General features: G+C 38.9%; 4 protein-coding genes across 7 annotated transcripts; 3 read left to right on the top strand and 1 right to left on the bottom strand.

Annotated features, from left to right (window-relative positions):
- The first annotated feature begins 26,771 nt into the window (after positions 1–26,771).
- On the top strand, positions 26,772–56,586 carry RANBP3L (RAN binding protein 3 like). Its single transcript, XM_030467265.1, has 15 exons — positions 26,772–27,027; positions 35,856–35,914; positions 36,178–36,214; positions 36,770–36,847; positions 37,807–37,881; positions 39,015–39,086; positions 39,731–39,855; positions 40,332–40,435; positions 45,277–45,361; positions 46,137–46,230; positions 47,710–47,840; positions 48,770–48,890; positions 49,711–49,853; positions 52,042–52,234; positions 56,142–56,586. Exons 1-15 carry the CDS (start codon positions 26,772–26,774, stop codon positions 56,243–56,245), a joined length of 1,677 nt encoding a protein of 558 aa, XP_030323125.1. The 3' UTR covers positions 56,246–56,586.
- A 5,851-nt stretch (positions 56,587–62,437) lies between these two features.
- Positions 62,438–91,202, top strand: NADK2 (NAD kinase 2, mitochondrial). Its single transcript, XM_030466766.1, has 12 exons — positions 62,438–62,867; positions 75,575–75,663; positions 76,011–76,099; positions 77,705–77,786; positions 79,080–79,163; positions 80,449–80,585; positions 81,536–81,614; positions 83,605–83,748; positions 85,543–85,598; positions 85,682–85,735; positions 86,190–86,313; positions 88,654–91,202. The coding sequence occupies exons 1-12, from the start codon at positions 62,532–62,534 to the stop codon at positions 88,790–88,792; spliced, it is 1,413 nt and encodes a 470-aa protein (XP_030322626.1). The 5' UTR covers positions 62,438–62,531; the 3' UTR covers positions 88,793–91,202.
- Positions 91,203–92,341: 1,139 nt separating this feature from the next.
- On the bottom strand, positions 92,342–105,598 carry SKP2 (S-phase kinase associated protein 2). Its single transcript, XM_030466767.1, has 10 exons — positions 105,256–105,598; positions 104,052–104,398; positions 101,733–101,844; positions 101,310–101,453; positions 100,714–100,848; positions 98,877–98,975; positions 97,296–97,423; positions 95,253–95,304; positions 94,504–94,611; positions 92,342–93,648 (listed from the first exon to the last, which is right to left on the bottom strand). The coding sequence occupies exons 1-10, from the start codon at positions 105,273–105,275 to the stop codon at positions 93,414–93,416; spliced, it is 1,380 nt and encodes a 459-aa protein (XP_030322627.1). The 5' UTR covers positions 105,276–105,598; the 3' UTR covers positions 92,342–93,413.
- LMBRD2 (LMBR1 domain containing 2) lies at positions 105,493–136,009 on the top strand. Of its 4 annotated transcripts, XM_030466762.1 has the most exons (18): positions 105,493–105,722; positions 114,438–114,667; positions 115,116–115,195; positions 116,944–117,039; positions 117,746–117,913; positions 119,414–119,624; positions 120,659–120,733; positions 121,076–121,189; positions 121,772–121,955; positions 122,795–122,976; positions 123,722–123,855; positions 124,070–124,175; positions 124,875–124,972; positions 125,359–125,462; positions 126,668–126,714; positions 130,765–130,867; positions 131,478–131,607; positions 133,491–136,009. In XM_030466762.1, the coding sequence occupies exons 2-18, from the start codon at positions 114,494–114,496 to the stop codon at positions 133,549–133,551; spliced, it is 2,067 nt and encodes a 688-aa protein (XP_030322622.1). In that variant the 5' UTR covers positions 105,493–105,722; positions 114,438–114,493; the 3' UTR covers positions 133,552–136,009. The 4 variants fall into 4 exon arrangements, with proteins under 4 accessions (XP_030322622.1, XP_030322623.1, XP_030322624.1 ...); XM_030466763.1 differs by lacking the exon at positions 117,746–117,913 and having other exon boundaries at positions 105,636–105,722; XM_030466764.1 differs by lacking the exon at positions 114,438–114,667 and having other exon boundaries at positions 105,637–105,722.
- The last annotated feature ends 8,170 nt before the right edge of the window (positions 136,010–144,179 follow it).

The following is a 144,179-nucleotide window of genomic DNA, read 5'->3' as shown; positions in this document are numbered from 1 at the left end:
TTGCCTTCTCCTTTGAAAACTGGGACTCCCCAGTCACTGTTATGGTACTGTTGTCAACCTCCTTAAGTCCCATATCAGGTCTTAGTTTGTTCTGTAGGAAACAGAATCATAGTATTAAGTACTTTTAAGAGTGTTCCATCTGTCTGTGGAAAGGAATAGAAAAGAGACTACTATCTTCCTTTAACTGCTCAGTACAACAGCTTTAAATTGATCAAGAGGCTAACTTAAAGTACATGTCCCTTGCTTTCAGCCCAAAGAGTTTTATGTACTACAGAAGATGTAGTGCAGGTAAGATCACTGAAGTCAGAAGAATTGATCATCTCGAGCTGATCCATGTAGAACAGAGGGCATGCAAAGATATAATTTGTAAATAAGATAAAAAAATACAGCATTACACAAAGAGAAACAAAAGTAATCAAAGCTCTTTGTCAGTTCTTGGAGCAATATTAAGGTTCTTTGTCATGTGCATTCTTGCATTCTCAAATATATAAATTGTCATCTGCTGGGCATGGAACAATGTGAAAATCTGTAGGCATTTATTCCACACTTCTTTCTGCACATACTGAAACACAGTATTACAAGTCATACTTTTTTGAGTACCATAAACCAGAGCCATGAAAAGCTCTTAGTTTCAGGATGTCAGAGTAATCATTAGCACCTTCATAATGACATCAAGGAGCCATACAGAACATTCACCCTGCCCACTTCACTTGATGTCCCAATCAAAATTGCCACTGATTTCAGTAGCAGCATAATATATGTTTGTATTACATAATATTATTAGAAAATGTACTTATTATAACTAGAAAGCCCACTAAGAATCCTGTAATAGTTACAAGTATTTTTAAAAGACATTATGTAATTTAGAAAGGAAATATTCTTTAACTGGTCTCAAACTTAATATTTTTTAAGTCTTTTTAAAACAAAATGTTTAATTAGGGATGGATATCACTGTATTTAAATGTATATATGGAAATTGTATGTAATTTATTGCAAATTATTAGAATGTTTATATCAATAGATTTAGTCTGTTTGTAAGACAAAAGACTGCAAAAGTGACAGAGGCATGAGTAATTTATAAATAGATGTTATGACATTCAATAAAATAAGACTTCATTCTTGTTAGGAAATGTTAAAATGCTCATCTTCTCATCTATTGAAACAAAATACAAGTAGAATTAGTAATTGAATGCCATTTTAGTAATACAAATGAAAAACTGTTTAAAAATGTTTAAATCATCATGAAAAAATATAAAAACACAAGTATCCTAAAACTGTTGTAATATTTACCACATTTTCAAGTGAAAGGTCTGTAAAATGGCCAATATTTAGTGTGCTAAATTTCAGGAGCTTGATCTGGAGCTGCTCAGTTAGGAGGTTTTTACTAAAGAACTGTGATTCTGATGCTGAATTGGCTGAATTGGCTTCATTCCTCATTATTGTTTGTTATTTTATTAGAAGTTGCTCTTACAGGTATCAAGGGATATACAAACCTATGCAAAATTATATGTAATATAAATGTAATTTATATGCAATATGTAATACTATTTTTTTCTTTTTTAGGGAAAAAAATAAACTCTCCATAGAAGCATAAATATTTGGCAACTGAACTGCAATAATTCAGTAATGAAGGCTACTTCCATCTATCATTTTTGTGATCTGTGTTCAGAAGCCATTTCATGAGGGCAGTGACAAATCTCATTTAGACCTATATTTTTTATGTTGCCACATCATGTTACATATTTAAGGGTGAAAAGGGGAGCAATCCTCAAATATTTACTCCTAAAAGATACCCAGTGTTTAGCAGTATTTGTGTAAGAAAGGTTCCTGTAAAACTTAAACCTAGATTTTAAATAACCAAAACGGTCCCAGTAAAGGAGAAAAAATATTTTCATTCCACAATAAGATTATAGCTTTCATTAGTAGTATTAGAATTTACATCTATAGCATACTAAACTACACTTTTGGGTTAGACTGCGTAAGTAAAATATTTTCATCAACTTTACATTTTGCTGCTTGGTAGATGTGGTGAATTTTCTGTGCTTGTCTGGAAAAAAAACTTCAGAAAGTTGATAGGGAGCCAAAATATGCATGGAGACAAGTAAATTGCCAGTTGTAACATTTTTTGCCAGCAGCTTCCTTAGTCAAGCAAATCAAGTGCCATTCTATCAGCACTAAAATCAGACAACCTGAGACTGCTGCCATTTTAAAACTTTCCCTAAGCAAAGACACTGTAGTGGAAAATCCCCAGCTCAGAGGTGGGGATAGAGAAAATGTAATCATTTACCTGTCACCATGTGTGCCTGTAAACAGCACCAGCTCTCCAGGTACCCTGTTACAAAATTCAAGTGTGCAAAAGGATCAAAAATAAGTTACACATCAGAAATTACACTGTTTTTCATAAAACCTCATAGCTACAGCAAAACTACAGCTACAGGTTAGCCCTCCACAAACCAGATTTTGTTAATTTTTTTTTTTGCAATGAGGGGAGTGGTGAGGTATTGTGCATTCTCCTTTCATTCTGCTCTGTGATCGAGTCTCTGAGTTCTCTAGAACAGCTGAGACATGGGGAAAAGACTTTTGACAAACATCACCAGGTAAGGTCAGGGCATGTCTGAGCTCTGTTGTGCACTACTGTGACAATGAAGTCTAAATACTTAAAAGACCCATCCTGTTAATGTACTAATGTATCTCATTCAGATGAATGAGAATTTGAGGATTTGTTACCATTAGAGTAAATTCTATGCAAGGAAACATAATACCAAAACGGAGAGCAGCTCAAGGCTTCCAACAACAGTTACCACAAAAATAGCATCTGGGAGTTGAAGCGACTATAGTTGCTGGTGTTCTGCTTTGCAGGGATACCAAAAATCACTGCCTGAGCAGAGCAGGACTCTTGTTTGTTGCTGAATTAAACAGCTTTACTTGTTTCTTAGCTGTAGCAATCCATAGGCCCCTGTGTTATTACAATCACTGCCTCTCTCTTGCATCAGTATATGAGTTACTCTAGACTGTGGTTGATATGTTCCAAAACCAATTGGTGACTTTCTGCACAAGGCCTGGGTAGCTAGAAGGGGATGTTCATAGAATCATAGAGTAAAGGAACGTTGGTTGGAAGGGGCCTTAAAAATGATATAGTTCAAGCCCTCTGCATGCGCAAGGGCACCTCTCACTAGACCAGGTTGCTCCAAGACCCATCCAACCTTGCTTTCAACACTTCCAGGGAGGGGACATCCACAACGTCCCTGGGAAACATCTTTCAGTGTCTCACCACTCATAAAAAATGTCTTTATATCTGGGCTAAATCTACCCACTTTCAGCTTAAAACAGTCACCCCTACTGCTATATGCCCTTGTAAAATGACATTTTTTTCATAATTCATAATACCTGAAGCTTTCCAGTATCCGCTTCAGGTATTAGAATGCTGCTATGAAGTCTCCCCACAGCCTTCTCTTCTCCAGGCTGAACACCCCAACTCTCTCTTCATATGAGAGGTGCTCCAGCCCTCTGATCGTCTTTGTAGCTGTCTTCTGGACTTGCTCCAAAGTGCTCCAGCTGGGGTTTGTAAGAGCAAAGTAGAGCAGAAAGACCTCCCTCAACCTGCTGGCTACACTTCTGCTTCTGATGCAGACAAGGATGCAGCCTATGGTCTCCAGGTATGCATTGCTGGTTCATGTCCATCTTTTCATCTACCAGTACACCCAAACCTCTTTCTGTAGGGCTGATCTGTTTTACACCTTCCCCAGCCTGTATTAATAACAAGGATTACCTCTACCCAGGAGAAAGGATCATGAGTATCCATTTTAAAATCTCAGAATATTTGATGAGTCACTCATTTTTAGGCAGTGGATGTTGGAAGTACTGGTTGGACTTCCCTGACTCACACCAATTAAATGATAGGTATAGGTTATACTAGCTCATTGCCTACGAAGCTGCCAATTCTTTTTGCTTATTCTTGTGCTCTTGTTCTCCAGGTAATTTGTGTTAAGACAACAAATTTGTTGTTTCTTTCATAGGCAACTCCTTTTCAATGAAAAAAAGATACTGGCTGATGTGATTTCAGCATGGATGAAGCAGATAATTTTGAATGAGAATACACTTGAAAGGAAATGCTTCTCTTGCTATGGGAATGTTTTGGATTATCAACATTAATAAGAAATGAAATTCAGATATGAGTTTTATACGTATGTTTTACCACACTCTGGAGATACCAAAGCAAATTCTAAGAAAGCATATTTGTGTAATAAAAGCAGTTTTGTCATAGCATAGATCTTTGCTGCTGTTGCCATCCGATTGGAATATTTTGGCAATACACTGCTACATTCCATGTATACACTCACAACAGGTTCACAAAGCCAGTGGCTGACTGCTACCTTTAAAGAAGATAAATCTTGTGCTGATTAGGTTGTGAAGATGCACAAAAACAGTAAGAACAATTTTTTTTTCTATTTAAGAAATCCTAGGCACAAATTATGGCATGGAAAAGGTAATCAGAAGAAGAAAATAGTAAAAAAAAAATTACTCTCCTATAGCTGTCAAAGCATTCATATAGATATGGTATGAAGAACAGTAAAGAGGGTACTTTTGGAATACAAGCATTTAACAGATAACTTGAAAGTGAATATAATTAAGGTTTTTAGGTGGCTTGGATGGCTCCATGTGCCTAAGTATTATAAGCCATTGTACTTTTCATTATACAGCTAATTCTGCTTCAATACCTTTGTCTGTTTTCAACTGTTTGCCAGATTTTTATTAACACTATGACAAACTGTGAGAAACGAAATCCTTGTTCTTCTTAATCTTCCATGACACTGCTTGCTTTAGTCTTCTGATAAAATTTTCAGAAGCTCAGCCTTGTACAACTTAATGCTGCACAGCATGTATTAATCCCTCTGAACAGTCTTCCAAACATTTGTGACTTTTCCTTAATGTAGCTGTGAACAGGCAGCACATATTTATAGCAGGTGCAGACTCCTGAATCAAGCTCTGTATTCAATTTGGGTCTGTTATGTTGTGTCCAGATGTGAAATTGATTAGTCAATGGTTATGCCAGACAAACTTTTGGGAACTCTAAAGTCCCATTATTTTCTGTGGAAGTCTTGTCAATTGATGGAGTAAAAATTCAAGACTTCTACATCATGTGACATTGTTCTCTACTGGACTGAAAGTAGACTCAGGTAGCGGTCCCTACTAGTTGGATTCCCACCCCTGCCCTTCACCTGGCTCCTTTGCTTATAAACATCTGTTTTTCATTTATTTTTCATGTCTTGAATTGTTTCTTTCTTCATCCAAATAATTTCTTTGTTTCAGTGACCTCCTCTCACTTTCCCCCTGCCTTTATGGTTGAATTGCTTCTAAGCAGGAATGTTTGTGCAAATGGTTTCATCAGTTGTTTTGTCTCCTGCACCTCTTATCAATATACCTTGTTATTTTATTCTTTTACCTAACTATTATCAGACTCTCCTCAGTCTTTAGAAAAAAAAGAAAAACAAATTCAAAAACTCTGATAAATGAAGTCAAGAAATACATAGCAAAAAAATCATGGTTTCTGAAAACCCATGTTTTGACAGGAAGCATAAACAGTTTATGAGGAAAGACCTTGTGTGACTAACATGCTTCACTTCTTAACATCCTGGAAGGAAGTTACAGCCTTCCAAATCAAAAGAAGTCCAATGTTTCATAAAATGCTTCACATAAGTCTAAACACAGGACTTTAAAGAAGCCAGATTCCATTTATTTTTAGACATGTATGATATTAATGGTTTATTATTCTGTCCATGAAAGCAGCTGGAGTAAATTTCAGAAGAAGGTGCAATACCGTAACAGCTCCGTAGGGAATTTCTTCCTACGTCTTATAAATACATGCATGTATTATGCCATGGGTCATGAGATTCAATCCTTTACTTGTTTATCAATCTATATAATGCATTATTCCTGTATATAGTACATTTTGCACTTGTATTACTATCTTGCTAAAATATAACTTTTGACAGAAAAATCTACATAATTCTATAATCATAGAATGTGTTGTGTTGGAAGGGACCTTGAAAGGTCATCTGGTCCAAACCCCTGCCATGAACATGGACATCTTTAACTAGACCAGATTGCTCAGAGCTGTGTTGATCCAGATCTTGAATGTCTGGGGCATCCACCACTTCTCTGGACCATCTGTTCCAGTGTTTCACCATCGCATATCCTTACTGGATATCTTAATATCCATAATCATACTGGATTCTTAATATCCAGTCCAAATGTACCCTGCTCCAGTTTAAAGCTATTGTCTCTCAACCTGTCACTACTAGCTTTTGTAAAAAGTCCCTTTCCAGCTTTCTTGTAGGCCTTTCAGGCATCGGAAGGCCACTGTAATGTTGCTCAAGAGTCTTCTTTTCTGCAGGCTGAAAAATCCCAGTGCTTTCAGACTGTCTTCATCAGAGAGGAGCTCCATCCCTCTGATCATTTTTATGGCTGTCCTCTGGACCTGCTCCAACAGGTCCATGTCCTTGTGTTGAGGGATCCAGAGTTGCACACAGCACTCCAGATGGGGTCACAAAAGAGTTGAGTAGAGACAGAATCACCTCCTTTACCCTGATGGCCACACTTCTTTTGATGCAGCCCAGGATGCAATTAGCCCTCTGGGCTCCAAGTTTGCATTGCTGGCTCATGGTCATTTTTTTGACCACCAGTACCCCCAGGTCTCTTTCCACAGGGCTGATTTCTATTTCTTCAGCTTGGCAGGTGTGAGTAAAGACGTCACAATTGAAGACTGAGGCAAAAATGTCATTGAGAACCTCAGTCTTCTTTTTGCCTGTTGTTGCTAGTTTGACATTCTTGCTCCTCATGAGGGGGATTCTTTCTTTAAGCTTCCTTTCCTGGATGACATACCTGTAGAAGCCCCTTTTACTCATTGCATCCCTTGCCAAATTCAGCTCCAGTCCAGTCCTGGCCTTCCTGACCTCACCCCTACACAACTGGGCAGTGTCTCCATACTCTTCCCAAGACACTTGTCCCTGCTTGAACTACCTGTGCAGTTCCTTCTTACCTTTTAGTTTGGCCATCAGGTCTCTACTCAGCCATGCTGGTCTCAGCTTCCTTGGGCAGCTTCCTTGCTTGATTTCTGGTGTCTGGGGATTGAGAGCTCCTGTGTTCTGTGGAAAGCATCCTTAAGGATCTGCCAGCTCTGTTCTGCTCTCTTGTCCCTCAGGACTATTTCCCATGGGGTCCTATTGACTAATTCCTTGAAGAACTGTAATTTTGCTTTCCTGAAGTTCAGAGTTCTAATTATGCTCCTGATCTGACTTGTTTCCCTTGTACTTTAATTTTTTACTGTGCAGTTTCAGGATCAGCTGCTTTTATCTGAGCTGGGCTTGGCAGAGGAACATTCAGCTCTATATTACACATAGAGGTACCTATTCTTTTGACTTGGAACATGTTTGCATTTGGTTGAATATCTAATTGAATGGTTGAATTGCTTTAATATGGTTGCACAATAGCATATAACACTGGGCAGTTCTCATTCTCACTAGTGTTACACAAGTGAATTATTTCCATCATTGTTTTCAATGAAGTTAAGTCAAATTACAGGAAAGCAAAGGCATGTAATTGCTTGTGCTTTGACAGTATGAAAACAAGTTCCGTTTTAGAGGCCAGCCACAGAGGGAGGTGTCTGTCATTACATTTCATGGGGAAAAAAAAAATCACAATTATGCGTTTTTAAATGCTGTCTTTTCATTTATTCTCAGTACCTGTGTTTTTTATTATTTGCATTTTTCTGGCAACTTACCCAAAACAATCTCTCAGTCCCTATATTGGGCATCAGTCCCAGTGACTCACTTGAGGCTTTCAGAATTGTATTTGCTCTAACCTTGAGTAGTAGCTTTATTTCCAGCTACTTTGTGCATTAGCCTGGTTAGGTCTCTGACTTTTCTGAAAAAAAGTATAATAAAATTTGTAACTTTGTTGATGTTTCTTTTTGTCTCATGTCGAAAAGATCACCTGATAATAAGTGAGTAGTTCCTGCTGCAGCAATGTTAATTATAGTAATTTTAATAGACTTTATGGCAAGCTGTGATGTAAAAAGATTGGTGCAGAGCTACTTCCTTTGGGCTCTTGCTTACTATAAAAAAAAAAAAAAAAAAAAAAAAAAAAAAAGAAATGGCAACTATGAGTAGCTACTCAGTCTAATAATTACTAGAACAAACAAAGGTACAGCAGTATAAGGATGTTGACACTAAACCCAAAACAAATTACTCATTGATGGGGAGATTATATCAGCACAGCAGCTTTTGTGTGTCTTGATGAAGTTTCTTTGCCATGAGAAGTTACTTTATTAACAGGAAGGTCACATCAGCAAAATGCAGCCTTCATGTGTCTCTGTCATCAATTTCACTTGATTTAGGATTCAATAGCTAAAGTTCTACTTCAAATGAACTGCAGTGTTCAGACTCCAAAGCGTGGAAGAATGCATCCCATGTAAAGAAATCTAATCCATGGGATAAGCCTAGGGAATTGTATTCTTCAGGAAGTCTTAAAAAAAATAATGACAGGATTTTGTAGATAGATTTTATTTTTAAAAGGCTAGGTATTTAAAATCTATTTAAGCAAGGTTAAAAAGGGATTTAAATAAAACTTCATGTTTCACATCACAAAGCAGACTGGTTACCTGCTGCAAGGAAGTAGAATTTAGTAAGTTTAATAGAATATAGTATGGGTTTGAATTGGCTCTTGTTGAAATCAATAGTGTTTTCTTGACTTTAATAGAATACACATGGTTCTGGCTCTTAGATGCCTCAGGTATGAGTTTAAATTTCTGTGAAGCATCAGCTGGTATCTAGCATTGACTAGCTGGCTAGATAGATGATTCAATGTACTGTGTTACCAGCAAATCATTCTTGTGCTTTAGAAAAATAACTAAGGAATTACCTTTGAAGTGGGAAGGTGTTTGCCAAAACACTAGGATAAATACCATTTCCTTTACTTAGCCATTTTGTCGTACTGTAGAATTAAGGCTTTGTGTATATACAGACTTTGAAACAGAGCAGCAGATTTGGCTGAGAGTGCTAAGTGTTGTTGCCTTGATCGTATCCAAGTTTGTCTTAATTGCACTGGTTTGAAGGGACTTATGGATTATTCCTCTTCCTATACATGAGCAAATGAGAATTGAGTAGAACACATCAATGTTTCTATCAGGGGAGCAGTGCAGTACTGCTTCTAGCATATTTGAATAATTAAAGTAATACTACTTAAGTTACTCAGAAGAGGACTAAGGAATTTCTTCTGAATGTTTCCAGAAACAAAAGAAGTGAGAAGGGATTGTTCTGCTTGTGTTAAAAGACTGAGTCCGGGCAGCTGGAGCAGATTTTGCTATTCATTGATTTACAGTTTAATAGGCTAAAGAGATAATTTGGAACACTTCATGATGTCCCACATAGTGCAGGCAAAAAGAATTCCAGTTACTTTTGCTCTGTGATTCAGGAAGTCACTTTCTACTTGCAAAGAATCAAAGAAAACATTAAAAATTCAGTGCCATGGCACCAGGAAGCAACAGAAGGTTTCTTACAATTCAGTCATTTAATCTGCAAATTCTGAGGAAACCAACTGCTAATAAAACCTAGTTTTCCTGAAGTAATCATCAAACGTCTCTGTTCTACAATGTGATAATCTGCTGATCTCTCTTGCCATATGGAAACCCTTCCAAGACCACAAAGGGCTCTAGTCTTTCTGGTTTGGTTTTTTTTCCAGAAAATATGATGAGTATAATTGCCCTTTAGCTGATGGGTGTGGTTCTCTTGGGAAATTGCTCCTCTGACATACAAAATGGTGAAATAGAAATGATTTTTGCTATCAAATTAATCCATTTGCTCTTGTCTTGAAGATAATAAGGCTCCTACCCTGCATATTCTTGTCTTCAATATGTCATAATTTTCAAGGCATAATTACAGTAGTAGCCTAACTATATCCATTATACACCAGCATTATTCTATCTGAAGCTAAACTAAATTTTGTTGCCCCTTAGCATTTGCTCAAATGAGCATGTATGGTCCTAATACATTCATAGACGCCTTTCATTTTCCTTCTCAATCCTTTCAATCAGCTATGGAACCAATTTTTTTTCAAGAGTTAAGTTATATAAGTAGCAATACAGCCATTCACTGAGCTTTTAGGAATCATCTCCCCAGTTGTGTGAAATGTACAGAATTACATAAGAAAGCTTTAGCCAGTAGAAGAGTGGAATACAGCCATCTATGCAAAACTATACTCCAGGAGGCTTATGGCTTAGACAGGTGTATGCTTCACTGAGTTAAAATTCTGTCTGCATGGCTGAGCCCTGAGAGTTGTGGTGTCCCCCAGGGCTCAGCATTGGGATCAGTCTGGTTTAAAATCTTCATCAGTGATATGGAAGAGGGAATTGAGTGCATCCTCATTGAGTCTGAGGATGATACTGATTTGGGAGGAGTGCTGATATGCCTGAAGGTAGAAAGGCTCTACATATGGACATGTACATGGATTGATGGACCAAGGTCAACTCTATGAAGTTCAGCAAGTCCAAGTGCTGGGTCCTACGGTTTGGGCACCACAGCCCCAAGCAGTGCTATAGGCCTGGGGAAGAGTGTCTGGAAAGCTGCATGGCAGAGGACTTGGAGGTGCTGATTCAAGCCAGATAGATGAACATGAGTCAGCACTGTGATCAAGTGGCCAAGAAGACAAAGATCATCCTGGACTGTATCAGAAATCATAGAATCATAGAATCATAGAATAGGCTGGGTTGGAAGGGACCTCAGAGATCATCGAGTCCAACCCTTGATCAACTACCGCCACAGTCACTAGACTATGGCACTGAGTGCCATATCGAGTCGCTTTTTAAATGTCTCCAGGGACGAGGAGTCCACCACCTCCCCAGGCAGCCCGTTCCAATGTCTGAAATAGTGTGGTCAGTAGGACTAGGGACACGATTGTTGCCCTGTACTTGATCCTGGTGAGGCTGCACCTCAAGTACTGTGTTCAGTTTTGGGCCTCTCACAGCAAGAAAGACATTGAGTTGTTGGATGTCCAGAGAAGGGCCAGAAAGCTGGTGAAGGGCCTGAAGCACAAGTCTTATGGGAATTAGGATCGTTTAGTTTGGAGAAGCCTGAAGGAAGACCTTATTGCTCTCTACAACTGCCTGAAAGGAGGTTTTAGCCAGGTGGGTGTTAGTCTCTTCTCTCAAGTAACAAGTGACAGGAGGAGGGGAAATGGCTTCAGATTGGATATTAGGAAAAATTTCTTCACTAAAATAGTTGTTAGGCATTGGAAGAGGACACCTAGGAAAGTGGTGAAAACACAATCCCTGGAGGTGTTAAAAAAATGTAGCACTTGAGGATATAGTTTATTTGTCATGGTGGTGTTGGGTGACAGTTGGACTTGATAATCTTAGAGTTGTTTTCCAACTTTAATCATTCTATTATTCTATGTTTTAGAATTTTACATTTATAAAATTTAAGATTTATAGATTTCTGGACTAAACTAAGGGGATATAAAGGATTTGTTTATCACAGGGAAAAAATTATTTTAATTCAAAATTAATAGCATAGGTTGCTGAAAGATTTACGGGTTTCACCCCAGCTTTTAGTATTGTTCCATTTTCAAAGTAACTGCAAAAGCCTCCAAAATTGTAACATGACAATAAGAGAAGACAAATCCACTGAGAAGTGTGTTATCATTTCACTTTAAGACACATTCATCATAATGTTAATTGTTAATCATAAGTGGCCTGTTTGATTATTGAAGTTCAAAATGCTCAAAATCAACATTACATGAAATTCAAAACTTTACAGAGATCTCAAATATTATATAAATCATAGCTGAAAATGAGACATATGTGAGTCTTGTAGCTCATTGTGCATCTGTATTTGATTAGAGACCTGACAGTAATGAGCCCATTTCCTATCCCAGGAGGAAAGTGACTGCAACCCAAGCAGAGAAGAGAATGGAAACTCAGTGAAAGAGGGCTGTATTAAGCAGACTCAGATACCAACAAACACAGTACATGTTAACTACAAGGCAAAAAATACATATTCTTAAATAAATGCATAGTCTTTTAAAAAGTCAAGAACTTCAGTTTACTACTAGACTTAAAATATGTTCATTTAACTTTTGTTTTAATAATTTTTATCTTAATTTCCTAAATGTTTCTTCTTCATTGCTTTTCAGTCTTCTAGTTCCATCTCTGGACTAGTTCCTACAGAAATCTTTAAGGTGTCTGCTGACATGGCTTGAGGTCAGCTGTTAGAGCAGAGGATCCTTTCAAGTCCTCTCCTTACTTGAAGAGCAAACAAGACACACCAGGCTCTGATCCTGTCCCCTGGGGCACAGCAGAAGTTTTTTCTTCATTTCTTCTTCAATTTTCTTTCAGTAAGTACTGGAGGGAGGCTAATTAAAACCCAGCCTGTTGTACATAGCATTAAGTAGTACTACCAATGTCCTGGAATATCTATTACAGAAACACTGGAAAACTGCCAGGGTATTGAATGGAGCAAATTTTGTCCTGTGACCTAAAGCAGAACATACAGTATTGTAAAAGCAACAATGCAGCACAGCATCACACCGTCTGATATTACACTTTTCAATGACATGATGCTGTTAAAATTAATTAACTGTATAGGGTAGGTCGATGAAGAATAACAAGAAATGAATCTTCATAGCTTATCTTTGCACACAAAGGTATTCTGGAACAGGATATACACTGGCACAGGCTGCCCAAGGGGGTTGTGATTCTGGAGACATTCAAAGCCCATCTGGACATGTGTCTGTGTGACCTGCTTTGGCAGGGGGCTTGGACTCTATGATCTTTCAAAGTCCCTTCCTAACTTTCTGTGGTTCTATGATTCCATGATTCTAGTGGTAAATGATTAACAAACAGAATAAACCCTAGGATGATGGCCTGCCTGTTGTAATCTATCACATTTTATAATACAAAGTGATGGTAAGCATTTTAATCCATATTTACAAGTAGATGTGATTCTACAAGCATTTAAAACTCTCAGCTTTTTGTGTATTTATATTTATGCATAAGCTATAGCAAAATGTTCCAGAGACTTCAGAGGGACAGTTCCCTAAATGTGGGCTATTCAAGATAGGAATGGTTTTCAGGATTTGCACAGTTTACCAAATACCAGCCAAAGAGGACACAAAGAGGACAATCTTTACAGAGAAAGTCACCCACTAGCTTCAGAATTCTTTTGAAAGAAAGTTAACCACACATTCTCCTTGGACCTTAATTAAAATACTTTTCTAGCTGATCAGGTTGTTTTTTGTGACATTGCAATGAAGCTTCATGAAGTCTGGAAAAAAAGACAGTGGCTTGATTTTTCATTAATAAATCCATGTGATATCACTTATAATCAGTTTCCAAGATTGATTTGGAAATGAGCTCTGTGTAGTGAAATTTTCGTGTTGAAGATGGAATCCATTAAATCTAGTTGCACTTGGAGGGCATCTACATCTGACGCCATGACCCTTGGTTTCTTCTAAAGTCATTACAGGAAAGTTTAGATCTGTAGGACATGAATCATCTGACCTTTTTCTAACCAAATTTTTCTTTAAATTATCATACTTCCTTTACTTTCTATACTTCCTTATTTTTGGAGTGATAGCAACTGCAGCACAGCTTTGGTGAGTCTTTATATGACACCTTAAGAATTCACAGTTCCCAGTAAAGTTACAAACTTATGTGCACTTTTTTGTTTTCCTCATCATAATTTAGAGTCTGTCACTTAAATCAACACATGCCAGCATACCATCTACCATGCAGGTACAAATTCCCTTCTATTGTAGGTCAGTAAACTCTGACGGGTGAACAGCTGGGAGGTGGTAAAACATGAAATTGCCACAATTAAAAAACAGCAGTGCAGTTAGCAGTACAGTAATGTCTGCTCTTAGAAGCAATGGAATTTTCTTTATTATTGTTATGTAAAGGAATAAAGCCTTACAAACGCTCTGCTTTCAGCACTTTATATTTGGGTCACATGAGGTGGACACAGGAGAGATTCTCAGTGATAGCCTTCTGGTGAGGAGGAATGTGAAGAAACAGAAAGAAAGATCTCTTCCCCAACTTTTCAGGCTTTACCTACTGAATTGCTTTTAACTAAGCTTCCTTTTTTTTCTCTTTTCATAGACCTGACTTAATCTGTCTCACTTTGAAGTTATCTGACAGAAAAATTTGAGAACGTAGGTTCCTTCCTTGTTCAGTGGAGGAAGAGTGTCCATCCAGAGGCAGTTCAGATCACAGGAATAAATCATCCTCTCTGAGGTACAATGTAGAGCAATGAGGGTCTTAATTTAGATGCCTTACCTAACATTAGACATGGACAGTTTGAGGCTTTAGATACAGAGAATTGAAATGTGTTTTCCTTGAGTAACTACAAGGAATTAACAGCTCTCACAATATTTGTTAAGGATTCTTTTCTTGATTTCTATTTGCAACCCAGAAATGTCTGGAGTATTTTGCTAAGCTTTTGACTATGTCGGATGCTTTATTGAAAACTTACTCATTATGTACTCTAATGTGATCGATCAAAGTATGTACTGTTGCCTTGCAAATTATCATGAGTGATTTAGAATAAAGGTCCAAATATTTAGAATTTAATAATAAATTTAGGCTCTGGATTCAAATTTTTTTAGTATATGTGGTCTTTAAATTAGTGATATGGCCCTTATGTATTTTCAAATAAAGTTTTGCAAGACTTCTCACTTAGAAATGCACTATGTTCTGATTAAGAAGTTGTACTCTACAACATAAATGGAGTGAATACCAACTGAATTAAAAATCGGGTGGTGTTGCTCAAAAAGTAGCTGTCATTAGGAAATGACCAGTCAATATGTGTATGTTTTTCTAGAAACTGAAAGCCTGCAGCTGTTCTACATTTACATCAGCAGTGTATGGATGGTATAAGGACCTGGGTGGGGATCTGTTCAAAGAAAGTATGCTTTAATGTGGTAAAATATGAAGCTGAAAATCTGGCAGAAGGAATGTGTACATCTGCAGAGTGCAGAAATGTATTTTGAACTGCCATAACTCTGGAAGAATTAGAAGTTACACACGTTTCACCTGTAATGTGATGGTTAAGCAGCCCTGCTTGCCTGTCTTCCATGTTCAGAGGATGTGCTGGCAGGAGCTGCAGGTTTCTGTTTGCTTAAATTATCTTGGTGTGAATACTGAGCATATTGGGGGTAGAGAGTGAGATGAAGGGCACTTGAAGAACAATGCAATCATTAGGCACAGTCAAAAGGGGTTCATATGTGGAAAGTCTTGTTCAACTACTTTGATATTAGTTGAAGGCACAGCTAGAGCTGAATTTTGCAAAGGATGCAAAGAATAATAAGGGCTTCTTCATGTATGCCAGCCAGTAAAGAATGGTCAAAAAAACCATACTATCCCTATGATCAAGACTGGCAAACTGGTAACAAAGGACAAGGAGAAGGCTGAGGAACTCAACAATGGTTTTGCCTTAGTCTTCACTGGGAAGCTGTCTTCCCACAACCCCCTGAGTGGATGGACCCCAGGTTGGGGACTAAGGGAGCAAAGTCTCTTCCACTCGAAGAAAAGATCAGGTTCATGACCACCTGAGGAGCCTGAACATACAGATATCTACAGGACCTGATGAGGTGCATCACGTCCTGAGGAACTGGCTGATGTAGTTGCCAAGCCACTCTGCATCACAATGAAAAGTCCTGGCAGTCAGGTGGAGTCCCTGGAGACTGCAAAAAGGGAAACACTGCAGCCCTTTAAAAAAGGGTAGAAAGGAGGACCCTGGGAACTGCTGACCTGTCAGGGTGCCCTCTTGCCTGGAGAACTTGTGGAACAGATTGTCCTAGAAGCTATGCTAAGGCACATGGAAGACAAGGAGATGTTTTGAGACATCCAGCTTCACCAAGGGAAAGTCATGAATGACTAGTGGCCTTCTATGATGGAATGACTACATTAGTGGACATGGGAAGAGTTCTGGATGTCATCTCTGTGAACTTCTGCAAGGCTTTGGCAAGGTTTCCCCAATCTCTCTAAATTGGACAGATATGGATTTGATGGGAGGACTGTTAAATGAGTAAGGAATTTGCTGAATGGTCACATCCAGATGGAAGTGGATGAAGGAGCAATGTCCATATGGAGATCAGCAATGAGTGGTGTCCCTCCAGTGTCCACAGTGGGACAAGCATTGTTTAATATCTTCATCAGTGACACAGACTGTGGGATTCAGTGCATCCTCAACAAGCTTGCAGATGACACCAAGCTGAGTGATGCAGTTGACACCATCCAGGAGCTGAACAAATTCAGCTTCATATGGTAGATTCATATGAACCTTATGAGATTCAGCAAGGCCAGGTTTAAGGTCTGGGTGGAGGCAACCCCTTTTATTGATACAGAATAGAGAATAAAGGGATTGAGAGCAGCCCTGAGGAGGACTTGCAAGTACTGGTGGATTGCAAGCTGGACATGAGCCAACAACATACACTTGCAGCCCAGAGGGCCAATTGCATCCTGGGGTGCATCAAAAAGCAGTGTGGCCAGGGAGGTGATGCTGTCACTCTACTCCGCTCTTGCAAGACCCTGTGCTGAGTCCTGTGCTGGAGTCCTTACCTCAGGAAAGACATGGACCTGTTGGAGCAGGTCCAGAGTACTGCCACAAAAATGAACAGTGGGACAGAGCACCTCTCCTATGAGAACAGACTGGGAGAGCTGGGAAAAGACTTTTTAGTAGGGCCTGTTGGAATAGGACCAAAGGAAATAATTTTAAAGTAAAAGAGGGGAGATTCAGACTGGATATAGGAAGTCACAAATTATGTTCTTCAGGGCAAAGTTTTAGGGCCTGATCTGTTCCCTGTTTTTGTCAATGATCTGGATGCACCACTAGCAACTTTGCTCATGATCCAAAATCAGAGATGGTGCTGACTTTTTTGAAGGACAGGAGATCTTGCAGAGGAACCCAGACAGGTTGTATCACTGGGAAATCATTAGTGGCATGACATTTAACAAGATGAAATGCTGGATTCTGCACGTGGGGCAAAGTAACTCTGGCACAAGTATAAATTGGGAGAGGAGTGCCTGGAGAGCAGCTCCGCAGAAAGGGACTTGGGTGCTGGGTGGCCTCAGGCTCAAGAGGAGTCAGCAGTATGATCAGGGGTCTGGAGCACTTGCCTGTAATGAGTGGCTGAGGAAGGTGTGCTTATCCACTCTGGAGAAACAGCTCCAAGGGGATCTTTTTGCAGCCTTAAAAACTTTAAAGGAGCTCGTTAAGAAGATGGAGCCAAACTCTTCACTTAGGTGCACAGCAAGAGAACAAGACAGAATGATCATAAATTTAAATGCATTTCAACTTATGAAATGCATTTTAATCCTGCTTTGAGAAAGAGGCTGGATTAGCTTATTACCTGAGGTCTCTTCTAATCTGAATCATTCTGCTATTCCATGATTTGGATACATAATTTTTGATGTGGAAAAAACAAAAGAAAATGTAAAATCCAAGCTAATTATTAAAAAAAATCGTTTAAAAAGTAACTTATGCTAACACATACATATACAGTTCCAGTAGTTTAATGCAAAATATGTACTACAAATGGATTCAGTAGTACTTATACATTGCTCTCACAAATCCAAACACAGGAAGCACTGCACATTCACACAGGCATACATCTGTGGAAAATGTGCCTTTTTAATAACGTGCATTTCCCCTAATCTTTCATAGTACTGCTTGTAATAATATATTTTAATTTTATGTCTTTTATTTTTGGACTTCAAAGTACTTTGAGGAAAATATAACAAATATAGAATTAATTCTGAAGTGGCTGGTGTCTCTTAGTCTTCAATGAGTTTGATTTGGCAGCTTTAGGCATAAAAAAATCAATGTGTATGTCCTGAATAAGCAATATGCCTTGGAAATCAGTTCATTTTCCTAAGCTGTTGGTTAGCAGGACATCACATGGCCCCAAACTGTTAAAAATACTCTTGTTTTGCACTGCATGTTTGTTCTGGAATACTACAGTGGAAATTTAAGTAGCAAATGACTGACAAACACATCACTCTTTTGTTTCAACAATCTTCACCAAGCTTTGTACCTTCTCCTAATCCCTTGTCAGGAAGCTGTGCTATCTGACCCAGCAGGACTCAGAGCATTTTCCCTCTTCTGTGTGATTTTGCCCAACTCAGGAGCTATATACATCTCACTCACCAGCACTGAGGCTGCCATAAACATCCAGCCAGTGGCTCTCCTCACCTGCACAAGCAGTAACTGGAGCTGGCAGCAGCATGCACTCTCTGACCACCTTCATGCCCCCTTCCCATTCAAAAGTCAAGTGTTTTGCAACCCTAGCTGTACCTGTCCTTGCCCTTTGGGGCAGCTGAAAGGAGAACATCCTCTGAGTACTCCCTAACAGGCTCACACTCCATCAACTTGCTCAGCTCCTCTCTGTTCAGCTATTTTATGACACAAATGAATATACAGGCAGTACAGAAATCCTGGCACACAGACCCCTCACAAACATAGCATGGGAGGTGGCCTGAGAAAAGAATTGTGGGAAGGTTTAAAAGTCAATAAAATGTGCCATTGTACTAGGTCACACTCAGTAGAGTGTGTCTGTGTTATGGGAAATTAGTAAAGGACAATGAGTAAAGTACTAAAAAAATAACTTTTATATTTATTCCTTGAAACTAGACATCAGCTGTTACCTAAATCTTGTATCCATTCTTTTGTTGTTTAGATATGGAGAACAGAAATGTTGCAGCTGTGAGGTGCCATTACAGACTGTATTTGTTCATGAAGTTGGGGGGCAAAGTAAAAGATACTGTAATTTGAATGATATTCCCTCGTGAATTAGTATCAGGTGGAGAGTGGTCAGAACACAGGATAGGTGCCTTTTGAGTGATTAGTATATCTCAAAATTAAATTTAATGTATTGTGGTGGGTTTATTAATGTTAAATAAGAAATTATCAGGCAAATAGGAGTCATGTGAGTGCATCATGCTGACATTCAAAAAATCTGTGCTATCATTTTTAAGTTTAATGAAAGGAATAGATCTGCAGGGGAGAGAGGCAGCCCTGCCAGTGACAGCAGGGCACATACAGGCATTTTCTTGACTTTAACTTAACATTAATTGCAAACACTTGTCTTTGTTTTTTTATAATTAAGCATTCACAGAACTGTTAGACTCATAACATCTTAGTTCTAGAGTTCATAGTTACTTTGTCAATAAAAGAATAAATAAAAGAATAGTGCATCATTTGGAATCTTGAACAAATACAGAATTCATCTTATGTTCTAGCTAAGAGTGTAGCATGGCTAACTTCTCTGCTATGTACCTATATCTCTCTTAATCCAAAATCGTGGTGTGATAAAAAGCTACTTACAGAGAAGCTAACTGTTGGTTAATTCATATTTTCATACCTCAACATGTCAAATGTGCAGGACACATGTGCTTTATGATTGCCAAACAACCTATTTTGCCTTTGTTTACTTTTAGTTTATATTTTCAGATTATGGTCTCTACTCACTTAGTTGTCATGTTGTAGTGAAGATTTTACTATTTGAAACAGTTCTGCAAGGAAATTGAATGTGGTATTAACACAAGGATATGAGAATGACAATGCAGGCTGGACATTAGTATCCTGTCTTCAGCAGTGGCCTGCAATGGGTGCTGAAGCTCAGAATATGATGAGCTGATGTAATGACATCCCAGTCTTTCCTTTTCCAGCAATTGCAGTTAGGGATATGTAATAATCCCAAAGGATTCAGTAGTATCAGTTATAGGGAGGCATAGGTATTAATTTCAAACACCTGTTGTTTGTCAGCTGGTGCTGCTGGTTTCTCTGCTGACTACCTGTTGCTGTCAGAGCTGGTACCTCCTGAGGGCTGATCCCAGTGTGCTCAACAAGCATATAGCTGAGGCAGCCATTCTTCATATTTTATTTTGAAGGTGTTCCTAGATAGTAATAATAGCATACAGAAAGCAGGCTATGTACCCTGTGTTCTTTTTGACCATCCAAACCCACTGATTTTGGAGGGACTCCTGTCACTGGTACCAGAAAGTTGGCAGCTTCCATGTCAGTCCCACAGACAATGCCAGGGAAGGTGTGGTAGTCACAGCATCAAGCAGAGCAGGACAGCAGGGCAGGCTGTGTGTGCTTTGCTCTGTTTCCTTTCCATACGCCTACCATACCACTTGGCAGGAAAAAGGACTCTCGCCCTTAGCTTTTTTTTCTGAATATTTGATTTAACTGACAAAAATAAGTCCTGTAGCTATAAAGCATTCTATTATTACAGTGATATGGCATGTTCAGAATCAGAGAGTGAAACGTGGAGAGAGATAATTGGTGCATTTTCAAGCAAGATGTAGCTGTTCAAAAGGCATGGCCAAATAAAACATTAATGAATAAAGATGAAAAGCTACAGTGTGAGGAAGAATTGATTACATCTATTCATATTGTGGAAAGCACCAGAGGATAATTCACATCAAACCAACAGAAACATGAAAAAAATGACATGGAAATGCTCCAAGCATGTTTTTGGAAGGACTGCAGTATTTCTCATCACATTTGCTCTTTTGATTTTATGGTTGTATGTTTGTAATTTTTGTGATTCTAAAGAAAACTTAAATATTAATCTGTTGGATGTTTTTTTAATAACTACTATATAAGTTGTGTTACTTTACATTTTGAAACATTTTGAGCTTTTGGGGACCCCTATCTGGAGATATATAAGCAAACAATGAAAGGTAACACCATGTAAATCTTCCCTCTTATGCAGTTTTACAACATTTTGAACTCAACTCAATCCAGACAATTCATTTTAATATCTGCAATTGTTTTGAACAATTGTGGGCAAAAGTTAAGCTAAGATGGAGCAATGAATCATTTATAATTTGAGTTGGTAAAACAGAAGTCACAAAAATATCTGTGAAGTCAACCATTAAATTGATTAGATTTTTCAGACCTAAATGTAAAAGAATAATGTGATCAAATGTAGACCACCTATGGAGAAAACATTCAACTAGGAATGGGCCCACCTACAGAGCTGAGACCATGATCTGCCTCTGGATCCAAGTTTTCTAAATGTTCTGGAATACTAGGACTTCAGACTGCAAATCAAGTTCATGATTGCTGTAACAACCACATTCCATTTCCTGTATCTCTAAACCCAGACTTTCATTTTACTTGGCAACACTTGGTGCTTGAACATACTTATTTACAGTATTTAAAATGGGTTTTAAAAAGAGTAAGTTACAGTGGGGAAGGCTGATTACACACTGATCATGTCAGAACTCAAAAGTGATGGCCAACAAGAACAGGGTGCTCAGAACCACTAGATCAGCCTCAGTACATTTTGATACTCTTACAAATTGTTGCTAACCTCTCTGATCTTTATGGATTTTTTTAATGTAAAAAGGTAGCAGTCCTCTCATTTTATGAGTAAAAACAATTTTTACACTAGTTTTATAAAACAAAATATTTTTAAATGTCAGATTATAATGTCCTAATTCTCAGATGTACTAAGCAACTGCAACTCAAGCCAACAGAGATGCTGACTCAAAAAGAGCAAGAACCTTAAAATCACTGTGCTCAAAATTAATCAGTTTACCACTGTTTAGAATTGACCTTCCAAAACTGGCCCACAGGATTAAGATTTTAAACTTAGCCAAGTTAGCAATGCAAATTACAAATCCTTCCTAAGCTGTATTAGACACATCAATCAGGAGCAGAAAGTGTTCAGCATCTTCCAGTATGCAAATACTCTGTTGATTTATGTCTTTCTTCATCATATTAATCAGATTGTTCACTGAAAACTAAAGGCAATCCTTATGGCAGTTTGCATGTATATAAGCACAATTTAAAAAATCTGAATGTAAAAAAAATCCATAGATCACTATCTATGAACTCACATAAGAAGATATATCACCAATTTATTGGTATTCAGTTTATTATAATTTATTTATTTGGTGGAAATCAGTATGTAGTATATTTTAAAAAGCAGTTATGTCAAGAATTTAGGCATTTTTAAGTGTACAATAAGCCCACAACTTGATTCTTAGGATCAGACCGAGTATTACCATGCCTCAAATGCTAACTAAGAGATAGGGAGAGGAAGTAGAAAGAAATTATTAGTTTTACTGAGCAGAAATTAAAACCAGATTTCATAATAAGTAGTGTAGATGAATTGGAAAGCTGCCAACAATCCAGCAGCAGCATTTGCAACTTAGTTATTTATGTCAGTCAGCTGAGAGAAGACATTGAAGAAGTTGAGAAAGTCTTATACCCTACTATTATGTGACTAGTGACTAAACTGTCAAATACTTTGACTAATGACATTATCCTAATGACAAATTACTGTCTTGAAGTAAATACATACTATAGGATACTAAATTAACACTTTGATAACCTCAAAAAATTGAAGTTGTCTGACAGGGTACTCCTATTGGCTCTGAAACCACATTGGCTATGGCAGAAGAACTAGTTAGAAGGCTAGGTAGAAGGTAAAACTTCCTCTGCTATAGCAGGTACTAATCTGTTCAACAGTTTTCTTGCAAGGATTTTTCCAGCAATGGAGACCAGAGTTATACCAGTTATACCAGACCAGAGTTGGTAGTTGGAGCAGTTTGACTTTTTTCCTTTCTTCTTGTACAGGGTGATGGTTACTGCATCACAGAGTGCTTGGCCTCTGTGTTTCCATACTCCAGATGGGATTCCATCAATCCCAGCTGCCTTGCCAGTTTTCCGTTGCTGTATGGCCTTAAGAGTCTCTCTCAAAGTAGGGGCTATGTCCTACATTTGTTGTGTAATGTGCTGAATTGCTGAGCCTTGGACTACATGGCTGGCACTAAAGGGAGTCTGAAAATATTCAGACCAACGGTTCAGGATGGAGGTTTTATCTGTCAGAAGCATTTGGCCATCTGCACTGGGTAGGGGTTTTTGGACCTGGTATGTGGATCCATACACTCCTTTCAGTGCTTCATAGAGCCCTCTGTGGTCACCCCTAACTGTGCATAGTTCAGTATTTTCTGCTATGTTGATCCACCACTTGTTCTGGATGTCTCAAAGTTTCTGTTGGAGCTCACAGCCTGCAAGATGAAAGGCTGCTTTTCTTACATGGCAAGATGGCTGAGTGAGGTGTGCTTGGTGAGCGGTTCTCTTCTTTTTCAATAGTTCTTGGATCTCTTTGTTGTTTTCATCAAACCAGTCTTTGTTTTCTTGGAGGAGAACCCAGGGATTCTTCAGAGGACTGCAGGATGCTATTTTTAATGTTTTGCCAGAGCTCTTCAGGAGAGGGATCTATGGGCTGATCTAAAAGTCTAGATTGAAGATTTACCTAGAAGCTGTTTCTCACTGTATCTTTTTGAAGATCATCAACTTTGAGTCCTCCTTCTTGGGATGCCACCCATCTTAGGTTTGAGCTTAAAGTAGAGGGTAGGTTTGCATCTCACAAGGCAGTGGTCTGTGTGACATTCTGCACTGGGAATTGCTCGGGTATGACGGACATCACCAACATTTCTCTGGCACACTAAGGCATCATCAGTGAGGTGCCAGTGCTTGGATTGAAGATACATCCAGGTCATGTTCAGGCTGTCTTTCTATTGGAAGATAGTGTTGGTGATGGTGAGCTGCTGCTCACCACTAAATTCTAGCAGGAGAAGTCCATTGTCATTACAGTTTCCAACACCATGCTTGCCTAGTACTCCTTTCCAGGCTTCATAGTTCTTTCCTACTCTGGCACTGAAGTCACCAAGGATTATGATCTTATCACCTGCAGGAAACTTTTGGGTGAGGTGGCGCAGGTTGGTGTAGAATTTGACATTTTCTGCATGGTCAGCTTGGAGAGTTGGGGCATAAATACTGAAGAGAACATGCTGCTTGTTGTGTAGTGGAAGGCATAAGGAAGTAATGCAATCGGAATGACCCGTTGGCAAATTTTCGAGTTTGGAGGTGATGGAGTTTTTAATCACGAAGCCAACTCCTGAGAGGAGTCTTTTGGTTTTGTGTTTGCCTGACCAATAGAGTGTGTAGCTGGAACCATGTTCTTTAAGACTGCCTTCCTCATGAAGATGAACTTCACTGAGAGCAGCAATGTTATGTTAAGTTGTGACAGTTCATGAGCAATTACAGCAGAACAAGGCTCAGGACACCCACTTTCCACTGTGTTAAACATGTTTCTGATGTTCCAACATGCAACTGTCAATCTGACCACACCTTTAGAGGCAACTGTATGCCTTTGTCTCTTTATCTTTGTTCAACCACATCAGAAGATGCCCGTTGACCATCAGTCTCGAGCGACCTAAGTCCTTAGCCACCTGCCTGCAGGGTTGGGTCTGTGGCTTCCAGTGCACTTTTCCCCTGACATTTCGACCCCTGCCTGTCAATGCAGGGGCTGAACAGGTGTGGGTACACCCTTCGGGCCTGAGCTGTGGCTTTTTTAGGTGAGGTACAGTGTGCGACTCCTTAGGTTCATCTGCCAGGGCCCAGCAAGCTCAGACAGTGACAGTGAAGTCCTCAGGATGGAAGTTTAGTTAGAGTATCCTTCTCTTAGATGGGTGGCTAAACAAGCTCCATCTACCCAGGTTTGAAGTTAGAGCTGTCCTTCTCCTAGGATGGTTGCCTGATGGCCCACGGACACACTTTGTCTGACCCTAGAGTTGTGACCTGTCTGGCATGGGAGACCCTACTGGAGGCGTATGCCACCACCAGCAGAGCTCACAACCTCACAAGGACACGCAAGCTCCTCGCCAATGACAAGGGGATGCCCATGGAGGGGAGAGAGGGACAAAGAAGCTGCTGAAGGATTTGGAGCACAAGTCTTATGAGGAAGCAGGGTTGTTTAGCCTTGAGAAAAGGAGCCTGAGGGACGCTACACCACTCTCTACAACTACCTGAAAGGAGACTGTAGCCAGGTGAGTGTTGATCTCTTCTCCCAAGTCAAAATAAAAGACCAGGAGGAAATGGCCTCCAGCTGTGCTAGGGCAGGTTTAGATTGAAGAGTAGGAAAAATCACTTCACTGAGGGTTGTCAGGCACTGAAAGAGGCTGCCCAGGGAGGTAGTTGAGTCAACATCCCTGGGGGTATTTCAAAGATGTGATGTAGTGATTTGGTCCAAGGTTTAGTAGTGGACTTGTCACTAAGGGATTAATGGTTAGACTTGATGATATTGAAGGTTTTTTCCAATCTAAATGTTTCAGGATTCATGCCAACACACACTGTGGTTCTAATGTGCTAAAATTACTCAACATCTGCCTCCTCTTTGACTCCTTGCATCTTCTTCTGTGAAGCATCTGACACTGGCTGTGAGTTTGAACTAAGTAAGCCTAGAGACGGTGCTGATGAACTCACAAATTCCTGCCTCTTTGACCTGAATGAGTAGGATCAGAGGTAGTTTAACAGCAGGCCTGCAACGCAGTAACCTGAGACAGCTCCAGCTCGAACGGAAGAACTTGTTAATACGATTAGGTGATAGACAAAGACTGGGCTTTATAAATTTGTATGGTGCACCTGGAAGGAGCAGACTGTAAAATCTTTTTTGTTTATGACATTGCATTTGGTTCACTTCAGCATGGAAATGAGCATGGTGCTTGGCTTCTTTGCTCAATGTTTCATCTTTTTGAGAACAAAGGGTGACAGAAATCAATAGCGAGCACAGCAAGCACGATATCAAAGCAGCGAGCTGCTAAGAGACATCGAGAACTCCGTTAGAGTGGAAATTACACGAGGGAAAGTTCATGATGAAGTCGCCGACGTTTTTAACGCATCGGCGTTTTTAGGGGGCTTGGCTGTACTGGGTGCCTTTTTACACCACTGTGTCGCGACCGACCGAACAGCGGCCCGCCAGGGGGAACCGAGAGCCTCCCACAGAAGCCCCCGAAGTCCCCGGCCCGCGCCCGCAGTCCCCCGCACCCCGACTGCCTCAGCCCACGCCGCGAAAATCCGTCAATAGCCAGATGCCGGCCTTCTATCGCCCTTTCCCGGCGTGAAAGCGGTGGCGTACCACGGCGCCCAGCCCTCACAACCCTGCAGCATCCGTCCCCCCGGTGCCGCCGTGCAGCTGCTGGGATCATAAGCGGCGGCCGGCAGCGGAGCGGCGGCACAGCATCTACTGCAGCGTTGGGGCGGAGGGGCCCAGCGACAGGAACCGAAACAGCCCAGGCAGTGCTTCCCTTTGGCCGCCACGGCTGCCCCCGCGGAATCCCAGCGCTGCCCCGCTGCCTCAGCCGCCGGCGGGCACCACTAACCCGGCTCCTCATGCCCCGCTGCGCGGAGGGGGTCGCAAGCAGCCTCGACTCTCACCGCCCGCCACAGACCGCTGCGCCCAGCGGTGACCGAGGACACCCTTCCCCGCCTTCTCCCTGCCCACAGCCAGACCGGACGCTTCCCCGCCCTCCTATGTTAATACTCTGGCTTTACATATCCCCTCCCCACGGCCGGCCCCAGCTAAGGGCTCGGCCGGAGCTGTCATCCCACACCGGCGCACCCGCACTCGTCCAGGGGCTGCCGAAGCGGCTGCCGCTCGGCCCGGTGAAGCGCTGCCGGAGGGCGGCAACCCGAACGCCCCGGCCCGTCGGGCATTACGGGGCGGTGGGGGCAGCCAGGGCTGCGGGGCCTTTGCCGGACTGTCTGGTCCTCTGCGTAGGGGGAGGTGGCCTTGAAAGCCACTGATGATCTTAAATCCGAAGTTCTAGACCCAATTACGGCTTATATATATTAAATATACATATATAGGACCACACTTTATATATATATATATATAAAGATACTTCTGAGGACCTCACAATGAGGAACCAGACAATTCCTGCTTGCAAAGAGAATGTTTTATATACAGGTATACAGCGCTCCCGTGCAGGCTACGACTTTTCTGTCAGACCCAGGCACGGCGAGCTGGCTGAGCCAGGCCTCCCCAAAAGAAGAGACTGGGCCGGTGACCGCTGGGCTCTGCACCAAGCTGCTGGGCTGCAAGAACAGGGAGCCCGCAGGCCCTGCCCCTGTGCCTCTAGCAGCACCCTAAGTCCCACGGAGGAGAGTTGTACAGGTAGGTTTTGGGGTTTTTTTGGCTAGTATCCTTTGCCCGTCTCCTGTGTTTCCCCTCCACAGGGGTTTCTGGGGAATGGGATAAATGCAAAGAATGTGCTCAGCTGTGTTGTGGTTGATTCAAAACAAGAGCTTGGCCAGCTGTAATTACATTAATGCAAGTTTTTAGTGGTAATCTGCCAGCTATCTCCGATTCATATTGTAGTGGAAGGCACTACCAGATCATGTACATTTTGGGATTTACTTGCAGATCACCCCGAAGTGGTGTCAGTGTGTTTCTAGAAGTGGTGACTCCCATGTCACTTAAATCTTCTGCAGCTTTCCAAAATGCTGGGCCTGGCGGCAGGTGGGAACAGCTCTTGCTTTCCTGCCTGTTCCTGTCTTGCCCTGTGCACCTGGGCACCGAGGGAAAAACTGCTCTGGTCTAGCTCCTCAGAGAGATGCCTGGCTACAGAGGTAGAGAGCAAAACTGATTTTCTAGGTAGTGAGGAGGACCAAGGACTGAGAGTGATTTATGTGATTTATTTACTAACAATTTTCAATAGGATGTGTAAACAAACAAGTACTAATATTAAGGAGATTTTACAGGTGAGAGTGCCATCTTTTACCATGCAAGCTGATGCGTGAACCCAAGCCAGCAAAAGCACACATGCACTTTTAAGCTCTAAAACTAATGCTATGATTGATACAGTTTAGATTGCTTGGGCTAATTCAATGAGCCTTTCATTTTGTGCTTATTGTTGAGACATAGTCCAATTTACTGACATGCCTGAAGTTTTGAGTATGGGTGAACATTGATGTGTCGTAGCTTTATTACCTGTATGGTTTAATTTCTGCACATCCTCTCCCAAGTGTTATTTCCTTGCTACTTTCCAGGGATTTATGAAATTTAATATTTGTACAATGCCATGAAAATGGTAACGCTTTATATGCATATGAATTTTATTGCCATTGCATAGAGTGTTTTATAGGTTTTTATGGCAGATAAAAAATGCTAAGTGGTTGCATGTTGGAAGTTTCTGTGTTTACAAAATGATTTTTATTTACATTCTTTGGCACAGTTCTGCTGGTCTAGTGACACAGTTGCTTCTGTCACTGCTTCACTGCTAGAATTACGCTATAGTGATATTTTGTTCACTCCAGTGTTTGAAATAAAACCAGCCGGGTTTCATTTCTCTTGCAAACTCTGTTAAAATATGGTTGGACAGGGATGCCTATTTATGTCTTGCCCATGTAAAGATAAGCCCTGTTCTCTACAGGGATGAATGGGTGTGACATATGCGGTATTTCTAAACATTTGGCCACTCGTAGCTGAGTTTCCATTAATAAAGAGAAGTATGTTAATTTTTTAGTTTTGGTTTTTTTGTCATGCGTGTGGCATGCATGTGGGCATGCTATAAACTCACACTGGCAGCTACTTTTAGTAAATGGCATTTTTTGAGTGAAAGAACCCTTTCCTTACAGAAAAAGAAAACTGTATTTAGAATCTGTAGCATTGAGAAGGGAGTTTCAAGTGGGTGGAATACACCTGAAGAAGTTAGGACCTGAGTCTGTGCAGCTGTGCCTGAATGAAGAGTCCTTGCTCTCATAACGTCAGTGATAACAGTGAAATTATTTATGTGTGTTATGAACTATTTGTATGAGAAGGAAAGTTCAGAATTGGAGTCTTAATGGTACAAAAAAGTTGTCTTCTGACAAATTCTTCCGTTTTATTTTGCAGTAGTCATTTGGATTAACTTTTCCTTCCCTCTTTCTGAATTAGGTGAAACAGAAGCTCAGTTCACTGGTGATGTACTTTTCTCTGTTCCCCAAACCATGTATATAGGATGTGATCTACTAAGCAAAATACACTTTGTATTTAACACCGAGCCTTAGAACAGCGTGGAGTGCTGTTCAACAATGTCTTCGTGGGCTAACGTGCAGTCACATCTGTAGCAAACACAGCCAGGTGGCCAGATGTCTGTTGCTTGAGGTCTCTCTAGAAATAAAGTTCTCAACAGCATTGTTTTTAGAAAATTAAGAGCTTTTTCTAAAATTAATTTGTCAATATACTTGAAGTATTTTTTTTTTTTTGAGAATGCTCAAGCTATTTCTCTTCACACAATACTTCAGCATGGTTATGGACCAGCTATTTAAAACAATTTCTACTGAACTTTTTTGGAAAATCAGAATTCATGCGAACTTGTTGCAAATTTATTGATTCACTGGCACTCTTGAATAAAAGAGTATTCTAAAAGAAAAAAAGTCAATTAGCTTACATGTCTGGAATTACAACTAAGACTCTTGCAAATTTCTTACCTGTATAGCAACATGCATCTCTGGCACCTCTACATACGTAAAACTCTTCCGATTAGCATTGGAGAGTTGACCAGATTAGAATTTTATTTTACTTTATTTGACCCTGTTTTATTTTCCCATTTTGTTTTTAATGATTACCAATTAACAAAAAACTTCACCATGTCTGTATAATGGCTTTAAATGCAAATTAATTAACCAGTCTTAGTCTCACAATGCCTTAGAGAAAAAAAAATATTGCATGGAAATTTCAACTATCTTGTCAGATCTTAATTCTTAAAGGAGTTGTCATAGATAGCAAGTACTGAATATGCTTTACATGCAGAACTCAGAAGTGTGAAGTATGAGTATTTTGTAATTCATCCTACTGTATAATTTCACTATATGTATTTCTCTTCTGCCTGCTATTGCAGTTTTATTATCTGAAGTATGGGTAGTTTTCTGTGATTTTGCAGCATATTGCAAAAAAATTGGTTGCCTTAGTACATAGATGAGTTCTGATGCTCCTTGCCACAACAAGTTAACAGACATATCAACAGCTAGCATAGTCAAAATAATTTTGGGAGATTTTTGTTTTTGTTTTGAGGTTTTTTGTTTGTGTTTTTTTTAGTGGAACTGTACTAATTTTTGGAGCTATGTCTTCCACTTACATGCTAGTCCACTGATGCTTTATTTTTCTTCATGTACATGGCCACAAAACACCAGGCAGGACATTTTGTTTAAGTGGGTTTTAGTAATAATGATAGAGGCATAGTTCTCCCTTGTTTTTTGTTTTTGGCTTAGTGCTTTAGTAACACAAAGCTACCTCTGGGAATGTTGCAGCTACAGTCATAGTAAATCTACTTTTCTTTTCAACATCTTCCCCAATTATATGTTCCCAGTTGCATGTGAAACAAACAAAGCAGCAGTACTATGTGCAAGAATTTGTTGTTATTGCTTAACTTTATTTGGTTCAAGTTCTATGACTAGGGAACAAGCAATCCAAGATCTAGCATCAAAATGCAGAAGTGTTTCTGATTTTTTGTTTGCAAATTATAGTAGCAATATAGAAAGCTAGTGAAGTTCATGCTATAGCATAGTGAATGACAGAAACATGCTATTACTATGTCACAGCTTTAACTTTTCATAAGACAAAAATAAAATTTTATTATCGATTTTCATGTAGTAGTTTCTGTGTGTTGTGTAACTCCTGCTAGGATGTTGTGAGGGAAAGCTGGATGTGGCTAAGGTTTTGTAAGTGACATTACAAAGAGATTATACAATTTTATAGAATTTAATTCTGTGATATCTAGTAAAGAAGATTTTTAATTTTTTTTTAACTGTGTCAAGTAAAAATTGTAGGTTTGGAGTTAAAGTTTTCCTATGAGCTACAAAAACAAGGAGGTACAAGTTACTAGTTTAATTTAAGGAATTATGAGAAAAATACTATTTTTTGCAAGTCAGCTTTTGCTGTCAGCATTAAATCTTTCTTGCCAGTTATGAACTACTGGGTGAGGTTTTCTCGTGTTCTGTGTTTTATAACTAAGCCAATCTGAAATGTCTTACTGTGAGATTTGTAGTTATTTGTGAAGAGCTACACAAATAATGCATAGGCTGTGGGAACAGTAAAAGCTCTGACAAAATCCAGTGTACTGGTATTTGATCTTAATGAATTTCTCTGTATGAAACAACAACATTGAACAACAGGGACATGAGAATCCTGCCACCTGTGTCACCTGTGTCACCTAGCTGGTCAGTGACACCTTACAAACAAAAGGAATAACGACTTTTATCAGCTCTGTGGGGAAGTATTTAAAGTACGTTTTTTCAAATGGCTTTCAGTTAAGCCTAATTTTAAAATCTAATACAAAGCAGAACACCATGTAACATGTCTAATCTCACATTTTATAAGGTATTAGGATAATTTACTCAAAAAGTAGTTTCTGCTTTCTTTTTCGTGGATTGACTAATCCCTGAAGAAGTTATTCTCTAGTCACTGAGCAGGAATTAAAAAGTGTAGGTGATGCTGCATACCTCTGACACCACAGAAAGCCTAATTCCTTGGCTACTCAGTTTTGTAACAAGCCAGAGAGGACAAAGAGTATCGCTAACCAATTACGTGATTTAAAAGGAACAAAAATTTGAATGAGAAAATCAGTTTATGTACATCCTTTCTATGATCATGTACATTGCTAGGACTGGAGGAGAAAAATATTATTCACATCTAAGAAACTGTAATTGTTTCCAAACGCTGATGCCTGCATTCTTACATTTTAATGCATATATAAAATTAGTTTTATTTTTAGATTTGATGGACACTCACAACTTTCACTGGAGCCAGCTATCCTGAGTGATATAAAACCCTCTACTGTTACAGATGTAGGTTCCTAACTTTATATACAAAATAGGAAAGTATTTGGTATTAATATGAATTTAAATGTTTTCAGACTTCTGGCAAGCTCGGTAACGAAGAAGATGCAACAGAATTTATTTTCTTCTGAATCTGAAAATGTAAAAATGAACTGCTCAAAAAATTCAGAAGTAAAAACCTTCTATTGAGGTCATGTTAATAATTTAACCTCTTAAAAATTTGAGGGTTTTTTGCTTCACTTTAGGAGGCATAGAGCCACACTACTGTCAGCTAATTTTGACATATGACTTCAGGCATATGACTGCCTGAAGACTGGAGAAAGAGTTGGGCTTATATTTTCTCCATATGTTCTTCTACGGCTAAGAAATATTTATATCTTCTCTGGGCAAGCTGGAGTAATAATTATAAATCATTTTTTCAAAACAATCATCATCCTGACTATTTCTTAATGTGTAAATTTTGTGAAGTTTCTATAGGTTTAGGAAAAGCAACAGTAATAAACATGAAGAGTGGAATGTCACAGCAACAGCTGAAGGTTCTCTACACTTCACATACAATGCTGGCTTTTGGTATAAAAGCAAAGCTAGTGGAATCAATTTTATGTTATTTCTCATATGTCATTCTGACTAGTGCTTATTAGGCTTAGGCTGCTAGCAGAAAGCTCTTGTTTTTCCCAAAGCAACTTTCTGCAGCATTTTCTTTCAAATGGAACTCTATAGTTGCAGTCTCATCTCAGCATATGAATGACCATAATTTGCCAATTGCCAGCAGGTACAGTGCCAGGCATGTTGTCAAGCAGAATGATGGAGTTAGGGATGCCCACACAGGATGAGGAGAGCAGAGAAGACACCAGGCCTGAGACCCATGTGCCCTCTGTGTTGGTCAGAGCTTCTGCAAAGGATAGGAGGGAGGCTGGAGAGGCTGTGCAGTTTCAACCTTAAACAAGGGAAATGGACATTCTCAATGTGGCAAGGGATTATTTTGGACTCTGAATGGAGCAAAAGTTGGACCAAGTTCTTTCTAATTCAGCAGCTTCAGGGAAACCTTAGTAAGGAAAAGAGAGCCCAGTCTGTGATGATAATTTATGGGCGGGCAGGCAGGTTCTGCATCTGGACACTTGGCTGAGGTTTGTGGATTATTCCAGTCCCTGAAGCCAGAGCAGCCCATTTGGCAAGTGTTTCTGCTAACTTTTCGAACAGCCTCTTTTATCCACAAGTACCAAGCTGCTGAGGACTGGAGCAGCCCAGTCTTAACCAGGTTTCAGCCACCCTGTGTTTGTCCATGTCCTGTTGGTGATGGGAAGGAGAGGAAGTTCTAGGCCACCCCATTCCCTTCCAGCCACGTTTGTGTGCCCCAACCTTGGCTGCTGCTGCCTCTTCCCTGGACCAGTCCAGCATCTCCTGGCTGGGTGCCCACACTGCTGCCAGGAGAGGAGAATGGAGAAGGGCTTCTCCTCTCCCAGCACACAGCCACCCCCCCAGCAGCAGCAACCTCAGTGCAAAACAAGGAGGACAAACACAAAGGTGCTCACCAGTGTTAAAATCAGCATGTTGGCACGATTGTGGTGAGCCTTTTGTTAAATACACAAGAAATCCTGAGTTTCCTTTTCTGACCTCTTTTTCAGGGGTCAGCTGCAGATATTTTGTGCTTGCATATCTGAGAAGTTGCAAATTTAATTCAAAATTAATGCATAACATATGTTGTTAACACAAATGTATATTTAAAATTCTTATGAGTGGCCTGACTAAGGAGTGAAGGTGTAACTGATGAGTTGTGAAATACTCTTCAACACTTAGGAAAGATTTTATTTATTTGGGTAGAAACCATATAGAACCATAAAAGCGATAAATAACTGTGCCAGCATCAGCAACCTCTAAATCTACTGGTGGCAAGAAAATTTTCACTTTGGCTAAAAAGCAGCTCCTGGGATACATCTTTTATATTTACTGCAATATCAAAAGCATATTTGTCTTTAAAGAGGTACCATTATAACCTTACTTAAACTGTTTCTGTTGGTAATCAACCAGTTAGAACTTTTTTTCTCCAGGAACTTCTGGGTTTTAAACTATTACTGGAATTTTGTTATTTAAATTGTAGTGAACGTTTCTAATTCCTTTGAATTCCCTACAGCCTCTTAGCAAAAGCAGAAGTTAACTCTGTGTCTTAACTCAAGGGTGTTCCTTTTTTCAGAAGAATTTACTCCTTACTAATTCCAAGTTTTAAATGTAACTTCAAAAATACTGCTTCCTAGTTTTGAGAAGTGCAGAAAGGGTGTGTAGTCATGCTTTAAATTATGGATTTTTTCAAGAAGAATAAAAGTTTTTTTGGATTTTTTTGCTTTATTTTTAGTATTACTATTGAGACAGGAAAAAAGCCTGTTATATTGAATAAATCACAGTTGAGTGAAATACTATTGTTTGTGTGTGCCACTCCCCTCTAGTGAATTGAAGTGGAATTGCTACATCTCATGCCACGCCATGAACCCTTTGCTACAGCAGGATTATGGAAATTTTATTCAATTTTCAGTGCCTGAGGATTGTCTTTTTTGGAGTTCAACAGTGTGGGGGGTTTTATGTGCTGGTTTTGTTTGGGTTTTTTTTTTCCTATTAAGAACAAACCAGGCCTTCATTTTAAAGCATGTCAGGGTTGCAGAACTCAGTCCTTTACACACACATACTGCCTAAGAAAATACAAAATTGACTTCAACAACAGTGAAACTGTATTAAATTTCTGCTTAGTCTGTATATCGTTAGATTTGACCACTCATTTCATGCTTCCTGCCCCAGTTTCCATACACATGGCTTTATTTTAATGCTTACTTAATTCTTGATTTTTGAATATGTACTTATTTGGTAATTTTAAAGCCTCCACAATAAGTTGACATTTGCTTTATTAAACCCTTAAGTAACTGATTCCAAGCCTAGAGTTCACTGATAGGTGTTCCAGACAAAATAAAACTATCAATCTGTATATTTTCAAATGGACATTTTTATTGGAATATTCTAATATAAAACAGAAGACGCCAGTGTTATAAAAATGGTGTGTAGGAGATAAATATTCTGTCACATGTCAGTTGAGAAGGTATAGAGCATGGGATTTCTCTGGCCAACAGCCTGTCATACAGCTCAGCAGTGACCCTGCTCTGTCTGTGCTTGTCAGCAGTGGAGAGACATGCATGCGTTCAGGTCTCCACTTACATCCTAACATATGCAACTAAAAGATGGTCATATTCAGAATGTGGTTGTTTCTGTTGACTGCAAGTTGAAGACATCTTGGTCTAGCATGAGGAGAACCATCTATATGATAGTCTAAAGCTATCTGTTTGTTTCCATTCTTTTATTGGCAGAATAGGTGTGTCATTAATTGGTGTTATAGGATGAAAACAACTTCGGCTTTCACACCAGCAAGCAAAGTCAGTCTTTTAGAGGTGCACAGGCTGAGAAGGGCCCATCAAAGTAAGCAGCACAAAGAAGTCCTATAAGATGTAGAAGCATAGACCCCTAAATCAACATGAAGTTTGATGTGATGTGAGGCAACTCTATGCTGAAATATATTTCATTTAAAAAAAAAACAAGACAAAAAAAACCCCAAAAACTGTGCATCCAAAGTTATTCTCACTCATATGTAAGAAGTGCAGAGGTATGCCAAAGAGTAGAATTTGCTCTATGGAGCTTCATATGTTTATATATCATACTGATGCATTAAAACTTACACTAAGCTTAAATGAAGCCTAAAGAATGGGAAGCATGAGTGTAGTGGGGCCAACTGCAACAATTTGCCTTGCTTTTCTTTTGGGATAATTTTGCCTTTCATATCCTTGCACTTTTCTGAGAACCAAGCCTGCAGTTCACCCTTATTCTTCAAGGGTGACAGATGTTGTTTGTAAAGGCTTAAAGCACTTGTTTTTTTCTTTTTAACTTAAAGAAGTGTAAAAAAAACTATGAAGCCATGTTTTGTGGTATCTAGTTAGTCAGAACTCACACTGGGATTTGTGGACTCTAGTGGGATTTGTGGACTCTACTGGGGTTTTTTATTTATGGACTGTGCTGTATATCACTGCAGCTCTATTACTTTTTCCTTTGTAACACAAGGATAAAGTTCTGTTTGTTATTGCACAGCACTTTGCAAACTCTGGTTGAGATGTGATACTACAAAGCTTTTAATAAAAATGTTCTTTTTTCCAGAGAGGTCAGTGCTTGCACAGCCAACATTTGTTTTTCAGAAGAAGGACTGTCTTTTGAAGGTAAAGAGCTGCTTTTTTTTTTTTCTCTCTCTTTTTTTTTTTTTTTTTTAAATAATTGATTTATCATGCTGGGAAATGGATAGGCAAGCACTAATGAAAGATTTTTGCCTAGATTAGAATTTGTAATAAGAGAAAATAAATGAGAAAAAGTGGAAACTAGAAACAAGACTGCTTTTAAAGTATATATGCTGGGTTTGTATCCTGGCATAGGAAATGGCTGTTATGTTTTCCTTGACCTTTCCACTCCTGTATTTTTTTCCCAGCGGCCTGCAGAAGACCCAATTCACAACACTGGAAATGGTAATAACCACATCCTTGAAGCAGTATGATAATACACTGGTTTATTCACAGGTCTGACTATTGCCTGTGAAAATAGTGTTGGGACTCCTATTTTATATGAGTGGGGACAAATCCCTGTCAGTAGACTAAAACTATGTGGATTGTAGAGCTGCCTACTATGTCACATTATATATGTCCCCCTCCTATTTAAGAATTCTTCCATCTTACCTCTCATGTACTAGGAAACCAAAGTCCAGAAGCTCTGAAAAGTGGCCAAGTATATAATCAGCTGTATGAGTTCCTTTTGTATTATTATTATTAAACCTTCTGAGCCTGTGGGCTCTGAACTTATTCAAAGGGCCTGATTTATGTTCCCTGAACTTAATAGAAACAATGAAGACTCCCTGAAGCTTTATTCTTGGTGTTTCCAAATCTTACATCCTCTTAGGTAATGCCTTAAAGCTGTTGCTGTAATTCCTAGAATTTGTGGTGTTCAGGTTTAATTACCTGTCACAACTCGTGCTGAACTCTCCTGCCAGTCTGTCCCTGCAGAACATTATATTTACTTTTCTCTAGATCTCATTAGTTGTTCCAGAAAGCGAGCAAGATCATCATCTTTTACTTTCCAGAAGTCTGACTCTCAGGCTATCACAGGTATGAGATTTATCTCGAGTCATATTCTAATTGCTATAGTTCTGTAGTCTCATCTGGTAAAGAAGAAAAGCAATTTTTCTGTCCGAGAAACTTTTCTGCACTTTAGAAATGCTGCAAGTCATGAAAATTTAAACATTGATATAAGCTTTCTGGCAATTTCCAGTAAATAACTTTTTAAGTAAAAATATTAGTTTTCCATACTTAAGTTAATATTATATAAAGTAGTGAAAAATCTGTATATTTCATATAACTTCCTTCAATAGCTCATGAAGTCAAGGGAGGAGGAGGGCTGGAAAGGAATGAGATTCTCTGGTTTGTAGAAGAGAACAGTGTTCACTGGGAAATCCTTCAATCCAGCTAACAGCTGATCTGGGAAACTTTTTAAGGACTGTGTATTTTTTCCATGAGAAATGCACACAAGTCTCTGAGGCTACCATTCTGATCTGTTTTTTATAGGATTAATTTAACAGATGGATGGGATCACAAAGTTATTTCTGACTTCAGGAATTAATATGTGTGCACTACATTTTGTTTATCTAGTCCTGATATTCCCGAATGTGGCTAAGAGGATTTAAGATAAGTTTGTTTTACTTTGAAAATTATGCTGAGATAATGCACAGAAAACCATAGATTTGATACAATTTTTAGGATATGTCTGTAACTAAATATAAAGCCGGGTGAGGAGAAAGCTTGAGTATTTGCCCTCTTGATTGTCTGGTTCTGTTTTGAACCTCTCCAACTGGCTGTCTCTGAGACAGAACTGTTACACTGTGGCTTGGCCCCAGAAAACTCTCTGTATCAGCAGTATAGGCTGATAATTTTAGCAGTCTACTTCAGAAAGCTGATAGCAGATAAGAATTTATTCTAATGCCAATGAAGGCATGATATGAATTAACTAACCTGGAAATTAATGGTTATTTTGCTCCTAATGAATGATAATTTCTGTCTCTTTCTTCCAGATACAACTCTTACTCAGAAAAGAGGGAGAGCATCTTCTTTCACCATCCTTCCTACCTTCCCTCCCTCCCAGCCAGGTAATTAAAGAATAAATTTTAAAAATACCTGCATTATTCTTTTAAAATGAAGAGATGCACACGAATGCTTTTCTGCAGGGCATAGCTGGAATGTGTTGGACTAAGCTGATATTTGGATAAGAGAAAGGAATGTTTTAGGAGGAGGACTGGCAGTTCAATAGAAACGGTTTTATGCGTTTGTTGTTAGGGAATCCTGCAATGCTTGGGAGGAATTTGAATAACTTTGAATAACATAACTATGCATTTATACAGTGTAGTACAAATTGTACTTGATAAAACCGAATGGAATTACAGTGATTACATTAATTGGTTTATATGCAATTTAATGGTGATTGTTCCTGTGGGAGTATAGTTTTCGATCCTAGGAGCCTTTCTTCTACCTAACCAGTGACCCTGGTTAGACTAACCAGTGACACTCATGACTAATGGGATCAATGAAGTTCTCTTAAATCCTAGTTTATGTTTCTTACGAGAGACAGGTCTTTGACATACAGTGGCATAAAGTGTTTCTAAGCAATATTAAGAGGACACAACATGGTCAAAACAACAAAGCATACTCTTCTTGCAGTGAAAAAGTAGTGATAATGTATAGAGTGTCAGTTGTGTCATTTTACAGGATGTGGTAGGTGGTTGCCATCACTTTGTGGCTGATGTTTGGTATCTTTATTAAAACAGTGAAAACATCAGTAGTGCGTTGCCATCAACATAATAAAGTTGTGAAAGCCTTTTTGCCAGAACAGGGCACAGCACCCTTATTTATTCCCATGTTCTTTGGTTTCATTTACTGATGTTAAAAATTCCTAAAACTGGACCAGATAGTATTGCCATTTCAATAGTTTTTGCAAGCCAGAAGCACCTGGTTTGTGAAGTCAGAGGAGGATTTTATGAATTAATGTTACCATCAAAAAGACTTCGGTCTCTAACATAGCCAAAAGACCAGTGGTGCTTTCTGTGGTTAAGTCTTCCCATCTGTAAAATGAAGACAGTAACAGTTACCTCAGAGATTTTGTTTAGGTGAATAGTTTGGAATATTGCTTAAGTACCATCAAAATGGGGAGGGGTTACAGAAACATTAATTAATAATTGAAATGAGTGAATACTCATTATTAAAGTTTAAATTTCTTGTTCTGTAGTAAACAATAACAACATATTCATGACCTCAGCTCTTCAAAGAAAACCTGACTTGATCAGAAGTACAAAAGAAGGTAACTGTCATTGCAGTATTTGTTCACTGTAGTTCCAGAAAAATATTCTTAACAGTCACAGAAGACATAAAAATGACATTTTTCTATGCTGAGTGATGTTATAAATAATTATTTATGAGATCCATAAGTTGTTTGACAGTGTAAATATGCTGTGAACTCTGTCCTGAGCCTCTGCTCTGACTGCTTAATTCATGACTGAACTAAATATAACTTCGAATAGAGAAATTCCACATTTCTAACTGAATAACTCTGCTCCTGGAGAAAGCAAGGAAGAACCTTCATGGTAGCTGCAGCTGGAGGATTAAATGCAACATTCCAGAAGACAGCTCTAACATAAATCAGTAAATATAAGTATATATAAAGATATATATTTTAAAACATGAATAGAAATACATTTTATAAATAACTGTATTTTTTTTTGCATACAATGCATTGCTTTTTTAGTCTGATAGGATAACAGGGGTTGATGTAACTGCGAAGTTGTGTATTCTAGAAGGGATTACAATTTTTCACAGTATTTAGTAATTAAACAATAATAAATGTTTTTTAAATATGCTTTGAAACTTTCAGTTAAAGAGGCATAGCTGTGAAATACATATAAAGAAAAAGTTTCTGTTTAAGTATTTTGTCTTTGTGTTTGCAAGGATCCTTGTCACAAAATCAATTGTGGAGTGTTATCAGACCTGCCATTTTGCAACCCCCACAAACCCTGACCTGTCCTGAAAATCCTGTAGTACCTCTAGCAACTAAGAAAGAAACACGTACAAAGGTAAAAAGAAGTGTAATTTTGGTGGCTAATATGTTTACAGCTCTGACTAAAAAAATCAACCGACCAGCCAACCAAAGACAAGACAGTGCTGTCTTAAAGCAGTTAATTACTCCAGTGTATAATTTTCAAGAAATTGCCATATGGGTTTCAGTGGAATTGATGGATCACTGTCTCGTGTGAATTGTCAAGCTCTAACTGATGATGTTTGAAAAAAACATTTCTGCAGGCTGTCTCAACTTCCAGATATCAGCGTTCTGTGAGCAAATCATCCTTGGCATCTTTTAGATGTTGTTTATTTTGCAAGTAACATTTTAGGATTTTGATTAAGCGTGTGAGCTTAGTACACAGCTAGAGTAAGCTCTGCCAACTACCACATACATACTTATGTACCTCAGTGTTTCCAGACTTCTAGCAGATCTGTTTATAGCAGAAAACAAGCTTGGTCTAATTAATTTACCTGTTTTTATTATTCCTAGCTATCTGAAGACAACTCTTTTTCCTCAGCTGAGAATTCAGTAAGTTCCAGAAGAGCAGTGAGGTCATCTACTACCATGAATCTTTCTAGCTCTAAAACAACACAGTAAGTATTTATTTATTATGTTTCTACACCATTTTGTCACTTGGCTTATGGCATGCCTTTTCTTCCTACATGTCTGACGTGGTACTAGTCCTGCTAGCTACATGGTACTACCTACACCTACACAGTCCTCATTGGCAGTTTTGTGTAGTGCCAGGATTTGTGGGTACTGGCATGAGCTCCATATGGAACAGTTTGTTTCTCATTAAGAACTCCCAAGTCAGAAACTATTTTAGTTTGCCATCTCATGTAGCTTCGGCAGTTCAAAATATGTCCCAGTTTTGCATATTTACAGTAATCCCTGTGTCCTTGTGGAGAACTTTCTTCTGGTTGCATAACTGCTGCTTCTCATACGTAGATGCTGGGAAACTCGGGAAATTCCAGTATGGGTCAGCATATTTGACACTAGAAATAGGTAGAAAAACATACAGGACTGATTCGGAAGACAAGGTGAATGCTGCAACTGATGCTCCATTTCCACGCACAGGTCAGAATTTGTGGCATGGATTAGCTGTGATGACTGTGATAGATCAGCATCTTTGTGCAGACATGGGTTGTCCAGCATGGACTTCAGAATTTCTGCATGAGAAAGCTGACTTCCATGGATGAGAACATTGCCCCACCCCTTCACCTTTTATCAGGCAAAATCGGGCTGTTACCTCTATGAAGAGTGGCTTGTGAGAATCTTACGTCTTTGGTTAGCCACTGGGTTGTCTTGAGGGTATTAATACTGCATGCTGATACACAATGAGGATTTATTCACCTGGAAGTTGTGTCAGGAATACACCTGAGATCAGTTATGATGAGAGAACGACATTTCAAAATTGCTACGGCCACAGATACCATATTTGTGATGTTGTCTCCTTTCCCTCTCCCACTCAAAGAGAGCAGAGAAAATGTTAACTGCAAAGGAGTCAATTCAGTCTTCTTCAGGGATGGATGGACCACAGATACAGGATACTGCACACTATGTTTGGGATGCACAGTACCAGGATTCTGAGGAGAATCCCTTAGGATTTTTAGATGCACAGACAATTTAGATTCTTAATTCTTAGCAACAAGGAGAGCATCATTCTGGGGTAGAGACTCACTGTAGTTTTGGAAGAGCCAGCTTGTCCTTTTCACAGTTAATGTGTTCCTATCACAATTAATGCCCTTGAGGACAATAAGGAGACACAGAGCAGGCTGAATTTTTAGCAAATTCAGAATGATGGTAAATGAACATACTGGGACAGAAAAAGGGAAGATGGTACCAACTTGAAAAATCAGGTAATGTCAGTGCTTCTAAATTCATCTACATTCTGTCACCTGCACAGTGTCTAGGAAAACACAGATGAGTAACTTTCCTTTATGAAGTAGATGGATAGAGAAATACCATGCAGTGTTTCAGTGCTGGCACGTTGCAAGACTTAAAAATGCCTGTGGTATTTATTTTCTTTTTTAAAAGAGGAGTTGCTTATCTGCTTGCAGTACTTGTGTCTCATTATTTCTGTATATCAATATTGTGATAAATGTTGGTTTATATGACCAGTCAAAATATAATTTCAATTCAACTAGGTGTTCACTATGATCTTTTTGTCTAAAGTTCTCAAACACACAGTTATATGTGCTAAACAACAGTGAACATTGCAGCAGGACCTGCTAACTGATAAGAAAAAAATTTATAATTTTTTAAACAAGCATCTGTCAGGGTATAACTAATAACATTCATCTACTTAAAACAAAATGCAGAGACACTCAGCAGCAGGGATTCCTGCTGCCTTCAAATGTCCCTCTTACTTTCTTACTTTCTCTCTTCTTCCACATCTTCTGTATGTGACATGGTTTTTATGAGAGAGGTTTGAAAATGGTTTGTTACTCTTCTGCAGTTGCTGCAGCTGTCCATGTCCCAGGAAACCATCCACAGTTCCATTTCCTGAACTGTCTGTAGTAAAGAACAGGAAAGGAGAAATCTGTGGTTTCTCGAGTCTGATTAGAAGCTTGGAAATTGAGTCGTAAGTGGCAGAAATATAATACTGGGAAAATGCAGGCTACTGGCCATGTATTATTCAGATTTGTACAAGGATCTGTTTGGAAAACTGCAAGGGTTCAAAGCCAGCACTGGAACTGGCAGCTACTCAGACCCTGCTGGGCATTCTGAGACTTGGATCTACCACCTTTCCATAGTCTCTTCAGTGTCTTATCCACATTTCTCATTTTTCATTTTTAGTGGTTATTCACTGAATTCAGTCCCTTTGTTTTGCATCTCCTTGGCAATGTCATCCCTGGCACACTTTGTTCTTTTACAGCAACAGAAGGGTATTGCAGTTTGTTTAAGGCTTTCAGGCAGGGGCTTTCACTTAACTGTCTGGGAAAAGAAGGATGTTGTACAAATTAATTTTTCCTTAAATTTCTGAAAATAATCAAAAAGTAATTTCCCATATTGTTTCTTTGAGACAAGGATCTGGTTTCTGGGATTTGCCTCTCCTGGAATGCTAGTCTTATTAAGTTGCTGCTGGTGCAGCCTAGAAGTAGCAGAGGAAATATCAGGATGGAATTCAGGCTGGAACATGCTTCATATACACTGTTCATGGCCCAAAACACTTAAAGACTTCAAGGCTGGAAAAAAATGGATATTCTGATTTATCTTTTTTATCAAATCTTTCGGGCTGTTATCTCACGGCAAGATCTCTGATCAAGTTTACAACTATCCAAAGGGCTTAGGAGAAGTGCTTTATAGAGAACAGTTCGACTTCAACGCTGAGCCACCTTGGGAACCTAGCTGATGATAGTAGGGTTCCATCTCCTAACTTGTCCAGTTTGTTGCATAATTTAAGGACCCAGATATAAAGCTTGGAAGCCCATCCCTTGTGTTTCTTCGTTTATGACCTTAACTCTTAGTCACAGAAACACATCAAGCGTGAGCATGTTAAGAAATATTTTTTTCCTTAAATGTAAAATGGACATAACTTGTACTGGGGAATGTTTGCATCCTGTGTGAAATGGTTTCAAGCACACTGTAGTTGTGAACACAGAAACTAAGGCAATCATCAAAGTTCTTGCAAAAACCACAGCCTATTAAATGGAACATGGTCTGCATGACTTAATTGCCATTAAGCCCTCCCATAGCTGACAAATGATCTGGAAGAGCAGGTAAGGGATGCTCAAATATGTATTTTGTGACAGAACATCAGATCATTTTCCTGCCAAGTCATTCTTCAGGGACAGGAGACAAGAACTTGGACTTAGCTGCCTTTGCCAGGAAGGGATGCAGTGATTAATCTCTACAGCAAGCATGAACAACCTGTAAGATATTATAAAAACAAAACAAAACAAAAAAACCCAGCAGTAGGGACAAATTCAGTGCAAAGAAATTTACAACATTTCTAGTGACTTTTATTTAAATAGATTTTGTTAATTTAAAGTGGCTGTGTAACTATTTAGCAGATCAAAACACAACTGTACTGTCATTAAAATATACTTGAATATAATCCATAAGTAATGTATATTTTACTAGTTGTGACTATGTCACCATTTAAAAACATGTTCACCACCTTCTCTTAAAACCTTCTAAGAGGTCAAAAGGCTAATTAAGAGAAGTTAAACTCAACGTAACAACTAAAAATTAAATTAATATTTCTTATCTGAAAAACCTGAGGCAAAAAGGAAAGAGGGACAGAAGGACAAGTGATGTTTTGATGTAGCTACTGCCAAAATGAGTCATAGTTCATATCCTAGGCATAAAGTGATTTTTATACTGTATGACATTTTCTCCCAAATCTTTGCCCCCAAACTATAATTGGTAGTACCAAAGGATTGCAAATACTTATTTTCCTTCATTTCTTATTTTAAGTATATCTATGGAACAGGTAATTGAAAACTAGAAATACCTTCTTTTCCTGTTTTAGTTATACCTCATCATAAGCCAGCTGCCTTCACCCTTTTACATTTCTGCAGTGTTTTTGTGCATGGAAAGTGTGTACATTAGAATACACTGACCCTCTGCCTTTTCCAAGATGTGGTGGATGACCAAGGAGTGCCTGTAAGGCACAAGGGTGTACATTAAGATGAAGGATACCAGAGGTGAAGCACTATGGAAGGGTATTTATTACTTATGGTGGAATAGAAGGAAACATTGTCATGAATGTGACTCACTGAAGTTTTCTGGAGTAAAACTGTTTCCTGAGGAGGAGGAAGAGAAATGTTATTTTGTTTCTTATTTCTTGCTTTTAAGGAATATCCTCAATAATCTTCTACAAATACAATATGATACACTATTGGTTTTGTGAAATGCTATGTGGAGTGCCGTGACAATGAATGACACTCAGGGGGCCTTTTGAGCACCAGCACTTTATTTCTGAAACATCTTTGTTTTTACTCTTGTCGTTATCTTGTCCACAAGTACAGGCACAGTTCGTGCTACTTTATAATTGGTCATTATGAGCTGATCATACATACTTGTTGCAAGCTGATAGGCTACAACTACTTTGCTTATGAGAAGCAGAGCCTCCTCTCATTGGTTAATGTAATCTTCCTAAAAAGCAAAATATGTGCTGCTCTGTTCTTTTGCCAAGGTCTTGTTATGTCTGTTGCCTACATTCCTCTTACCCAAAGTTGCCAACTGCTTTTGCTTCAAGGGTAAAGCACTAGTACATCTAGGACAAGGCCTTCAAAACTTAAACCACTATCTACTACGGTGGAGAACCTTCTCAGATTCTCCTAAAGAATTTGTCTGATTACTTAAGTGGTCATTTTTTGTTTGTCTTTAATGTAAGTTGTGGTAAAGTAAATGCATGAGCTTACTTATATTCTACAAAGTTCTAAATAGTTCTAAATCACATTCTTATGTTATTTTGTTTTCACAGAAGTCATTTGTTTAAAGACAGACTTGTACAGAACAGCAGCAATTCTGATTTTGTGTTTGGAGAGAACATGGTTGAGAGAGTTTTGGTAAGATCTGTAAATGGTGGCAGACATTTTATCAAGGTTAATGTATTTATGAGTGTAATTTTTTTTCAAGGACTGATGCTTTTAACTCCTACTGTTCTTTTAAAGATATAAGTAAATATGATTCTGATGACTGTTGAGGAGAAAATGTTTCCTGTAGGGGTAGGATTCTCCCAAGCTGAGGAGTGAAAAATTTGAAATTAAATTGAAATAGAATTTCTTGTAGAAGTAGAATGAAAACTATGCATATCTGCCAGTGAAAAAGCTTGGCAGCCATGGGTTTGGGTTGTTATCTCTGACCAGGATTTAGTTCTAAGTAGGAGTTGAGCAACCAAGCATTGTCAGGAGCCAAAAGCATTTATTTAGACATGCCTAAGAAACTTTCTCTGCAAAAACTGAAGGTCATGGAAGTTTTTAATTCCTCTGAGGTTAGTTTGTGATATCTGGGAACTTAAATTATTACTCTGGAGTTTAAGTGCTTAAACTGGAAATTAGCTTTTAGTTTAAGCATCTAAGTCTTACACTGGATTTAAGTCCTAGTCCAGGATCTATACAAAGGAGCTATTCTTTTTGGTTGGAGAATGATGTACTGATTTCCTGATTATAAAATTCCTTCCACTAGAGGAAGGAATTGTCACCCGTGTCAGTTTTACTCTTATGATATTACAATTGCTAATCTGCAGCCTTGAAGGCATTAAATAATTCAGTGTTTGGTTTGATGTGGAGTAACACAGCTGTATTATTAAAAAATGAATTCTTATTACATATTTTTGTCTAGAGTCCTGGAAAGCATCCCAAACCATGTGATGAAGCATCCAAAGGAGAAGTAACATCCATTTATATAGAATCTTTTCATGTCAGTCCACAAAAAAGTAAGCATATTCAGCAAACAATTACAGCTATTTTTATTATTATAAGCTTTGCTGTATCTTAGAAGATGTCAAATGAGTGGTCAATAATTTTCATCTCTTCTCAAGTTTTATAGTCATTGGTATTCTTGAAGTATATGCCAAAATCTGTGTTCAGAATGAACCTACAGCTTGTACTATGACATTTGAACTGGTCTAAATTCAGTGTCAATGGTCTAAGTTACATAGGCTTTTTTTACAGATTGTTATTACTGTTTATTACTTGAAAAAATGTAGTGAACTTTGTGGATGCCTTTTGGACTGATTTGTTGAACTACAATTTTAAGCTGCTGGCTGCTTGTATTTCTTGACTGCTCATGTAGATTACTTTGCCATATTTGCATTATAATTTAGGACTGAAACTTTTACACAGGCAGATTTCAGTGTTGTGACTCTGGTGTGAGTTTTTCTCCTAGACAAGCCATATACAATTATTCTGGGAGGGACTCCCAAGTAGGACCCTATCTTGAGCCCTCTAGCCGAATTTTGCATGCTTCTTTCCTAATCACAGACTCACAGAATCACTTTGATTGGAAAAGACCTCCAAGAGTCCAACCATAACCTAACGCTGACAAGAACCTAATTAAGCCATATCTCTAAGCACTATTTCTGTGTGACTTTTAAATATCTCCAGGGATGGTGACTCTACCACTGCCCTGGGCAGCCCTTTTCGATGTCTGATAACCCTTTCTGTGAAGAAATTCTTCCCAACACACAATCAAAACTCCCATGGTACAACTCAAGCCATTACCTCTTGTCCTATCACTTGCAACTTCATTGGACAGACTGATTCACACCTCTTTACAACCTCTTTTCAGGTAGTTCTGGAGAGTAATAAGGTCTCCCCTCAGCCTCCTCTGCACTAGGCTAAACAACCCAAATACTTTGTATGACCATTCTTACAGGTGAAAAAAAGTATAAATATTAAAGCCTATGGAAAACATATACAGCTTATACAAATACACAAAATTTTGAAAGAATGTTCTTCCTTTTAAATATCATTCTTTCATGTTCCTGTCAAATATTCATTGTATATATGTTACTATTCTGGATACTGGGACATATGTCTTTCATTATCTATGCACTGCAATATGACAGACCGCCTTCACTTGGAAAATTGACTTCTAATTCTGTAGGGCTTGTTTCTGCAAGGGGTCTTTTAGGGCAAACCTCTGAAACTGTGAAGAGTTCAGTTCAAAATGAGACCAAACAGCTGACCCATTTTGTAGTATTTCAGCCATTTTCTCTTGTATTTGCTGCTTTGGTCAAAAACTTGATAATACTAAATAATGTAAGACACCGTAGGGATTAATGAAGGCACAGGCCATCCTGTATACTAGTTTTGTTGTCCTGAAAATAAATCCTGTATAGAAAGGACTCCCTTTTTTTTGTTTTGTTTTGTTTTGGTTTGGTTTGGTTTTGTATTTGTTTTTTTCCATACAGAAACAGCTTTGTTAAGGAATGCAACACTAACTGAATCAGCAACTGCCTGTATTTCCAAGCCAGTGGAGAAAATTCTGCTAGATAAAGTTGAAGTTATAACTGGAGAAGAAGCAGAACACAATGTCTTACAGGTGTGTCTTTCTTAAAGCTTTGATGGTGAGCAGTTTTGTTGTTGAAAAGAACATCTGGTATTTTGCAGAAATCTGAAAATAACTTCAATTTATATTTTAAATTTTCACTTTTTCAAGACATGCCTCTGCTAGCCCATTTTTGTAGGGCAGTATTTTTGTTTTCATATCATATTTGCTCATTTTATACTCCCTTCATGCTTTATATTCCCTTTCAGTGATTGCTTCAGAACTTCATCCTACAGTTGTACTTTATAAGGATATATATAGCATAAAAGCAGTAACTAAAACTCAAAAATTGGAGATTATTTGAGTGAAGATTTTTTACAACAATTTTTTTTTCCAGAAAAAAGTGCAGTGTGTTCTCAAGGTAATTAGTTTTATAGTTCATCTAAAATACAATTATCTTTCTGGCATAGCAGGATGTATTGGTATTCTTCATATTCAAACTCTTGAAAATATCAATGATGTATACGATTTCTAAAATCTGAACATGGAAATGTACATTATTTTACCATTTATTCAATCTTTTATCTTGTCAGAACATGTAGGTTTTACTGTCTTTGGAGCAGTACTCTTTGTAGTAGTGATACTGGTATCCTGGGCTGCCCAACATTTCTAATGAGTGAGGAAATGAACACTTGCAGCATGGTCAGCTCTGTTAGTGGTATCACAGAGGAAGAGTTAATGAAGGTGAAGTAATTGAAAAAGTAAACTGGGATTTATGCAGAATGCTTTCCATGATCAGCAGAAAGTTAAGCCCAGATCTGTGAGCCATTTTGTTTTAAGTAACAGTTGTCATATAGCTATATATCTATCTTCAAATACATGCATATATATTAAAAGACATATCAGAAGTTTTAAAAACATAAAGTTTTAGAACCAATGAAATAACACTGGCTGTCAATTTCCATACTGTATTTCTCTTTCAGATCAACTGCAAGCTCTTTGTATTTAATAAGCTTACTTTAACCTGGACTGAAAAAGGCAGAGGATCACTGAGGCTTAATGACACATCTATCAATAAGGGTGGCATGTTGCAGTCAAGGCTAAGTAAGAGTTAAATAACAAAATAACACATACAAAAAACGCTACATAACTGTAGTTATTGCTGTCCAGAATAAGCTAATTTCAGAACATCTGAAACTGGCTAGTTTTACTTAAGTCAAATAGCTGCCGATCTTTTTAAAAAGTGAGCACTTTTAATTTAGTTTGTACAGTCATGCTTGCTTCTCTTGGTAGGTTCTGCACATTCCTACTGCAGTGTCTCTTCAGCTCAGTCATCAGTATGACGTTTTTGTTTTTGTCGATTTTGCTTTTCCAGAAGCACAGTTTCAGGCCACTTCTGGAATGCTGATTTTATTATGCCTTTATTTTTTTGTCCCATATTGCACAGTTTCAGCAGATTATTTGCTTTGTATGCCATATGTATGGAAAAAACCTAATATATTTGGTATTAAAAAAAAATAGCATCATGTGAGGGTTTAAGCCAAATTGAAAAGAGTAATTAATGAAAATGCTGCTTCCATGCAAGTGGTACAGAAAACTGCTTCAGTAAAAATAAAGGTGGTTCCAAAGGGGCAATATTTTTAAACTGAAAGAAGGTAGATTTAGGTTAGATATTAGGAAAAAAATTATTCAACACAAGGGTAGTAACATACTGGAATAGATTACCTAGGGAGGTTGTTGATACTCCTTCCCTAGAAGTGTTTAAGGCCAAATTGGATGAAGCCTTGTGCAATGTGGTCTAGTGGGAGGTGTCCCTGCCTATGCAGGGAAGTTGGATCATTATGATCTTTAAGATCTCTTCCAACCCTAGGTATTATATGATTCTATGATTCTATAACTTACCATTTAAACCTTCTTATTTCAGTTATGCGAAATCAAGGCAGCTTGAGACTGATTCTCAACACCCGACTCTGGGATCAAATGGTGATAAAAAAAGCAAATAGAAAGAGTCTGTGCTTCACTGCAACAGACCAAGAAGACCACTCTATTCAAGTATTTCTAATTCAGGTAAGCAAGAGATAGAAACCATATCTAAATCCTCACCTATAATTCTGAGGACTTGCTGAAGTTTTAATTTTACCAAATGGACTTTTATGCTCTATGAGTTTATGCTTGGCTTAGCTGCTACATGTGTTTTACTATGCAACAACTTAAAAGTGTTATCCCACACCTCAAAGCAGATATTTTTAACTGCCATTTAAATTTGCTTTTTCCATGCCACATGAATAATTGACCTGTTTGATTCAGGCATATTATTGAAAGTAATTATTAAGAAGAGCCATATGGCACTGACTACAAAGAAGGCAGTACCCAAGACTCCATTAGATTGCTCGTGTAGTATTTGCACAGGTTTGCACACAGGGCTGACCCTGCCCCTTCCCCTCATGCTTTTTTCACTCTTGTTGCTTTTGATGGCACTGGAACTGGCATTGGCTATGTGAGGCAGATCAGAGAAGGAATTTATGTGGTTTTGTTCAGTTTTGCTAGGTTAGTTTTTTAGCTTGAGTTTATTCACTTGTGATCACTCTAAATGGTGATGCTGGCACAATGGAGAGGTAGAAATGAGGAATCTGAGGACATATGGAAGCAAGTCCACACTGAGTCATGGCAAAAGCTGGAGTTCACATTAGATTAAAGTGACAGAGAAAACCTGGCTTTTGAATTTGTAAGTGGAAAGCTACGGATAGAATGAATGGTCTGAATAGTACCCTCTTCCATATTTATGATTCTGTGTTTCCTGAAAACCCATGTTATCTTGAGAGCTCAGATTTGTCCATTGAGAACTGCATTTGTAGGTGAGACACCTGAACAACTCTGAACTGCTTTCTTCTTTGCATGGCTGTAGGGAGAGAATTGTTTGGTGGCCCAGATGGCAAGCCTGATCTGCTGGTGCTTCCCAATTTCATACACCTGTACACACTGAAACATGTCATTCCAATTCAGAGAAGGCATCTTTCTTCTATTGCCAAGTGATAAAGATAGAAATCACTCCATATCATGCACTGAAGTGGAGAACCAGGCTACAGTAGACCATATATATTCAGTCCCCCTCTGCTAAGATGATTTGCTTCATAAGAATGTAAGAAGCACTCAATGCTGTTAGGAAGCACAAGTAATTATGGGCACTTTCTATTGTCTGTTCAACTCATCAATAACCAGTGCCCATGGTTATTGCTAGGCATGTGAGAGCATGCACCCCTACTTGTTTCCTTTGCTATCTATTTTATAAAATGCTTTTCCCTGAATTTTTCTATTTCTTTTTTAAGCTTTTATTACAATATTTAGGCCTGTTGTTTTTAGTTCACACTGTTTTCTCTCACTGCCACCGAGGCAGCAAATTCTAGAAGTTTATAGAAACTCCAGAACGTAGGAACACTATGGACAAGCATTATGCTGATCCTCTGCTGCTTTCATTAAGCACTGTGTGTTCTGATAAACAGCCGTACTATATTCAGTTCATCTACCACTTTTAGAATTTTGAAAACCTTAGTTATAGCCCCCTCTCATCCTTCTCTTTAGATTAAAGAGTGTCAACTCTTCATGAGCTGCACCACACCTTTATCACTTTTTGTGCCCTTCTCTTTTCCTTCTTTCATTGTGCTATATCCCTGAGATGTGATGTCCAGAGCAGAGCAGCACTCAGGACATGGCTGACCAAAGGTTTCATGTATTAGTAAAATGCTGCCTTGTCTAGTTCTCAATACCCTTCTTGATGATGCTTATCTTCTGTTCAAAAATAACACCAGAATTCACGGTATCTTTAATTCTTATAATCAGAAATAATTCTTTGTAGTTAGGTTTTAAATCCTTGTCTATTCTGTAAACCAAAATGCAATACATATACGGACATTTCAGTACTTTATTACTTTTAGAATCACATGAAGGAATTATCTGGACTACCAAGTACTCAGTACAAACAGAGACATTTTTCAGAGAAAATAATTTTTAAGCTTATGTTTCTTGTAACCACAGAGAGAATACTCAAGAGCTACATATTTATAACTCAGGCCACTTAAAGAAACTTGACATTTGTATTTATTTTCTAAAATGAATTATTTACTGTCAATCTTAAATGGACGGTGTTGCTTAAAAAGGACAACATAAAGTTCTCTCATTACTTTTGAAAATTTCTCAGTCAGGTTCGCTGTGAAAAAAAGAAATTTTTCTCAGCTAGTTTGTACTTTATGTTCTGCAGGCAAGCTCAAAAGACACTGGATGCCTGTATGCAGCAATACATCACCGCCTTGTGGCATTGCGAAGCTTTGCTGAGCAGGAGCCAGATGTTAATCAAGGAGATGCAGAGCCAGAAATAGCTTTTCAGCCATTAAGCTGTGATAGCAATGATGATGATGATGAAAAAATAATTCAAGTGAGCAGCAATGGATCTGGTAAGAAGAAATTTTAATGGGAATGCTGTAATCCTTCCAGGGTATTTTCTTGTAAGCAATGAACATTGTACTTTTTTTTCTTTTTCTTTTCTTTTTTTTTCTTCCATGATGACTATAGCTTTCGTTTGTTATCAATATCCCCTTTCAGTTGGAAGAAGTTAATTTTTTTTAGTATTTTGATTTATTATTGTTAAAATGCAAGCTTTTGCCACATAAAATATCTACACATCTTTAGAGCTATGGAATACAGCTTTGACAAAAGGCTGCAGGTTAAGAAATGTCATTATTGTCAACACTTATGTAACAAGTTCTTTAGAATATTTAGGTAGAAATTACTAAAGGTAGTGAGACAATTAGTTGTTATTTGAGTAAGTGGAAGTTGAGCCCATGTGCACCAGTGCATAGGTAGTTACTAACAGCTTCAAGCACATAGTGTTTTGGAAGGTATTTATTATGCAGTGGTTAACTTCATTTGAAATACTGATTCTTGATCAGCTGTAACAACGACCTCACTAGGAAATTTTTAGATCAAAATTAACACACTGGTTTTCCTAGCTTTCTTCAACACAACAAAATTGTAGGCTCCTCAAAGTGCTGCATGCAACTAAAACAAGATATAAGGGGACAAGCTGCTGACTTAATCCTACTCCAGAAGTTGTTAATACAACTCACAACAAGGGCCACACTTGCAGAAAGTAAGACAGAAAGTGCTGTCAGACTTGAAAGTGCTTCTAGCATCAAAAGTCAAGTCAAGTTTCCAGGGGAAATTCACTTGCCTGTGCCAAGATGCTACAGTAGATACAGGAGCAGTGGATGCAGGAGCTGCCAATTGCATTTGTTTTCCTAATAGAAGGACTACATAGGGCATGTTTCCTTTTCCAACTGAGTGACATACTGTCATTATAAATTTTTCCTTATAAGGACTGTTCAACAAGTATCAAGTCATATATGAGTAACAGCTACCAGTGTTTGCTTAAGGAAACAGGTATTTTTTCCTCTTGAGGCAAACAGACTGCAGCTTATGGTGCTTACTCCCATTAATTGTTGTTTAACTACATTTCAGTAGTATTCTGTGCTCTAGACAAAGCCTGATGATCTTATAAAGTATTTTCTTACAAATGCTTTTTCTTTCTAGGAAATTGGAAAATTGTTAGCTCTGAGAACTCCCTGAACGAAATAATGTCTATTGACTTTACACAGAGTTTATGGTAACCTGAAAACTCTGAATATAGCGTGATTTCTTTCCAGAATTATTGATGATAATAAAAAAAAAAAATAAATAAAATTAAAAAAAAGGAATGTCAAAGCTGTGTAGGAGCACATGTTTACAAGTTAAATATTTATTTTGATTCACAGAGACTTCTGATGCAAATATTCTGATGGAAGCCAGCAAACAAATTGCTGACAACAAAGTGTCATTTGCTCTTTTTTCTTGACCTTTAGTTTAAACATCTGTCTTTCATTTATGTCTAGTTACTTACTTAATAATCCCTTTCAAGTGCTTTTTCAATGCCTTCTAGCATTTCTTGCTCATCTTACTCTGTTCAATTGTTCTGTGCCAAGAGGCTTCAATTTGCACAGATTTCTGCCACTTTACATGCAGACATTCACATCTGACACATGCTTGTCACTGGAAACCCCATTTCCAAAACAAGAAGAGAAATGCACCCTCCAGAGTTTTTAACAGACTGAGGTTGGTTTTAAATACCAGCATAGAAATATCTATTTGGATGAAAGAGATCAGACCCTGCATATCTAAAAGCATTTGTTCTAAGCTTTAATCTTCATGCTTTCATTTCCATTGAAGGATATGCATGCATAAATTGTCTTACTTCACTGATGTATCATGTATAATGTATAATGATGATGAACCAGGTAAATTCCTGTAAGCGTCTCCTTCTGTAGCCATAGACCTGAAGAGAAACAATAGTGTGTGAAGACATAGTATGTCTCGTATGGATCTGTCAAGAATTGCATGGATTTTGGGATTGAGAGCTGGACATTATCATGTCACAGAAGTGCAACCTTGGTTTTATTCTGGAGAAGTTTTCTATTCCAATATACAAGGTGACATGTACCTCCCATGTTGGCCTCCTTAGGATTTGTCATCTGATTTAAAATGTTACAAGAACTTTTTTTCATTTTTAAGTAAAATGCTTCTGAAGTTCTTAAAGGCATTAATGGTCAGCAATATCATAGGAACTCCTGAAAAACTGCTGTATTTGTTTGATATTTCCTGTCAGTTTAATTTAAATTCTGACCAGTTGCTAAGTATTCCAAGCCATAAATCTAACACACAAATACTTGATAGTAATTAAAACCAAGGAAAAGTTAAGAATTGACTTCTGAGTTGTCCAAGTTTCCATATTCTGTGCTGTAGATACCAGTAATATTTAAGCAGAGAAGAAAAACAGCTCTCTGATTGGCTTTAAATGGTGACATAGAAGAAAAGAGAGGGAGGAAATCATATATAATGTTCTGGCAAACTCAAGGCCTTTAATTTCACCTTCCAAAAATTTAAAAACTTTTAGTAAGTATTTAGCAGTGGCCACATGGTAGCAGAAATTTTTAAGCATATACTGAGACAGTGATATTATGAGGTTGGCATTAGTCAGATACATCTGCTTTTCACAGATTAGTCATAGTCACAGAGATTACACACCAAAACCACCCCTGGGTACTTTATCATGATCAATGAGCTTTGCATCCCAGACACATTGTCCTATCTAGACACCTGGATCCTTAGTGCTTATGTGCTTGTCTTTATTGGCATGAGGGGTCACAGGCTTCATTCACTATTCACATGCTCAAATATTTGTGAATAATCCTGTTTTATCTAGGTAGGTATTTACCTAAACCAGGAACTGAGCATAGCCAGACTTTAACCCACCACTTTGGTATTATGAAATACCAGATTGTTTGAAAACCTGAGTAAGCTCAAATAAGCAGAATTTTTAAAAATTCATTTTCGGATCATTCTAGATGGAACTGCAGGCAGTTAGTAGTCTGGTTGTGACATCTACCAGAGCTTACAACTGCATGGCTGGGATCTTATCCTCCCAAAATGTCTGAGCTGACTCATCAGTCCCAGAAGGGAGGAAATCAGATGCATTTTGCTATATAAATTTTAAGCAGAGATTAAATTTATGGAAGGCTTAAGTTTAATACATTGAGAAGGAACATAAGGTCTGCTTCTGAAGATTCAAGTCAACCTGCTTTGCACTGAGACAGGAATGACATATGGCTTCCCATAAACAAGAAGTGTTACGAAGGCTTCAGATTTTTGAATTAAAGAAATTAAGACACCACTATTGAAGTTAAAAAATTTATTTGGAATAAATGTTTATTCATCATATTGATGGAGAAAACACATAAGCATGAAATAATAATATACTTTAGAAGATATTTAAATAACATCTGTTATTTAAAAAGTACATTTGGGAAGTTATAAATCAGTTCTTCACTGCAAGCATTATTTAAAATTGTGTGGTAACATTCAGTATCCTGTTTGTAAATACACTCAATCAGAAATGGGAGTGGCAGGTTAGAATGACCAAGGGCTATAGATACCAGCCTTCATTGTAAGCTTTTAGAAAGTTTGTTTTAAAATACATGTAGCTGTATACTGGCTGCAGTATTTTGTTAAAAGGCAAAGCATGATCAGATCTTACACCTGTACAGACCAGGAAAATTCACTATGAAGAGCTGTAATCCAGCTCTAAGGAGCATGTGAGTTTTAAGATCTGCTTGCACTCATGAACATCTTCTTGGCTGCACAGAATAAGCACTTCACTGTTAATTGTCCATTGGAATTATGCAAATAGGTCATACAATGTGTTATTACTGGATATCTGCATAAAAGATTCTCATGAATATGTGAGATTATCTGAGATTACTTCTGTTTCAGATGCAGCTGTCCCTGAACAGCATCATTCCTTGAAACAGTTGAATGTTACATGTCCTCATATGTGCAATAATCCCAACAGTGCCAAAGACCCGGTCACTCTGTAAAGTCATTCCACAAGCCTTCAATTTAGCCATTCTCAAGAGGAATCAGAAAAAATCAATTCACTCTAATGCCACCTGTCAATGAAGATTTGTCAGATCATTCAAAAACCCATGGACAGTACAGACACCAATTATGGTCTGTTTCCTATTAATTCTCTCAGAAGATAAAGAGAAGACATCATTGTTTGCTGTAGTTCTGTTCTCCCTTGTATATTGTTGGTTACCAAAAATTGTCAGCCTCAGAGCTGAAACAGTATCTGAACTCCTTATAATTAGGGTAATTGTAGCCATTTCTGAATCTTAAAAGATGCATCACACCCAAAGAGTCAAATTACCACTTATTCTCCCATCTGAATATATATATATATATGTATACATATATATATATATATGAAGCTGGAAGAGTACTAGCTTCTTCCTAAACTCTCAGTGCCATCTCAGCATCCAGACAAAGCTGAACTAGCATCTGTATTTCAATGAATCTCAAATAGCCTGCCATGATTAGAACTTGTCTGATGCTGATTTCACACCTGTATGAGAGTAAGCTTAAGTGGGACTGGATTTCTGTATGCACAAAAAGGAGAGTACTTCACAACAGAGATCCAGTGTCAAAAAGTGTCCCATTGGGATTCTCTTTGCCTTTTCCTTCTGCTGGTAACAAAACTCCTTTCCACAAATAGCTGAAGACTGTGTCCTTTTTTGCCAGCCTCACGCCTGACTGGAACAACATATGCATCACTGACATTTGTATTTCATTGCTGCAATTCTTAGTCAGGAACAAAGCTCTGTTATAAGAAATTCAGTAGTTGTAAAACACAGCAGCCCTATGTGTTTTGCAACAGGTCACAGTGATAACTTTGTCCTGGAATTCAGCTGGCTATGCACTGCATGCAGTTTGATTTCAAAGTCTGTCCTGATAATCAAAGCCTACTGTGAAACAGGATTTAAGCACCTGAGTGTCATGCTATCCCTCTAAATTCTACTACAGCCATAAAGTTTTTGGCAAAAGAAAGGAGTGCTCCATAGCAGGCACACGAGAACTTTTGCAGACATGGGGACTGAACTTTGTCACTTGCTCCCACAGCATGAAAAACCAGGTTTATGATGATTCACAAATAAACTCTTTTGATCTGCCTCTTCCCAAGCCTGTTACATAGGTACACAAATGTATAACTAACACACGCTCATGCGCACACACATTCTTAAAAACTGAGGAGCAAAAGAGAAAACGATTATTGGAGAGTTTGCATTATGTGGTAATATACAACATATAAACCCATGTATGTGCAGATGTATCTATGGTATGAATTTTTACACTTCAGATCCTAATACTTTATTTATTCTTTTTAGTCTCAATGCACTGAAATTCATTGTATCTCAAGACTAAATGTATGCTAATATGTAATATATTAACTTGGTTTTAAAATGTAAAGTTTGTCATTTTATGACAGACAGAGCAACAATTTTATGCCTGAACAATAAATAATTTTCTTTTAGCTTTAATTTCTGTCTACCTATTTTGTGTTCCGTCTGCCTTATTTTGTGTTCAGGTTAGAGCTTCCTATAGACAGTTTCTTCCATGGTGCAGAACTTTGTATCTCTTTTCCTAAGGAAACAAGATTTAAATAGCTGTGTACACCATCCTTCTATCTGCCAGACCTATCTTAAGCCCACTGCTCAGTGTAAGAGTAATTGGATGTGAGGTAGAAAGTTTAAAAACAAGTTCTTTATGAGAATTGACAGTCGTTTAGTGACTGGACTCTGAAGAAGGTACCTCTTGAGGAAACAGTTTCAGGGAAAACTTGGTATTTTCTCTGAGACTTGTGGGGCTGAATTCCTTATCCTGAATGTGTTGCATTATTTGCTGGGAGAGAGAATAAAGGAAAACCATAAAAGGATGGGTGTCTGGGATTACCATAGATTTGAAGAGGGATGTTGGGATGTGGCCTAAATCCACGTGAAATTAGACATCACTAATTTTGCTGTTTGGGGAGGTACATGTTCTTCTATGTTTTGGGTGGTTTGTTTTGTGGATTGTCTTTTCTGTGTGTTTTTGTTTGTTTTTGTTGTTGCTTTCCCCCCACCCCAGGTGAATGATATTTATTTAGCCATTCGTTTCTAAGAAAAAAGTAACATAAAAAGCTCATATTTTCATGCAGTAATAATTTTCAAAAGAAGGGAATCTATCAATGCCTAATATACAGATGCAGATATTTGCCACTAAAAGTATGAGTTTCTGGGGAAATTCACTTGGATGGTGTAACCTAAATGGCTTGTTTAAGCTTCTGGAGGTGTTTTTATCTCTTCCTAAATCTTGTCACTCAGGTTTCTATGTCACAATCTTTTGTGACCTCTGAATTGCTTTTGTCAGACTGTGAAGTTAAGAGTTTGGTAATGTCTTTATTGAATGAATGATTACATGGAAGACCTTTAGCACATTTGATACTGCTTTCAGTGCTACTGACAGCCTGTACAGCCTGCACAGAGAGAGGAAGAGCATCCTCTATTCCCCAAGATGGGTATCAGAGGACCTGCCACTGGGGCCTGCTGTCAGGACAACCTAGAATCAGCATATGTTGCCTCTCCTACAGCAATACTTGTCTAAAAAAGTAGAGTTCAGATTCCCGAGTAATCTTTCAAAAATATTATTCTTTCAAAACAATGTGTCTTCAGCTGTTTGAGTATATTCAGATTTCTTATGAAATCGCAGAATCTCAGGGGTTGGAAGGGACTTATGAAAATTATTGAGTCCAACTCCCCTGCCAGAGCAGGACCCAAACCAGGGCAGGTAACCCAGAAACTCAGGCAGGTCTTGTTCAAGTCAGTTGTGCTAGTTGTCTTTACAGATGGTGTAGTTTCCTTTGCATAAACAAAGGCTGGGAAGGAAAGCAGAAAAGTAAATTTTTGTTAATTAAAACATGGTCTGGTGAAAATCTGGATTAAAAAAGCTTGCTTGTTCTCACCGGTTTTGTATAAAAAATTTTCAATATTTTGCATTTATAGCAATAACGGCATTTATTTTGCTCTTCCTGAAGCAACCTCCTCTATTTTGGAATTTATGAAGCAAATTATATGACACAAATACATAATCACTGATGGGGGCACATTTCTGCCAGCAAAATGCAAGCACACATGAATAGAACCTGGATTCAGAAATTCCATGAGACTACACCTGCGAATGTGTTCATCCTGTAAATTCTGAGATGTCACATGAGCGATGTATTCTCTAAGCATTAGCCTGGAGTTTTCCTCTGAATAATCAGAATTAACAGCTGTAGTCAGCTGGGCTCAAAATCTGAGGACTCAGGTTTTGTGAAATGTTACACATGATGGTCTGTTTACCTCTTCCTCTGTGAATGCATCTACCACTGATAGCATAATCATTTTCAGCACAAAGAGCACTATTGCTTTGAGGTACCAGTAGCATTTAGGAGCATGGAAAGAAAGTCTCGAGAATGTAAATGATTGGTTTAGTTAACTGTATAAACAGTGATTGATTAAATGATGACAAGAATGCATTGCTTCTGCAATAAGGAGAAGAAATCAACAAGTTGTCCTAGATTATGAATACACTAGAATCAGTACATGCATTCTTTTGGACGAACAAAAGGCTACATTTGCAGATCTTCTTAACTAAAACTGCTGGTACAGCCATGCACTGCAACTCTTAAAGCTCGTTTAATGACTCAGGAATAACCTAGTGTTTACATGGAAATTTTTCCAGTTACATTGTTTTGTACCATAGAATGGATTATTTTAAGGTTATTACTTAAGTGTTGGAATTTTTTTAAGTCCACTATATAACTCTCTGTATGTGGAGTGAGATATGTCTGGTGTTCTGTCGATTTGTGTTTTGAAACTTACCTCCTGTATTATAATTCCCTGGTGGCTAAACCAGGAATTTTTATGAAGCACTTTCCTTCCTACAGGCAGTCTTGAGGTGTCAGCTGCCATGAGGAATTTTTGAGTACTCTGTGGCCCCAAAAATGTTGGTTGTTGTATGCCAAGGTTTGAGAAAGTCATTACAGAGGGAGTTCACCCTGGCTGTATATGTGTATCCTATAAGAACACCGGGCTAAAATGACTGTCCTTATTAATTTAATTCTGTATGAATTAATCTGTCCCACAATGTGCTGGGTATATTGCTTTGAAGTCACTGAAGATGGGGCACGAAGATATGTTGTATGTCCCAGACTTACTCAAAGTAAGTGTTAAAGGTACAAAAGAACTGTCTTGTTCTTGTGTACCAGGTGTGTGATCAAATCAAAAGTTGTAGGAAGAGAGAGGTTAAGTACTGCCTGTTGAGTGTCTATTGAACATTTTATAAGTAGGTACATTTGCCAAGTAAAATGGAAACTCTGAGTAACAACCAACAGTCCCTATTTTATGTGTTATGGAAAGTTTAAACCTTTTTCCACATAGACAATGGTGTATCAGATGATCTGTGTACTCTTCACTAATCCATCGGAAACTTCCTTCTGAAAACCCTGGATGAATCCCTTCATGCTCTGTGCCTCAGATAATAATAATAATAATAATAATAATAATAATAATAATGCTAATTAAGGTATAATGCTTGCTGTGGGGATTAATTCAAAACACTGTAACATGGAAATTGTATGAGAGTAAAATACTTAGTGGGTGAAGCTGATTTGTATTTCCAATGACGATCAGAAAAGTACAATATAATTAGGTAATATATGGAAGCACAGAATCCTAGAGGCACAGCTCAGTGGTCAAGTAAGTTTTAAAATAGATACCATCCAGAACAGAGCTGTAAATTTTCAAAACCTCCTATCTCCTCTTGGTCTCCAAGATCTTGTTATTACCTACAGCTTTGTACAATCCAGAAGTTAATGGTTATACAGAATGAGCTGTTTTCTGGCTAGCAAGGGAATTAGTTATGTTTAATTACTCTTCTGGTGATCTGGTTTGTGGTAGTTTCCTTCAAGGCTAAGCTAATCAGTAGACAAAAAACCTACTTGCCCATCAGTCAAGACTGGATGGAGCTTTTGTATTGCTGTACAAGAACAGGGAAGGGCTGGATAGCTTTAGCTACTCCCGGTTTCCTAAGATTCTCTTAAACAAAGCCCTATAGGCAAGTAAAAGATACTGCTTTTAACTCCTACCCACAGCTACTAGGCCATGACTTCCCCAGGGAAGCAGCAGGCACAAGGAAAGGAGTGAGAACAGCACCTGGAACGAAACATCCGGTGCACAAATACTGACTGAAAGTCAATGCCCGAGAAGGAAGTTCTTAAAGATGTAAAAACCCCGCAGTGTTTCCAGACAGCCGGCTTACCGTATTAAAGAGTAATGCAGGATTATGCCGTGTTGTTTTGTTTTGTTTTGTTTTTTTTTTAAACTGAGCTTGCAAAATGCAGACTCAGACACTCACAGCACTGCCGCCCAGGCCTTTGCCCAAGCCCGCGGCCTTTCACCACGCTGCATTTCTCTGCTCTTCCTCAAATATCGGAGTAAATGCAGTTAAGAGTAGAACAACCACAAATACAACCCAAACTACACGTTTCTCGTCAGATTCTCACCAGACGCAGTATTCACGCCTTTTACAACACAGGGACCTGTTGTGCTTTTCCCTCATACCGGTTTAAATGAGAACCGAGGCGGCACTGCAGTCAGCCGCCTCACCGGGGCACACCCCAGGACCCCCGGTGGCCTTACTACCAATTCCCATCCCCACCACCTAACGCAGACGACTCATCAGCCCTCACTTCACGATCTGTCACCATGGGAAGGCAGCTGCAGGCAGTGTCCCTGTGCTCAGGGGGGACGCGCGGTACCACCAGAGGGAACCCGAACCCGGACCCAGGCCCGGACCCGCCCAACGCCCGCGCAACTGCCCCCTCGCCTCGCGCCCCCAGCGGGACGGAGGGCTCTGCGCATGCGCGAGGCACAGCGCGCGCCAGCCCCCCCCTTCCCGCCCCGTCCCCGCCCTCCGCCTCCCCATCCGCAGGCCGGGGCGGTCTGTGGGCAGCTGCGCATGCGCACTCGGCTCCGGCCCCGCCCGGGGAGAACCTCCCCCCGCCCCTGCCCCGCCTCCGCAGCGGGCGGGTGTCCGGCCACGCTCTTCCCTATTGGTGGAGGCGGCGCCTGCGCGCGCGGAGGGGCGGGGCGCCGGGGCGCGCCGTGCCATGTGTGCCGAACGCTGCCCGCGCGCGGAGGCCGCCTCAGAGCCGGGGCAGCAGCAGCCGCCGCCGGGCAACGCGGAGTTTTCCTGCCCTCCCGCCCGCTGCCGGCTCCCGCCCCGGGTAGGGGCTGAGCCCGGGCCATGTCCTCCGCACGGAGCTTCCTCTACGGCTACTTCTGCTTGGCCAGCCGGGCAGCAGCCCGCCGTTCCCTTCTGCTCTGTAGGGCGCCGGGGCTGCCGCTGCTCGGCGGCGTCCGCCGGCACCTTATCGCCCTCCGCTGCGCGGCGGCAGCGGGACGAGGGGCGGCGGGGGCCGGGCCGTGGGCGCCGCGGCGGCGGGGCTGCGGCGGGCAGGGGGCGGCGGGAGGTGGGTTCCGGCCGTCGCGGGTGGCGGTGGTGGTGAAGACGACGCGGTACGAGTTCGAGCAGCAGCGGTACCGCTACGCCGGGCTTTCCGAGGAGGACCTGAAACAGCTGGTGAGCGGAGGGGAGGAGGAAGAGGAGGGTGCGGTCCCGGCCTCCCCCTGGGCGCTGCCGCCGAGGTGGCGGGGATGGTGCCGGGCGCGGGGAGCCTTGCAGAGCTACCGAGGTGATGCCCGGGCTCTGCTATGGCCCGCCGGTCCGGTGGCTTTCCCTCGCCCTGGTGCAGAGCCGGGAAACGCCGCGACCGGACGGCTCTCTGGGCCCGTCAGCCCCGCTCAGAGATGGCGAGCGGCTACACAGCGGCGGTGGCCGTGAAGGGGGGGAGGGAAGGGGAGATACGAGAGGCGTCGCTTAACCACCCTCCATTCATCCACTGCAAATTATCGGGAGATCTGTGCGGTAAGCGTGTTTGGATCTTATCCTCGGAGTGATTCCAGGAGCCTTTCACCAGCTGCAGGGTTTTTTCTGGTATGTGTAATGTAAAGATTGTCCAGCGAAGTGTGTACTGAAGAAGCGCTACGCTGTGAAAATCCTCTCTTGAGACTTGCAGAGGACTAGTTAGGTCCACATCCTTGTCTCACTTCATTGCTCAGGTATTTTTCTAACCAGTCCTCTAGCTAGACAGCCAAACTTTCACATCCTTGCTACAGCTTTCAGAAAGACTTTTTCTTTCACTTCTAGGAAATATTCAGTACAAAAAACAGATGGCTGTTCCGTTAATGAAGGTACATTAAGGACAGCAGGTATATAAATGATGTAAAAATTGATACAGATACCAGGCGTCTTGTCTCTTCATATACACCAAGTTCAATAAACCCATCCTGTCCTCCAAATAGCCTCTGACTTTCTCCTTTGCCCATCTGCCACTGGTGGGCTAAAGGCTGGTATCTGTTGGAGATACTTTGGTTGCCATCCATCCATCCAGATCAGGTCATGAGCTCATGTTATCGTCTGTATTCTGAATATGACTGAGTTTGCACCTGTCTAGCTTTTGGTCTATTATGAGTGGAAATATTTTAGATCTCTGTGTGTTTGTGACATTTGAATTAATTTGCAAACTCATATATCAAGGAGAAATGCTGTGGTTGTGTAGGCTTGCTTTGTAAAGCACTAGGATAGGAAGTACAGTATCCAAAGTGGGATACTTGAGATCTTTTTCTGCATACTTCAGTTGGTCATTCCCCTCCTACGAAATTCCTGTCCAAACACTTCTACATGCTTTGTAAAGCTCTCTAGTCAGATTTCTTATGGATACAAGTTTAATGCAGAAACATCAGCCTGCATTATTATTATCACCTAAACGTAGATTCCTGTTGCCAAGTTGTCCTAGTGCTTCCTTTTACACAATGGCTATGGAGAAGCAATGTTCCTTACAGGTCATCTCTAAGGCTACTCTTCTGTCTGTCTTTAAGCTTCTCTTGAAGAAGCATTTCTTTTGTGTATAAAGAGACAGGTTATTCTCAGTGTGCAGGTAAACTCAAAAAAATCAAAGTGGGGTAGTTGGTGAACTTTCTCTAATGGCTTTTGCACCAGTTTGCACCATCAGGGCTGGGAGAGTGAATCAGTGAGCAGTATCATAAGCGTTTCAGATCCCTGAAGGTGCAGTTGACTGAATGCAACAGTAGTTGTGATTTCTCTTCTCACAGAAAGCCGTGTTTTCCATGATGGTTGATGTGTATCAGTTGGAAGATGCATTTTTAAGATAGTAACTGCACAGTGTCTGATTGTAGTAGTTGCAGGAACACGTCATTGTCCTTTTGGAAAAGCTTACAGGTATAAGGTAGCTCTCTGTATTTGGGAGAACTCTCGAGTTTTTATTCTGTGACTAGTGCTTTTTGTAAATCTAGCTTTCCCCTGAAAACACCTCAATATGAAGAATTGCAGCACTAAAACTTGCAGTGTCACCAGGTAGACAAGGGCTAACTTGCCTAATGCTGTATGTAGAAATACTAATTTAGGCTCTTGCTGCATGGGTGGGAATACAAAGATTTGTGCAAGAGCACACTCAAAAGATCTTCCAGAATAGTATCTTCTGAAAGAGAAAATGAGAGTGAAGAAATTTTTGTTGCTTCCTGTTACTTGAATTTTTTAGATGACCTGTAGAAATTTCTTTATGTTCTGCTGTGACTCTGGTCTTGTATTTTTTTCCACTCAAACTTTCTGAGCTAATGGCAGCCTCAGTAAATAGGTAATGTGAAGGTTCTGGAGACCCTTACCCGCTCATTTCTTAGAGTGATTGCTGCAAAGTGTCCTTCGCCCTCAGTGTGACAGCTTGGGAGCATGTCTTCTGCATCCTGAGGTTAGCTGTACTCTGTGCTCCCTTTGTCCCTGCTTCTCTGGAGGAGACTTCAGAAGCTGGTCCCTAGGCTGCTGGTCTCTGAGAAGTGGGGCCAGATGTAGCCCTTTTCATGTGTAATGAGTCCCTGCTGATGCTACCCAGGTGATGTCCAGTTTTTCCTGAAGGTCGTGGTAGCTCAGTCACAACGAACAACTGAAAGGAGCAAGGTGGGAGCTGAGGCTCTCAGGAAAGCCTGCTGTTCGGGTAGCAGCCAAGAGTGAAAGCAAAAGCATTGCTGCTCAGGCTGCCTAGAGCTGGCTTGTGATGTGGCAGCATCGAGGAGGGAGTCTGTACCAGCAGAGGAGCTCGGTGCTGTTGACCTCTGTCACGGATGTTTAGACATCCAGACACTGGCAGCCTGAAAACACAAATTCAGTTTCAAGGCAGTGGTGGAGGCTTAGATTTGAGAAGCCATGCCTGGGCTTGTGGGCTGAAGAGATGTTTTAAAGTTCCTGGAAAGTAACTCATGTCTCTACTTGAAAGCTTAAGATTTTGGCATAGCACGTGGTGATCATTGTGGGCTTAAGCAATTGTGCCTGATGGTGAAGACAGGAAAGAGGACCTGAGCTTAGTGTGTTAATGTATTAAGACAGAAAATGCAGTAAATCACTTTATGCAGATATGGCACTGCCTGTGTGCCTTTGGGCACACATCCTCATTAGATGGGTTTTGTTCTGTATTTAGGGAGGCTGACTGTGAAACTGGTATGAACCAATTGGTATTAATATATGATGCAGATCATAGCGTGGATCATATGTGTGATATACTATATAAATCACAATATGCTGCAAGAAAGAGTATCTCAGTGTTGAAGCTGGCTGTCTGACACTTTTAAAATGCAACAGAGAGGCCCTGGGCAGCTCTGGTCCATGTACTTCTACTTCCTGTCTTTTGAACACACCAAGTGAGTTGTACTTACAAACACCCTTAAATGTTGCAACCTGAAAGCTGCAAGGTTAAGTTTTCAGAATTCTTCCTTCATGCAGAACAGGTGAAGCAGAGATGGAGCGAAGGCAAATACTCTTGGAAGAGTGCTTAGTAGGTCTGCATCTGTACATGCACGTTATGTATGCTTGCTTCAGGTGTGGTTTTTTTAATGTATCTTGCGGCAGATAATTTCACACGTACAAATGAATCTTTTACATCTGATTATAGCTGCACCGAAACACATCTGACTATCTTAAACAGTATTCTAATTCTGCACTATTCTGAAAATTGTCATTAAGAGCTCTGAACACTGTTGTACAGAATCTCTAATTGTGAGATTAGAGGTCTATAAAAACAAGATATTTCTCAATGAGATAGTTCTCTTCTAATACCAGGAAAGAAAAAAGTGGTGGTGGTGGAAAAAAACCCCAACAACCCCCCCCCAAAAAACCAAACAAAAAAACCCCACCAAAAGCCATGCACCAAATCACACAAAGAGTACTTTCGTTTGTCTTTAAGAAATTTACTATCAGCAAACCTATGCAGAGCAAGCATTGTTGTTCTTATGTATATTCAGATAACCTAATATCTGAGTGGGAGAGATAAGGCTAATTTCCTGAGTCCTGTTTTTTTTGTTTGTTTGATAGCTCGATTGAGATGCAGCTGCCAGCTTCTCACTGCTGGAAGGTATTTAGGCAAGATCAACAATTTAGCTGTCCGAACATACTTCATATGCAGTTTTAATTACCTTTGAAAATGTCTTGTTAGACAAAAAGTATTTTTGTTTTAGTTTTAACTGGAGGTAAATTATTCATGTGGACCGCAGCAGATACTATCTTGTGGCTTGTTTATGTGTCTGTCTTTGGAGTTAGAGGTTTGGATAGGTTTTGCCTCTTTATTAGCACGGCAGCAAATTGGCAGGGGTGATCATCTCAGAAATGTGAAGTTCACATAGCTTTCCTGAAAACTGGTATCTTGGTAGAGTAAAGGTAACCTGTTAGCAGGATACTGTGTCCCCTAAAGGAGGCAAAATCTGAACTCATCTGCAGCCCAGTGCACCATCAACATACTGAGGAGGATTGGTCAGAAAGGAAGGAGGGTTTCCCAGCAGGTAGGAGACCAGCTTCAGTCGGAGTGTGTATGTTCTTGTGCACCAGTTCTCTTTGTGCAGAAGCATATTGCTTCCAGCCCTTCCTGCCCAGTTCCTAATTGAGGTGCTTACAGCACTAGCTGTTAATAATTTGCACATTACAGTTTTTGTGTTTCTTAGGAAATTCTCTCCTGGGACAGTAGAATTCTTTTACATCAAGTGGTAAAAGATACTTTTTTTAGTGTCACTTGTGAATTACCTGTCATAAATATTAGTGCTTTGGGTTTACAAACTTCATAGCACCACCTGAGCCAGCCATTTGGAAACTTCTTTCTACGAAGAATTCATAGAATTCTTTGGTGATCTGTACCATCTTACATGCCTGTGATCATGTGGAACTCTATTTAGAAAATGTTACTCAAATATTTGTAAAACAGTAGGATTTTTACAGATGCAAGAAAAGTAGCAGAAGGAAAAAGCAATACGCAAAGTTGAAATGAATTTTAAAATGTAAACAGATAATAGAGATAATCTGTGTAATCAGATAGTTGTTTTATAATAGTTTTCTTAAAAAATTCTCAGTCATATATAGCAAACAGTTGCAAAAATACAACATTTCGGTTTACCTAAATAGGACATCATGGAGTATCACACCAAGCATCTGATACTTGAAACAGCTGAAAATGGCTGCCTTTTGGAAGTGACTTTAATACTGGTTTTAAGTGCTCATCTAGTTGTGTTTTATGACATTATGTTTGTGTCCTGCTGAATTGAGTTGCCTGGATTGCACTGGATTTCTAGAAAAGCATAGAAAGTGGTTAATGCTCTGTTTATAGTTAACACAGCAATTTGCTCTTATCAAAGGTATTAGCCTTTCTATTAAAACCACTGTGTGCATTTTTCCGTTGTTAAAATTACAATAATACTTTATTGTGGTAGATGAAAATCTTGGAAAACAATTATGGCATTTTTGCATTGTTCACATGTGGGTCAAACTCTTGCATCAAAGCAGCATTTCTCTAAAGCTTCAGGAACATAATGTTGCCAGTTTTGTTTAACAAATGAAGAAATTATTGAAGTCGGCTACTACAGAAGTAATGGTGTACAAAATGTTACAGTGTGCAAAACACTTCCTAATCATTACTATATATCAGATATAAAGGCAGCATTTGAAAAGCTGCCATGACTATGAAAAGGAGGGGTCTAGGTTGCTGAAGAAGACTGTGATGAAAGTATAAGCAAAAAATTTTCCTATCTGAAAACTGGCAGAAACCTAGCTCATATCCAGGAACAACATTAGGAAAATTTTGAGCACTTGACAGTGGGGTTAGTGCATCAGTCAGCAGCAGACAGGCAAGAATGCTGATCAGGGTAGGTTCAATATATCAGTTCAGTGAGCCTGGAATTCTTCAATAAGGAGTTAATTTCACTTTTTTTTTTTTTTTTTTTTTTTACCCAAATTTTGTCACTGTGTCAGCTCTTTTCTAGCAGAACTGTGTAAGATCAAATGATGTTTCTAGAGAAAAAGGAAGTGGAGAACACACTTTCTCTTTTAAGAAGGAGTTAAAGTTAAGCAATTAAGTTAAGTTTGAGGAGTTAAGCAATTTTTGTGAAAGCAGGGTCACAGAATCACACAATGGTTTGGTTTGGTAAGGATCGTAATGATTACTTGGTTCCAAAGCCCCTTTTTGTGCAGGAGCCCAGGCTGCTCAAAGCAGAAGCCAGCCTGGCCTTGAACACTTCCAGGGATGCATCATCTGCAGCTTCCCTGACCAACCTCAGTGTCTTACCCTCACATTAGGGATTTCTTCCTAATATCTAAATTTACCCTCTTCCAGTTAAAACAACCCCCATTATACACTTACTGAGAAAGACTCTCTCCTCAGGTTACCTGTAGCCCCTTCATGTGCTGGAAGGCTGCTAGAAGGTCTCCTGAGAACCTTCTCTTCTCCAGGTAGAACAGCCTCAAGTCTTTCTGCATGTCTTCGTAGGAGAGGTACTTCAGCCCCCTCATTGTCTTCATGGCTCTCTTACTCTCCAGCAACTCTATCTCTTTTCTGTGTTGGAGTCACCAGGGATGGACACATTACTCCAGGTGGTGTATCAGGAGAGCACAGTAAGGGGACAGAATCCCCTCCCTTGACTCACTAGCCACGCTTCTTTTGTTGCAGCCCAGCACACAGTTGGCTTTCTGGGCTGCAAGGGTGCATCACTGGCTCATGTTAAGCTTCTCATCAACCAACACCCCCAAGTCCTTCTCCTGAGGGCTGTTCTCAATGCATTCTTTTCCCAGCCTTTGCCAACAGCAAATAGTGTGCTTGGGATTGCCCTCACCCACGTGCAAGATTTGCAATTAGTCTTGTTCATCCTCATGGCATGAGGATGTGTTCCTTTGATTTTTATTTTCTTCATGAAAGCAGTATGTGATCTCCTGAATGTATCTTTTTGTCTTCTGCACTTTTTAATTTAAGATTCAAAAGCTGAATCATGCTTTAATCCCACTTGCGTGCAGATTATTTTTACATTATGAAATAGGAAAGCTTAGTATGTGATTGCAGTTCTCAACAAATCAGAAAGTTTACTGTCTGGGCTGTGAGGAAGACTGGATTTGTTTCTAGCATGACAGATGAAGATGTAACTTTACTAGTAGTTAACTCTGGAATTTATGAAAATTACTTGCATGCAACTATAGATTTCTAATCTTTGACTTTGCTGCTTTATCAGGTTTTGAGTAAGTTTTCCTAATTTGTCAGGGAATCTAAGATTGTATTATTTGAAGCATGTACTACATTCAGAGGTATTCATAATTCAAAACTTAACATGTTTGAAAAAAAATTTTTTTTCCATATGCCTATCAAACTAACTGTGTGTTTCTTTTAAAACTGGGAGTGGTAGCTTTGCCAATATTTGAGAGATGTGCATAATCTAAAAAAGCAATATGTAAAAATATACAACTTTTAATAATGCTGTATTCTGCTTCTTGAACTTATGGCATGGGACCACCTCTCCAACCTGTCAGGGTTCCCTTGAATGGCATGTACCTGTAGTGATCATAGTATTTTCCTCTTCAGATTAAAATTCAAACCTCAGTGCTTCACTGTTGCACTCTAAATCTATTTGTTTGTTGTTTCTTTCTGTTGAAATTAAGTAGATTGGAAAGCAATGATATGTTCTTGTCTTCCTGCTGGACTGTGTGTGTCTGTGTTGTCACTTTTATTGTGGATATTGGCAGCAATTGTTTCTAGATCTGTGGGGTTTTTTTCCTATATCAAGAATCATAATCCACATATCTAGACAGCAGTGGGTATTTTCATGTTGCTTGGCTTCACTTGGCTTTTGTATTTGTGCCTACAAGCTATGTCCTTGTTGCATGGCATTGTTCCTGGAGTGCCAGCATTACTCAAGGACAGCAGATCCACAGTTTAGGCCTAGTGGGGTGATGGTTGCCAGAAGTGGGAGACGAGACTTCAGAAGGAAGGCAGTCAATCAAATGTCTCTTGCCTAAATGACTGTTCAGAGAGCCCTGTGAAAAATTACCCATCCATAAAAAAAAAAGGTTTGGGCCAGAAGATAAGACCATTTTTTAGGCATTCCTTCTAGACCTTTTCTCCCTCAGGCTCCTAAGGAAAATAACTCCATTATAGAACACATCCTGCTCACCTCAGTGTGTTTTCCCAATGCTTTCCTCTTCTGGAAGCCTGCTTTGCATTGCATTTTTACCATGATGTTTAAATACATTACTGAAGCTATGCCTGAATATTTTTGCCCAGTTTGTCCCTGCTTTCATGTACTAATGCATTTTCAAATAGAATAGCTCGCATGTATATATCAATGTACTTTATTTTACAATCTTGCATGCTACTGAGGTCAGATTAATAGGGTTACAGTTGTACTTGTTTCTTCCCACTCTCCATGGATACTTCTGCTTTTGGGTACTTCTGCTAATGCCACGCATAGCTGATCACCCTTGTTTTCTGATGCAACATTTTCTGTATCTTTTAGTAGTCTTTGGTTTATTTTTTTCCTGTTCCAGGAGCCTAGTGGGACTCAGCAAATGCCATGTTTCCTGTGTGTTTACAGACCTGTAGTTTATAACATGTATTATAGCATGTTAATACGTGCACTTTTCAGTTTCATCTTACTCATCTTATTCGTCTCTCCAGATAACACTGGAACAAAATACTTACCTGTGGTGCAGGGCTCCAAACCTGTGTGTGGCCCCTCACATAGGCTTTCACAGCTTCAAGAAGTGCCTCACATACTCCATTTTGTAGATCTTGAGCTTCATAGGAACAGCCTTATTATTTCCTAGCCTGTGTCCGTAAGGTCAGTCTGCAATCCATTTGGAATCCTTTCCTTTTGGAAGGTTCACCGGGACAATTATAAAACAGAGCTTACCCCAAAGGAACAAGATTTTGCAAGTTGTCTTCATCCAGAAGCTGAAACCTGTGAGCCTTTTTAAGGGGTCAGTTGGAAAGACCAAAGCCTGGCATGGTTTTGTGGGCCTGTCCAGGTAGTGGTCTCTGGAGCCAGGCTGTCCTGCAGTCCAAGGTTTTCAGATTCCTCCCACACTCTGTGGGGAGGTAGTCATGCACGCAGTAACTGGACTGCCTGATCTCCAGTCAGTTCTTTTGAAGGAGGTGGTGGTCTCTGTCTTATTCATTGGTCTTGGTGCAGAGCTCTTTTATTTAAGAAGTGGTATTTGCTGTAGTTTTAGCATGGAATTCAGGCCCTGGATATGAGACAGTGGGCACAAAAAAACATGGGAGGGTCAGTCTGAATATTGGGAGACACTTCCCAGTGATGATGAGTGAGTGCAGGGAGAGGTTACTCAGAGAGGAGGTGGAGGCTCCATCTGTGAACATTTAAAGCCACCTGGACACAGTCCTAGGCAAGCTACTCCAGGTGGCCCTGCTTGAGCAGGGAAGATGGACAAGGTGATCTCCAGAGGTTCCTTCCAACCCCAGCCACTTTGTGACTGTATGGCTTCTGCCCACAAGAGCTGTAGGCATTTACCTTGTTTGTTTAGAGCAGCTACATGATAAGGAGCTGATGATAAGGATTCCTGCTTGGTAGACTTGACTGTGGTTGGGCTGTGTCAGGCTGTTCCTTTGTGAATTCTTAGCTAAATGACCTTGTGATTTATTTACTCTGAAGTAGAGGGATGAGACTAGCAATCAACAGACTGTTATAATCTCTGGAGCCTTCTGCAAATTAAGATGATTCATTACGTCTGTAGATACAGTTTAGCCATTTAAACTCAAAGCCCTAACTTCTAGTTTGACCTGTTGCTTAGTGATACCTCATTACTTTTTATAGAGATAAGTTCGAAGACGAGACCTCTACCTGTTAGATACCTGTTCTGCAGTGCTACCTTTAGCAAAAGTAGAAGATTCTATGAAATTGTTCAGCTAGTCATCAGGATACTGGCAGCTTATTTGCTGAGCATCCCCATCTGCTTTGTGAAGCTATTGATGAAATAATTTAACACACCTAAGGCAAATGTAAGTTACAGAGCAGGTACTCAACAGTGACACTTACTGATACCACTCCCTGCAGTAATGCCAATGAAATGTTAGCTGTAGGCTCACCACAGACATTAGTGATTCAAACTCTGCAAATTATTGTAAGCAGATTCATTACACTGTCATGGCTCTGAGATAAAAGCTCTCTTCAACCAAGTTGAAAGATAGCATGCTGACAAATTAGCCAAATAAATAGGTACATAAAACTGTAATATGGAATTCGCAGTTTCTGTTGTGTGTGGAGAGGACAGCTTTTGGAAATAACAGCCTGAAAGATCTGTGCTGCTGCAGCAGTCTGCTTGTCTGGTGCTCATCTTTCATTCAGAGCAGATATTTCTTGAGAAGGCATGAGTGGGAACCCTGATTTTAGTAACACAAATTGATTTATATATATATATATATATATATATATATATATATATATATATATATTCACAGCTGTCTCCTAGGAGCTCCCTGCTGCTGAGATGTTTTGACTGGTGATGGTCTGAGCCTTCATGTCCCACTGTCCTTCTGAGATCTGCACTGGTCTGCAGCACAGCTGGAGAGGTCACAGTGCAAACTGTTGCCATTCACAATAGGTCGCCCTCCAACCCTGATGGAGTAGCAGTATTAAACACCAGCCAGGCAGGCTGGTAGCAAAGTCTTGTGGCTTTTTTTTTTTTTTTTAAATTGGCTGGAAACAGAAGTGCTGAGTGAACAAGCTGACTCCTGTTCTTACCTCTGCTGTCAGGCTGGTTCCAAAGAATGTTTATCAGTATGGTGATATGCACTTTATAAATATAAATAATATAAATATAAGTATAAATATAAATATAACGGAGTATTTCTTGTCCTTTCTGGTGGCAAAGCAAGGTTAATTTGTGTTTCAAATGTACAATTAAAATTCTCACTTCTAGCAAAGTGGAACTATTGTGCTCAGTGGCAGATGTCTGTGGGAGACAAATACCTTCTTTTGTCCTTTTCACTTCCTCTTTTCTGCTGCAAATTGTCATGAGAGGCTGACAGCAGACCTGGCCATGTGGAGTGCTGTCACTGGCCATGGTCTTGTGTGCTCTTTCCCTCCCCGCAGCAGCCTGGTGACACTTTTCAAGTTCCCACTGCAACACCACAGTGCTGGGGTGTGCGCTCATGGTAGCTGTAGAGTGGAAGAAAGCAGTAGAAACAAAGGGTTTAATTGTGTGAGGCAATGCATGACACATACTGTGTAGCTGAGTAAAGCAGTGCTAACAGGATTTGCAAAGGTGACCTGAAAGCTTTGGATGTTTTGTGATTGGCCACATGCTTATCTGTGTGTGACTGGGCACAGCTGGCAGCTGCTCCCACTGTCTGCCTCTAGAGCTATTGGTGGCATCTAGGAAAAGTCTGTTAGAGATGTTAGAGCTGTTTCTAGCTGTAACTAATTGCTCCTGCAACTTAATTGCTGAATGCAAACACACTGTGATGCTACTCAGGAGCTGCCAATTCCATTCTTTGATGTTTCTTCACCAAATCTCCCTTGGCATTTAGCTCATGGTTGGATTTCTTGGCATCAAAAGGTGTTGGGTGAAGAAAGATCTCATTTGGTGGCACTGGCTTGCAGTTATATTCTGCCAGTCCCCTCCCCTTGGCTGTGGTCCTCTGTGGTTTGGGAGTCTCTATGGAAATGGGATTAGATGTGGCTGTCTGGCACTCCTTTCTGTTGGAAGGTTGTGCAACTCTGAGTAAAGGCACTTCAGTATACTGCTGGAAGTGCTTGTTCAAAGCCTCTGGCACAGACTAATTTATCTACACAAATGCTAGGAGAAGTTCTCTTTCTGTGCTGGTAAATTGGTTTTAACTGGTTTGGAGAAAGGAAGCAATGGCAGTATAGTTACAGAATAACTCAAGATAGAAGGAGCCTCTGGGTGTCATACAATCTAGCCAGCTGCTCAAAGCATAATTGCTTTGGTTACAAATGTATTTATAAACTCCTTAGCATCCTTTTCACCCTCTTCCTTCTACTTGCTTGGTCTCCATATAAACATATACTTGACAGTACCAGCCCCACATAAGCAGATTAAGTGAGGTGAAGAATTAATGCGTATTGACAGTGACTGACTTCCTTGCACAAAAAAAGTGCTGCAGAAAAATTTTCAGCCAGGAGTATAACTTGTCTGCTCCTAGAGGTCTAGATATATGAACTTCAGAATGGTTTCCATGGTCTAAAGAGTGTGCTAAGATTAATTAAATTCTCTATCTTTGAAAAATAATGATTCCAGAATGCAACTGTTAAATACCATTTGTCTTGTTACTGTTGAGATTTTGTTTTAAAAATCTGGTCTGTAATCCACAGGACAGTATCAGAGGTTATAGATGGTTGTTAGGCTTTTTTTGCTGCAGACGAAATGTCACCCTTGTCACTATTTTGCAGTCTTCCTAGCTCAAATGCAATTTGAAGGTTAATGGTTTAGATATTTGAAAGGTCTGTGTTTTCTATGTTGTAATTTCTGGTTTTTTTTCTGTTATGCTTTCTTTCTGTAGCAGTATTTACAGCTCTTTGTGTAACTTGAGAGCTTTTAGCATAATAGATAAGTATAGACAGTATTGCTATTTTATATATATCTAAATAGAGTTAAATCATTTAGCGGATTCAAGGAGAGCAGTGTCTGATGTCAGTGCAGCGTAGCTGGCTGTGGTTTTGTGTAGAGCCCTCTCAAGATTTGTGAGGATTGGCTGCTCTGACCATGTAACTCATTGAGTGAACCAGTCAGTGTAAGATGACTGTATGTAGAGATTTATCTAATGGAAAATTGCTTATAAAAACATGTCTCTACTGAGATAATATACGTGCTTTTTATGGTTTTTATTTGTATTACTCATATAGTGATTAATTTCTGCCAAATCAACTTGTGTCTCACAGCTTGCCTTGAAGGGATCTAACTATGCTGGTCTGCTGGAGCGGCATCGCATTCACACAAAAAACGTGGAGCACGTTGTAGACAGTTTACGGTAAGAATGTGTGAATCTTGAGAACTCCATGCACAGTGCAGACATCCACGAATTGTGTAAAACAATGAAGGGAAGCTTAGTGCTACAAGCTTTAATAAATTAGGAAAAAAAAAGACTGAAGCAGATGAAGTGTCATTCCTGAAATAAACATGATGCAGACTGTATCAGTTAAGTTAAGCTGTGGTATTATCTTGGAAATATGGAAAAGATGTAAAGGATTTGTGTGAGTGTCAAATGCTTGTAACCTAAATACTCCTGTAATTACTCCTTAATTACATGCTTGTTTTTGAGAAGGGTGTGACAAGGAACAATACAGGACACATTCAGACTTTTTCTACACTTTGTAGGAACGAGAGGATAGAAGTTCGTCTTGTTAAACGTCGAGAATATAATGAAGACACAGTTCGGTGGGCAGATGCTGTTATATCAGCAGGAGGTATGACTTTATTCTTGCAGTATATTTCCATAGATACATTTTTTAAAAATATTTTTCATTGTGTGAAACGTATGGATGCACACTTTGAGAACAAATTGCTTATCTGATTGCCAGAAAATATGACAAAATGCCGTGGTTGTGACCATTCTTGACCTCTAGAATCTAAAACTCTAGCACTAGGAAGTGAGTGTGCACAGCCACTTTGGAAATATTTAGTATTGTCTTGTGTAAAACAGTATAAACTAGGAATTTATTTCAAATGAAGAAAATAAAGTGCTTGCTTTCACATGATTGCACATAGGCCTTAATTCTACTTATTTGTTTTTGTTACGTGGGGAGGTGGAGACTAACATACTACCTTCTCCTCACATTGCTCAAACTGTATTTCTTGCTTTAACACTTAATTCCCATGACTGAAGTATCGAGTTAGATGTTATAGGTGCAACTATGTAACTTCTAAGCAGTCTGTTTTATTGCAGAAACAAAGCAATGAACTGACTGAGAAACCCTCCTGATTGTTTCTTTTTAAGATTGGATTGCAGCTGTTCCTTCAGTGAGAATTTTGTGACTTGCTGCAAATACTGCAGTGTGTTGCTACACATGTTCCACCATTTGTGGCAGTTAGATTTGACCACTGCTCTGCCTTTCTTCACTGGTCCACTTTTCCCTTAGCTACTGGTTACCACACAAATTGGTTGGAAAAGGCATACATGTACATTCCTGAAGCATCCTGATAATACACCTGTAGATTTCAAGGAACTCCTTTAAGCTGGAGATTAAAGTGCTGGTTTGGCTGTGTCAACATCTGTCATGATTATTAGGCAAACAGCTGGGAAATAATACATCATCAGAGGTTTTCAGAGCTTGTATCTTGATTGTTTCAGGTTATAGTTGTCCGTCTGTTTAATAGACAGGAAAGAATATCAGTGCCTAAAGAAAACAGTGACACCTCAACCGTTTTATTAATGACTTCTTTTGCAAGCATGCCCATTTGGGACTAAGTAAAACCTTTACATTGTGCCATCTAGGAGAACAACTGAGATGTAACTGAAGTTATGGTTTTCATGTGATTTGGAGTAAAATGTAGTATTGCTTTCTGTCTCCTGAGGCTTTGATTAGAGATACTTTCTAAATTTAGTTTCTTAAAGAATTTATCTTAGCAACTGATGTACAGAAATTTCTATAAATTTCTCTTCAGACTTGCTTCTGCAAAATTCATCTTCCTGGACTTGTCTAGCTATCAGATGAGTAGTACTTTTTCCAGTCACATTTGTTATCTTGAATTCAGTTGTTACTACTCTGCTTTGAAAGGTGTCAGTATTTCTGTGGTCCCCTTATATTTCTGTGATGATTATCATAGAATGATTCGGGTTGGAAGGCACTTTTAAAGGTCATCTAACCTAATCCTCCTGCTGTGGGCAGGAAGACCTTCCACTAAACCAGGTTGCTCAGAGACCCATCCAACCTGACACTGAATGTTTGCATTACCTAGCTGGTTGGTGATACAAAAGCAGGTAGTGGTAATGCTACAGTATGTGTGAGACTTTTTTCTTTGGGGTACTAGAATTTGAAGTAAAACTAACTTTTGTTTTGCTTTTTCTGTAGGTGATGGTACGATGTTGCTGGCAGCCAGTAAGGTCTTTGATAAATTTAAACCTGTTATTGGAGTAAATACTGATCCTGAAAGGTAAAAACACATTTGAGAAAGCAGTGCTTTATTATTGTCTGTCATGATGCGCATCTGCTCTCATGACGCAGGAGGCACATGTGTGACATTTGTCAGCGTAAGTGTCTTTTTACTGGGTTGTAGCTATCAAGTGAACCTAATGTTCTATTAAAAAAGCTTCCACCATGAGTTATGCTGCCTTTTCTGGGAGGATACTGGTTAAGTGACTCTTTTAAACTACCACAGCTGTTTTCTCACACTTGTGTAGTGTGAAACAAGTGCAGTGTATCAGCACTTGGAGCTGGTTAACTTGTGTTACTAACCAAAAGCATAATGCATACAGATGGCAGTATAGAACAGAAACAGGAAAAGGACCTTAAAAGCAACTAACTGTGGCATCTGAACACAGAGAAAACTTGTTTCTTTATGAAGAAGGGGAATCCTATTTAAAGGCTGATAGGGTCTCAGAGGAAGAAGTTCTTTCTGGTTTCTTCATGTAAACCATGTCATGCTGCAGTCTTCTCAGCAAATTAATGACAGTTGTCTTATTATAAACTGTACACAGATTGCATCCACTTAGCTGTAAAATTGATTTGGACAGGTGGATGCATCTTATTAGTACTGGCCTGCTTGTATAACTTTCAAATGGATGGCAAGTAAAACTCAGAATTTGCCAGGGCTCTATCTGCTGAGATTACCAAATTAATGTTTCTGCTTTTGCTACTACCAGTTTAATCTCAGTAAATAAAAAAATGAAGGCCAAAAGTTTTGATTCCTTCCATGCTTCTCTTCCAAACTTTTCAAATGCTATGAGTAGTTATTCTATAATATCAAGCCTGAACAGCAGGGCTCAGATACAAGTGCCTTCAAGTCATCGAATATTATCGTCATGAAAGGGGAGAGGTACTCAGTCTTCTGGCTTTGGAATGAGATTCTTTTGATCTTAGGCGTGTTGTTTACCTGTCTTGTATCACTAGTTGTAAATGGAGAAAGTTTTCTTTATAATTTGCAAGGTTTATTAAGCTTGCATTTATTGTCTAGATCTATAGTGACAGGAACTATAATAATACCTACATATTCTGGCAGGATTACTAGCCAGTTCTTAAGGGAAATGTTATAGAAATATCCCACATCTCACATGCACCCCAGGAGGTGAAAAAGATGTACTGTTGATGATATGTTATCAGTGTAAGAATACTGTATGTTCATAAAGGTCAAATTGTGACTTTGCTTTATGTAACAAAAAGAGATGTTTTGTTTTTTAAAGGTACCAAATCTTAGTAGTAATTTTGAGTGTACTTCTTTCGCTACCAGATCAGAGGGTCACTTATGCTTGCCTGTGAGATACACACACTCGTTTCCTGAAGCACTACAGAAGCTTTATCGTGGTGAGTTCAGGTAGGATTCACTGATACTTGGTTTTCCAAAACATGGTCAAGAGTGAGATTGGAAATCAAAGAATAAAATTTGACTGACAGTTCCAGAAAAAAGGCTTTTGTTATGACCTTCAGTAATTGATTTTCACTTGAATTAAGGAGGAAGCAAGCTGAATTCTAAAGGACAGAATAGAGAAGACTTTTTCATTAAGTATTCACATTCACTATTAACATTCCAGAATACTTCAGAATGTTGTGCCAAACAGAAATAAGTCCTTTGCATGAAAGCATACTACTGTTGGGTTTTGCTTATACTAATAGTATATTTAAGTTGCAGCTTGAAATGTAACTGTGGTTGTGCATAGAAAAGTTCTGAAATGAAGTGAATACAGTCATCCACAGTGATTTTAAGCAACTGAAAAAAAAAAAAGTTTTGATAGGTACTGCTAAATCAAAAGGTACTTTTATCATACATATTCTGAAACCTAGAAAAGAGAAGCTTTTAGCTCTCCATCATGCTGTGTTGCTACTACAAGGCTGGTAGTGCTAATGCAGACAAATTCCTGTGGTAATCTAACCCTTTCTTATGTTTTGTTGGGTGCCATGTTATATTTTTGTTGCTGACACTCCTCTTGCTGCTCCTTATTTACCTGAAGCCTCACTAGAGTGAAACACAGTATCTCCCTGGTTGTTTTTCCAGAATAATAGGAACTGATACTCCTAAGCAAGGACCTGAGCAGATGTTGCATAGAGTTCTGGCATTTCTTACCTTGATGTGGCCCTAGGGAGATGTTAAGTGGGTAACTGGATCGGCCCATCTGGAAGAGCTAATGGGGTCTCAGAGTTGCATAAGGATGGTGAGGTACCAGCAACTGGAAGAAAAGGAATTGTCTTGTTTTCTTATCCTTGAAGTGTCAGCCACTTTAGTGCAACAGTCTGTTTCAGCACTTGACTTTGATTTATCAAGGACAGGTTATGTTAGACTACTATGTTTACTTTTTTGATAGTCATTGATGTGGCATGATCTCCTGGTAGTGGTACAATAGAGGTATGGTCCTATTTTCTAATTTTACATAGGGTCTTGACATGTTCTAGCATGAGTTTTGTAAGGAGAGTGGCATAATGGTAGTTATTGCTCCCTGACTGCTTGACTACCTAAAGCCCTGCATGGAATGTAAGGACAGATTTCCTTACACTAGGGAAATGTAAAATGAGGGTCTATGAGGATGACAGTGAGGACTCTCTGATCCTATCTAATTCTGTAACAAATATTTCAGCTTCTGATACCAATTTCTTTCTCCTCTAAGGTGGCAGTGGCGGCAAAGAATCCGACTATATCTTGAAGGAACTGGTATTAACCCAATCCCTGTAGATTTACATGAACAGCAGCTAAGCCAGGAGCAACACAGCAGGGCTCACATAAATGAAAGACTCCCAGATCAAAGTAGGTTAAAATCTTACTGGAGTATTATCATTTTGCTATGATTAATTGGAATAGGAGATAAAGAGTTGTAAAAGTTGAAGTATTTGAAGCCTGGGTGATGTATTTGAGAGGCAGGGAGAGATGTCATTAGCTGAAGACACAGATTAAGGTTTTTATAGAAGTTAGTATTTTTTGTTTCTATATGTTTATTTTGGACTGTACACTATAACCAGTTTTCAGTGTTAACAGTTATTTTAGAGATATTTTTAAGTAGTATTGTCTGCTGGCAAAACACCTGAGCTTTTTAAAATGCTCTTGGAGTTACTATAGACACTTGGGGTTACCCCAAGTAACCCCATGCTTTAGCTGCTCTGCACAAAAAGCATATTTATGTGTGTGTGCACGCAAATGCTCTTAACTTTTGCAGAATATGAGGTAGGTTACTGCACAAATGAAAAAGATGGTCAGACTGCCAGTAAGCAGATGAGAAGTCATAAGTAAGGGTCTCTCTAAGTATTGTTTAGTCATCAGGCAGCCTTTGACTGTTTTCTTTGTGGTGGATTGAAGATGCATGATTAACCTTAACTTAGGTCTTGCATTGCATGTCCTCACTCACCATGAACAACTTGTTAATCCCCCTTAATTACCCTGTGGTAAAAAGTCTTAATTCTTTGAACTAGGCTGCAAGTATGACTGACAGAAAAGAAGACTTAATTCAGTCTTTCAGGTTGCCTATGAGTTTTCAGGGAATGCAGTGTCTGATTATAAGTCTTGTTGGCTTATTGGCCTTGGTTCAAATGTTTGAAGTCTCAAGTAAAGGACAGTGACTGGCCTTGAGTCCTTGAAGAAACTGGAGCACTAGGTCTAGAACTGAAACCCAGGAAGCAGTGTGTTCTCTAGTGAGTTGTGAATTATCTTTGAAAATACAGGGATTAGGGTAATGATTCAAAACTTATATTAAATATCTACAGGATCTGACATTTCTGGTCCACATCTTCTGCCAGTGAGAGCACTCAATGAAGTCTTTATTGGGGAATCACTTTCGTCCAGGTATGTTCAACTGTTTGTTGTTGCAGCAAGGCACAGTTGGCTGAATTTCTTTTTACAATATTGCAATGGACAAATAGTGATGGGATGCTTTTGCTCTCAATTTTTAGTTCTAGTCTATGAACATAAAACACTGATTGTATTGTTGCTGATTACAAAGTATATTTCCAGATGGCTAAGTGTGGTGATGTCAATTTGTTGTTAGTTTTCAACCTTCCTATCTGGTCACTCTTTTATCTTTCCTGATTCCTGGTTATTTTCTTTACAGTGGATGGAAGATTTAAGATTTGCTTGTTTTAAGAAATGAATTTGTATCAAATGCTGGCACTGCATTATCTGACTGTCCTTTCTGTCCCGAAGATAAATGCATTTCTGCTAGTCAGATGATAAGATGGAGAATGTGACTTGGGTGGGATAGAAATTAAAGCATGATCCTTGGTCAGGACTTAGCCAAACTTTTACTTGTGTTTTTATATCCCTTTTTCCTTTATTCTGTATCTTTAAAAACAAAACAAAAAACCCAAATAGCTTCAGAGTGTAACATCTTGTGTTTGTACAGTGCCTAGGACACTGTGCTACTGGAAACAGTATAAATGTTCCATGAGTGTTTTGTCTTCCACCTGGACTGAAGCCTCAGACTGGCAGAAGGAATTAGTCTCAGAGAGATTAAAGTTTTCCTCTTTAGTAAATCAAACCTATTGTTAATAAGACTCTAAAAAGTTTTGTTAACATGAGTGATAAAGGAGCACAAAACTGCTTTCCAGCATTTTAGAAGAGAAACACAATGTCTATAGGAGCAAATCTGTAATAATAAATATTGGGTTAATAGCACCTTACACCTGAAGGCTCAAATAATGATGAGACTGCTGTATAGTAAGAAAAAATTAAGCTACTTTCTTCTACCCAGGTCTTACTGTGTGTGTCAGTTAAGAAAACAAGGGAACTGAAGGAAAAAACCCAATATTTTCCATACCAGCTTGCAAACATTATCTAAAACTGAATCAAGATGTCCACCTGTGTTCTTAATTTGCCTCTATTTCTGTCATCTTCCCATATTCCCAAGAGTGAATGCACAAAATGCCTTTAGTTACTAAGAGTCTAAACTGACATTCAAGAGATGTGTTCCTAGTTGATCCATCCTGAAACCCCCATCACTCAGAACAGATCAGTTAGCTGCTTTTACTAGGAAAGGTGAAACTCAGTCATGCTGAACACAGGGGATGTGGTGTTTTTCTAAGAGGGTATTTATTAATATGAAGATTATATCATACCATTTGAAGATAATATACTCTTTGAATTAGGCACTATGAATATCAACAGCTTCAGTTCATAAATATAACTTTGTATGTTCTGAAGCTTACAAAGAGACTGTCTGCTCTCTCAGGTCCTAATATTAAGAATCCCTGATACATGAGCTATACCATGCAGAATGATGACAGTGACTAAAGACTTAATAAATTTGAGTTTTAGGAGGAATTTGCCTTGGAGAGAAATGTAAGCCTCCTGACTGTTGTAAAACTGTAACTGCGAAGAATCATTCTGGATTTTTAATTACCAAAGTGATGAAGAATTCAGTTTGAAGCCATGCTATTTCTGTCTGGCACTGGAGTGCCTTAGTTCTTAGTGTTTCCTGATGTAATTTTATTAAGCCAAATCACAGCATATCCAGAGTTATTCAGTAGTTCAGCAATTATGCAAGGAAGGTAATGGATTTGTAGTTTCATTTGTAAATCTAGCAAACCCCGCTTTTATATAAAACTATTCCCAGATGAACAACACAGTTCTCTGTGCATAATTTAATATGAAAAGTTGCTGCAGAAAAACTGCCTAAAAGCTCATGCTGCAAATCACTTTTGTTCATTACAAAACCTGCTATAACAGTGAATCAGTAGTGTCGGCCAAATTGGAAACACTGTGCAAAGCCTGTGAAATCAACATCCAGATTTGATTTTTTTAATGTGCCTGATAAGGCTGTGTGTTCTGTCTTATTCAGGGAGAACTTTAAGTCCTGCAAACCCAGTTTTAAATTCTCGCTCCATAGGGCCTCGTATTATGAGATATCAGTTGATGATGGTCCTTGGGAAAAACAGAAGAGTTCAGGGCTAAATGTGTGTACTGGAACTGGATCAAAAGCCTGGTAAGTACATGTTGCTGCTTTGTTATAAAATACACTTTCAGATAAGCTAGATAGACTTCTTGCTTAAGCATTTTGGCTGTACTGAGGCTTTCTTGAGCTATGAGTAAGTTGCTGCATGTAAATTGTGTCCAAAAACTCTGTCAGTATGGTTCAAAGGTGTCTTTGTGTGTATGAGAAGAGCAGAGCAGAGCATTTCTTACTTGAAGGTATGGACAGCAGACTTGAAAGGGTGAGAAGCTGAGATGTTGAGACAGAAGTTTACCTTAAGTGTAACTTTGGTGAAAGAGGTTGTGTACTGCATGGGGAGATGAGTGGTCAGGGGTGGCAAGGGAAAAAGATTATGCCCTGAGTTGCAAAGCATATTGAGGGGATCTCTGAACTACTCTTATTGGCTAAAGTTAAAATGCTTAGAAAATTTTAAAAAATCTAAGCAGTTAGAAGAATGGAAAAACACATGATTGGAAACAGTGTTAAGTGTTCTCTGGGACATCCACTGTCCATTCTCCCTCAAGCTTCTTTCCTCTTTCCAGCTTAATTGAAAGGGCACAATCTTGTTGCCAAGATATTCCCTTAAATAAAGACAGGCATATATATAAGCAGAGCTGTGCTAGCTTAGTCAAAGGGGTTAATTGTCTTGACTTCAGTTTAAACAAGATGCAGTATTGCATGAATTTCTAACCAATTTAGCTTTGAGATGTGAGAGATGGGTGCAGTGACAGCCTCTTTCATTTGTAAATCTGGCTGTGTTTATAGTTGAAAGTTGTACAACAGGCCCAGGATTTATGTGGTAGGCCAAGATGAACCTAAACTGAAGCTTTTATTGAAATTCAGAAATGCATATTCATGCCATAGCCATGGTTACTGATTTTTACTCTTCATTGTAATTCAGAATTTTGTATTCAGTCAGCATTACTTAGTCCTGGAGGCTGCCAAGGATGGAATTGGCAGACTGCTAGGGGAACTTGCTTAGTGTTTAGTACCTTGGAAATGTACAGTCTTTGTTCAAAGTTGTTAGGCATTTCATTTGCTTATACCCTCTATACTGAAGAACCCCAGAACCAGGGACCAAACTCTAGGGCTGCCCATCTCCATTGCCATAATCACTGTCTACTGCTGGACTTGTCTGAGCAGAGGCTAGGCCTCTGTGGAGTTACCTTCTTTACCCTTGGTTTGGGGCTCTCCTGGCATTTCAGACCTCAGACAGAGGCTTTGAAATGTCCAGGTTCTTCCTTCAGCTGCCAAAACTTGCATAAAAAGATACCTAGTGGAGAGAGAACAATTTCAATCTGTGCAGTTATTTTGTATATAGCCCACACCTAAGGGTATACATAAAAAGACCTAATATTTGTAAAAATGTGTTGTTTACTATAAGTGAGACTGAAAAGAAGGAATTAATTAGTAAGGAGTGGATAGAAGGGATAAGAATGCACTCAGTCTGTAGACCTCTCATGGTTTTTTTGTTTGGTTTGGTTTTTTTGGTTTTCTTAGTGGAGATTTAAATCTGCAGTTAATTGGGCTTAAAGACAGGAGGATTACTGATAGAAAAACTACATGCTTTGTATCATTCTTGTCTTTCTTGAGGACTAAGATATACAAAGCTGCCCTACAGGTAGATATCAAACCGAGAGTTAATTTAAGGCATTTTTTGAAGAAACTGATATCAGCTCATACTTAGTAGTAGTCTTTGGTTTTCTTCCTCATGTTGAAGTTCTTCATCTATACACAATATTTTTTGTGTTGTTTTTCTCCCAACTTGTGTTGCTTAGCAAACAAGACTTCTACTTCTTTGTCTAGGTCCTATAACATTAACAAGTTAGCACACCAAGCTGTTGAAGAGATCCTTAAGATTGGTGAGTTAACAATGTGGCATTAGTTGCCAAGTTTATATAAAGATACACCTTTCTAACTGAGGCTCTTTCTCTTGGCTCAACAGCTAAAAAGCATGGAAGTTTGAATGTGCCTTTGAACACGGAACTAGTACAGAAAGGTTAGTGAAAAAGGCAAGATGTCTTTAAGGTATCTCAACTTTGACCAGTTCATTTTATCTGTACTCTTGTTACGCAGCACTGCTTTAAATATTTTAGTGTTCTTGCAATATTACTCTTTCTTGAGAACATTATTTAGGCACATTTGGTGAAAAATGTCTGACTTGATATGGAAGTGCTTACTTACACTTTAGTATGTGTAAATCTCCAGGAGAATTTCAGTTTTCCTAAGATTTGAGACATTTAATCACCTGAATAAAGCTGATGTTTATCATGCAATAGAACTGAAAGGAGTCTTCTGTATAACTTATTTTTTTGCTGGTAAAGGCTATTAAACATGTGTCAAGACTCAGTATTCCCTCTTGGTAGGGAAGCTGTTCTTTCCTGGAGAAATGCATGTTTTGAAATTAACTGACTTTATATGGAAAAACTAATGGCTGATTTCTCTATTTATAGTAACAAATGATTACAATGAATCCCTGCTCTACAGTCCAGAGGAACCAAAGATGTTTTTCAGTGTTCGAGAACCTATTGTAAACAGAGTTTTCTCAAGTAGCCGGCAGCGTGGCTTCTCTTCAAAGTGAGTGTTGTCTGTAGCAGTGCCTGAAAGTTACTTCATTCTGTGTATTCTGTCAAAGTAGGGGTAATCCAGTTTACCTTGAAGTGTTTCAACATACAGTTTGTGTTTTGAGGAGCAGCTTGAGTATTGTTCTGTTAGCAACAGGAAGAAAACATTTCTAAATTGTGTTAATGTTTGATACATGCACAGTCTTACAGAATGAAAGAATCTCGCTATGCCTGGCTTTGGGTTTGTGCCCCTCCTTTAGTAGGGGACACAGACATTGACAAACTGGAGTGAATTCAGGAGAGGGCCACTGAGATGCTTAGTAGGCCAAAATAACATGGTGTGTTAAGGAGAGAGTCAAACAGTGCCTTTTTCCAGCCTGTAGGAAAAAAGACTAAGCTGGGAGAATGCAGTTGCTCTCTTCATCTACCAGTGTATGGTTACAGAAGAGACAGAGTTAAACTCTTTCAGAGTAGAATATGAGGCATCAGCCAGGATTTTGTTGGAAAGGGCTATCAGGCACTGGAACAGGCTGCCCGAGGAGGTGGTTAAGTCACCATCCCTGGAGGTATTTGAAGGACATGTAGACATCATGCTTAAGGACAAGAATCAGTGGTGGACTTCATAGTATTAGGTTAATGTTTAGACTCTATGCCCTTAAAAGTCTTTTCCGACCTAAATTCTGTGATTCTTCTGGAGCTTGCCACAATTAAATATAAATACATGCAGCTTATTTACGTGTTTATAACTATCTGGAAGACAGTACAATATTTTCATCATTAGTTAAATGTTTATCTTCTATATCCAAACAAGTGTCTAAAGGAGCTCTGACACAAAGGAGACCCAAATTCTTGGCCCTCTGATCCATATCAGTTTTACAACAACGTTTTATGATCTGGTAATAAACGACATCTCTGGGTATTAAACATTACAGTATTAGATGCCAGCAGTGTATGTGTTGGCATTAATGTCTTTAAACATTTACTGCTTAGCTATTTGGTTCTGGGAGTTCTCAAGGGTAAATAAATATTAAAGGAGAGGTTAAAATAGGAACAAATAACTGCATTTTCAGCCATTGGTTTCTACAGGACTAAGTTTCATCTCATTTAGAGTCCTCAGTGTGGTATATTCTACAAAACCTTCAGTGGAGCTATAAATGATGGCGTAACTAGCTGCATTTTTCCCTAAGTAGAATTTGCTGCCTGTCACAATTGATCTTTAGCTCTTGATCCTAGACATCTCCTCATGTGCTGTCCTTTTTTTGACATAGTAGCTGCCCAGAGTGAAATGGGGGCATGGAACATGCTTCCACATTCTGCAATGTCCAGAACTCGCTGTGTTTTAAGGGTTCACAGGCCATTTAAACTGTGCTATGGCTGTGCTTCCAAGCTTTTAATTTGTGAAACATGTTTCTTCCTGAAAATTTAAGTCACTGGAAAATTGCTGCTTCAGTTGAGATGAGAACTTTGTCTAGACCAAGGCTGACATCAGAAACAATCATACACATCCACATGTGACTGCACATTCAGCTGTTCTGGCATAGCTGTTGGTTTACACTTAGCAATATGAATAAAGTTTAATTTGTAGTGTTCTCTATTTCTACACATGCTAAAGGATAAATTCCAATGGTTGCGTTAATTTTCCTGTTAAAGGTAAATGAAGAGGAAGACAGCTTAGTTAGCTTATGTCTTGCCTAGCTCTAAAAGAGCTGCCTTAAATTTTACAAGCTTAAACTTAGTAGCTCAATGATATTAACAGTAATATCCACAGTAATATGCTGCCACACTTACTTAGGATGTTGTCTGGCAAGCATTCCAACCTTCAACTTTGCATTTGAAGTTACTTCTCTTTACGAGTCATTCATGTAACAAAATAGACAGCATTAATATTCAACTTATTCTAATCTGCAGCATTATTAGTTGAACCTGCATCTTCCACTTAACACGAACAACATACACTAGAATAATGAATTAACTGAAAACATTTCTATGAAAGGTTAAGTAAATCACTATTAAATAGGATTATCCGTAGCTTTATATACCCTAACTGCTGCTTTTGATATCAAGGACTGTTGTCAGATTCCTGGAGCAATAGTTTCAATTTGTACAAGTCCTCCAGTCCTCTCTAGACTCTGCTGTGTCTGTACAAAATACCGATAGGCTGGGGGAGTCGAGTGCCTAGTAGTAGCATGCTGAATTATTCTTTAAATGCCTCAGCATTACTAAGCATTTACTGACATGTTTGAAGGAATGTCCCAAGAACCAGTTTTGTTGTTCAAGTAAGTGCTTGTGGGAAATACTCAGGGGATTTTTTTTTTTTTTTTTTTTTTTTTTTATTTTTTTTTTTTTTTTTCAGAGTCTGTGTCCGTTCCCGTTGCTGGGATGCATGTATGGTTGTAGATGGAGGAACATCTTTCGAATTCAATGATGGGGCAATAGCTTCAATAATGATTGATGCAGAGGATGCACTGTGCACTGTTCTGCTGGAAGAATAAAGGATCCTCGTGTCTTCTGCTGAAACAATACTGGAGCAAGAGAGGGAACTCCTGGACACAGACAGAACATAACAATGCTGCATGATGTTGGAAGTTGGCCTTTTAGGATGCAAAACCATTTGAAGGAATCTTGAGATGCTGTTTCATTCCTTTGGGTTGGGGAAACCTTAGCCTGATGTTTAAGCTCTTTTTGTATCTGCTGTAAAACAACATATATCTGAAGTCTTAGCTCTAACTTCAGTGAAAATTGACATTTTAACATCCAAGGCAAACATTAAAGAGCATCTTTTTAAACACAGGTAGATAGGTTCAAGTATTAAGTCAGTAGAATTAAATATTCAGATGTACAGTTTTTTGTAACAGTCTGGGACTGATGAAACTAAATACCTTCATACATACACTTTTGTAAAGAAGCTGACTGCCAATGTAGCAATCTGATGCAAGAATATATAGATTTTGGTAAATCCTGATTATGTAATAGAAATTTAATTATAAACCTTTTATATGCTTTTGAAAAATTTTACAACTTTGTAGTTTCATACAACTTGTGAAACTTGGTGGTTTTGGTTTTTTTTCCTCTTCCAATATTTTTTCTACTTTGTAGATTTACATCAAAAGTAAAAGTTTGGTTTAATCATATCTTGAATGAGGAAGCTCTCACCTTTTCTCTTAGGCTAGAAACCCAAGAGTTTTCTTGAGCCCTTTAGTAGGAATACACAAACTACAGAGAACATGTTGACATGAGATATATTCCTTCACTGAATGGATTAGCTGGCTAGTGGGTGTTAAGTCACAGTTGTGTATTTACATTACTATCACTAAGAATGATATTTGGCCTTATTAAGTTGAATAGTTTGGAGTTTTAGGTTCTGAGTTTCTTTATAGATGTGCTGGGTGCTTAGTTGGAGCACAATTAAATACCTGTGTGTCCCCCAGTTTTTCACGTTTAAATTTCGATAAATTCAAATTTCCAATCCTATGCTGAATTCTACTGATATTTAGTTGGCAACAAATCAATTTTACTTTTACATACCTCTGATCATGTGTTAGGTAAGTGAGAAAAAACTAATTATAGAAGGGGAAGTGAATTTTTGCATAATGCTTTGGAGAAGCTGTGAACTATGGCTGCCTTTAAAGTCTCTGCAAATTGCATAGATGAGGGCAGAATGTGACAAAATGATGATTCCTACAGAAGGAACTCTTCTGCTGTCTGACTTGAAACAAATATGTTTTGTCCTGTCTGCTACAGATTGATTTCCAAAAGTGAGTTTTGTTCAAACCACTTTTGAATGAGGAGACTTGTGCAACGTAAGTTCTCAGGTCCAATGTAGATGTTCTTCAGTGTGGCATCAGTTTATTGCCAATCAGAAAATGCAAACTGATCTTTATAGGTGGATTAAGGGGATAAAGGATTTTTTCCTTGTACTACTTAAGTATTTGTACTCACTCTAAACCAGAAATTAGAGGAAATTGATTTGACCAGACCATTCAGTCTTAAGAAAATGTGATACTGGTGGTTTTTTGAATAAGATACCGGTGTTCGTGTATGCAGACCAAATGGGGATAATCAAGTAGCCAAATAATCTTTCAAAATTTGCTAAGTTTAGGAAATAAAAAAAAAAGCTCCTAATGCCCAAAATAATTTGTAAAACTGGTCTAAATTTAAAGATGCAAGACTAATCTTTCTTTGAAAAGCTGGCTGCTGACTAAGGTGCTTTAGTTATTTCTGATCCACCTGTAAGCAGTTAAGGGTGGTTTAAATGCCTCTGTCTAGTGCACTAGTCAAAATGCTATTAAGATTTAAAAAAAAAACAACAAAACAAACCACAAACCAAACAGCCCACCAGTGGCATTAACACTAATTTATGACTGAAGCCTGTCATTCCTTATTGCAAATGCTGAGACTAAAAAACAGTGTCTTCAAGGTCCTACAGAGCCAAAGTATGATCTTGGTTTATGGCCCTGGTTTAGGCCTCAGTAAGAAATTTCAGTAAAACTCCTTACTTAGCAAAATGGAAACCTGGCCTACTCATGAGTGGCCTCTACTGGTTTTGTCTATATTTTATTGCACTTCTGTTGAAGCATTTGCTGGTGAATGCTTGATGCTAACAAGGATGATTCAGAGATTTATAGTAGATAAACAATAAGCAGCTACCTTTTTTATGGAAGAATTGTAGAATCCTTTTTAAGGATCCTTTATTATAAAGGATTGCAGTACAGACAACTTACCTGGTAGTCAGTATTCTCTGACAGGACCTAGTATTGGTTTAATACTGATTTAATCTGCCTGGACTGGCAGTGAACTCTGCACATCACCTACCTGCTGAATCAAATCCATGATCTTTTCATTTAGTGCCAGTCCACACTGTGTTCTGCTAAATAAGACCTGTCATTCTTTGCTTTTTTTAAAAAGTGGTGTTTTTACATTATGTAATAAAAATTAAAAACTTAGTAGATACAAGAAGCTGTCCTGTGCCTTATTTCAACTTTCAGAAGTGCTTCATGTGCTTAGATTCTTCTAACACTGTGCAGTTAGTTTTAAATAAGGGTTGTAAGCCTTCATGCTTTAGGTAAAATGCAGCTTTTGGTATAGATTGGTGCTACCAGGTAATTTTTTTTAATTCAGGTGCACCTTATCCAGATTTCCATTGTGCTACAACTGCCATCATAACCAATAAACCTACAAGAGAAATGTCTTCTTCCAACATTGAACCCTGTACTTAAAAATACAACAGGTTCTTCAGGACTGTTTCTTCTAACAAAAGCCATTTTACTACAATTCTGTCAGGGTTTTTAAGCATAGCCTTTTAGATGTTAAATGTATTTGTGGTAACACCTCACCATGGTTTACACATAGCTTGGCAACTCAGGGAACATTTCCTCCAATCCAGTCATTTTTTGCAATACAGTAGTTCCTTAGATCTTCATTGAATGCAAGAGAAGTGTGGGCTTACACTTCTGCAAAGGGAGAAACAGGATTTACAAATAGTGCTGTGCTGCAAAGATTTTTTTCCCTTGAGGTAATTTAAGTCATAAACCTACAGCTGCAAACATGCATTACAGTACTGAGCATCACCCTGTCTCATATCTCCAACTTTCACAACATATGCTTCCCTTTAACTCCTTTCTAAGGGGCATAAGCCAATTACTGACCTACATGTTATTCATAATGTTAAGTTTAATAAAACCAAAAAACAGAACAAGTAAGAATGCTCTGTTTGCTTTAAGATAGAAAATAAATACTACTACTCATACAATCTTTCCACAGTAATTAATCTGTTCTGTACCACCAGGTATTTATTCCTGAACTCTTTTCTTCAGATTAAGATAGGAAACACTGCCTCTGGAACAGCCCTGCAGTAATGCTGTAGGCTAACAAATATCCATGAACAAAACAGCTGTTTGCTTATTACACTCCTGGGAACAACAGCAGTACATAGATGATTTGCCATCAGACTACTCAAGTTACAGACTTGCTGTAACATTCAAGGCTTACACACAAGAACCCTTATGATCAGATCAAAGTTTATTAAAGTACTACTTGTTTGGGTTTTTTTGAACAGTGCTTTCATTACTTTCAAGAAAGAACATTAGACAGTAATACTTAGTGTTAGAGATACAAGAAGTGAAATGATACAAATGAGAAATTTATATTGCTTGATAGCACTGAAGTACCTCTCCCTTTCTGTATTCTAACACTGCAGTCCCAGGTCTTGGTCTGAGATCTAGAGCCATTTGAGACCTCCCCCTGCAAGATTTTTGCCAATTTATCAGTTCCATATGAAAGATTTCTCTTTAAAGGAAGGGAACATTTTTAAGAAGTTGTATCCAAGACCAAGATCCCAGAAGCCATGCTAAGGTTTGTTAGATTTTATCAGAAAACAGCACCACATCATGAAACCGATACCCAACCTCTACTTCAGCCTAAGCTCATTTTGAATGGGCTTTTCAGACTGCATTTTGCTAATAATGAAAAATACTAAAATTAGATGTTACCTTGTGGTCTGCTAAAGAAAAATGTCATCGTACGTCCTGTGTACTGCTTAACTTTGAAAGCATTTAGCTGTCACCTATCTGCTTTTGTGCAGACATACTTTACCTTATTTACCATCATCAGGTTTGGCAAGTTCAGACTGTCCTCTGACCCTCCCCAAACAGTGGGTAGCTTCTCATCTCACTGTACATCTTAAATTTAATGCTATTATTCATTTTTAATTCTGTAATCTCATACCAGGACAAATAAGCCTTACTAAGATATCTACTACCTCTACAAGCCATTTCAGGACTTGTAGAGCTGGAAGTTACTCGAAAGCACCTTTAGAAAACCTTAGAATAAGGAAAGCTGCATCAGAACCCGCAACAGTTGCGAAAGGCTGACAGCTTAATTACGGTGATTCTTTCATGATACTTTTCAAAACAAAACTCTCCTGTAAAAATCATTCAAGAAAAATTCTGCAGTTGCTCATGGATCAGAATTCTAAAAGGCTTTAAGTACAAAAATACTGTAAAAATACTTGAAACTACATTAAGGCATAAGACCAAGTTAGAATGCTTTTCACAATAACAGTAAGGGTGCTCCAGTATTATGCTTCACAAGGACCTTCAGTACCACAGTGGTCCATCACAACCAGTTCATTGTACAGGTCACGGCACTACGGTTCCTCAGTGCCAATCTGCATTTGAAACCCCAGATGTCATGGTTCCTTTCACTGCCAACTGTCGGTCTTGCAATAGTTGTAAGATGTGAGCAATTGATCATAATATCAGGAAGTGCTTCCTTGAGGATTTTTAGGGAGCTCTCAGTCACTATTCCAAATACCTGAAGAGTCTTTAATGTTGGAATTGCACCAAGTTCTCTAGAAAGAGAAACATACTAGATTAATCATGAACCTGAACACTTTTCTGCAGTCTGTACCCAAATTACATAACTGCATTTCTACTGTTTTTTTAGAGGCAAGGCACTTCTTAAACTAAGATCCCCTTCCTATTTTTAAAATCATATTTAATTGAAACTAGTTGTCTGTACTGATAATTCAGGAAACCAGCTGAATAAATTGCTTCTTACCTGCTGTCTCTCTCACACACAGCAAAACTAAACTGGTTTCTTTCCTTTGATTTTCCTGTACTTAGATATTTAGAACAAGTGGAAGGAATTGCCCCAGATGAAATTTTACAATGTGGGTTGAAGACCACAAGCCCCAGGCACTCCCAGTCTCAAATTTTTACAACATTTTGGAAACCAATAACCAGTACTGGTACATGCATGGAATATAAACAGATTAGCTAGTCAGCAAGTACTACCAACTCTTCATTTTCCAAAGGATTAGACCTTTGCTGCGTGATTAAAAGCCTAATAGTGACACAATACTGGCCACTGGCAGGATTGGAACTTACAGTTGTACCTCTCAGTAATTAATACCAGTAGTATTAATGCCAATAAGGGAACACACGATGCACATACTGAGCAGCAAGGTCCGTGAGCACAGACTGGCATCACAGGTTCTCCCTCAGACATCTCAGGTTCCAGTCTAGATTCTCAAAGGTACATGCTCAAGCAGTCAGGTTACTTTATCTCAGTTCTTTATTCCTAATTCCTTATGCCAGTAAGTTTTTCAAAACACTACTTAAAATTCTAAACATGCAATAAAGCAAGCTAAGTTAACTTAACCTCTTTATGCGTAGAAAACCACAGACTTTTAGAGATTACTTACACTAAGGCTGCTGGTGTTATCTGGTAACATCGGCTAAGACACAGATGTTGTAGAAAGAGGAGTTGACGGAAATACTTGAAACACTCAGGGTTCAACACCACACTGTCACTGTACAGGAGAGCACAGAAAACAGAGGTTTAAGTATAAATCAGCAGTAAATTTTGTGTATTTGTGATAAATACAATGAATTTCACCTTTTTCTACCAATGAAGTATTTTTTTCTTGATATGGAAGTAACCCATGTCTAGTGTGTGTGTTGTGGGGGAGGTATTTTTATTTTCACTGAAGGGCAAGTGAAGCAGAAGCTTCTGTGGAGGCAAATATTCTTCAGCAGAACTCAAGAAGGCAATGACTTCACGATTTTGAAATATATCTATTCACCAATTAAAAAAAATTTTGTACATCTACAGCCAAGTAACACAGTTAGAGCTGACTTAAACCCTCTCTAGGATGCTAGGCTCATTAACTGTATGCACCTAAATGCTTCTTTCCACTCTATGCATCAACTACCATCACTTGTTAATTCTGTGCGCACAGAACATTAATGCTGAGGTAACGAAGAAATCTTCTAGTTACCTGCTCCAGATTATGTCATGACAGTTAGCAAGTCTTCTGTACATTTAGAATAGAAAATATTTTTTAGTTGTGCAGCTTCTATACAATCATTAATGCTGTATAATCAATGCATAACAATAGAATTAGCAAACCCTTAACCATAAGGATTTAAGGTCTTCTGCAGGTCTTCCTACCTCAGATCTAAATGCATAAGGTAAGGACATCTTGCCACCAGTGTTTCAACATCTGAAAAGAGGTCACACAAAGTCAGTCCATCATTCAATAAGAAGACAAATTTGCTTTAGACAGGTTACTCATTTCCATATATGCTCACTACTGAAACCAAACAACTGAAACACAACTTTGTGAAAAAGATACATGGAGTCAACATGCTGTAAGCCTACCACGATACCTTAAAAGGATGTTTTTTACTCTCAGAAAGAGATTAATCTAATCCAAAGAAGTGTCAACTGCACCAGCAACTTGGTAAACAAGTCAGTTCAAATTATACTGCTGTCAAAATCTGAGATGCAGTAATGGTGAGATGCTTGAAACTCTTACATAGGATTAGAACACACAAGAAATATTCCACACAAATACCCTATGTACGTTGTTTAGGCATCTCCATTTTTACCCATAGAAAGTTCCTTCTGCATGACAAAAAATTATGGTTTTCCAGGTATAAACTGTAAACTCTCAAGGCCATCATTTCATTGTCTGTAAATATCACAGAACCACCTGTGGCTGAGGTTTTGCCTGAAAGACAACTATTATTAGCAAGGGGCTAACAAATGTGCAAGAAAATTTTGGTATTTCAGAATTCACATACAAAAACTAAAGAAAACAATCCTTAGGTTATGATGATTAGTGAACCATTCAAATTTTATGATCCTATGAATTGAACTGAAATACAGCTGAATTACTCAAACTATTTTGCAATTAATGGGCAGATCACCAGAAGGTTCATACTCCTTATTTGGAGGAGATTACATAGCATGTTTCTTTAAGAGTCCATTTCACCCTTTAGCTATGCTCTGGTCCATTTTGTTGTACCTCCCCAAATCCAGTTTTCTCTGTATTTTCTACTGGCCTAAAATTTTACCCAACTTTCCCTCTTAGAGCTACTAGGAAGTAAATAGTTAATGTTGATTACTGAGATTATTTGCCCTCCAAATTACTGATTCACAGAATCATCATTATTAGAAAAAACCTTAATATCACCATGTCCAACCATCAACATCACCCTTCCCAATAACTAAATAAATACCTGTATCACCATGCCCATTAGAGCATGTCCTTATGTGCCTCATCTACAGTTTTTGAACACTTCCAGGGATGGTGATTCCACCACCTCCCTGGACAGCCTGTTCCAACACCTGACTATGCTGTCAGCTAAGAAATTTTTCCTCATGTAAGTCTAAACCTCTCCTGGTAGAACTTCAGGCCATTTCCTCAAGTCCTATCATTATTGACTTAACAGAGGAGGCCAGCACCTACCTGGCTAAAAACATTTTATGGGTTTTGGCCCACCGTTCCAGCCTGTCAAGGTCCCTTTGCAGAGATTTCCAGTCCCACCCAATTTGGTGTCATCTACAAACCTGCTGAGGAAGCACTCAATCCCCTCATCTAGATCAATGATGAAGATACTGAACAGGAACAGACCAAATATTGAGTCCTGGGGAACACCACTGGTGACCAGCTGCCAACTGGATTTAATTCCATTGACTACAACTCTCTGGGCCTGGCTATGCAGCCAGTTTTTAACCCAGCAGAGTACACCTGTCTGTGCCAAATTAACTGGCATGAGTAAAAGGTCATGTCAGTCTAAACCTCTAGTTACAATGTCCTCTTTTGGAAGATGCCTTCAGCAGCCACCACAGCAGAAGCTTTAAGAAGACTCCAAGAACAGTATCTGTAATACTAATTCAGTGGACCATGAGATCAGATCCAGTGTAACCACTTCCCATAATTACCTCAAAAATAAGAGTTGTACCTTTCAACTGAAGATTAAATGAGATTTCGCCCAACTGCTTTTAAATTCAAAAGAAAAGTCATCTCACCCCCATGACATAAACCAAAGATGAATAAGATTCCCTGATGGCAAGAAGACTGAGGTATACAGAGCACAAAAATCAGTGCTGGTGCATGATTCTTCAATACACATAACAGATGCCAACCGGAAGAAAATATAAAGCCTGCTGCTTTATACCATAGTGGTTTGCCACACTGCTATTTACCTTCTATTCCTAGATTCGTTCTGTATCCACTTAAATTTAATTGGGTTACTTTTTCAGTAATGTGATTGACTGCTGTTCGGACATGGGTGGCTGTGAAGTCACACCAGGACAAGTTCAGCTCATCCAACCTACACAAAAAAAAAAGGAAGAGTTGTTTGGAAGAATAACTAAAAATAGTTTAATTTCTGGTATTATCTATTACAGTTGATACTTGTAGCACACTTATTACCAACTTCCTGTATTTATGATTACAAATTTCGTTAGGAAAATAATTAAGCACTGGAGCAGGTTGCCCAGCAACACTGTGGAATCTGCATTTGGATGTCTTCAAGATACAACCAGAGAAAAGTCCTCATTAACCGGGCCAGTGCTCAATTTAGACTCTGCTAAGGATAAGGTGTTAAAGTGACTTCCCAAGACCACTTTTAACTGGAATGATTCAATAACATCTTAGGAAGTGAAATGGCTCTCTCTAGAGGGAGACAGGGAAATAGTTTTTCATCTTGCTTCTAGGTTTGTGACTTGAATCTTTTACTACTGAACCGATGTTCACTGTGAGAAGAAAAAGACCATCTTTATTAGCACTGATCAGGTAACCAACTAATTCTAATTAGCACAAAATACTTTATAGTTTAATAGGAGCACTGGCCACACTGTGACCTTAGCTCTCTTTACATGCTCAATTACCTATAGCCATCATCTAATTGGCCTGTTTGGTTTTTTGTGGAGGTGTTCTAGATGTAACCAGAAGACAAAGACTCAGTGAACAGCACAACTAAAGTGTTTAGCTGGCTATCCCTATGTGAATGAAAAAAGTTTAATTGCCACTAGCATTCCTAGACTTTGGTTTTCCATCTGTGCACTGTATGGTCTGCCATTCTCAAGACCTCATGATCCAAGCAATAGAAAGCATTATCTATCTATGAAAGGCAGAAAAAAAAAATTAAAGCTTTGCTTTTGGTTTGACTGAAAACATGCTTTTACAGAAGCAAAGATTAAGGAGATTGTCCAGCATCTTACAGAAAGTCAGCAGATAGATTAGGATCTAAATCCCAGACTGGGGTTCCAGTTCAGTGACTTTCTGCCAGCAGATTGTTTAATCGCTGGAACTGCCAATCTGAACACAGTGCTTCATAAAGTAAAAGGTTACTGAAGGATTATTCCATCATAGACAGGCACATTTTTTCTGACTTTCATGCTATACTCAAGAGTACTACAGCAGTTCTGGGACTCTCCACTTATCAATTTCAAAACACACACTTTGTGAGGATCACATACTGCTTTCATGAAGAAAATAAAAATCAAAGGAACACAAATGAGGTTTACCCAGCAACAATACTTCCATTAAGGATGATTAGGTAAACTTGTGGAAAACTACTGAAGTATATCTTGTCTATTAAAGAAGAAAAAGCTTGTTGAGAAGAAACTATCAGACTACTCAGCTAGCAATAAACTGTTGTAAGGCACCTAGGAATAGAAACAGGTTCAAAAAAGTAGAGACAAGTACAACTGGAATGCCTATGAAAAAAAAAAAAAAAACGATGCTTTTCTCAGGAACAGCAAAATCTGGTTTTGTCTTACGAAAAACAATTGATCAACATCATCTTCAATGCTTCTGCAGAAAACCCAGAGCATCCAGAGAGATTTAGTCGAATCAAACCAGAATTCTTAGCAAGGCTCCTGCAGAGAGAAAAAAAAAAAAGACTCATTAAATTTAAATGTTGCAACATTGTTTGCATTGGTAGGATGTGTGATTACTCTCAAGAGCTAAGATCCCAGGAACAGAATTTCTTAAACATGCAGCAATACATCTAGTAAAACAACCACTCTGGAAGTCACTAAGAAGCTCAACTCTAGCCTACTGCATCATAGAAGTTTTGGAAGGGCAAGTGCCTAATTTACATTCCTGACAAGTCTGCCTATTTATAAACTTCTTCATTTAAAACAAAACAATTTATTTTCACCTCCTCCTGTTGCATCCCATTAAGCACACACTACAACATATTAGAGATGACTATACCTCTACAAAAGACAAAGAAATAATTTCTGAAGCCATCCTTCCTCAAGATGGGCAAACACAAGCCCGAACAGTATCTCCCTGAATGCATTTATTTGCAAGACTAGCACAGATATGCAACTGACAAAACCTGGAAAAACCCTTACACCCAGTATCTACATTTGTAGATGAGGCAGGAAATTGCATCATTTGTGCCTGACTAGCACCCAATTTTCAATTTTTAAATCTGCTGTCATGACTTAAGGGGAGCTGGCTAATTCTACCTGACCAATACACGGACCTACAGAGAGGGTCTTTAAAACCTCAAGGAATCTGGAAGGGGCAGAACAGCGAGTGGTCAGTATTCACTCTTATTTCCTGATATACTCCATAAGAGCCAGGACTGGAAGTCTGCTCCTTCCTGCTTTCTTTTTCATTGGTGCTTTGCTGGTCTTGCCTCTCAGAGAGGCTCTCATTTTATCATCAGCTTGCTGAGTGCTCTGCAGGATCAAAATTCACTGATCCCAGCACTGAATTTGGGTGCTGGGAAGAGCCGTAGATACCTCTCTTCAGTTGGTCCTGCCACAAAGAACCCTCAGACACTTAAATCTGCAATCACCTTGATCAGATTTTGTATATATTTGTTCCTCACCCCATGTGTTACTAACTCTTCCCTGTTCCCATTTTAATTTGCACGTCTCTCTTCCTTATTCCCCCTTTATTTGCCCTTGGCAGGGCAGAGGGTGGTAACAGAACAATTCAACCCTCTGGGTTCTGGTTCATCCTGACCACTAAGAGGAGAAATCTGCTATTAAAAGTCAAACTATACCAGTACATTTGTGCTCTGTTTTTTGGTTTTCTTTTGGTTTATGGGTTGTTGTTTTTTTTGTTGTTGTTGTTCTTTTCCTCTTTTGGTGTGAGGAATGAATCAGAAAACTCAAAAGCACAAAGCAGGACACCTAGAGTCTCTGCCATCTGACCCATGGTCTCAGGCATCTCTACAACCACCTGATTGAACAGGGGGTTGCCTGCATACCCTTTAGTGCCTTTCCAGAAACAGAAACCTGTGTGCCAAACACAAAGCTCTCTTGGGAGCACACTTGGAAAAACAGAAGTAGCTCTGCTGTACAGCTTGGGTGCAGGAACAGCCAATGGACACAACTCCTAGAGAGATGAGCAGTTTAGTTTCTCCAGGCTCCCCCTACCATAAGGGGAAAAAAAATACCATAACACCAAGAAACATGTTTCCTGCTCACCTTAGCTCATTTAGCCCACCAGCTAGCTCTGTTGTGTGCCTGTAATAGGTCATTCCGAAAGACTTGCACAACTGGCAAATCTTACCTACAGTCTTTCACCAGCCTGCACAAAATGACAGTACCAAACAGAAGGTACTTTCTGGATGTTGCCAAACATGTCACTCACCTAATGATTTTGTCAGAAAGCGTTAAGCCCTCCAAACTGAGGTTCTGCAGACTTTCACACAGACAGAGAATACTATAGAGGTCTTCAACAGCCACTGTGCAGTTGGACAAATCCATGTGTTGCATTTTGAGAGGTCTAGAAAAGGAAAATACACTTTTGTATTCAGCTGCACACAGGACATACTAAGCTCAGCAGGCCTGCTGCTATGCTAATAGCCAAAACTGCAGAAATCTTGAAGGTATTTATAGGATTTGTTGTAACAGATGAAAGTATATCCTGCTCAGCTTTAATTATTTTGAGCTTCCTAGATAAAAGTGCTGGAGATGTTGTCAATTCTTTGTTCTACAAGATATAAATTGACCAAAAAAACCCAAAAAACAAAAAACCCACACTAACTTTGTTTTAAATATCTGAGAGGTGAATGCAGATCCTCTCACTTCAACACACTGATCAGCTAGCCACTGATCAGCTCTTCCACACTCCAGAAACAGCACAAATGCTACTGGTAGTAGAGATTTTAAAATTAAAAATACACAAAGAAACTGAGTTATTGAGACATGGTTTCAGAATCAAGAAACATGCCAGAAAAGCCTTACTTGCTAGTTTTAAGCAATGGACTTCCAATACATGATCTTGGGCAGCGGAATACAGTAACACCTGCAGGCAGCAATTGTCCAATCACTCCTGGCTGCAGGTTTCTACCAGTCAAGTCAAGACTCTGCCACAGAGATTCATCAAACCTAAGGCACAGAATTTTGCGAGTTAGAGATCTATAACCACAGAAAGCTTTCAGTGTCACAAAAGACAGAAGTAAAGCTATTTAACACTATTTGCTAATATAAATGTACTGATTTTATTTACTAATTTACTAATGCATTTTAGTAATACACAAGTCATTCTTTGATCATACATACATATAACCCACATACAGCATAAATTAAATTACATATGAATTAACAAGATGAGAACCAGATCATTTAACAGGCTCTAGAAGCAAAGGTTTTCTTAGCAATACTTACGAAAGTCCATGCCATCTCTTGCAAACCACAGAAGCTCTGATCAAGTCACTTAGGGGCAAATATGCAAAGATTGCCAAAATCAGTTCATCTGGAAGTACATTCCAAGATATACCTTTAGGGAAAGAGCACGTGTTCTAGTTAAAGCTGGTTCATTTTTGCCTGCTGACCAGGTGCCTCATTTGGTTTGTCGTTAGAAGCACCTCTACAGCCTTTCTACAGACATCAGCCCACTACTTACCTTCAACTCTTCACTATAGGAAGATACTGTTCCCATATATGCCTAGGCATGACTGGCAAATCTGTAACATCTACTTAGTGAACGTATTAAAGCTATGGAAAAACAATTCCTCTGAAAAAGGGACAATAATCTTTATTCACATATTTATTTTGGAAACAGGAGCATCAGTTACTTCCTTTTATTCTTTACCTGCTCCTGCTGTTTAAATGCCCATCCTTCCCTATGTATCTCATGCCCCCAGAAGGTGAGCTATGCTTTTGCATGGTACACAGAGAAAAGTAGACACTGCAAACTCCTCCTTAAAATGTGCATGCTAACTACCATGCCCCAAGAATTATCTGAAAGGAGGTGGTGTGATCTCAACTTCTGACAGGTAGATCTAAGGCTCCAGGTGGTGCTGCCTTTCACAGGGGAGATCTGGGGGAGGTGAAGCACAAAACCAGCTACCTATGGCCCAGTACTCCCTCTTACTTGAAAGCAGGCTGGTCTGAGGGCATTCCTGCCTTCCATATGACAGCCTACCATCTGGAGAATTTTAGTCTTTGTTTTTCATTCTGTAATCACTGTAAACACATCTTGATACTAAGAAAAGGAACCTAGCATTCTATAGCTGCTTCTTCAAAGGGGTTGTACCCATGTATCCCTGCCAGCACCTTTCCAGCCCAGAAGCATTACACCCTTTACTTCACCTTGCCTGTAGCTCCCTGATAGTGTCTCTTACACTGCTCACAGTTTATCTGCAACAGGAACAGAGATGCTGCCCCTGTCCTGGTTTGGGACACGGCAGAACCCATTTTCTTTCCTGTAATTTTCCTTTCAGACAACTCTCTTCTAAGTAGCTGCACCTGCTGAAATTATGAGCGTGTTTTTCAGTCAGTGTCTGCTTCTAGGACTGATAACACTCCATGTTTATAGTTAAGAGCTAGAGAATGGTATGCAGAACCAAGGCCACTGCTGAGCTCTGAAAAATATCTTATGCTTCAGAAAAGAAAAACAAGTAAATGAGTCACAACTGCAACCCTCCTTCAGGGAGAAGCAAACCAGACAGTTGACCAAAATTGACCAAATGAAGTACTGCATTCCATATGTGCCATACTCAGTATAAATTTGAGGGATCACACTGGTCAAGTTCTATTCATCCTTGGCCAACATCCTGGGAGGATTCTATCCCAATCCATGCCCTCCTGAATTACTGCATTTCTGCCTCCAGCCCCCAGCTGCCACTGATTCCAGGGGCTCATCCTAGGACTTTTCCAGGGCCTGCCCTGCAGCCTCAGTAGTGATGTGACTGTTAATGGGGGAAGGAATGTATGTATTCGTATACGTTTCATGATTTTCTTTTTCATCACTAATGTTTCATTATACCTTTGTAGTTTAGTTTCCAGCCTCTGTCCCTTATTCTCTCTCCTTTCTCTACTGGGAGGGGAGAGGGGTTAACAGAGAGCACCTAACATTTTTTAAACACCAGCTCAGGCCAGCTTTAAACGATGACAACTCCTCTAGCATACCTCAGCTTGCACTGTGAGAGAAGTTGACCTGAGCTACTTTGGTCTACAGCACCAAGTATCTTACTTCTTGGATGCTTGAGTGAAAAACAACAACTAGAAAAAAATTTAAAAAAAAAAATCAAGCTCCTTGGGTTTCAAAGTTATACCAAAGGCAACATTACCAACAGTTCACATTCACCTAGCAGCCACAGAAGCATTCTTTGAGAAGCCTTGTCCTGCTTTGTATGAGGTCAAACACCTCCTGCAGCAGCTGACTTCAGCAGAGCAACAGATGCAGCTTGGGGCCTACTGGGCTAAGGTGCCACAAAAGTCCCAAGCATCAAGAGCGGGCAGACACTGGAAAACATAGCTCAAACTCTCAGCACAAAGACAGGGCTGCCCGGAACCAAACATGCCTTATGTGGGCCACAGTTCTGGAGGTAGACATACCTGCCCATTTTGCCCTGAAAGCCACCTGATGTAGAAGTTATATTCTACTGAGAAATAGCAATGAAGCAAAGTACTAATGACTTATGATGCCCACCCTCCATCGCTGCTGAAGAGTGAACAAAATCTCGACTGGGATAGCAATACCTGACTCTGACTCTCCAAACAGCCGAGGCCGGCGGACAACAGCAAAATCTTTTTCCTTCACCTTCTGCCGTTTCTGAGGAGGACAGTCTGATAACATATGCGGCTCCTGTGGTGTGTTTTCATTGTCCAACCTGTCCTTCTTAAGGCCCACACTTGAGGCCATCTCCGAGGTCTTACTGGAGTCCAAATCCCCACTGGTGCTGGCGGAAACACTACTGCTGCTGCTGGCGGCAACACTGCTGCTGCTGCTGGCGGCAACACTGCTGCTGCTGCTGGCGGCAACACTGCTGCTGCTGCTGGCGGCAACATTGCTGCTGCTGCTGGGCACGATCTCTTGGAGGTGTTTCCTGCAGACAGAGAAAAACGTACAGGCTACGGTAGTACGGCCGGTCCCGACGCCAAGCACAAGCTGTGGTTCAGCATACGAAGGCATTTCGGTCACATAAACCACATCCCCCATGCCAGGCAGTAACTGGAATTAAAGCGGTGGGTGCGAGGAGCACAAGCATCGACCACCGCGGAAGTCTGTGCCGAGCCAGGCAGATTCACACTAACGGGGGGAAAGCGCACCTCGCTCCCGAATGGGGTGAGAGGGGGCGCTGGGGGACTGCCGAGATGAGCCGATGGTGGCAGCTGCGCTACAGCTCGGCTGCCCTCCCCTCACCCCTGCTCGATGCCCGAACCTGACCACGCAAACCCAGCAGGGCAGGGGCCGAGGCGAAGCAGCCCCGAGCCTGCCGGGGAGCGGGCAGAGGCGGGAGGAAAGGCCCCGCAGGCGGCCCTTGTGCACCTCAGGATCCGCCAAGGTAAGGGAAGGGGAGTAGCACAGAGGGGCGAAAGGTTTTGGGGTGGGGTTGGTAGGGATGAGAAGGGGGGTGCTGGTGATGTCTGTGTGTGCGTGTCCCACCATCGGCTGCCACCCGCCGCGGGACCCGGGCAGAGCGCCCGGAGGTCCTTGGCCACTGCACCCCCCGACCGATCTTTTCACCCCCATCCTCCTCCCTGAGCACTCGAGGGCCCCTCAAGAACCCATATCCAGAGACCTCCCGCCCCCCCCCCCCAGATGCCCATTCCCCCCGCGAGGGCCCACAGACAGCCCAGATACCAGGAGGGTTTCTCCCACCCCACCGGCGGAGACGGAGTTTCTCTGCGGTAAGTGCTCCCCGCCAGCGCGGCGCCGGTCCCCTCTTCCCCTTTCTCTTACCCCTCCAAGTAACTGTTCATGGCGACCGGGACGGAGCCACCGGCGGGAACTGCAAGCAGTCGCGCGCGCCGCGCTTTTCCAGCTCCACGCTGTCCCGCCGCCTGGGCGGGGCTCCCCGATCCGGCCGGAAGCCCGTCCCTGCCTGTTGCACGGCCTGTCGGGAGTTGTAGTTCGCTCTTCCTCCACCTTTTCCCCACCCGTCGCCTGGGAGCGGAGGGGCCGTACCCACAGTACCTTGCGCCGCCTCCGGGGCAGGGGCGACGATGACGTCAGGGGCGGGCGGGGCGGCGGCTGCTGGGGGACAAATGTCGCGGAGGGCGGTCCCGGTCGCAGTGACACGGAAGGAACCGGGTGCTGCCTGCGGTCTCTACGTAGCGATCTGAGCCCTCCCTCGCCTAGAAGCAGCCGGGATGGCGGGCGGGGGTGCTCCGTGAGGACGGACAGCGGAGCAGGGGCCTCTGCCTGTGGTGAGAGAGCGGCGCGGCTCAGGACACCGGCAGGCCGGTGCGCGGGCCCCGGAGCGGGCGGCAGAGAGGGTCGGAGCGGGTCGGGCCGGGAAGCCGCGGCCGCGGGGGTGCTGCAGCGCCGAGTCACGGCGGGGTGGGGGCGGGGCCGGGGGCGGGGCCGGGGGCTCGGGCCGGGGGCTCGGGCCGGGCGCTCGGGCCGGGCGTTCGGGCCGGGCGCTCGGGCCGGGCGCAGCGGCGATGGGAGCGGAGTCCGTGTTCCCCCGCCCCCTGGGTCGCTCCGAGCGGGGTACGGGAACCGGTGCGGGAGCGGGGGGATCCCGGGCTCATCTCGGGTTCCCTTTGAATAGGTAATGGACAGGAGAGGTGGGTGGAGGACAGTGGTTTGGGGGAGGCTGAGGCGGGCGAAGGGGACTGTAGGATTCTGTTCGGTTTTCTGCTCTGAGCCCCGATGTTTTCGTTCCATCAGGGACCCCCCAAGCACGTATGGTTAAAGCGTGAATGTTAATGTTCGCTAAGCGTCTGTAGACCTTGGTTCTCTTTCGCATGCAGGCCAATGGATGTGCACTCATCAGCTGTAACAGCTTTAATGTGCAGTTTGGAAGACCAGAATCGTGCTGACAGGGAAATTTTACCGTGAAAGGTTTTCCTGCGTTTTGGGAACGCCTTCTCTGTGAAGGCCTGAAGTTGAGGGACTGCTAGTGTGTTTTAGTCCTAGCTTAAACTGTTCATTATTTTTGCACCATGATGGACTCGATGGATGCATTTGATGCTCCCTCAGTGACGGATGGACATGATGGTTTGACTCGATGATCCCAGGGGTCTTTTCCAAACTGAAAGATTCTATGACTATGTTTCAGATTTAGGCCAGGCTTTCTTTCAGTAATGGAGCTCTTTATGATCTTTCCAAACTACGTGCTTTGAAATTGGTGGGGATGGAAACACAAGGCTGAGCACACCTACAACTCAGCCCTTAGCCACTGCGTTGTAAATGCTGTCCACTCTTTACTGTATTACAAGGGAGAGAAGTGCCTGTAAAATTAAAGATGGTAATGGAATGCGAATGATACACAACTACCGAGTCAGATGCAGAATATGGTATGACAAAAAACTGGCATTCCTGTACTTTTAAAAACGAATTGTTGACTGCTTCTAGTTTCAACATAAAGTGGTGCAGGTTATTTAAGTAGACAGTCAAATGAAAGATAAGTGATTTTTTTTTTTATTTAATAAGAAATAAACTGATAATGTTTAACATGTTTGACAGTCGCCCCCTTACCCTCGCCCTTTTTATTTTATCAGTCTTTTCCCTTTTCTCTACTAACGTATGAGAAATTTAAAGAGGAATTTGCAGAAAGAGGTAGATTCAAATTATTTTTCAAAACTTCTGAATTACCAAGTAGTCTAACTTTGTCTTAATTCAGGCTTGTAATCATGTGATTGACTGCATTACTGACACTTATTTTGAGTGAGCGTATTAATCTGGCAACCCAGGTAGCAATTTCTATTACTTGTTGTTTTTGTTTTTTTTTTTTATACTTATTGCAACTGTACAGTTTTTGGGTCTGATTCTATTTTAGTTTCTCCAAGGAAGTTGCTTTTTTCTGTGTGTTACTTTCTGAGTATGTCCCTAAACCCTGTGAAAGCATAAACCTCTGTGGTGCTGAATATCCTTTATTAGAGGATAAGACAGCTCTATGTAAAGCAAATAAACTTCTGTTTTGTACTGTTTGCATTTGGACACAGAAATGTCTATGTGCCTTGGTAAAGCATTTGTCTTCTTTTCAGTGCTTCTTTGAACAACCCAATGTCCCACTAAATTGGAGAAAACTGCTATTTTGAATAGACTCAGCACAGCAATTTTTTTTCCTTGTCATTGGCATATATAGAATTTTTTTCCCTAAATATTGATATACAAGCAACTAGATGTTTACTCAATTTAAAACATTTTCTTTGTTGCAAGAGAGTTGAAATTATTATTACTAATAAAATATCAATCAGTATATAGACTCAGAAGTGTTTCTTAGAAAAACAAAGCTATGCAAATTATGTTTTCTTGGTTCCTCTCAGAAGCTATTTCTCCCAAACAGTACAATTGGATAACTTTTCTGGTCAGTTTTTCAGCCCAGCAAACCCAAAACTGAATGAAAAAAGAAAGCCCAGCAACACACTAAGCAGACTTGGATATAAAATTGATGAAGGGATAATTTTTATTGTTGTTTAACCTCTTGGTTTTCTCCTTTTTAAAATGTGAAGTTAGCCCATTTTGTCATTTAAAGATGAAGTGACAAGGTCTCCTGGTGTGGGGAAGTTCTATCAGTCCAAAAAGTTTTAATTCTGTATGTAAAGTGAAATCTTATCCTAAGATTCTTAACAGCATAGTTTTGTAGAGTAGTGCAAACTTCAGAACTCTTTGAAGGTGGTGTGGCATACTATTTTTCTTCTCCAAGTGAAATGAATTTGCCAAGTGGCACTCAATAGGAATTAGCAGATTATTCCCTGACAGAAAGGCAAAAGATCATAATTGAACTGGCCATTCATATTTTGCTGCAGATGGCAGCTTTCAGTGTGTATTTGCTGTGGAGCTGTGAATTCAGCCTGAGGTGGGGAGATGCTGTCACACAGATGTTTCTTTCAGTATTCTGTGGCTCTTAGTTTCGTCCATTACTGTCTTTGATATCTCTTCCATAGTTAGGTGACTTTCTTGCTGACATTTTTTTCCCCAGGCAAGGAAACCCTTAACTGCTTGGTTCTTCAAGTGCTTTAATTGAAACATCCAAGATCTCTAGATATGTAACTTCTTCAAATCTCTTTACCCAGAAGTATGTCAACAGCAACACAAGAAAAATAAAAATGTAGTATTTTTAAAATGAGTGAAGCACCAAAGATAGGGAAACCAGAACCATAGTGACTGTCTTCTTTACTGACTTTTGAAGAACAGGGAGAACAGATTGCCATACTAGTCTGTTTCCTTTTGAATTTGTGAAAAAAAAAAAAAAAAGAATCTGGAGCAAAAGTTGTTTGTAAGCATGTAGAATATAATAGCTGATTAAAAGGTAGCATCACTGCCATCGCTGATGGGGCTGCTGTATATCAGAGGATCAGCTGTTGTCTTAAATTTATTTGAGTGTATTTTGATTCAGTTTCTCAGGATGTTTTAGCTGTGTAAGAATTTTTTTGCTGGAGAAGCACAGTTGGGAACAGCTGCAGTTATGATTAAGGAGCCCAGTCCACTGTCAACTACTCTTCAGTATTTTCAGAGTTTTCATAATGAAATAATGTATTTATTAGAATTTAAGAAGATGCAAAAATGGGGGGAGGGGGGAAGGGAATTGCAGACCGTTTTGAGTGTGGTAGAGCAAATAGAAATGTCCTGAAGATTCAGAAGACTGTTGGAGGGGAAAGGGTGAATATGAGTAGAGTTTAGTGCCTATGCTTGAACAAGAGCAGTCAACTACACAAATACAAGATAGAGAATGGTGGTGTATTTCATTAAATGGTTTGGGTTGGAAGAGTTGCTAAAGATCTTCTAGTTCCAACCCCCATGCCATGATCAGGGACACCTCCCACTAGACCTGGTTGCTCAAAGCCCCATCCAGCCTGGCCTTGCACACTTCTAGGGATAGGGCATCCACAGCTTCCCTGGGCAATCTGTGCCAGTGTTTCACAACCCTCACACTACAGAATTTTTTCCTAATTTCTAATCTAGATGTACCCTCTTCCAGTTTAAGACCATTATACCTTGTTCTCTCACACATCCTCATAAAAAGTCTGTCCCCAGCTTGAGAGAAGTGATCCAATCTTCTTACCATCTCCTCCAGACTCTCCAGCAGCTCCATGTCCTTTGTGTGTTGGGGGCCCTAGAACTGGGCACAGTACTCCAGGTGGGGTCTGATGAGGGTGGAGTGGAGAAGGAGAATCATTTTCCTCGACCTTCTGGCCACACTTCTTTTGATACAGCCCAGGATACAGGCAGCTTTCTGAGCTGCAGGCACATCTTTCTGGCTCATGTTGAGCTTTTCCTCAACCAACGCCCCCAAGTTCTTTTTTCTCAGGCCTACTCTCATCTTACTATCTGCCCAGCCTATATTTGTGCTTGAGATTGCCCTGACCCATGTGGAAGACCTTGCAATTAGCCTTATTCAACTTCATGAGATCGGCATTGGCCAGCCTCTCAAGACAATTAAGGACCCTCTGGATGGCCTCACTTCCCTTCAGTGTGTGAGCCAAACCGCACAGCTTGGTGCCATCAGCAAACTTGCAGAGAGTGCACTCAATCCCAGTGTCTGTGTTGCCAACAGAGATGTTAAACAGCAACTAATTTGGACATGGAGCTGTTGACCAAAAGCCTTTGGGTGTGACCATCCAGCCAATTTCCTTATTGTCTGAGTGATCTGTCCATTGGATCTTTCCAGTATAGACGCCATGATGCAGGACAGTGTAAAATGCTATGCACAAATCCAGGTAGATGATATCAGTTGCTATCCCCTTGCCCACTGATGCTGTGATCCCATTGTAAAAGGCCACCAGGTTTTTCAGGCACAATTTGTCCTTTATGAAGCCATGTAGGTTGCCACCAACTTCTTACACATTTTCTGTGTGCCATAGCAGAGCCTTCAGGAGGATCTGCTTCATGATGATGCCAGGCACAGAGATGAGTCTAACTGACCTGTAGCTCCCTGCACTTTCCTTTTTTTCCCTTTTGGAAAATGTGGGTTATATTTCCCATTTTCCAGTGAGTGGGAACTTTGTCAGACTGCCAGGAATTTTCAGTTGTGATAGAAATTGGCTTTGCAATTTTATCCTTCGGTTCCCTAAGGAACAACAGGTAGATGTCATCACATCCCATGGACCTATGCATTTTCAGGTTGTTTAGATTCTCTTGACCCCGCTTTTCTCCTATAGTTGCCTTCTCCAACTTCGTGGGTGTAGCCAGAGCCCTTGCTGCTGAACTGAGGCAAAACAAGTCATTGAGCAGCTCAGTCTTCTCCATATCCCTTGTGACCAGGTCTCTTGTTTCCTTCTGGAGAGGGTCCCTATCTTCCCTAGTTTATCACTGACATACCTGTAGAAGCTTTTCTTGTTACCCTTGATGTTCCTGGTCAGATTTAATTCTATCCGGACTTCAGCTTTTCTAATTTGATCCTTGGCTCCTCTGCACTCCTCCCAGGCTGCCAGTCCTTGCTGCCAGCCTCTGTAGGCTTTCTTTTTACATCGAAGTATGTCCAGGAACTCCTTGATTATCCATGCAGGCATCCTGGCATTCCTGTTTGGTGGGATGCATTGCTCCTGGCTTTGAGGAGATTATCCTTGAATATCGACCATCTTTCTTGGGCTCTTCTCCCTCCTGGGACTTTATCCCATGGTACCCTACATCTTACCAGGAAAGAATTTGGAGGGCATAATAAGCTGAGTATGAGGAGGGAACATGGTGCAGGTATGTGCATGGTTACTCTGGGTTCAGGCGTTCTTAGTCACTAGCTGGGATAATGTATGGGTTCCAGTTCAGCATTGCAGGAGGGGTAACCTGGTGAAAGTGTCAAGTGCAACAATAAGAAGGTGTGGTATTGTACTGCCTGGGAAATGTTGAAGTCCCAGTTGCATTGGTCTACAATATGATCAGTCTGATAATGAAATAGTTTCCTGCAAAGCCTGAAAAGCATAAAACTGTGGTACAGTCTGATCTGAGATTTCTGATTAAAGGCATATTGGAGTACACTTTTGTTACACCAGGTATTTTCTTCACAGATCTGTTCTGTTCTTTTTAGCTTTTCTTTAAGAGTATCATATTGAAATGTCTTTGTTGTTAGATTTGGTGCTATATGAAAGTTCTCAGAGTTTTTTCATTCTCTACTGTTTCATTTAGTAACTCGAGTATTTCTGTACCAGACAGAGTAGTTCATTTGTAATGTAGATTATCATGAGTGTGGTTAGGCCTGGGGTTGGCAAGGTAATTTAATACTGTTGATAGCAGTGAGGCTACAGGGTAATTAAGTGTAAACTTCAGGGTACCTGCAATGAGTTACTAGCTGGGTTTGGGATCTAGAGTATTTCACGTCAGAATTTTGAAATGTATGTCCTATGTGGGGATTCATGAAAACTAAAACATACTGATTTTGTCTATGTCTGAAACAAATCAAGAAAATCCCAAGTCGACATAGGACTTTGTGTTTCACTTTCAGTGCTCATGCTTCAGCTTTTGATCTTATTCATATAAATCTGCCGTTGCGTTAGTCTCCAAAAACAAGAGTAAGTCAGTAGACGGAAGCTTTGGAGTCGGTAATTTTGTTACTACTTGTCATTGCTTAGTAGGAGCATCTTCTAAGCAGTTGAAGGTTGTGCAGAACAAGAGACCTCTTCAGAGTTCCCAGGAGAACATTCTTGAGGGATTCAGAATTTCAGCCAGCCGATACTACGAAGCCATGTGCTAGTAGTTAGAAGCCCTTCTAATTAAAATGAAGAAATAGAATTATGGATAAGGAACTTAGAAGCCAACAGTCAGGTTCAGAACCAAATGCTGCTTGCCACAGGAAGGCAAGGCTTTATAGCCTAACGTAATATATTTTAACATCTGATGCAAATAATTCTAATAGCACAGTTCTCAAATACATCTGTCCTGTTAGACAGAACTTAGCAAGAATGGTAAGAGCTCCTAGTAGGCATTGCATTTCTCACCTTGTAGATTTTTTTCCCAATAAGGCTCTTTGTTGTGGTTTCTCTGCAAAAATTTTGACCTATAGTTTTGAAAATGTGTATTTCAATTATTCCATTATTTCATCATTATGACATTTTGTTATAAGTTGTGGTCTTGTAAAAATTAGGTTTTTCGTGCTGTGTTCTGATACTAAAATAGAGGAAATGTGAAGAAAAGAAAAGAAGTAGTTTGCTTTGGTCAATGCTAAGTTACTTTTGACCGTGAAAATTATTTAACTTGTAGTAAAATTCAGTTCCATCTCTATTTTAGCATATTCAGTACATGTTTATAATCTTGTTGCAGGTTTCCTCATGGTGATATTTGAGTGCAGTATCTTGCACAAAACCTTTTTGCCTTCTGTTTTCATATCAGCATTTTAGGTGTGACTGCATTAAAAAAAATTGTATAGGTGTGACTAATTGAGGATATGCTATATAATTTTTTTTTGTTTACTTAGCATAAGGTGTAGCTGTAATGAATGCCCAAAGCTACATAGGTTAGATAGTACTGCAAGTCAATATATAAAGATATATTATATATAATATATATATAATATAAAAATACATAATATATACAATAATATATGTTGTTATATAACATATAATAATAATAATAATAATATATAATATATATATTTCTTTCGATTCTCTTTTTTTGTTTGTTTTGGTGGAATTCGCTACTATGCTATCAATACAAAAGATTTTTTTCTGAGGAAACAGGAATGGTACAATATAATAGACAAGGATTTACTTGGAGTAAGTGATTGAGAAATATGTTTAGATAACTTTCATCATGATTTACAAATGATCTATCTAAAATGTAGTAAAGGCACATAGTATGGAGATGCCTTCCCCTAAAAATAATGCTAATAATTTCAGAATCCTTTAGGTTAAAGGCAAAAGATAAAGGGTTTGTGCACCTTTGGTAAGAAACAGAAAGGTAACTTGAGTTATTTTGAGAATATGGGATGTTCAGTGTTTAGCAGCTACTATGAAGTAAAAAAGCTGCTGGCACTGTTTGGAAATTAAATGTGAAAGGAGCAAAATGGAAGGAAGCAAATCGTGGGGGAAAAAAACAGAATAATGATCCTATGTGTCTTCAAGTACTGAGATCACTGTATTTCAAGTACCTTAATTTTTTATGTGAAATAAGATGATTCTAATCACTGCTTAGTGCCCTCATACATAACAAATATGCTTAAGCAGAGAGATTAGTAAAGGAAATGGTTCATTTTAACAAATTTTGAAGGGATTTAAAATCAAATTGAGGGAAATTTTAATAGTAGCATTTATTTTAAACCTCTATAAAGTTCCAGTGAAAAGTGAAAGCACTGAAAATGCAACAGTTGGGAAGCTATGGTACTAAGATACCACTAACAAGTGAATGGAGACCTTAGTTTCTCTAAAGAAGAGGGGTAGGAAGATGAATTAACTAACAATCACCTAGCTAACATGCTAACATGTTGCCTCTTACTTTATGGAATTTCAGACCTAAAAAAGGTGCATCACAAGTAGACTAACAATATATACTTTGCTGTATTTTTATGCTCAGTGAATTCGGAGTACAGAATTGAAATGTATTGTGGAGGAACAGTCCACTAGTAAAACTTTCCAAAAGCTTTTAATATAAACTTTCAGCCCTTCATTCCAGTTGATTTTTGCTAAAACACACCAAACAAAAACAAAGGCCCTTGTAGATTTTCTTTTGAAAGAAATAATGGACTTAAAAATTAGTCTTACAGTTTTTTTCAGGAGCACAGATTTGACTTCATATTCTATATCAAGAATATAAAGAGGAGTTGTCTTAATAGGTTGGTAGAAATGGCAAAATTGCAATGACATATTGAGATTTGTTCAGAGGGCTATAAAGCACCTTGCTGAAAATCTTGTTCTTCATCTGAAAAGAATTCTTTTGCTGTGAAAGAAGAAAACTATTAATGTGTTTTAAAATTACTCTTTTCTGCATAAATATCTTCCACAGATGTTAATGTGATTTATGTAACTAAAATTATTTTTCTATTGTAGTTCTATTCTACTTTCCTAAGTGATCTGTGACGTGTGTCTGGACCGAACATTCAATAATGAGTGGTGCAGCACTTGGCCTTGAGATTGTATTTGTCTTTTTTCTGGCCTTATTCCAACTTCATCGGTATGGGGACTTCAGGAAACAGCATAGACTGGTGATCATAGCAACATTATTAGCTTGGTATCTTTGCTTTCTTATTGTATTCATACTGCCTCTGGATGTCAGTACGGTAAGAAACTTCTGAGATTTTCTGCTTAGTGTATGTGTATGGTATTTTTTTAAAAATCATAATTACAGAATACACTATCTTAAGCAGCAAATAAATTTCCTAACAGTTGTCTTGTTAGACTTAACACTTGCTACCTTTTAGAATGACAATGTCTGTGTTTACAATTTTATTTTTATTGATATAATTAGACAACAAAACTATTTCAAATGCTTTAGAGTTTAGTTGTTTGTTTATAGCATTTTTTTTCTGTTTAGGCAATATAAAAAGACTCCAGTTTTTTTACTTACTTGCCCCTCAAGAGTGCATGTTGTCTTGAGCATTAATTAGTATAATTGTTCCTAAATGTAACCGTGGAATAAAGGAAATATCTTTTAAAAATGTGACTTATATTTTTAGATAAGAATTGTACCTTTATCTGGTTACTGATGTGAAAATAATTTTCTTTTAGACTATTTATAATCGCTGCAAACTTGCTGTTAACTCCAGCCCTGCAGAAAGTAATGGCTCATATGTTACACTTGCTCCAAGGTATCAGCTACATGTTTTATTCATTAGAAAGCAGTTTTGGCTTTTGGCTTTTGATTTGATTTGTTTTTTTTAAAGAAGAGTGTACTGTGGTTTTAAGGTTTATAAATGAGTGTTATTTGTGTGGCAGATATTTGAAAATTGTAGCATAAAGAATGATTAGGGCAGATGTAAGAAAAGGGCTAAATTTCATGCTAAATTTCTATGGTTTGGTCCTTCCTCAGTACAACCAAGCTTTTCAAGCAACTTTGGTTTTCTGTGAGGAGTGGTGTGGGTGAATGCTTATCTTTCCTTCAAAATCTTCAGACTTGAAAGTCTAATTTTATACTTTACTCGAGAAATTAGGAGGCTTGTCTTAAGTATAAGCACCATATCTAATTGCATATTATATAATTGCATATATGTAGTAACGAGTTCTCTTAAATGTACTATATTCTACCAAAGTAACAAAAGCCTGTTCACTGTCTCCTAGCAGAAGTAATCCCTGAACCACGGGGAATGTAGGTGAATATGGGATCTTTCCTTGGCTGCTTGTTCTGTAGCCTCTGTTGTCTTGTTTCCACATCTTGTAGATGTGTGCAGCATAGTTTAAGATGATCAGAGTATTTAAGATGTCAGTTGATGATTCTGATGCAACACAGAGCCAGTTTTGCTCTTATGTGAAGGCTGTCTTGAGTGTGGTATATCCACTGAAGAACAGTAAAATGCCAAATTTCCTGGCGCAATTTTTTACCCTTTAAGACCACCCACTGTGTATTAATTAAACACGGGTAAATACATAATTTGAAAACTATTCCATTTACATACAGTTTCAGAACATTCTGATGGATATTATACTAAGTATTATATGACTTGAATATATTAAATAGAAATACCACTTTATATAGTAGTCGAGCAGATAGTATGCTAATAAAACTGGAATCCTAAAACTTTGCTTGAAACCTCAGGCATACTACCTGTCATTCCATGGTAATTTTATAGCTTTGACAATACTCAGGCTATGTACGTAAAACCTTCCAACTCAGGCTTAACTAGTTTGACCCTGGAAAACATTAATTATTTCTCAATAGATCTTCCTGTTACATTGACTGTCATGCCCTTTGACTCACCATTGCTTCACCACTCAGACAGGTGTGGGGAAAAATAGCAAAATATCTTAATGCAGACGGGCACCTTGCATTTGCTCTTTTTTCCGTGAAAGAAAAGCTCTCATATCTTTTCTGTCTTCTGGAGCAAACACTGCCTGCAACAAAAATATTGACTGAACAAGTCAAATTTTATATAAGCCTAGATCCAGCTGGACTTAACAGAAAAAACAACTAATACACATTTTTATTTTTTTTACAGTAAATGCTGTAGGTAGAGTCCCTAGACCTGCTGCATTGTCTAATGGTCTTCTGTCTACAGAAATGTTTTTTTTGCATGAAGAAAGTACTTCCAGCCCAAAAAGAAAAATTGTAACCAAAAATTGTAACCTTGAATTATTTAGTTGCTTCATCTCAGGCTACTGTTTTCTCTAAGAAAGCTGTCTTGTCCAGGTAAATTATTTGCAGTGAGGAGAATAATAAATATTTTTAAGTGGTGATTCAATTTATTTTCTTCTGAGATAGTCTAGGGTTGACTTCTTACTCAGATAGTAGTGTATTACTTGTATGCTATTTTCTAAGACTTTCTAGATGGGGAATTTTTATAAAATGTTTTTTGTACTGTTGGCTCTACAATTAACAGTAAGCTTCTTTACAATATTACAGTAAGCAAAAATGTTTCAAACCATGGAGTTACATTCCTAATGGAATTATGCCGATTTTCTGGCGTGTTGTATACTGGACGTCACAGTTTTTGACATGGTAAGTAAGGCAAAAGAATATGAAAAAGACTATGATATAGGTATAATTTCTAAGTGCAATATCGTAACAGTGATAGCATATTCTTTAAGAATATATATAACTACTCCACAGAGCTATCTAATCATATAGTCTGTGTTAGCAGTGGAATTTCTCTAGTAATCACTGTACTAAATTCAGCATACTTTATTTTTAATTCTTTTTCAGGTGGCAGCCATTTACTCTTGGTTCACTTCTACAGCTAAAATTGAGCAATTTACACAAAGAGGTGTTTATGAATGGTTTTGAAAAAAAATGGGGTTTAGGCCACAGGACACCAAAATAATTCCTTGAATAAGATGAGAAATTTTTGAGTAATATTATAAATTACTTGGTTTTATTTGATGCACTATGAAAACAACGGGTTTCTGATCAACCTATCATCAAATAATTTTTTTTTTTAGGTTAGTCAGGAATATCAAGGTTGGTAGCGAGTTCTCAGCACAGATTTTTCATACTTGAAGATTTTATCTGCAGCTTGTTTAAAAGTTTCCCATCAAACCAGTACATCTAGAATAAAAACATACAAGTAGCTAATTTTGTGTTAGAAGCTTAGGAGTCTTTAGCTCAAACACCCCTGTCTCAGTATGCTGCCACTGCTAAACTACTTTCTCTTTTATTTTTTCTGTGGTTGACTAATGTGGTTTGTTTTTTCTTGCTTTACTCCTAGGATTCTGCTTCCTTTCATGCAGTCATATGCTAGATCAGGAGGGTTCTCCATTACTGGAAAGATTAAAACTGCATTGATTGAGAATGCAATCTATTATGGCACTTACTTGTTGATTTTTGGAGCATTTTTAATATATGTGGCTGTAAATCCAAACTTCAATTTACAATGGTAAGAATAATGATGTAAGCACTTGAATGAGTTGTCTCTAGTAATCTCTGTTTTGTAAACGAAACAGGTCTTATTTAAAAACCAATTTTAAATTATATATTTTTTGCTAGTCAATTGGAAAATTTTGTTGTCACAGTTTAACACTGGCCCAGCAATCCCCCTCTGCTCCCTGATGAAGAAAGAAGAGAGAATAAGGGAAAGAGACTTCTGGGTTGGAAACTAAACTACACAGCTTTAATGAAAAAGTAATGATAAAAAGGAAAAAATAAAACTAAATATATACAAATATACAGGAAAATTGATACCATGTTCCTCCCTCCTTGCCCCCAATAATTCTCATGTCACCACCGAGGCTGCAGGGCAGCCCTGGGAAAGTCCAGGCTGGACTCCTGGGGTCAGCAGCAGTTGGGAGCTGGAGGCAGGAACACAAATTCAGTCTGGCACAGATCAGGACCACAGGCAGAGGAATGGACAGAATCCTTCCAGGATGCTGAAGCAAACAGGGACAGGAGAAGGAGAAACACGGAGGGATTTGACCCTCAAATTTATACTGAGTATGATGTGTATGGGATGGAATACTCTGTTTGGTCAATTTTGGCTGTCTATCTTTTCTGTTCCTCCCCAAAGGAGGGCTGCAGGTGTGACCTCTTTACTCCTTTTCTCCTTCTGGAGGGCAAAATGTTCCTCAGAACTGGGCAGAGTCCTTGGTTCTGCATACCAGTCTCTAGCTATAACTATAAACATTGAGTGTTACCAGCCTGCAGAAGCAGTCACTGTCTGAGACACTTGCTGTTAATTTCAGCAAGTGCAGCTGCCTCCAAGAGACTTAGTTGAAAGCAAACTTACAAGACAGAAAATCACCTTTATCCTGGCCCAAACCAGGACATTTGTTAACCTTTTAATGGAAAGGGGTTTTTTTACTAGCTATAGAAATTTGTCTTTTGGTTTTCTGATTTTTATGGCATAGGAATCCTCTTATATTTGCAGTTTGGTTTTTTTTCCCTGCAGATCTGTTTGCAAAGGTATGCAGAAGCTTTGTCAGTGTTTTCAGAATAACTTCAAAAAGTCTGCCAGTACTCCTGTGTAACACTTCTTTGTACTATAGATCCTAGGTTATTATAGATTGATGTTTATACCAATGCTGGTGGTCTTCCATTCTAGATAGAGTACTGAACACTGTGGTGTATCTCTGTTTCAATATGGTTGCTAAGCTCATGTTATTTCCTAGACAAACCTGCTCCATTGAAAACTAAACATTGGTGTCTTCGCTCTAGAGAGGGAAGAAACATGGATAGGTAGAAAAAAATTGTGGCAGCTTTAAATATGTCCCAGTAGCATACTGGCCCTAGGAAAAAATTACAGTTGATGCTAAGTTTGTACCTGTAAACCTAAAATCCATGTTGGTGCATAAATATCTCAAGTTTACTTTCTCGTAGATGGAGTAGAAGGATGTTGTTTGGTTGGCTGTTTTTTGGTTTTGCAGCTGCTTTTTTTCCTTAGGAATCAACTACAGACTATTGGGATAGCTGCTGCAAACACATGGGGTCTCTTTCTTCTTGTGTTGCTTTTGGGTTATGGTTTGGTGGAAATTCCTCGATCTCACTGGAATGGGGCCAAGAGGGGATATCTACTCATGAAGACATATTTCAAAGCTGCCAAACTTATGACGGAAAAAGCAGATGCAGAGGAGAATTTAGAGGATATTATGGAGGTGAGTCATTAGCTTTTGCTATGAAGTAAGTGAAGGCTGCTGTTAAGCATCTCTGAATTTTCCTGGTGTGGGACACTTGCAACAAGAAAACATAAATAGCATGAACTATTCCAGAGGGAACTTGAAATAGTGTACAGATATTTTGTTAGTGTTCATGTGATTTGTGGATGTCTGTCTTTGTACTCTGCTTCCATTACACCATGGTATGTGCTCTCTGAGATGAGAATATACAGATCATTGTTTTTTCAGAGTGGCTTATTTTTTAACTAAAATTATTGTTATTTATGAGTGAGCAATAGGCTCTAGTGTAGTTCAAGAACAGAATGGAAGTGCAAAGCTACTGAAGAGCTGTTTCCTGTTCTGCTCTGATACCATAGCTTGGAAATAATACTTCTCCAGTGTTGGGAAGAGGTAGGTTGGTAACTTAATTCTTCACTAGTAGCATTTTGAAGAAATTGCTAAAAGCATCTGAGTGGGACATAACTACAAAGCTTACTAGAAAGTGAGTAACAAAACCTTTATTTAACAGCTTAGCATTTAGAAGGGCCAAGACTGTAAGAAACTTTTATATGTCAAAGGATTGTCTGGATTGTGTTTGGCCTCCCTTGACACAAGAAATACAATTTTCCTGTCTGCTAGTCATCTTATTTGAGAATATTTCTAAGTCTTTACAATTATTTCCATCCTCCAGACTCGAGAACGTGTATCTTTTTTTTTTTTTTTAAAGTGCTGTTTGGAACAACAAAAAGTATCAAAATGTTATCTCTGTATTGCTAGTAGGATGAAAAATAAAATCAAGTTTCTGCTAAGCCTGATGAACTGTTAGAGCCAGTTCTGACACAACTTACTTTACTGTTAATATCTTTTATTACTGATAAATGCCAAGAAGGTGAAACTAAACTAGCTAAAATGGAAACTCATAATCTTTACTTGCAAATAAAACAAGTAAATATTTTCTACTTCACAGAAATCAGTCCTCCACATAAGCACAGTGTAATGTTTACACACTGACTTTTTTTTCCCCCCCTCTACAGGAGGTCCGTAAAGTAAGTGAGAGTATCAAGTATAACCACCCTTTGAGAAAATGTGTTGATACAATACTGAAAAAGGTAACAAGTTGCTCACCTTATGCTGTAATTTTTCAATTGGGAGTGGGTGCTTTCTGCATCTACTGAATATTTGTACCTTATTTTCTTTTCCCCATACCATAAAATCATTAATCAGTATCTTGTGAGTTTCTCACCAGACTTTGAATTCAAATTCTCTGTGGAATGTTTTTTTATGATATATGTAACTGTCTGCTGGATTTTGGCATATGCAGTATTTCGGAAACAGAAAAAAAACTATGGTTAGCTTGAGCTGTTCAGTGGCATAGTATGCCTCAAATGTTTGCAAATAATTAACCCTTGCTACTTCTTAATCTTCTGATTAATTTTACCTTTTCCTTCCAGTGTCCTACTGAGTATCAGGAGAGAATGGGTAGGAACATGGATGATTATGAAGATTTTGATGAAAGACAGAATAGTTACCCAAGTGAAAAAAGTTTGGTCAAACTTCACAAGCAGGTATATTAATGAATGAGGGAATGCCTCTCTTAAACTAATGTTATGAGAATAAATGCTAGTGAAACGAAGATTTTCAAAGCACTTCAACTGAACTGCTGAGTATAGTGGGTTTGGGACATGCTCCTTAGCAGAAACTTTTCTCAGTGCAAGAAAATGTAGAAGTTTAATATCCCAAGTGATATCCAGATGAAATTTCTGGATGTGCAAAAAGTGTTTTTGTTATCTTGACAGTGTTTTAAGTGTTTGTGCATAAGCTTTGTGGTGGCTGATTGACAGTGCATTCTAAAAAATTGTAGTAAAAGCTTGGTATTCACTAGTATGCAAAAATAAAGTGGTATGCTGAAAAAAGTAGGCTGTTGTTGCTACAGAAAAGAATGTGATGTAAGAACTACAAAATGCAGAATACATGTATGCAATCCCCTTATGATTTATGTATTTAGATAATAAACTGCCCGTTTTGTGAACATGCAGAATTAATGTTTGTAGTTATGTAATGTAGATGCTTCAGGGATTTTGTGAAGCTTTTCTCTTGTTTCTTGAAACAAGTATGCTGTAACCATAATTGCTTGGATTATATTGTAGGTAATCTATTCAGTACAGAGACATCGTCGCACGCAGGTTCAGTGGCAGATTCTTCTAGAGCAAGCGTTTTACCTAGAAGATGTGGCAAAAAATGAAACCAGTGCAACTCGGCAATTTGTTCATACCTTTCATTCTCAGGAGCCAGAGAATAAAATTATTCAGTATTTGTACACACCAACTGTTGGTAAGTGCTGCCATGCAGAGTTTGAATATGTAAAGGAGAAACTGGAATGTTTTTTTAAGAAGAACCTATTTTTTTATGCAAAATGTTCGGTTACATTAGGGAGAAGCACATATGCATCCTAATGCATTTATGTAATGGAATAGCAGGCACTGAGTTACGATCTTGACCATAAGCTTAAATTCTTCTAGTTTATTGGCAGTTAGATGTTGTGGTAGCAACATCTGAAGCCTTAGGAGAGGAAAGAAAAACAGCTTCAAATTACTGGATCATGACTACTGTCATGAATACTGTTTGTGGGATATTACTGAAATGGAACCCACTCTTCCAGTAAAGCAAAGAGGAAAACACTCTTCATCTGTTGTATACCAAACAACATGTGGCTGCTTGTACATCTTTACAGAAAACGTCTTCTCCTAATCAGGCTTTAACTTCTAATTAATTGTGCACAAGCAATGAGTTATTTCCAGGATGAGGAATGTTATTTTACAGCCTTTTATTTCTTATAAAGAGAATAACAGATAAATAAACAAAAAGTGTAATCACCCATAGTATTTGGACAAAAAATGCAGAGTTTTGTTCTGTACCCCCCAATCCATGTGCAAAATTTACATCCCAGATCTCATCCTATTTTCCCTGGTTGTCCACATGCTTTGTAGGGCTTAGCCAGATCTCTAGACTGAGGAAAGCCCTAAATTTAGTGTATGACCTCACAAATTCCAGCCTTGATTTTAAGGGTGTGTATTCAAGATGTTCATAGCAGTTCTTGTGAGCAAGTTACTTTTCTAGCTGTGTACTTTTCTTTAATATGTGTTGGCTGTATGTGTGTTTACTTTTTCCAGAGTGGTACTGGGAATGTCTTCTACGACCATGGTTTTACAGGGTGCTTGCAGTTGTTCTGGCTACATTCTCTGTAATTGTTGTGTGGTCAGAGTGCACATTTTTCAGTACAAAACCTGTTTTATCGCTATTTGCTGTTTTCATACAGCTGGCAGAGAAGACATACAATTATATATACATAGAGGTAAGTTAGATATAATCACTCAACAAAAATCACACATAGATTGTTATTACAATAGTAGTAGACCAGATTGATTTAAAAATAAGTCTAAATAGTCCATCAATTTTCAGAAGGTTTCTGAAACCAAACTATCTGGAGGGTCTGCCTTTTGCCACTTCTTACAACTCTCCTGTATGGGGTGAAAGTATGACCCACTTGAGCTGAATACAATGTATAGAGTAATTTGTGAAACATAAGCTTGGAGCTTAGGTGTCTAGACTTTGTCTAACTGACCATGTGTGTAAACAGAAATCCCATCACCGATATGGCTAGCATATGTGTACACAAATTTAGCAATAAAGGAACAGAGATGAAAAATTCCAATATAATAGCAAAATAGGTTGAATTAAAATCACTTGGTTTTAGTACTTTTTGTAGGAATGTCAAATCAGTCATAGTAATTACCAGGGCAATTACTGCAATTTCATTTGCATAAGAAAAAGGAGCAAAATAATTGTACGTATGGTCAGTTTTGTTCATGTATATGAAATGCAGAATGTTACAAGTACCATTCTCAATTTAGTCGAAGAAACCTGAAACTCTTCTCAGAGCTGAGCTGGTGTTACTGTCCCATCTTAAAATGAAAAATTAGACATCAGTCTATCATCAGTCTGTAGTCTTTTGGATGTACAGACTATGTGCTGAATGTATTAAAACCTTTAGTAGAGTTCTAGAGTCAAACAAGGTTGTTTTGTTTTGTTTTTCCCAGATGGCTTGCTTTCTTACCATCTTTTTCCTAAGTATCTGTGTTTATTCTACTGTCTTCAGGATCCGTGTATTTAACTATTACTACTTAGCTTCACATCATCAAACAGATGCATACAGCCTTCTTTTCAGTGGCATGTGAGTATGTGGCTTATATTTTGCAGATTTCCTGTCAAATACTCAATTGAAAGTTTCCATGAAGGTTTCATTTATACTCTTTAATTTATAATCATATGGGTATAAATCCAAATGAACTATACATTTTTATTATGTGATATATCCAGTTATGATTTCCTGTCATTTTTAGTGCACAAAATGGTTATATGTGCTGTTGCCTCTTGCATTTTTGCAGGTTATTTTGCCGTCTTACTCCACCATTATGCTTGAACTTTCTGGGCTTAACCCATATGGATGCAACAATCTCTCATAAAAACACTCAGCCAACTGCTTATACATCTGTAAGTACAGAAAATGTGTTCTTAAGGCTTCCATGTGGTTTGGAGAGTAGGCAAAATATCCTTCTTATAGTAAGATTTAGATCTTCAAATCTCTTCACTGGTATTGAACCGGGTAGAATTACTCATGCACTACGAGTTTTGTAATGATTGCTAGCTAGGAGTCAACAGTATGTCACTTTTTCTATTTTTGTCTCATTATCCTAAGAAAGTAAAGTATTATGCTGAGGAGTTCAGACTGTTCTTTACTTCCTAATAGGTTTAGCTTCCACTGATTTTAGTGTACGGGACATCTTCATAAATTGAGAGCAAGCAGAACATGTTACTGAAAACCAGTGAGTTTTGGTTTACTCAAAGCAGTTTCTGTAGGACAGTTACAACTCACATTTTTGTTCTTAGCAAGAACAGCAGATTAAAAGATCCGCCAGGTTTGAACAGGCTCTGGATTAGATGAGATGACAAGATCTAGCATCTTAGAAATCTCAAAGAGGATACACTGCTAGGGATGGCCTTTGTATCTGGACATTCTGGGTCAACCGTCTGGATCAGATCTGTGGTGACAATATATAATGTTTCTGTGGCTATAAAGTATTCTGTGTTTGATGTTATGGGCTGAAAACAGTGAAGTGGCACAATATTTATGGATATATCTTAAGAATATAAATAATTAGATCTTGTTCTTGTTTGGTTTTTTTTTCCCAGATAATGGGATCCATGAGAGTGCTGTCCTTCATTGCAGATGGATTCTATATATATTACCCAATGCTTGTTGTAATTCTCTGTATTGCCACATACTTCAGGTAAGTGATTTGCAAGTCAGATCTTCCATGTTTTTTTATATTTAGTATTAGTTTCAGCAATGAGGAAGAGATGCACTTCTTTTCCATCATTTGAGTTGTGACATAGTGATAAAAATGCAAAAACTAAAACAATAAATTGCTATTCATATGAGTTATGGAGGAGGGAGGATCCCTATTACACTTTACTACTGGATTTCTACATCTGATCTGTTCAAATTTTGGACCTCACAGACATTTAGGTTCAGTTTTTGAGGTTAATGTTTCCTCGATTTCTAAATTTCTAAATTTTCTAAATTTCTGAATACATTTGTTTTATATTTTGCGGTGTGATACATCTAAACTTATAAATTAACAAAGGAAATTGCTTCTCCTTCTGCTTTTACCAGTTTAGGAACTCGTTGTTTGAATCTCCTAGGATTCCAGCAGTTCATGGGGGATAGTGAAATGACCTCCGATTTGATTGATGAAGGAAAAGAGCTAATTAGAAGAGGTAAGCTAGGTCTTAAATCCTAGTCTTCCTGCAAAAAGTAATACATTGCTTTATTAAACTAGTTTAAAGTGTTATAGACATAAAAATAAGCATATATCTTGCCAATATGTTGAAAATTGTCCTAAGGCAATCGACTGCACAAAATGCAATAGACTTGCAGCCTTGTGGTTGCTATAAAACAGAGCTGGAACTCACAGACATCTGAACTCAAATGTCAGCTTTACTCATCCATGTTGTGAATTTTAGATATTTCTAAATGTTTTAAACTTTTGTGGTGCTCTTCTGAAGCCATTGCTGATCTAATATCTGATTAGGTGCTTATATAATCTGTCATAATGGATTGTTACCACTTAAATTGTCTTTATCATGAAAAAAACCCCATACTTTATTCTTTCTTTGTGTGTATTGATTGAGCTGCCCAAATCCAGTAATTTTATTTAAGATTTTTTGTTGTTTCAACTAAACGTGTTTTATCAAAAAAGACATTATTCTGTAGGGCTGTAATTATCTACTGTTTTGAAGAGGCTTTTTTTAATGTTATTTTTTTATTGAAAATACTTCTTGAAAGTTGTTTAAAAGCTGTTATGGTTCTTAAGTAACTATTTAGAAATTAAAAACTCTGGATGCAATGTTGTATCACAGGACACTTTCATTCCTCTCTCATAGTTTATAAACATAGATTTATAAAGTTATTTATATAGTTATCGTAGTTAAAACATAGATTTATTTGAGCACTACTATTTCTTTTTTAAAAGAAAGGAATCTTTCATTCCCTTTAAAAAGGAGTACTTTTTCTGTGGTATTTTGAAGGTACACTTGCAGCTTAATAGCAGAGAACGACACAAACTATTTGGGTTGTACTTTGGGCATGACAGAATTTCAGCAAGATTTTTATTCAGTAATGCTCACATTTCTTCTTAATGTCATACTTTTTCCAGCTCTTTGTAAAAGGTTGGTGGTTTTTGGTTTTTGTTGTTGGGTTGTTGGAGTTTTTTTGCTTTGTCTACTGGCATCCAAATGTTATGGATATCTTGACCTAAGAGACCATAATGATAGACAAACTGATCTGTCCTTTGGTTTTATTCAATTATATGAGCCATCTATTTAAATAAGAATCTTTTCTAGTTAATTTTGGATTTTCATTGTTTGTTTAAAAGATTATGATTTTTCTCACATGAAGCTTAAACAATGTTTTTTTTTAATAGAGAAAAGAAAGCGACAAAGGCAGGAAGAAGGTGAAAACAGAAGAAGGGTATGAGATTGTTTTAGTTAATTATAATATTAATATAGTACAATATCTCATAGAATTTGAAATTGCTACTTCATTCAACATGACCTGTTAAAAAAAGTAACTAATAATGAATCTTGCAGAAAAATATTGTCTGGGGAGAAAAAATAATTTGCATCTTAATTTTAAAGAATAAGAGGGTGATTGTGGTCATGTTACTTGAAAATTTTGCTTACTCGCTGTGCTGTGAGAATGTTGTATGCAAATAGGTGTAAAAAGCAATAGCAAGTGTCTTGATTTCCAGTATGCGGAGTAATCTGAAATGGCTTATTATCAGTTTCTTATGTTGAAAGTGCTTCTCATGAAATAACTACACTTGCATTGTCAACTCACCCATTGCTTTGTTTTACTCATTGTAAAGTAACTGTCACAGATTTATTTTTCTTTTCAGTGGAGATGTTATGGACAAGATTTACTGGTGGAGTCAGAGCAAATAAGTTTTGCTACTGATTAACAAAAACAGGCAACAGCTGTGGTGGGAGGAAAATTCTGTTAACTAGAAATAGCTTTGATATATTTTTAAAAGAGTAGAGAAATGCTGGACCAAGAGACAATTCGTAATTTTAATGTGTCCACATCAGGAGGGAGTTACCTTTAAGACAGAATTAATACTGTTGCCACTAATTAATAAGCAGAATGTTAGATTCAGATTGTACTTCGAGTACATACTAAATTGGAAGATGTGTGAAGGACATCTGAGTAAATAATAATTCAGCTTCATTTTAACTAATAGCTTCAGTTTTTCATTAATTTGTAACATTTGGAATTTAGTATAGAAAGTCACAAAGAGATAAATTGGAAGAACGTGTGCGAAAAATTACTTTTCTAGAGGAGGGGAAAAATACTTTGTACAGAAAGGCAAGATAATGCTAGGACTAAAATCTCTAGGTTTTTCAAGCTCAAGGGTACTTCAGTTATGGATTACAGCCATTACTGCATAGGTGTCCTGATGTTTTCACCCCCATCTTGTAATTTTGGAACTTGAAGTTATTGTGAAATTAGGCAGTAGCAAATGAGTGACGTATTTAGTATACACTGAATCGATCCCCAGGGCTCAGTGCTGGGACCACTCTTGTGGTCATCATCTTTACTGATGATTTGGATTAGGTGATAGTGCACCCTCAGTAAATTTGCAGACGACACTCAGTTGGGTGGAAGTGTTGATCTGCCCAAGGATAGACAGGCTCTGCAGAGGGACCTGGACAGGCTGGATTGATGGACCATGGCCAACTGCATGAGTTTCAATAAAACCAAATGCTGAGTCCTGCACTTCGGCCACAATAACCCCCAGCAGTGCTACAGGCTTGGAGAGGTGTGGCTGGATGCTGCCAGGCAGAAAAGGACTGGGGGTTGCTGGTTGACACCTGGCTGAACATGAGCCAGCACTGTGCCCAGGTGGCCAAGAAGTCCAACTCCATTGTGGCCTGCATCAGAAACAGTGTGTCCAGCAGGACCAGGGAGGTGATCCTGCCCCAAACTCTGCCTTAGTGAGGCTGTACCTTGTGTACTGTGTGCAGTTTTGGGCACCACAGTGTAAGAAGGATATGGAGGTGCTGGAGAGGGTGCAGAGAAGAGCAACTAAGCTGATTAGCGGTCTGGAGAACAGGTGTTAAGAGGAGAGGCTGTGGGAACTGGGGCTGTTCAGCTTAAAGAGGAGGTTGAGGGAAGACCTCATTGCTCTCTACAACTACCTCAAAGGAGGTAGTAGTGAGACAGACACTGGCCTTTTCTCTCTTGTGACCAGTGAGAGGACAAGAGGAAATGGGTTAAAGCTCCACCAGGGCAGGTTCAGGTTAGATATTAGGAAAAACTTCTTTCCAGAAAGAGTGGTGAAGCGTTGTGTAACAGGCTGCCCAGGGAGGTGGTAGGGGCACCATCCCTGGAGGTGTTCAAAAGACAGGTAGATGAAGAGCTACAGTGGATGTTTCAGTGGTTAGGGGTTGTAGGGCGGACAATTGGACTCGATGATCTTAGAGGTCTTTTCCAACCTTGATTATTCTGTGATTCTATGATCGGACATTAAGCAACGCTTTTAGTTCAACAGCAAACTCAACTTCAGCTGTTACTTGGTTTTGGATTTGCTAAATTCTGTAGCACATTCATTCTTGAAACTTTAAGGGCTTTTGAGAGTATTAGCTTTTACTGGATCATGATTAAATGCTTGATTCTTCTGCAGTTTAGATCTGTAACATGCCATAAATTAGCACAGTATTTCCATTCATCCCAGTACATAACCTGGAATCTACTTATGAATCTGAAACATCTTGAAATTATGGGAACAATTAGAAGAGTTTCTATTGGAACATGAAGTTGTGTCCCAACAACAGTATAAGACATTTTATTTTTAAATACTTCATTATACTTCATATGAAAATTTTTCCATCTCAAAACTACCTGAAAGGAATTCCTGTGTGACCTATTTTACGTGGTCCTGCCTTGGCTGGGGGGGTAGGACTCTTTGATCTTTTGGGGTTGATCTTTCAACCCCTAGCATTCAGTTACTCTGTGTAGTGAGTGCTGGCCTCTTTACCCCAGTAAATATTGATAGGACTAGAGGAAATCTCTTGAAGTTGGACCAGGGAAGGTTTAGACAACATATTAGGAAGAATTTCTCTATTGAAAGAGTAGTCAGGGACTGGAACAGGCTGCCAGGGTTGTGGTGGATTCACCATTCTTGGAGATGTTATGAAAACATGTAGATGTGACACCTCAGCACACTCTCTAGTGGGCATGGTGGGGTTTTTTTGGGTTGAGGGTTGCACTCTGTCATCTTACGACTTTACAAAACATAGCAGAAACACTATAGAACAACAAGCCTAGTATGGCCTGTCCAAATGGGTTTTGTTATATCTGTGTCTGATTATTTTACTATTGTACCACTAGGTGGAAGTATAGGAAAATAAATATAGCAAAATAAAAAAAAAAGCAATGTTCATGTTATAGCTTGAAGTAGTTGAGTGAACTGCAAGACTTTTTTCGTAGGAACAGGTAAAGTAACAGGTTTAGTCAACAATTATATCTTGAGTTTAAAGTGAAAAAAAAAATTTCCTGTATCAAGATATTGAACAGTAACAAAAAAGTTTTAATAGTCTGATATGATTGGTCATGTCACGGTTTAACACTGGGCCAGCAATTAAACCGAATAACAGATGCTCTCTATTAATCCCCCTACCCTCCCTGATAAAGAAAGGAGAGAGAACAAGGGAGAGAGACTTATGGATTGCAAACTAAACTACACAACTTCGTTGAAACAGTAATTATAAAAAAGGAAAAAAAAATACTAAATATATACAAATATACAGGAAAATTGATACCATGCTCCTCCCTCCTTGCCCCCAATAGTTCTCAAGTCACCACCGAGGCTGCAGGGCAGCCCTGGGAAAGTCCAGGCTGGACTCCTGGGCTCAGCAGCAGTTGGGAGCTGGAGGCAGGAACACAGATTCAGGCTGGCACGGATCAGGACCACAGGCAGAGGAATGGACAGAATCCTTCCAGGATGCTGAAGCAAACAGGGACAGGAGAAGAAGGGGAAACACGGAGGGATTTGACCCTCATGATCCCTCAAATATATACTGAGTATGATGTGTATGGGATGGAAAACTCTGTTTGGTCAGTTTTGGCCATCTATCTTTTCTGTTCCTTCTCAAAGGAGGGCTGCAGGTGTGACCTCTTTACTCCTCCTTCTGGAGGGCAAAATGTTCCTCAGAACTGGGCAGAGTCCTTGGTTCTGCATACCAGTCTCTAGCTATAACTATAAACATTGAGTGTTACCAGCCTGCAGAAGCAGTCACTGTCTGAGAAACTTGCTGTTAATTTCAGCAAGTGCAGCTGCTTCCAAGAGACTTAGCTGAAAGCAAACTTACAAGACAGAAAATCACCTTTATCCTGGTCCAAACTAGGACAGGCCATTTAGCTATAAATTGTGGGTCTGGAGTATTTCTTGATCATAAGTATGATTTTGTTGTGTTGCTCTTTCCTCACAGCTTGTGTTTCAATTTTTTGCCTTTTTTCCAGGAGTGGAAGGAGCGTTATGGAAATAGAGATGATTCCACTAGAAACAGAGTTGTCCACACAGACCAAAAAGAATCCAGCTTCTCAGAGACCCATGCCAGTAGGAGTAAGTTTTGTGGGGTTTGAAGGAAGTTTGCTTTGGGTTGGTTTATAATTTCTGGTATTAAAAGTGTACGGCACCGGAATTACAATTAGCTTCAAATAGATTCCTTCTTGTCTTAGATAATATGCTGATATATTCCCTTCTGTAGCACAGTGCCATCTTGCTAATTAAAGAAATCTAAAAGAGTCATGTGTTTCTTCTCTTGTTAAACACTTCAAGTAGTTGAGGTTGGAGATTTTGACTGGTCTCAACTGCTTGATCTGTGTCTGGGAGACATAGAATGATTGAAATAGAGTAGAAGTTGTCAGCAGAAAGGATTTTTTTTTAGGATATGTCTTGGGGTTGAGAGTTTTAAATCTTAAAATTTATCTCTTCTAGTTGAACCCCCTGACTGGAATAATGGAATAATCACATAAAAGTCCAACAAATGCAAAGCAAATAACATATGACACAAGTATACATGCTAATTTAAAAATATCTTTTTTTTGTTGTTGTGGGTGCACTAAACTTATAAAAAGTTGATCTGTCACAATGTCAATGTTTTTTATGTATTTTATATCTTCTTGTAAACTAACAAGCAAATGAGTGTCTTTCCTTCTTTTCACATATTCAGCACTATCAAAATATACCCGATCAAATGGTAGAACTGAAAGAGACAGAATAGAACTCCTCCAGGATGCAGAACCTTTGGATTTTAATGCAGACTCCATTAATGATGATCCTCTGGAGTCAGATTCAGGAAGGTGAGGAGTCATCTGTGTTTCGTACAATCAAAAGATACTAATATCTGCTGTCTTCTGACCTATGATAGCTGTATCATATTGTTTCATAGTGATAGTTTTGTGAAAAAATATCTATCATCTCACCTAGCTCATTTCCTTTCTTCTTTCTCCTCCATTATTTGGGAATTGCTTTAAAACCAATTGAAACCTGGAGGATTTTCAGTTTTTTAGAAGTGTCTGAGTAATATTTGACATAATTTTTGAGCATAAAAATTTTGTATATTGGTGTAATCTGACAAATGCTGCATATAAAACCAGAAAACTGGAAAATGACCTGGATATGTGCAATATAAGGTTTTCTCTAATTTCCTGCAAGACTTCAGAAGCCTCACTTCATTTCCCTTTATAAGAACAATCACCAAGGGGTGCAAGGAAGAAAACTGTACCAGCAATTGTAGGAGTATGCCTGGGGATCAGATTTTGGAATGACTGAAGTAAATAAAAATCTGAACTGCAGTGTATTTCTGTCTATAATAGAGAATTCTGTGTGTCTGTGGGTGTGATTGCAACACCAAATTCAATTCCCTTAGTCATGAAATAGAGTATCTTACATAACTGTTAAGCTCTTATTATATTTAAGAAGCAAGTGATACATTTTTGGGTACTTTTTTTTTATCTAGCTAGTTATGATGTAGAACCATTTAATGATAAATAAATTTAAATTTCATTGTAAGAATTTGCAGCTTACATTCTTTTGCAGCTAGAACTAGCCTACCCAACCCAATAAAATGTTATAAATGGTTTCAGTCAGCTTTAACATCAACAAGTAAATGCCAGTTCAAAACATGCAAATAATTCTGTCAAAAGACACTGCCAGGTTTTACAGATTGATTCAGCCATGTTATTTTTCTTTATTAACAAATAACTTGTCTAGTCTGGGATCACCAGAGTTTTCCAGTCTGGTATTTCCAGAGTTGGTTCGTTTTAAGCACGAGACTTAAAAGAGGATGAGCCTAGCTGTTTTGTCAGCTGTTGATTTCTATACAGTGTGAAAGATATAACAACCTACAAAAATAGGAATATGCATATGTAATTCTGTTGGACAAAATATTTTTCAGGTACAGCATCTGAAGTCCCTTATGTACATGGCAGAGTGGAAGTTCTGAACTTTTTATTTTAAAGGAAAATCTGGAGATAAGTTAGCTTTCTCCTAGGTAGTAAATCAAGAAAAATTACATATGACATTTCAGGTACCTTAAAAATAGTGTTTGTGACATGGATTTTAAAATTATAGCTCCAGCAGTAATTACAGCATTCTAGAATGGTAAGAGCACTAGGGACATAGGTTCTGGCTTTGTGTCTTTCAGGTTTTGCTGCATACAGTAGAGAGAAGTACACTGTGCTTGCATTGGAATTTATTTGTGCTTCTAAAATGCTCTTAAAATATATTTGACCTACAATTCACAAAATTTTTTCCCCTACTACTGATGCAGCCACTGGCTTTCATTATCTTTGGTAGTACATTTCTCCTAGGAATACCCATTGAGATTTTCTATTAATCACCAAATCTACTTTTGGGTACTGTTTTGTTTTGTTAACAACAACAACAACAACAACAACAACAAAAAAGATATGTTCAACAAGAGCTTCTTTCCTTTGTGTCAGAAAATAAAATTATTTTAAGTGTCCCAGTGTTCATATCACTGTATTCTTGGTAATGTGAGATTTAATTTAATGACTGTCCATTGCAACAAATTGTCATGGAAACTTCAGAACTTCAGATTCTGTAGTTCATTGAGTAATAATGAATGTTAAGGAGTAGCAGTCCAGTGAGACTTACATGAGTTTATGAGTCTGTTTTTCTGTTATGTGATACTTTTTCATATTTAAAATTGATTCTGCAGGTACCAGCCTGGTGGAAGATATCTGTCAATGTCTCGAAGCAAAATATTTGATGATGTCTAAACTCTTCAAAGCTGAAGGAAATTCAGTGGAGATGTATTTCCTACTCACTGCTTGAAAAATACTGTATGTACAGTATATCACCAAACCAGAAAAGACATTCGAAAAAAAAGAAAATGAAGGAACAACTTTGGAAATGCATCTCTAGGATAACTTTACTAGTTACGACAAGAATATGCTTCTTCTGTTGTAGATATTGGTGTGCATCAGTGTGGGCTTTTGTGTCATGACCAAAAGGAGAAACCTATTAATTAAGTTAGTAGAGAGTAAATTTCATAAATATACCTGGGGCTCAACTTGAACTATAACACTGTAAGTTTTAAGAAGGGGATATTTTGGAAGGAATTTTTTTGTATTTTAACAGATGCTGTGAGAGCATCTTAATGCATCCAAAGTGCAGTTATACCAATTACTATACTAAACACTTTCTATAAGTTTTCTATTTGTACTTTATGCCTAGTCCAAAATCTACTGAATTAAATTAAGGCTTCTTTTGGCTTCAGTAGTCTTTAAATGAGATCATGTATAAACTTAAAGTTGGAATGGCAGACAGTTTTTCATAAAATCATAAAATATAAGTTCCAGTATCTATAGGGTGGCTACAAAGAAGATGGAGATCTCCTTTTTACAAGGAGTTGCATGGAAAAGAAGAGGGGTTATGAGGTACAAGTTATTTCTGGAGAGATTCCACCTGAACAAAAGAGGAATAAATTCACAATGAGAACAGTCATCCATTGGAATAATCTTCCCAGGCAAGTGGTAGATTCCCCAGCGTGGGGCATTTTTAAGAACTGGCTGGACAGGGTGCTGGGCCATCTTGTCTTACATGGTGATTTTGCCAAGAAAAGTTGGACCAGGTGATCCTTGAGGTCCTTTGCAGCCTGGTATTCTATGATTCTATGAAATACGTTGGCATAAATTTGGAGCAAGTAATATTGGTCAAGAGAGGCTATATTATTTTTTTTCCAACATTGTGTGCAGATAAATGATTTTAGCATGTGTAAATAGTTGAAATTAGTATGGACTAGATTTTCACTGTCGTATGTGCAATAGCAAGAATACATTATCAAAGATTCAGTGTCTGCTTAAGATTTTTGCAATTGTAACTGGTGAAAATCTTGGCACACTAATGTTTTTGTAACTGTAAAAGAAATATAATGTGAAAATTGAGCTAAATGCTGAAACATTATCATTTTCACAAACCTCAGGCACGGCTTCAAATTGTAGAGTATTTCTTTAAAAGAAGGGAAATGCATAGCATGACTAGGTAATGGTAAACACTTCTAATATCCCAAATGTCCTGACTGCATTATGTATTGTTTTTAAGGTGCCTGTATTTTGCAGTAAGTTGTTGCAAAACAAATAATGCTTATTCATTTGAATGCCATTCAGAAATGCCAATTATTAACAGTGTAAAAAAGCTTCACATTAATTTCATCGGTGTAGATACATTTTTAAACTGTAGTTAGTGGAATGAATCTTCAAATGTAATCATAAGCTAGAGGATGTGGTCAAACTCATGGTGTCTTTGGAAATTTGATTAATTTAAAATGTTGCTTTATTGCAATTTGTCTTAAGTCTTTGCCACTTGGGAGTTTCCTTATGTGCTTTTTGCAAAGTTATGTTGACAATGGAAAGAGAACGTGTTTTTATCATAAATTATTTATCATGCTTAATAAACAGACATCCCTTAAAAGCAGCTAGGAGCTAGTAATTCTGAAAAGTAACTTTTCATGAATGAGATATTATACTAATTTTTTTAAATAGTCTTTGTTTTCTGAAGTAATTGTTAATGGGGATCTAACTACCTCCTGTGATTTAGTACATCATGTGTTCTAACAGTAGTGGTATTTGTAAAATATTGATCTGCCTGTTATAAACACTGAACTGTTACTATGAAGGAGCAAGAATACTCTATTGGTATAGATATAATTATGTCAATAAATTGACAGACATAAAATAATCGTCAGTTCTGTTCTTAGGTGAATACACTTGACAACAGCATGCCCACATGTATTCAAGCTCATGCAATTTCCAGGTTACCTGGAAACCTTACAGGTTACCTGTAAGGAGGCACTGTTTTGTTTTGGGGTTTTTTTTTAGGTTGGGTATTTCATGTATTGTAAAAGCTTAATCAGAATCTTATGACTGTATCAGAGAATCAAAGTTGAGAAAAATCAGGCTTTTCATTCAAAATTTCTTTAGAAACTTTATGTTAGGACCTTTTAATTTCAGATCTTGGAAGTGCTATCCTAAATTCAGCCATACATTAAAGGGGTTGTGTATGTTCTTGGTCATCCATCTTCTTAGATGATTTGATATTTCTATTTTTAAAATTTCAATCCAATTGCCCAAAAGTTCATATGTAAAAATCTTTGGATGAACTATGGTTCAAGTTCTTTGGTTTAACTTCTGAAATGTCACTACAAAGGGATCTAATTAAGTGCTAATGGGAAAAAAATATAGATGGAACATTATTTTTTTTTTTTCAGAATGCTTGTGAACTATCCTGGCAAACAGAATGCTTAGTGGAAACTCATGATCAGGATTTTATAGAGAAAAGCTAACTAGTCCCTAGTGTAAGCCCTCTGTGCAGTTTTCACTGGGATACAATAATTTGGGGAGTTGACTGTATAAATTAATGGCAATGCAATTTCAGTTGTTAACATAGAAATCACAAGCATACTGAGGTGGGAATCCATTGACTTTTTTTCAGTGTTGCAATGGAGTAATGGAATAACAAAGGGTTGCATTTTGAAAACACGAGAATTAGAGCTCTGAGAATCTTTCTAGAGTTCTCTGAGCTGTTCTTGGAGATCCTTGGTGTTACGTGCTTCCTGCATACTGGATGTTTAAGTTAGAAGTTGGTAAGCAAGGTCAGGTTTCATTCATGGCGTTCATTGCTGACCAACAGTTACTTTTGCTTTAATTTTGTGCAGTTTGTTGGCCAGTTAAATTGTGTTTTGAAAAACAAGTATGAGTTCTTATTACTAAATCTGGAAGACTTTCAATGAATAAATAATGCAACTATCAAAGAACACTGTGGAAATAAGGAACATGCCTGCTCGGCATTTGCTGTCTACTTGACCTAATCTAATTTGGTTATGGCTAGTAGAGCTGCATGCCTAAGCCTTTACACCACTCCAGAGAGGCTGTAGATGCCTCATCCCTGAAAACATTCCAAGTCAGGCTGGATGGTGCTCTGAGCAACTAATCCAGTTGAAGATGTCCCTAGTTGCTGCAGGAGGGTTGGACTGGATGACCTTTAATGGTGACTTCCAATCCAAACCGTTCTGTGATTCTGTCATGATTCCCAACCAAATTGTGGTAGCTCTTGGGGAGTTCTTTGCTATTATATTTCTAGTATAGAGATATACTATGTCTCTAGTCCTAACAGTACCACACCTAGAGAAAAGGTTAAAACTGGCTTTTATATGTTTAAGTAGTGACTGCTCTGTCGGCTGATGGTCTTCTTACATCACATTTGATGCTCCAGAATAGGTGATTTAAAATACAACTAACTGCCTTGAAAACTGTGCTTTTAGGAACTGAATGTTGGTGTATTTAATCTATCTGTATGTGGTCATGTCTATTTGCAGTTAAAGAATGCCAATAATGAATTTCTTTATTATTTCCCTTTCTGAATTACTGAGCAGTTGGGATGTAGTTCCATTTTGTAGTCGTTTCTGCAGCTGCTTCTTCATTTGCGAACACCAAAAAACCACCAAATCATCAAAGAACTTGCCCAAGCTAAGTACAAATGTTTGAAATCTTCATGTCAAGGATTAAAACTAGTGAAAAGATTCCATGCAAGTTGCAATGAACTTTGAAACGCAGGATGAAAACAGTAGCTACTTTAATACTGTGTCAGTTGGATTTCTTAAAAAGTGATGACAGCAGAAAGTTCTAGTTAAACAACAGCTACTAGATTTTTAGTTCTGTTTTTTGGTTTTTTTTTTTCAGGTGTCTAAGTAGGTACATATTCTGATATCTCTATTGAGAAATGAGTCATCCACTTAGGAAAGGCATCTCTCAGTACTGAAATGAGGGAGTCTTCTTATGAGGGAAGGTAAAGGATATGCCACTTCTAGTCTTTGCTAATACTGACACTTTGGAAAACTAGGTTATGTTTTACTATTTAGGCATGATAATGTGTTAGGAAACAAAAAACTTTATACTATTGTAATTTACACTGCTGGAAAAAATGGTATATAATCTGCCTTTATTTTGCAATCAAGCACTTGTAAGATAGTCATTAACAGTATTAATGGGAATGGCAGAAAGCTGCTGTTTCTTCAATATTCTTGATATTGTAAAACATAATCGCTAAAGTGATTTTTACATATGAAGTATTTAAAAAGTGATCAGTCTGATTTTCTGTAATTATAATTTGTATTTTGTTAAATTTATGTTGTAATATTGTAAATACTATGAGGAAATTACAGTATTTTGTCCCAATTTTCATTATTACTTTAATTGTTCGCAATCTGAGAGGCATTTACAATACCAAGTAAAGGTAGCTTTATGAAGGAAAATTTTTTGGGGGGGCTTCTTAAAGAAATCTGACCTCTTCACTAGAGAGACACTTGGATCTTAATTATTAACCAAAACACTAGTCATGGTGTATATTGTCTCCTGGCTTTTAATTTTTCTTTAAAATTCAGAAAATGTGTTTTTCAGAGCAACTTATTTGTGAATCTTGTAAACTTTCTGACACTTTTATATTCCTTTTCTCTAGTGGGTTCTGTAGGAGTACACACTTCTTTGTGGCAATTTTCTACTATTAGCTGTGCCTGTTAACTAAGTAGTCTAGTCTGAAGCTGAGACACTCCTACACCATTTGATTACGTTAACAGAAACTTAACATTCCTAGCAAAAAAGCACCTTGAACTAGATCCCTTTCTGATACATTAATTGCTATCATTATACTGCATTGTATTTCGAATCTTCTGTTTCACTGACATGTTCGGCCCTGTCAGGTTTATTCTTCATTTCTGTTAAAAAAGCACTGGAATGTATTTTTCAGCGTGATTTTGTGTGCATGTGTGTTTCAGCTGTAATTGGCAGGCAATAATAATATGCAACTTCAGTTATTTCTTCAGGATAATGTTGTTATATTTGACTTATTCCTGTGAATTACAGTAGTATCACAGTGGTAGCTTACCTGTCACTATAGGAGTTAATTATTTGCTATAGAAATAAGTTATATTTCTATAGACGTATCCGAAAGACAAGGGAATTTCTTTGTAAGCATAGGATTAGTAATAGAACTTCATTCTCTAGTGTATATCAAGATAAGCTGTAGGAGTGCTGCTTATGGATAGACTCTTCTTTTGCCTTATGATACAGGTATGTGTGAATAATACCTTGTTTCGAAATTCACTGAGGAACTATCTGTAGAACACTCTGTAGTGTTCTATATTACTGTTGTATTAGGTGTATTTTTGAAATGTGTGTTAGAATATCTAGTAAAAAAATTAAGTTGGCATGAAATAAATAATTTCTGCAATAAATTTTCACTGGTGTATTTCAGATACTCATGCTACTCTGAAGTGGTTTTTGATAGTGAACATTTAGAGAAAGTTGACCTATTTCTTTTTTCCACATAGAAATTAGGTTTGGTTTAGATGACAATCCAACTTTGCTTTGGTCATCTGTTTTTATCTTTAAAGCAAGTTAAAAAGGCAAATAGAGAGGAAGCTTGCATACCTAGGTGTGTCATTGTCAGAGTGTGAGGATGAGACTTGGAGCCACATTTGGACTGGTACCCTTACTGACAGCTCACACCAGGTGCGGAAGCTTGAGCAGATTCTGTGACTGCAGGGAGAGGGAGAAGCACAGCCAGATTGGCTGAAGATTCCTGCAGTACCTGGAGGAAGCCTGTGAGGAAGCCATGTATGCTCCTGGGGCTGATGAGGCACTGGGCATTATTGTGTGACATAAGATGGGATGGAAGGTAGGGATCCTACATGTCTCCCTCTTTTCCATAAGCAGTCAAACTAGAACATAATTCTTCTGGATGTCCCCATACATTGGTGAGAATAGAAGCAAGAGACTGTGTGAGGAGACAGGTGAAGTGAAGAGGGAGTTAATGAATGTTTTCTTCTTTTCAGTGATTGCATATTTATCACTTTTTTCTTCCCTACCAAAAACAAACAAACAAACCCCCCAGAAAACAAAACAAACAAACAAAAACAACCAAAAAAGCTTTCTCTATACAGCTACAGTGGCAGGATGTTTCTACGATTCCTTTTTCTTTCTGATAAAGTGGCTTTTTTGAGGTACAGAAGTAGCTTCTGGATGTTGTAAATAGAAAAGCCATACCCAAGTAGCAATTCATATTTGTAGCAAATAAGAATATATATAAGAGCTAAGACTGGTTTATTACTGTTAACTTGTTTCCCATATTTAATCAACTGCTGGTTTAAGTGAGTTGCAGGAAATACTTCGCACAACCCAGATCAATCTGTGCTATCACTGCAGTAGCAATTCCGTAGCACTGTTTGTAAAGACTCCTCTTGTCACACCACTTCTGGAACTGTCACCACTCTCTGCTGCACTAAAAAGTGTCATTTCTGAATCCTTTTGTTAAACATTTTTAATATCTGTGGGTTGAGAATAATGTAGCATATGAAGTTAAGGAAGATTAGTAACAGAAAGTTCAATAGACCAAGCTGAGCCATCTGTCACTGGCTAGTGGGTAGCATTTTCTCTGTCCTTGGGAAAAGAGATGGGAATAGCAGAATGATCTGTGTGTGGTTTTAATGTTTTCAAGAGACGGTGTGGATGCCAAAATAGTTAAACTGTGGTAACCACTGTAAGCCTAAGAGTTTGTAGTTCAAAGGAAGAGAGTTGTCCTGTCTGAAATACTAGCTTTCCATTATTTATAGTCAGACTTTTAATTGCACAGAGGGCCATATAAGTTCTGTTGTTTAATCATTAGCAGTTGCTAATGCATGCTCCTTGGATTTTAACTATTGAAATAACATTTGACTGACTGAATTGTCAGCATTGTGAATTAACGTTGCCCAGCCCTTCTCAGTTTAGCTCTGCTTGCTCAGTGCTGTGGTGTGCCTGTCATGTTGTGTTGCTTCATCCTAGCCTCCGTTCTGCATGATAAACATCTTAACTCTTTCTCTTCATAAACATCTTATCTTTTGTATGATCTTGTTATGTGTTGGTTCACAACACACCATTGCCTTCAGGCTTTTTTGAGAGCCTTATCAAAGCCAAAGCAGGCCAGGGCTCAACATGAACAGAGGATAGTTTTTCTTCCTCTCTCAGGAACTGTGACCTCAGCTACAAAGATTCAGCTCGTAAACAGAGGGTGGGTATTGCGGTGGTTTATGAACGTGGGTTTTGCATGAACACAAGAAAAGCTTTCAGATTCTTCCCACAAAAACAACTTACCTGTTTAAAGGTGCATGTTTTGAGTCCCAAAGCAAAACCCTGCAACTGTGGTGGTGACTGGACACCAGAGCATTTGATATGCAAGTGAACACTTAAACAATTCACTGTCAAATGAAATTGTTTCCAAAGCAATCAAGATGAAAGCCCATTTATTCTGAGTAAACTTCAAAGAAAAAGGCTGGATGCTCGTGGGAATTCTTCTGCTGTGTCTTGTGTTCCTCTTATCCCCTGGACGCTGGCTTCTTCCATAAGCACTAGTGCTCCTGTAAAAACATCATGCTTTTAATTCTAGAAGATGCAAAAGCAGTTTACTCATCTGACATGATTTGGGGAGCACACAACATCTTTCAAGCCCTGGTTCCACAAATAACTCGTGAGCCCATTGCCACAAGCCCCTGTGTTTGTGGTAGCCAGAGTGACAGAGTAGCAACCCCTCAGAGTGCACATGGGTGGCTTGCATCCATCTTGCAGCATGTGGAAAGGAATGAGGCAAAGTGAACCTGGGGCAGAGGGAGATGGGAGAAAGGAAGTGGGTTGAGAGGCAAAGCAAAGCGTGGGAGAGAGAGTGCTTCAGTGTTGGTGGTGAGGAAGGTGTGATCTCTGTCAGCTCCTGGGGTAAATTTACACTTTTTGCTACTCACAGTCTCACCTTGAATTTTCTGTAGGATATCTGATAGCAACGTGCTGACGACTGGCCCCTGAGATCTAAGAACACATAGTTTTGACTGCAGAGCAGCAATGAAAGCCTATGTTGGGATCAGTACTGTGCAACCACCCTGTCGCTTTTGCCTCTTGTTTCAGGTATCTAACCTGAGCACAACATACAGCTTGAAGAGTCCCCACACAAACAAAAATAAGGAGAGAGGGAATTGGGGAAGAGATTGACAATGTGAGCAAGCATGCCGCAATCCAGAGCACCAAAATGAAATAAAGATATTTCTTGTATTGTTGTCTCTGGGAGACAGTTCAGTGATGGTTTGGGAAAATATATTTTCCGAGAAAAAAACAACTATGTTTTGGGAAAACATAAACAAAAGTTGGCCTTTCTGGACAAATACTTAAAATGTCTTTACATACCAGCAGAAACTCGTCAGCTCTGAACAATAAATATTGCAGAGGCTCTGGCTGGAGGCTTGAGTGGTCTCCAGAGCTGATGTGCTGTAGAACAATAGCCAAGCCCATGCAGAACAACACAACTTGGATCTGCAGGCTGAGGGGAGCAGGAGGGTCAGCAGTATCTGTCACAGGCAGACACAGAAGTGGGAGCAATCTGCTAGAGGGGGCAACAGTATGAACTTTCAATCAGTGTCCTCTCTTGTCATTGCTGAGTGATTTTGAACAAATTTAGAAACCTTAAAAACACTTCCAGGAAATGGGAAGGGCTTACTTCCTGATTAAGCAGACATTTGTTGAAATGAAGCAGAAATATAATCAGAAATCCACCACCAGTTATTAGGAAGAATAATCACTGCTGAGCCTTAGGAGTTAAGAGCTTGATTCTGTTCTGATTGCAAGGAAGATGACCTTTGTCACTAGTAGTACCAGACCGTATCTTACATGTTTATTTTTCTGGGAACTGTTATAGAGGTTGCCTGAAAGCACTAGTATATTTGAATAAAGAACAAATATGAAACCAATCTTCAGATTAGCTATATGTACTACCTATTTGAGTCCTTAGCTAATTGATGCTCCTGAGGGATTCAGCCTCCAGTTTTTAGTGTGGCATTTCGACCTCATCAACCACAGGGCAAAGTGATACTCATTTGCTTTGGGCTAGATTGACCAAACCAGAATTCCTCTAAAAGAGCATGTTCAGTGATCAGGCTGAAAGTAACTGGCCCAATGTCACAACTAAAAATCCCTGAGTGTTTGAGTTTTGCTATGAAGTCTTTTAGCACTTGGAGAACAATAAACCATGCCAATCAGAGTAACAATTCTTTGGTTCTAACAGTACCAATGTTGGATTCATGCTATGTCCTTGGATACTTACACTCTCTGGTTATTTTTTCATACCTTTATTACAAGAGCTAAAAAGGTCTCTGCTGCCTGCTACTTTGACTTTTTCCACACAACCTGTAGGGGCAGGGCAAAAAGTCTTGCCTTTTTTATATTCAGAGAGTTGTTAATGCCATTTAAAGAAATAATAAAATTTAAAATAATAAATATTTAATAAATAAAATTAAAAATTAAAATAAAATAAAATGTAGGAAGTCAAGTTTGCATTGAATTTGGTTTTTCTTTGTGTGCTGATATTTTCAAATTTTTTCTATTCCCAACTTTATGCTATTACTGATCAGAGAACAACAGCTTAAACTGGTAGACAAAACCTATTTAGGCATTTATCCAAGTATCTAGCTAGCTTTCCAGCCACACCAGACAGAGCATAGTGAGAAACTTGTTTATCATAGTTCCAAACTCATCAAGTCCCTGAAGCTCAGTGTAATGGTCCTTTCATCTTGCTCATCAGCTGAAGAGTAGTCAGGAAGTACTTATCAATCCCCAAAGTAGTCTCCCAGATTTTACACTGACTCTAAAAAGATCTGGGGAAGACAAGAGCAGAATTTGTCAGGATAATTCCCACCTCTCCTCTTGCCTTGCAACAGTGAAGGAATGGACTGAGCTGTTTAACATGGGCAGAAATTCAGTGTTTGTTCTAGTTTGGATCCAAGTTTTGACAGCTCAGAAGAGACAGATGTCAGGAACTTCTAACTCAACACATTGTCTCTTTCCAGGAAACTTCTCTACTGGGAAAATCCCTGGGTCAGAGTCAATGAATTTAAATGCTTTGTAAACTCTGCACAGGAAACTTCATATCACTCAAGAGTTGCTCCTGTACACTATCTGACTTCTGAGATAAATAGTTAAGTGGAGGATTGATGCTTTACCCACAGAAGATTTCTCATGCTGATGACCAGGGACATCCCAATGAAAACTCCGAAACCTTGAGAGAAAATACCACATTGCCTAAATAAGATCTGGAGTGTGTTGTGCTTCCCTTTGTTTCCACATGCCTCTGTTTGGGTAACAGCCCTATGCTGAACTGTTGGTGAGTGTTAAATAGAGAAGTACACTGACCTGAACTTCATGCACAAAAATTTACTGTGTTTTATTCAAAGCACAAGAAACACCAGGGAAACCCTTGGATTTGAACTGTGGATCTCGATTCTATTAATGTGTTTATCTAAAACTCTGCTTTCTCTTGCAGCATTGGCTTTGCCAAA

Source organism: Calypte anna, chromosome Z (genome assembly GCF_003957555.1).
Source record: "Calypte anna isolate BGI_N300 chromosome Z, bCalAnn1_v1.p, whole genome shotgun sequence".
Taxonomy (NCBI): Eukaryota; Metazoa; Chordata; class Aves; order Apodiformes; family Trochilidae; genus Calypte; species Calypte anna.
The sequence above is the reverse complement of the archived record's forward strand: the minus strand, read 5'-3'. Positions and strand labels throughout refer to the sequence as shown.

What these genes read in the sequence shown, in the direction of transcription:
- RANBP3L (XM_030467265.1), top strand. Translation starts at nt 26,772, where the DNA reads ATGAGGAACCAGACAATTCCTGCTTGCAAAGAGAATGTTTTATATACA. An exon ending in CAGAACACAATGTCTTACAG is followed by an intron (nt 47,841 to 48,769) that starts GTGTGTCTTTCT and finishes TTTCTCTTTCAG; the next exon opens with ATCAACTGCAAGCTCTTTGT. An exon ending in TTCAAGTATTTCTAATTCAG is followed by an intron (nt 49,854 to 52,041) that starts GTAAGCAAGAGA and finishes TATGTTCTGCAG; the next exon opens with GCAAGCTCAAAAGACACTGG.
- NADK2 (XM_030466766.1), top strand. Translation starts at nt 62,532, where the DNA reads ATGTCCTCCGCACGGAGCTTCCTCTACGGCTACTTCTGCTTGGCCAGC. An exon ending in AGGAGGACCTGAAACAGCTG is followed by an intron (nt 62,868 to 75,574) that starts GTGAGCGGAGGG and finishes TGTGTCTCACAG; the next exon opens with CTTGCCTTGAAGGGATCTAA. An exon ending in CTTTATCGTGGTGAGTTCAG is followed by an intron (nt 79,164 to 80,448) that starts GTAGGATTCACT and finishes TTCTCCTCTAAG; the next exon opens with GTGGCAGTGGCGGCAAAGAA.
- SKP2 (XM_030466767.1), bottom strand. Translation starts at nt 105,275, where the DNA reads ATGAACAGTTACTTGGAGGG. An exon ending in CCATTGCTTAAAACTAGCAA is followed by an intron (nt 100,849 to 101,309) that starts GTAAGGCTTTTC and finishes TTCCTTTTCTAG; the next exon opens with ACCTCTCAAAATGCAACACA. An exon ending in AACGAATCTAGGAATAGAAG is followed by an intron (nt 95,305 to 97,295) that starts GTAAATAGCAGT and finishes ACCTCTTTTCAG; the next exon opens with ATGTTGAAACACTGGTGGCA.
- LMBRD2 (XM_030466762.1), top strand. Translation starts at nt 114,494, where the DNA reads ATGAGTGGTGCAGCACTTGGCCTTGAGATTGTATTTGTCTTTTTTCTG. An exon ending in CCAAACTTCAATTTACAATG is followed by an intron (nt 117,914 to 119,413) that starts GTAAGAATAATG and finishes TTTTTTCCTTAG; the next exon opens with GAATCAACTACAGACTATTG. An exon ending in TTGATACAATACTGAAAAAG is followed by an intron (nt 120,734 to 121,075) that starts GTAACAAGTTGC and finishes TTTTCCTTCCAG; the next exon opens with TGTCCTACTGAGTATCAGGA.